Below are 134,789 nucleotides of genomic sequence, written 5' to 3'. Positions count from 1 at the left end.
CACATTCAATTAATATACTTTTAATTTTTAAGCATTATTTTATGAAATAATTATAAAATATCAACCATAGTCCTGCAATCTCTAGCATTCATGATGGACATTTGATGGAGTTCCCTACCAATAGGCAAAATTTTATATACTGATTGAGAGATTGTTCGTTTCTGGAGACCTTTAACTACTGCCCCCCATCAGCAGCACCAATGCTGGTATAAGAGAGAAGAGAATTAGGCCCAGAGTTTTAAACTTGGTGTTAAATGTAATACAAACAAAACAGACTACCAAAAATAATTATTGAATCATCAAAATGTTGACATGCCTAAGCTGAGTCTTGTCGAAATTTAGGCCCCAGCCCAGCAAAGACTTAAGCATGTGCATAAATTTACTCATGTGATTAGTCCCTATTGAAGTCTATGGGACTACTTGAGTGAGTGATCTAATGCACATGCATAAGACCTTACAAGACTGGGGTCTTAAATGATAATTTTATGGATCAAGGACCATATCTTTTTATTAGATCTTGTCTGTATTAAAAGTTGCATAGGTTTAACTAAAGAGATGCTTCTAAATGGATTTATTTAAACCAGCACAAACCACACAGGTTTGTACTGGTTTAACTAAGCCGATTTACCTTTATTAAAACCGGAGCAGTTTTTAATACAGACAAGGCTTTTGTTTCTGTAAAGCACACAATACATTGAGAGTGTTGTAAAAATAATAGTAATAAATAATAATGCCATCTTGCTTGTGTAATACGCATTTTTTGCCAAGGGAAAAGGTTAAGATGTCTAAGAAAAACAATGTAGTTTGAGCCATATTGGTCCCAGGATATTAGAGACAAAGTGGCTGAGGTAAAATCGTTTATTGGACCTTCTTTTGTCTTCTTGTCTCTCTCACCAACTGGAGTTGGTCCAATAAATGATATTACCTCATCCATTTTGTCTCTCAAAAAGATACAGGACATTTTCACAGCAGTTTGGAGGTTAGCTATATTTATTAGAATGTCAAATAAATGTGAATAAAGATTGATTGCATATTTTCTAGGAAAAATAATGGCCGTTATCCCAGCCTGTCATCAGCTGCCAGAAAACGTGCGCCCTATTTATTATTATGAGAATATAAAAATGTTTAAAAATTAACTCTTTGCATGTTAATTTGAGCTGGTGGTTGCTACTGTATAATCTTGGCTACTTCTTTTCCTAACAGTTAACTAACCAGAAAGCAGGATTTCATTTTCAACATGCCATTAGGTTTATATTGGTTGAGATTTCAGAATAAAAATATCAGTCACAACACCACTAAATAACTAAAAGAGCAAATACTGTTCATACTCAAAATGGATTTTTCTCCCTCACACTCATTCTCTTGGACGTCATTGCAACCTTCCGCCTTGTGGAACATTCACGATCTCCTTAGTTCTGCAGCCATGATTTTTTTCTCTCCTTGGATGTTTCTGATTCCACATATCAAACTCCTCCATCCCCTTGGTAGTAGCTCTGCCTCTGCACAAGGCCCCCTCCTCTAAGGCATCCTAAAAGGTTTCATTCTTGACTCTAGTTTCTACACAATTTCTTATGCTTGATTATATTATATCACCTTCGTCTTTCTATCATTTTTCTATACTCAGTTTTGTATATTTTGGTATTTTTAATACCCAGCCCTTTTAACTTTCTCTCTTCCTGATTTCACCAATTAAACTGTAATCTCAATTTCTTTCAACTACTTCTTAAAAAGTTATCTGAGGCAACAAAGGTAATCCTAAAACCCAATTCTTTATTTTATCTCCTCTTTTCAACTCAGACCTTCCATTTGCCTCTGGCTACAACCTTGGCATTATCCTTAACTCTGAACTCTCTCCTTGTTCTGCAGCTCCTATTTTAGTAAATCGACCTAGCTACATTTCTATAATATTGCCCAGGTAAGAGTCTATCATCTCATCACTACCTTTGCCTCCTCAGCTTGATTATTACGAGGCCCCTTTTTATGGTCTAATTATCAAGCTCTATAAAATGTAGGAAGGAAGGTAGGATAAGATATTAGGAAACCACCATTCTTGGGAAAACTATAAGAACAAATGTTATTAACCTAGTTGGCTCTTTTGCCCAGAGTGCACCACACCAACTAGTGCTGGTAATAGCTCTCCAAAGAAAGCAATTGCTCTCCAGTGAGCAGTGGGGTTCAGTGCCGCAATCCTGAATGCAGCTGACATTATGAAGGCAATAGCATCCAATACCAGGACCACAGTATCCTAGCTGGTAAAATCACCAGCTTAATCAGGCATTCCCCCCAACCCCCGCTGCCGCTTATTATCCTGAAACACTGTCAGCACAATAATTAGTTTATCAATGAAAGGCTCTGGGCATAGTTTTCAGAGGTGCTGAAAACTCCCATTACTCCAACAGGAGTTAATGCTTAGTGCTCAGCACCTCTGAAATATCAGAGATTTGTCCTTAGGTCTAAAGGAAGAAAATATGGTTGATTGATCAGGAGAAGTGTGAAAAAGAATAGCACTACAGAAAGGGTACCATGAGAAAGCCCCTTTCGTCATTTCTTCCCCAACCCCATGTCCATTACTGTATTTTGAAACAGTTATTGGGGAGCTGGCAAATCTCCCTCAAGTACAGCTCATACCTGAGTGATTTACCATTACTGGGCTGCCCTAAATTTAACCTTGAAACAGAGGGAAAGCAGTTTAGGAATAACTACCCAAATTAGTTCCCTCAAACAGTGTCAGAGATTTCATAGAGATTTTTACGAGAGAGTTAAGTTTTTCAGGCATCTGAGAAAATCCTGCTATCTGAGGCCTGAAGTGAAGTTGAGTGAAGAACAAGCTGTGAGGTTGGATTTTTATGAGAGGAAAATCTGTTATGTGAAGGATCCTAATAAAAAGTTAGGCCTGACTGTCAACCCATGTATATTTTTGTATATAAGCCCTTTGATTTTATTCTGCAGTGTTTGTATAACTTCGTTGTATTTTATCTGTAAAATAAATGATCATATTTAATGTGACTGGATCTATTGTTGGTGCAAACAGGCCAATCCACAGAGAAGGCTTATCAAAGGAAATCCTGTCTCTATCCCATCAGCCAGGGAGGCAGACAGAACCAGTTGTAGTAAAACCCCTGTCCTAAGTTCTCAAGGACCTAAAAAATACCTGGATGGAATCGAGCTTATGGGTGCAATATGTTTGTATTGAGAGTGTTATTTGTATCGGAGTAGGGCCTAGCAGGCCCCGTCATGGACCTGGACCCCACTGCACTATGCACTGAACAAACACATAACCAAGAAGACAGTCTTTGACCCAAAGAGCTTGCAGTTAAGTAAATGTCTGGGGCCTCCCCATGTTAACATGGTGAGTGGAGGTGAGGATGTTGAGGAGAGACCCTGATCAAGAAATGTTTGTGACAGATTTTTAACAGTGAGCGTAATTAACTGCTAGAACAATTTACCCAGGGTTGTGGTGGACTTGAAGTCTTTAAAACAAGACTGGATGTCTTTCTAAAAGATATGCTATAACTCAATCAGAAGCTATGGGTTTCATGCAGAAATTACTGGGTGAGGTTCTAAGGTCTACATTTTGACCTTAAAATCCATGATATACTAAATATCAGCGAGCACTGATATCTCACAGAAATAGTACCTTAAAGGACAAAGGAATCACAGGCAAGGAAAGCTGAAGCTTGATGGTGTCTAACTATTATTTTCTTTGCGTCATATTTGAACGAGAGACTTAATGGTCTCTATGAAGACAGAGCCTATACTTTGCCCTATCTTCAGAAGAGATGATAAGTTTATGACTAGCCAGAAACTTGCAATTAATGCTTGGGTTTGCCTGTGTCCAGCAGTAGTTTCCATCCTCAGCAGTAATGCCAGAGTATATCCAAGTATCCCTTTCAGCTCTTCCTCTAATGGAATTTGATAGTAGCTTTTCCATTCTCTGTTTTCAGACAACTCATGCTAGTATAGAAGTGATGCACAATAACAGGATTAACAATGCAAAACACTAGTAATCTCTTCAGAAAACTGTAATACAGACAGGAGGCTCAGATCCTCATCTTTAGTTATTAGATAGATTGGAATAGGAGGCAGCAGTCAGATTTTTGGACAGTTTATAAGTGTAGAGAGTTACAGAATCATTAGCTAGAAAGCCCTGAGCCACTGCAAAAAAGAGAAACCCATTGCTCATACATGATTCAAAATTCATTTTAAAGAACTTTTTACAGAAACTGCACAAAAGAGGCAAAAGACAAGTGTAAATAAACCTGTTTTCTTGGTTCATAGTGAACCTACTGGCTCAGAAGATAAAGGGAAAACAACATACAGTGAACAAGTTTCGAATCACTAGCACAGGTTGACCCGTTAGGTACAAATGAGAAGTTGAGTAAAACTGTAAGCATGGTGGTTTGAGAAGCAGGAGGACAACTAAGCGGGGGAAGTCATTAGGCTCAAGAGCACAAGGAGAGCTCAGTGCATGAACTTATTGTCCTATCTGACTTAATATGCGAGTGTTGTGGTGGGCATTTGCAAGGAAGAGATATCCAGATTAGTTAGAAATGCACAGAACTATTCAAGGACATAATAATATAGGATTTTTCCCACTCCTTGAGGCTGCTGCGGTTAATTGTCTAATAAGTTATTTTCCAGTCAGATATCAGTGCTGTGATTACAGTATATAGGCAACCAGCCAAATCTCAGGCAATAATGAAGCTACTAAGTTGTTTTTTTTTTTGTTTTTTTTTTTAAACTCTCTCCCAGTACATACCATATTATTTAAGGCAAAAACGTTGCCTGGTAAGACTAACTATATTACTGAAACTTCCAATTTTTGTTTCAGAGATTGATAGTGATCCAGTGCCTATGCCTACTTGGCTCTGGGACCTTGGCCATTAAAAGGACCAGTCACTTTGAGTACACTTAAGCCCTTCAAAAGGGGTTCATGAGGTTTATTCCTTTCCTATAGACAGACAGATGGTTAAAGGAAGATGGCCAATGCAAGCAAGGGAAACTCCTTTCTGGCATTTGCTGATGAACAGACCACCCCATAGCAAATTCCCAGAATAAGATACTCCCTGCTAAGGCAGCAATTGGAACTACAACCATGAGCTTATCTTTTGAAAGTTCAGACCAGCAGCTGGAGGAAAAAATACATCACAGTGTACAAATGCTAGCCAGATAGGTAGGTGGACTTAAACAGGCCCACATATGAATGTTGTTATGAATCATGGGCAAGATGAAGCCTCAAGAACCTGGCAGTGTAGCTACAGATGCTACGATTCCTTCCCCCACAAAGAAAAAATGCTGTTTTTGTAACCCAACTAGCAATTACAGACTGCATGGAAGAGGTAAAAATGTACAGTATGCCTCTCAATTCAAGAACACAACTAGCATTAGGCGCTGTGGAGTGAGAATACTGTATTTGTACCTCATCTCTAAAGTCACTACAAAGCACTGCAGTGCTCACAGCCTTTTACAGACCTGGGGAGTAGAAGAGGACTAAGACTTAGTTAGGATTTTTCATCTTGCTGCATTTTATTTGAGCCACATGAATCAATAAATGTTTGGTTCCTTATGTAGCATTATTTAGCGATCAATAGGTCACCTTCTCGTTTGAAAATATGCTTGTGAAATAGCTTAAAAATTGGGCTGATTTTCACAGCTTTTGTGGTTAAGTTGCCTGGTCACTTCTGCTGAGAATTTCATCCTAAACTTGTAAAATTCTGCAAAATTCTTTTGGCTTATAGCTAAATAAAACAAAAATAGAATAAGTCTCTCAGATTCCTTTTCCATCTGTCCAAATGCAACATCCATTCACTGCACACTCATGCTATGCAGCTTTAAGCTCTAATGGACACACATTTGCTCCTATATGGTAGTTTCCCTGGCTTGTGTTGAAAAGAGATGCTTTCTCTGTATGTTCTGGGAACTGTAACTCAAATGCTCTACTGTCTGCCCAGCTAATAAGGTCAGAACAACTCCTTATATAACAAACTATGTATAAAACTAACAGGACACACATTAGATGGAATAAAAACTAGCTCACTGATAGGTCTCAAAATTAGTTGTTCATGGGGAGACATCCATGAGTGGGGGCCATTTCTAGTGGAATTGCTTAGGGATTGGTTCTTGGTCCAAAGCTATTAATTTTTTTATCAGTGATCTAGACATGATATAAAATGTTTGCTGGTAAAGTTTGCAGATGATTGGTGGGATAACAAGTTACTGTTACAGTGTGACCTGAGTTATCAGGTTACATGGTCACAATCCAACAGAATATGTTTTAATACAGCCAAATGCAAGGTAATACACCTGGGAACAAAGAATGCAAGCTATACCTACTGGATGGGAAATCGTCTTGGAAAGCAATGATTCAGAGAAGGACTCCACAATGCAAAGTGGGCAGATAGGGTGCGTCTCAAAGTGCAACACAAGCATTGTTCAATACCTCCAGCTGAGTACTCTCGCATGGGCTCAATGCACATTTATACATATTTTTTAAGGGTTTTAAGTGTGTGGGGATTGGTGGGTGGGTTGGGCAACAACACATGGCAGAACATGTGGCAAGTCTGCAGTGTAGACATACCCTGTAACATCTACATAAGCAAACAATGTGAATGAGCAGTAAAAATACCATAACAGCCATGCTGACTAAAGCACAAGGAATGCAAGTGCAGAGGTCTCCTTTTAAAGTCACAGATGGCACTCAGGGTTTTTTTTCCCCCCTCTCTAATGTTTTCCAGGTCTATCTGACCCCAACCTGCACTACACTATAAATAACAATTTTCGTGCAAACCCATGCTTCTTCATACATTAAGTATTCTCAAAGTAGGATGAGGTAAATCTTTCTGCACTGGTTTTATCATCCTTCCTGTTATGGTTTTTGTGTAGCAAAAAAAGTCACTAAAAAGGTAATGGGATCAGTTAGACCCCTCAATGGGAGTCAATGGGAAATATGAAAGTACTATGCTTGCCAGGTCTTTGGGGGTCTCTTGTACCCCAAACACATTCAAAAAAATTAAACAAAACATGATAAAAAAAAGAAGAAAGCGGTTTGCCTAAGTATTCTCAACCTATGATGATGACAACCTGTTACCACAGATTTGGTCTGCATACCTGTCCATGAGTTTTACTATATACCCCTAACTAAAATTTGGGCTGGGAGACCACAAGAGCTCTGGAGAGGCAGGCTAGGGGCGCTGCGGGGGCCCGGAACCCCCACTGGTCCTGGGGGGGAGAGGCGGGGAACCCCCCCTCCCGGTAAGGGCACCCCAACTCCCTGCCCCAGCCCTGAGTCCCCTCCCACACATCCAAACTGCTGCTGCTGCCCAGCTCGGGCAGCCCCTGAGCCAGCACCGGCCACTGCAGAAGTTACCACAGAGGTCACAGAAAGTCATGGAAACCGTGATCTCCATGACAGACACGCAGCCTTATTCGTAGCATCATAGTTTCAGCAGTTTTTGCTTTTCAAATAAAATGCACCAACATAGTCTTGGGGGTCCGTGAGACCCCAGATAACATTTGCCTTATGTATTGTTACAATTGTCCAGCAAAGTGAGTTTTTTTTTTTTTTTTTTTTTTTTTTTTTTTAAGAGAACACTGTCAAACTGATTTTCTGGGAAGCTTACTCTTGTTAGGAAGAGTTTCTGGGGAAGCCACAATTGCCAGATACATTTTCTGGCAGCGCACACTTGACAGATGCTGTAGCTGTGGCAAAGACTCGCTGTTACTGGGACAAAGACTGGTATTGAACACGCACATTGCATGTCTGAATGCATATATTGTTTGGATTTTGTTGAACCACAAATGGTATAATAAATCTTTGCGTAAGAGAAGGATGTTTCTCAGGGACCTGCGTACAGAAATAGTGAAACTACTGGTGCAGGAAAGGAACACTGCAGTCTTGCCTCAGGCTACTAGGGAAGCAGTGTCTAGTGTGCTGGGTACTGATCCAAAGCCTGAGAAATGGGGAAGATGTTACATCTGTTCCAGAAAAATACATCAAAAATGTGCAACGTCTAAAAACTTTGTATGTTCAGAACATATGTCACCTACTTGCTCCATTCATTCAAAGTAATAGGACATTTCCTGCCTGTGTGCTCCTTTTGTGCCTTTTATATTGTTTCTGTCTCTAACTATTTTCATTGTCTAAATATGAGGTCAGTTAGAGCCCCAACACAATTCTGTGCAGTGTACTTCTGAACCTAGAAAAGTTTTAACTTGTTCATTGTTTTATAGTTCACTGGTTACAATAAAGCCAGATTTAAATGATTCACGTGTTTTTTTTCCAATTTTGACGTAGTAGGAGTCTCCAAGCCCCCAATACGGAAATAGTTAGGTAGTGTTCAGTCCAATACGAGGGTTAAAAGCATCTTAAAAAACAGTAAACCTTTTTCGTAATATTTAAACCATGTAACCCTTTTTAAGAAACCAATATTTGAGAATGGGAAAGATTGCTCACTGCTTTCTATTCTTTCCCTGAGCCTTTACTGCAGATTAGCTACCTACCTGAATCAACCTACCATTATTTGACAGGATATTATAGGTTTCTTTAAAAAGCAAGGAGGAATTATTTTAGATTTTTATATATTGCAGTGACAGAACTGTGAAAGCTTGCAGTTCACCTCCAGCAACCGTAGAATACCGATGAACATAATACTCTTAGGGTACGTCTACACTACCCATAGTGATCCATCTATCGGGGATCGATTTATCGCATCTACTGTAGACACGATAAAATCGATCCCTGATCGTTGTGCCATCAACTCTGGAACTCCACCGCGGCGAGAGGCGGAAGCGGAGTCGACGGGGGAGCGGCAGGGGTCGACTCGCTGCTGTCCTCATGGCCAGGTAAATCGACCTAAGATACGCTGACTTCAGCTACGCTATTCGTGTAGCTGAAGTTGCGTATCTTAGGTTAACCCCCCCACCCCCTCAGTGTAGACCTAGCCTCAGTATGGACCAAGTAATTCTGAATCTAGAAAGTGAAGTAACACCTCTTTTAGATTTGTTTTTAAAGTTATATATATATATATATATAAAATCCAGATTGAACATGTGTAAGCACAAAGTAAGGGTTGAGTAAGGCCACAGAAAACAAAATCCATCAAAAGATTCAGAAGGAAAGGAAACAACACACACACACACACACACACACACACACACACACACACACACACACAAACTCCACAACAAAATAAAAACAAAAAACCAACTTTCTTCCTTGAAAGACAAATTAATTTTAGATTCCTTGTCATATAAGGAAGAACATTCCACACATTTATTCCCACTGGACAAATTCCTTGTTTTTTGTGTGTCAACAGCGACAGCCTCCTTAGTTTCAGATCTATTCCATGCCTTTTAGAAGCAATATCTAGGAAGATGAAAACTAGAATGCCTGTTTTTCTTATGTGTATACCTTGCTACCAATAAGTGAAAAGATGCAACAGCCAACAGTTCACTATTGATTTTTCTTTTTTATTTAAAAAGTGCTCTTGAATCAAATAAACTTTTTGCTAAATCTTTACTATTGCTGCATCTGCTCTGAAACAAATACTATGAGCACTTTAATGAATGGATTAGAAGATATGGGGCTGGTCTACACTATACAGTTAGAAGAACAGGAGTATTTGTGGCACCTTAGAGACTAACAAATTTATTTGAGCATAAGCTTTCGTGGGCTACAACATACTTCATCGGATGCATGTAGTGGAAAATACAGTAGGAAGATATATATATATATATACACACACACACACACACACAGAACATGAAACTGGGTGTTACTATACACACTATATAAGGAGAGTGATCAGTTAAGTTGAGCTTTTATCAGCAGGAGAGGGGGAAAAAAAAAACAGTTTGTAGTGGTAATGAAAATGGCCCATTTCCAGCAATTGACAAGGAGATATGAGGAACTGGGGGGGGGGGGGGGAGGGGGGAAATAACATGGAGAAATAGTTTTACTTTGTGTATTGGCCCATCCACTCCCAGTCTTTGTTCAAGCCTAATTCAATGGTGTCCAATTTGCAAATTAATTCTAATTCTGCAGTCTCGCGTTGGAGTCTGGTTTTGAAGTTGTTTTGTTGTAATATTGCGACTTTTAGGTCTGTAATCGAGTGGCCAGGGAGATTGAAGTGTTCTCCAACTGGTTTTTGAATGTTATAATTCTTGACGTCTGATTTGTGTCCATTTATTCTTTTACGTAGAGACTGTCCGGTTTGGCCAATGTACATGACAGAGGGGCATTGCTGGCACATGATGGCATATATCACATTGGTAGATGTGCAGGAGAACAAGCCTCTGATAGTGTGGCTGATGTGATTAGGTCCTATGATGGTATCCCCTGAATAGATATGTGGACAGAGTTGGCAACGGGCTTTGTTGCAAGGATAGTTTCCTGGGTTAGTGTTTTTGTTGTGTGGTGTGTGGTTGCTGGTGAGTATTTGCTTCAAGTTTGGGGGCTGTCTGTAAGCAAGGACTGGCCTGTCTCCCAAGATCCGTGAGAGTGATGGATCGTCCTTCAGGATAGGTTGTAGATCCTTAATGATGCGCTGGAGAGGTTTTAGTTGTGGGCTGAAGGTGATGGCTGGTGGCGTTCTGTTACTTTCTTTGTTGGGCCTGTCCTGTAGTAGGTGTCTTCTGGGTACTCGTCTGGCTCTGTCGATCTGTTTTTTCACTTCAGCAAGTGGGTATTGTAGTTGTAAGAACGCTTGATAGAGATCTTGTAGGTGTTTGTCTCTGTCTTCTTTTCCATGGGTCCAGATGATGAAGATGTCATCAATGTAGCGCAAGTAGAGTAGGGGCGTTAGGGGACGAGAGCTGAGGAAGCGTTGTTCTAAGTCTCTCCTGCTGATAAATGCTCAACTTAACTGATCACTCTCCTTATAGTGTGTATAGTAACACCCATTGTTTCATGTTCTCTGTGTGTATATATATATCTTCCTACTGTATTTTCCACTACATGCATCCAATGAAGTAGGCTGTAGCCCACGAAAGCTTATGCTCAAATAAATTTGTTAGTCTCTAAGGTGCCACAAGTACTCCTGGTTTTTTTGCGGATACAGACTAACACGGCTGCTACTCTGAAAACTATACAGTTAGGTTGATGTAAGCTGTCTTACATCGACCTAATTATGTCAGTGTCTACACTACAGCCTTCCTCCTGCCAATGTAAGTGCCCGACTACACCAACATAATAACTCTTCCTCCAAGAGAGGCGTCAGGCTTATGTCGGTGTAGTTAGGGTGACACAGTGTCTGTGTAGAAACTGTGTTCCTTACATGGATTGTTGGCTGTTTTGTCAATTTCATGGCAGAAGCTGTAAAATTGACAAGAAAATTGGGCAGCTAGAGCCCAGCTGCCCCCCGCTCCCGTGGAGAGCAGGGTGGCTGGACCTCGCTCTCGGCTGGGAGCTTGGGTGAGAAGCCCAGTTGCCTTCCCCTCCGCCACTCGGAGCCAGGCAGCCTGGTGCCTGGCAGGGAGCAGGGTTGTGAAGCCAGGGCAGCTGGACCCTGCTCCCAAGGCCTTAGAAGCCCTGGGCGGCTTCCACTCCCGGTGGGGAACAGGGAAGCAAGAAGCCCCAGGCAGCTTTCCCTCAGCTCCCAGTGAGGTGAGAAGCCTCGGGTGTCTTCCCCCCTGCTCCTGGTGGGGAATGGGGATCAGAGGGGGATGGCAGCCCATCGGGGGCCTGAGGAGCTGCCAGCAGAGCTGAGAGACTGCTCCCCACACTGTCCCTCTTAGGTCAGTGGAAGTGCTCCTGGTGAGGATGTGCCCCACCGACCCAAGGAGGGTAGCGTGGACATGCACCACCACAGTAATTACTGAAGTGGCTGTAGGTCGACCTTATATAGGCAGGCTTATGTTCTAGTCTTACATACCCTTTGTAACCTCTGTAACTCTTTCTTTTATGATTGACAATAGGTATTAATGTAAGAAATTCCTAAACTGTATTTCAGCAAACATCCCTACTCCGTCTAGAGCAACAGGATACTAAGTGAACAGTTTTAGTTCTGCTATGGAAGAAACAGGATACTCACAAAACTGTGATAATCAGGGTAACTGCAGCACATGCACACACCCACAAATAGTCTTAATGCACATAAAGTACAGACCTTGAAACTAGACAACATATGACAACGAAGGACTGAATATAGTAGCGTCCTCCATCACCAGATGCTACCCATATTTTTTTTCTCTCCAGATAATGGTAGGTATAAATAGTTTCACAAACTTTTTGGATCATTTTCAAAAGATGGCACAGTGGATGGCCTATACCCCTGTCATTACAGGCAAATAGCAATTTGTACTTCATTGTGTACCTGTCTCTATACAGAAATGTGGGGATTTGCAGGTGCACCCATTATGTGGTCCTCTGAAAATTTTCCCTTTAAATCTGAAACAACTTCCCATAACCCTATCTTGTGCTTGTCCTCCTTTAACTAATATGGGGTAAAGAATTTCTTCCTGATATAGAGAATCTCCAGCATTAAAGCGAGATCTATTTACAATCTGCACCAAATCCTCTCTGCGATATTCTTGACATTACTAAAAGTCCTGTGGTACAAACTAGAGAGAACATTACCTTGGAAGAACACACTTTCTGATGAATGCCATATAGTAAATCTGAGATGAGTTTCATTTTGTAAAATCACTTATAAGAATTTAAGGAGTTGATTGGTCTTTCAATTTCATGAAACTGTATTTCATGGAAGCACATATTCAGAAGGAACCATTAATGATCACTTGTCTGTGATCAGGCTTAGACTCACCGAAGCAGAATTTCAGGATCAAATTGTTAAATTACTCCCAAACAGCTAGAAATAATCGACTAGTAAATAACATAATTTTTCTGAACTTTATCTCTCTCTTGTAACATTCAAACAGTAGTTTTGAATTATCAGTAATTATTTTACAGAAGGAAAGGCCTCTTCCTATTATTATAGCTTTTGTTTCCACCCCTAACAGCTGCACTTCCTGGACTAAGAATTTACAGAAAATCTAGACCACAACTAGGACATAATGTCAGCAACGAGGCTGTGAATAAACAGCGTTTAGATGACACAAGTCCCTTGTAAAATAAAACATTACGAACAACATTTTCAACCATCTTTAAAGATTACTGCTATATTCTAACAGAATGACATTTCCAAACATTTTCATACATGGGGAAGGGGGAAAATAAAAAAAAAAAAAAACTGAGTTCCCTTTCACACTTTACCGTAGAAAAAATCTGATCAGCTGGTCTAGTCTCTGGGTTGATCTGGACAACAATACAAAACTAATCCATAAACCTTAGTTCTTGAAGAAGTTCATTCACCAGCTTCACAGCCCTTTGGTTTTTTAATCCAAGTTGGTTAAACCTGTAGGCAGTACGTATAAGAAGGCCAAAAACTTCATTGGTTGTATTGCTTGCCAGTATCACCTGAAGGAAAAACAGAATGGAGGAAGAGAGGAAATAATCTAATTTAGATATATTACTCCAAGTGCAATAATTTCTAGCTGTGTACTACATGTTGTTTTCTTCTAGCTCCCCCCCCCCCACCTCCCCTCCCATTTAGTCATAGGTATCATCTGAAAAGCAACTAAATTCCATAAAGCATGAAAATAAATTCCCTTCTGAGAAAAAGAAAAAGAAAGAAAGAAAGAAAAGGTTAATGAAATCTCAGGACTAGATCTCAAAGTGTAACAGAAGAGCACTGAGTGCACTGGGGAGGAGTTTTATTCCACCTCTCTGGCCTGCTGATCCCTGAGGGCTGCTCCGCACTCTGCATCCCACTCTGGTTCCAACTCATGCCTCTCATATGTCCTCAGCCCACCCTGGAAAGCCCCCTATGCCAGGAGGGGGGAAATGTAGGAGGGACTGGCATAGCCTCCCCTATGCTAGCTCAGGACTCCCTTGCACTAGGGGAATTCTAAGCTGTTGCCTTAAGGCAATTTTAAATTCTCTTTGTGCTACTGGTTTAACAGGACCAAGGATCTTGTCTTCCATCTTTCAATAAAGGGTTGTTATAGCAGAATAAGGTGCTGCAGCCTAGCTGTTAAAGGGCTTCACTGATCTATAAAGGGCAGGCAGCACATAAGACTTAGAAAATAAATAGACCCAAATGAAAAGTTATGTATGCTGCCAAACAACTTTAAAATACAACATTTTAATGTTAAGGAATAATCAAAGTCATTTTCTATAAAACACCCAAGTTTTCTAACATATCCTAGCACTCCTTAAAGAAAGTAATGTTATATTTGTTTATTCCAACTAACAGCAGCTAGAAGGAATAATCAACAATAATGTTCCAGTTCCACTCACTGCAAAAATATTTTTCTCATGTGTTACAGGCCTTATAAAAGATAAAAGAAGTACAGTACTTTGACACCGAGAGGAAGAATTTCCAGACAAAGTGCTAAAGCAAAACAATGATGTGAAGTTCTGACCTGCTTGCATCAGAGGGTTTGGATTCTTATTGTAAAACATGACCTATAAATATATGTAACATATGTAGTAGCTAAATAACAATATAATAATAATCTAACATTTATGTAGCAAATTAATCTTAAAAGGATCCCAAAGCACTTCACAGTATATAATATGTCTGCAAATTGGTTCATCCATCAATGAAATGCAGTCACTTCTGGGGTGGAACATGACAATTATTTAACAGTTCCCAGCAAACAACAGTACGTAACAGAATAAAAAAATTAAAGAATATTGGGTTTTCTTGGTAGTCTATTGCTGTACAATATGAGAATCAAAAATCAGGACTGAAGATAAGTCCCTTGTTGCTGGGTTAACATGGACTCAAGATGCTGTTAAGGTGTATTCAGTCCCCAGTACAAAGATAACCTTATATTACAATCTAGCAAAACTTTTAGCCTACCACTGGGCTCCATAGAGAACTGTGTCCAGCACTCCTTGCTGAAATGAGTATTATTTAATCACAGGACTTAAGAGTTGGAGTATTTAAATATGGAATATTATAGCTGTGTTCCACACTAACTTAGAAAGAGATTCGTTAATAATGGGAAGGATTTATTGAATGAGATCATCTTGTCCATTCTTCTGCAAGTGTAGGATTATATAAACGCAGATCTCAGAATGGATCCTTGTGCTGGGGCACACATTCCCCATGTGCGCAACAATCAGATTATTTTGACCACCGTATCCACTGAGGCCATGCTCATGCCCTGGATATTCTCATATGCCTCCTCCATCCAAGGGCATAAAGGCCAGAGTGGGTCCAATTGTCCCTCAGTTCCTTTGCCAATAGAGAATTCCAGAGCTATAGGACTCGATACAAACAGGGAAGGAGAGTGGGTTGTGGGAAATACGTCTCAATGAACCACAGTTAATTTAAGATAAGTAACTTGTTTTCCGCAGAATATACTGATATTTTTGTCCCCCCCCCTCCCCCAAAAAAAATGAATGCCCAAAAGTGAAACATTCCAATTCAAAATGGTGCTACAGTGTCTGTCTTACCTCTGTAAGGTAAGAAAGACACTGCAGCACCATTTGAATTGGAATAAGTAACTGTTCTTTCTTCTTCAATTATTTGTCCACATGGATCCCACTACTGTGACTAGTACCCCCTGGCTTGGAGGTGGATGGTAGGAGTCCTATTTTAATGAGGATTACAGGACAGCTCTACCAAAGCAAGCATCCAATATGCAAGTCTCAACTAAGAAATAGTCTTGGGAGAACATGTGGACAGATCACCACGTAGTGTCCTGCAAATTTCTAAGAACATAAGAAGGGTCGTTACTGGGTCAGACTAATGGTGCACCTAGCCCAGAGTCCTGTCTTCCAACAGTGACCAGTGCCAGATATTTCAGAGGGAATGAACAGAACAGGCAATTTTCAAGTAATCCATTTTCTGCCATCTAGTCCCAGCTTCTGGCAGCCAGAGAGTTAGGGACACCCAGAACATGGGGTTGTGTCCCTAACCATCTTTTCTAATTGCCATTGATGGAGCTATCCTCCTTGAATTTATCTAATTCTTTTTTGAACACAGTTATACTTTAGGCCTTCGCAACATGAGTTCCACAATGAGTTCCCCGGGTTGACTGTGTGTTGTGTTGGTTTTAAATCTGCTGTCTATTAATTTTATTGGGTGACCTCTGGTTCTTGTGTCATGTGAACTTCCTTAACATTTCCTTATTCACTTTTGCCACATCAGTCATGATTTTATAGACCTCTATCATATCCCTACTTAGTCATCTCTTTTCTAAGATGAACAGTCTAGTCTTTATAATCTCTCCTCATATGGAAGCTGTTCCAGACCCCTAATCATTTTTGTTGCCTTTCTCTGTACTTTTGCCAATTCTAATATATCTTTTTTGAAATGGGGCAACCAGAACTACAAGCAGTATTCAAGGTCTGGTGTACCGTGGATTTATATTGTAGCTTTACGATATATTCTATCTTATTAGCTATCTTTTTCCTAACGGCTCCTAACATCCTGTTAGTTTTTTGACTGACACTGAAAATTGAGTAGATATTTTTCAAAGAACTATCCACGATGACTCCAAAATCTCTTTCTTGAGTGATAACAGCTTATTTAGACCCCCATCATTTTGTATGTATAGTTGGGATTGTGTTTTCCAACGTGCATTACTTTGTATTTATCCACATTGAATTTCATCTGCCATTTTGTTGCCCACTTACCCAATTTAATGAGATCCCTTTGTAACTCTTCACAGTCAGTTTTGGACTTAACTATATTGATTAATTTTGATCATATGGAAATTTTGGCACCTCCCTGTTCACTCCCTTTTCCAGGTCATTTATGAATATGTTGAACAACACAAGTCCCAATATAGGCCTTTGGGGGACCCTACTATTTATCTCTCTCTGCTGTGAAAACTGACCATTTATTCCTAGGCTTTGTTTCTTATCTTTTAACCACTTACTTAACCATGAGGGGACCCTTCCCGCTTATCCCATAACTGTTTACTTTGCTTAAGAGCCTTTGGTGTGGGACCTAGTCAAAGGCTTTCTGAAAGTCCAAGTACACTGGATCAACTGGATCACTTTTGCTGACTCCCTCAAAGAATTCTAATATACTGGTGAGGCATGATTTCCTTTTACAAAAGGGATGTAACAGGGATGCCTCTTAAGGAAGTAAAAGGCTGCTTGAGCACAGCTGGAGTGGCCTGTAATGCGCACAGGTGGAGCTAACCTGGCTAACTTGTAGCAGGACTTATCTAGTTAAATACTATAGTCTTTGAAAAGTGATAGCCTCGTCCTTAGGGTGTTCCTGAAAGGTCTTTGTTTCATAAGAGGACTCCAAGTTTCTAAAACGAAATTGGGTCTTTATCAACAGAACTATTTACACAGGTTCTGCAACTCCAGCTTGCATTCCAGCCATAGGCAGACAGACTGGCTTTCTGGTGTGTCCTCCAAATTCTTCCCACCTGCAACCTGTGCTCCTCCCTCTCAGTTCTAGGTAGGTTGCTACATTTTTCCTTTTAAACATTTGTTGTTGTTATATCATTTGTGCAAGCATTTGCTGACTTGCTAACACATAGCCCACCCTAGAGAGATGGTCTTTACCAGTCTGTTGCAGCGTTTTAGACATAATATTTCTTCAAGTGGGCTGGTTTTCTAACTACTATGGCCATTGGTAGGGGACTTGGTTCCACACCCTGTTTCTATCTCCTTTCTGTTGGGTGGTGTCCTTGGTCCTCTGTATTGCTCATAAACCTTGTTTCTTCTACATTAGGCCATCCGGTATCTAAGGCTCCAAGTCCTTGTCTTGGCCTCGGCCTCATCTTGCATACACAACTCATCCCTCTCATAGCAGTAGGGGGTCACCTCCTATGGCACTTGCTCTCTTCAATCTAGCCATCCCTGAACTATGAACTGTGTTACTGCCTGTGGTCAGTGCTTTGTTGGATTGCCTGGAACCTCCCATGAGAGATGGGAAGGTACTGTAGCATGTTGCTACACTCTGTGTGTTGTACTCTGGAAGGTATGCCCATTGCTCAGTTTACCTGCCACCAGTAGTGACTTTCCTGGGCAGACTTCGTGTCATAGAGCTGAAGGTCCTGTAACATGCATTGTAGCTGCTTGGGTGCACTCAGCTGTGGCTTCTTCATGATGCTTTCTAATAACTGATAATCAGACTGCATGTCCACCTTGTGCCAAAAAGTAACCTGAAGGAATCATTCCATTCCATAGAGCACAGCGTGTAGTTCCTTTTTTATCTGAACATATCCCCTTTTTGTGTCTTCCAGGGCTCTAAGTAGCAAAAGCGATGGGCATTGCATTAGTGTTGCTCCTAGGCCTCCTTCTGAGGCATCAGACTGTAGCTCTAGATGCTCCACAGTATAGGACTGATGCATCACTTATAATTTCTTTACTTTTTAAAAAATAGGTCTCTTGGGTCTCTAACTATCCTCACGCTGCATCACTGGGTTTTAACTGTCTCAAAGGCTCTCACAGGCTTCTGATAGGTGTGTGCAGAATCTGGAAAGACAGTTGGCCATTCCTATAAATTGCTAGATTCCCTTCAAATCCTTTGGTCTTAGCATTTCTTCAATGGCTCACAGTTTTCCAGGATCTGGCTAGATTTCCTCAAAAGTCAACAGATGTCTGATGTAGGGGACCTCCGTTCTCCTCAGCTTCAGCTTGCCTGCATTCAGTTTAATATTCCACTCCTGGCACCTGTTTAGGAGTTGTCTCAGCTTGGTATCATGGCTCTGCATTGCCGCTTCCTTGGTGTCTCCTTCTCCTGCAGTAAGAAGTCATCAGCTACAATTTGATGCCTGAGAGTCTATCTAGTGCCCAGTTTAGTTTACATTGGAACTACATCATGTAAGTCCAGGAAGTCATATGACCCAGAAGAGGGGGAAACATTCTTGCTTGTGTCTTTGGATGAGCCTGTTGATGGCTGACAAGATTCAATAAAGTTTGAAATATTTTTTGGTTGGTGATAAGCCTTCAATGACCTTGAATCTAACATGGCTCCTACGAACTCTATGCTTTGAATTGGAGCAAAACTAGATTTTTCTCTGATTATTTTGAAGGCTAGAGTAGCAAACAGCCTTTGGATTACATGGATTGAGCTGGTTGTCTGGTGAGGTGATTTCCCTCGGATAAGCCAATCATCAAGATAGAGGTACGTAAACCTGGATACCTTGCCATATCATGTAAGCTGCCACAACAGCCAGATACATTTGGTGGAAACCCTCAGTGCTATAGAAAGCCCAATGGGTGGGATGCAGTACTGGTAGCAAATCTCTCATACCAGGAATCTAAGGTATTTCTTGTGAGCTGGATATATGGACAGGTGAAAATAGCATCCTGAAGGTTGAGAGCAACAAAACAGTCTTGATAATGGAGGCCGAAGTCATCATCCTGAAAACTTGAAACAATGGATGAAGTAATCCAAGCATTGAAGGTCCAAGACAGGGTATCAACTCCCTTTCTTTTTTCAGATTAGAAAATAATGGGAGTAGAACCTCTTGCCCCATTAACTCTAAAGGCACCTCCTCCATTGCTCTAAATTGCAAAAGGGAGTCCACCTGCTGTTTCAACAATGTCTCATGAGACTGGTCCCTAAAGAGGAATGGGGTAGGAAGGCAGGGGTAGGAAGGGCCTGGAACTGTATGCCTTTGTTGACCAACTCTAAGGGCTTGTCTACACAAGTAATTCACAAAAGAACTAGTGTGTGATTTAACGTGAAATAACTATTTCACACAAACTCCCTGTGTGGACACGCTTATTTCGCACTAAGTGTGCCTTTGTGCAGTTTCGGTTAATCCAATTACAAAGTGGAGCTTAAGACAAGTCTAACGCCTGGTCACTCATGTCTCACTTTCATAGGCAGTGAAGTGAGTAACCTACATCTTTGGAGGAGGCTCTGGAGGAGGATTTAGCTGCTCTGCCGGTCTCAGAAGTTGTTGCCTCCTATGTCTACTGAGCCAAAGAGCTCAAAATTGAGCCACAGTTTACAGGAACACTCAGGAATTAAGTCTGTTCAGTTTTGGTAGAGCCTTTTCCCTCCGGATCTGAGGATACTCTCATTGAACACTCCAGGAAGAAGAGTTTAAGAAAAACCTCTCTCACTTTCTGAGTTCTTCTAAAAAAAGGCATGACAAACTGAACTCTATTGAGGACATGATCTTCCCCAAGGCCATGTCAAGTGTCCATTGTTCAGCATAATAAGTGCTTCACAAAAAGGAGCAAGTTTTGAACCCTGGAACTGGAACTTCACTTCAGCCATAGAGGCCTAGTTTCCAGTACCGAAGAAGTCCTAACACTAATAAATCTTTTTTTAAGCCTTTGGGTATAAAAATAATCAGAAAACTAACAACTATCCTACCTAGACTAATATACTGACTGTTTATATGAAGGGATTTAAAATCACACAGTAGGCAAGATACACTGCCAAATGTTCCATCTCACAGCCACAGGTGGTTAAAAGAAACTGAAGGACAGTTGGGCCCACTCTGCCCTTTATGCCTTTGGACGGGATGGGGGAGCCGAAGGGCATCCAGGACACAGACTCAAGGGACACGGCTGGCCAAAAGAATCTGATCTCTCATGCATTGGGGCACATGTACACCAGAACTGGCACCCACATGGGCAATTACTCAAAGAGTAAAGCTCCAATTCACTTCAGTGGAGCCAGGATTTCACCAAAGGAGTTGAGTCTTAACCATATTATCTTCTCTCCCAAATCTTCTCTCCTTCCCCCATTCTCTATGGCTATTGACACCTCTATTACCCCACCCCATCTCTCATGCCTGCAATTGAAGGGATATTTTTGATTACTCCCTGTCTTCTGACCCCCACATGCAGGTCACAGCCAGATTCTGTCACTTTTCCCTCCTCAACATCTTCAGCACACATTCTTTTCTTTCCATCCCCATAGCTAACTCTTTCATTCAGGGTCTCATTATATCTTATCTCATCCTCCTCTCCTCTCCGGTCTCCCTAAAACCCCAATTCCCTCCACCTATTCAGTGCTAACACTAATTAATGCTACCTGTTTTACAGGAAAATGGGCAGTGGATGGTTCCATAACCACTCCAGCTGCTAAATGGAGTGGGAATCAGAATCATAGAATATTAGCGTTGGAAGAGACCTCAGGAGGTCATCTAATCCAACACCCTGCTCAAAGCAGGACCAACACCAACTAAATCATCCCAGCCAGGGCTTTGTCAAGCCAGGTCTTAAAAACCTCTAAGGATGGAGATTCCACCACCTCCCTAGGTAAACCATTCCAGTGCTTCACCACCCTCCTAGTAAAATAGTGTTTCCTAATATCCAACCTAGACCCCTCCCGCCCCCACTGCAACTTGAGACCATTGCTTCTTGTTCTGTCATCTGCCACCACTGAGAACAGCCTAGCTCCATCCTCTTTGGAACCCCCCTTCAGGTAGTTGAAGGCTGCTATCAAATCCCCCCTCACTCTTCTCTTCTGCAGACTAAATAAGCGCAGTTCCCTCAGCCTCACCTCGTAAGTCATGTGCTCCAGTCCCCTAATCATTTTCGTTGCCCTCCGCTGGACTCTCTCCAATTTGTCCACATCCCTTCTGTAGTGGGGGGACCAAAACTGGACACAATACTCCAGGTGTGGCCTAACCAGTGCCGAATAGAGGGGAATAATCACTTCCCTTGACCTGCTGGCAATGCTCCCACTTCTTGGCAACAAGGGCACACTGCTAACTCATATCCAGGTTCTCGTCCACTGTAATCCCCAGGTCATTTTCTACAGAACTGCTGCCTAGCCAGTCAGTCCCCAGCCTGTATGGGATTCTTCCTTCCTAAGTGCAGGACTTTGCAGTTGTCCTTGTTGAACCTCATCAGATTTCTTTTGGCCCAATCCTCCAATTTGTCTCAGTCACTCTGGACCCTATCACTACCCTCCAGCATATCTACCTCTCCCCCCAGCTTAGTGTCATCTGCAAACTTGCTGAGGGTGCAATTCATCCCATCATCCAGATCATTAATAAAGATGTTGAACAAAACCGGCCCCAGGACCGACTCCTGGGGCACTCCGCTTGATACCCGCTGCCAAGTAGACTTCGAGCCATTGATCACTACCCATTGAGCCCGACAATCTGAACAGCTTTCTATCCACCTTATAGTCCATTCATCCAATCGATACTTCTTTAACTTGCTGGCAAGAATACTGTGGGAGACCGTATCGAAAGCTTTGCTAAAGTCAAGATATATCACATCCACCGCTTTCCCCATATGCACAGAGCCAGTTATCTCATCATAGAAGGCAATCAGGTTGGTCAGGCATGACTTGCCCTTGGTGAATCCATGTTGATTGTTCCTAATCACCTTCCTCACCTCCAAGTGCTTTAAAATGGATTCCTTGAGGATCTGCTCCATGATTTTGCTGGGGACTGAAGTGAGGCTGACCGGTCTGTAGTTCTCCAGGTTCTCTTTCTTCCCTTTAATATGGGCACTATATTTGCCTTTTTCCAATCGTCCAGGACCTCCCCCAATCGCCACGAATTTTCAGAGATAATGGCCAATGGCTCTGCAATCACATCAGCCAACTCCCTCAGCACCCTTGGATGCATTAGATCTGGACCCATAGACTTGTGCATGTCCAGCTTTTCTAAATAGTTCTTAACCTGTTCTTTCACCACTGAGGGCTGCTCACCTCCTCCCCATACTGCGTTGCCCAGTGCAGCAGTCTGGGAGCTGACCTTGTCTGTGAAGACCGAGGCAAAAAAAGCATTCAGCTTTTTCCACATCATCTGTCACTGGAAGTGATTGATGCCTGAGAGGGCAAAGTGTATACACTCTTAGGCTATGTCTACACTAGAGAGTTACAGCAGCACAGCTGAACCGATGCAGCTGCGCCACTGTAAGATCTTTCATGTAGCTGCTCTATGCTGAAGGGAGAGAGCTCTCCTGTTGACATAATAAAACCACCCACAACGAGTGGTGGCAGCTATGTCAGTGGGAGAAGCTCTCCAGCCAACATAGCGCTATGCACACTACCACTTATGCTAGCAAAAATTATGTCACTCAGGGGTGTGTTTTTTCACATCCCTGAGCAACATAAGTTTTGCCGACGTAAGTGATAGTGTAGACATGGTCTAAATCTACAGAATGTAAGGTGTGAGGGAACTACATACACTCCTGTACTGTCAGCTACTACTCGAAACATTTCTGTGGCTCCATAGCTTAGGTAATGACTTCTCCAATGGGACCCTGTGGAAGCACTTCAAGGAGGAGAATATTTTGGCTGTAATTCTTATTTAGGTTAGCATAATTTTCTTTAATTCTCTGTGATCAGCTTTTTCGTAAGAAGGAGAAATTTTCAACATGTGAATAATACAAAAAAAAAGCTTGTTGAAAAACATGGAAACACTTACATGCGAAATAAACTCTTGGGCAATCTTGTGTCCACCAGAAGAAAAGAGCAAAAAACTAATCAGAAGATGCCTGACAAGGTGTTTGGTGCAAGGTTGCCTTTTATCTGTTTTAGTGCTAGCTGCAGCCTGCAGATCTGTGATGGAGAGGGTTGTACAGCTGAAGAGCATCATCAGACGATCATACACTGCTCGAGCTTCTACCTGTAGGGAACAATTTCAAAAGATAAAGGATCAGAGAAGAGTAAAAGTTGTGTTTATGGAATTTTTTTTTTTTTTTTAAATGAGATTTGTTCACTAACAGACATCTGAATCCTTGGAAGAAAACCCAAAAATACGTCAAGAGCTTGAGTTTAAGAGGCACTGCAGAGAACAGGGAAGGAAGGGCAGTGCACATTTTGCTTACGGTGGCTCACACAAACATAAATGGACAAAATGGAAAATTCTTTACTTTCTTTGGTCTTGCAAACTAAGCAGCCAAGGCATCGAGCCAAGTTTTGACCTTTTTTGTAATGAAAGGAAATGGAGAAAATCCCTCAGTAGAATGTAGTCAGATTTTTTACATTGTGGGAAAAAGAACAGAAGGCTCCTTGAAGGCTCACTTCAATATTGCAGCTACAAATCAATTAAACCCCCATGTAATCTGACCTCAATTGATAAAACATTCTGATAAGAATGACGGATTTTGGCTTCTTCCTGTATTACTTGCAACATGTTTATTTCCTCTGCCTCTTGGAGGAGCCAATATAAATGTACCGTCAAAACAGAGAATGAAGATTTTGGTGTCCACATAATTGAAGTTGTTAGTTCATCATAAGCAGCTATTAAAAAACATATTTAATTGTAATTATACTGTTCATTACATAAAAGACAGGAAACATAAGGACAAAAGCAAAACATACCACCTAGGACTAAGGGGAGTAGGACACCAGCCCCACCAGTGTTCGTGAGTTCATTTTAGTTTTAGCTATTTGTTTCCTTCCACTTACTGATTTTTTTCACATTAACATTTCTATATATGCTAGCTTGAAAGAGTTTGCTTTACTGGAAAGGTAATTCCTCATTTAAGTCTGTCCCAGGATGCACTAGGGATGCTACATGGCACTAATGAGATCACAATAAAAGTTTATGAGACATAATGAAATGTTATTGTTCCATTGAGATTGGATTGCCTTCAAACAAGCGCACCTGAATCTTACTCCTTCCCATTTCACTACACCTGCACTGATTCCCCCATTCAACCATTCCTGAGCTGAATCAATACAGAAGAGTGGCTACAATATATCTAGACCTTTTTAATGCTAAAAATATTTTGGATTTTAAATCATGCCTCACTACTCCATGATATTCAAAGCGGATGTTATGCTTTCAGCTTCCGTCTATGTTAATGTATGTCTGGTTGCAGTGTTTCAGTCTCTCCTTCCCGTCACCAGGTGCTAAAAAGTCCTCTTCCTCCTCCTCTCTGCTGAAATGACTACAGGCTCCCATACCTATCAGTCTTCATAGTCTTTTCTCTCTATGTTCTCATTCTCCTGTGCTAGGACTAAAGAAAAGAGGAGGGGGGAGGGGGGCAGATATTTTGACTGAGCAGTGGCAAGTTAGGAACAAGGTGGTGAAGAAACTACAAAGTGCACTTTTGGGGAGCGATCAGGACTTTAATGAAACAGGAATAACAGTAAGAAGCACTAAGAAAGGGGGAAGGAAACAATAGACACTGGGATCCCTCTATGCATATGGAGTACTGTCCTTTCCCCACCACTCCCTGTCAGAAAACAAAACCAACAAATGAGTTAAACCAATTTGTCTCAACAGAAAGTGATTTTTTTTCTATTATCAGACTGGTATTCTCACGGGAAATACATGAAAAACTTTGGAAAGAGACAAGGTCTTCCATTGAGATCAGATGTAATATCCATATCCAAAGGACTTTCATCCTAATTCAGTATTGCTTTCATTGTGATTTACAGAGAAGCCATTATCTTTTTCTACAGAAGTGTGCCAAGTCTGATTATTAAAAAAGTTAGCACCTTCCTCCCTGTAGAGGGGTCCGGACTCACCCCTGCGGCGCCTCCTGCTGGTCGTCCAGGGAATTAGCTCACCAGCCTCTGGAGCGCCCTCTGCAGGGCGGTGATCCGCCTTGTCCTCTGCACTGGCCCCTGTGTCCCTCCCAGGACCCCGGTACCCCTTGCTCTGGGTGCTGCCCCCTGGCAATACCCACACATGCTAGGTCTCCCCTCCCAGGGGACCCCCGCCTACTATCCTCACCTTGCCTCAGCACTAGGCCACTGCCAGTCACCAACTAGCCCCCGCTCCCTGGGGCAGACTGCAGTATAGGCCACTCATCACTGGCAAGGAGGGTTTGGACCTGCTGCCTTGGCCTAGCCCTGGGCTGCCCTCTGCAATTCCCAGTACCCCTTGGCCTATTACCAGGCTGGAGCTCCCCAGCTCCTCAGCCTTTCCCCAGCCCTGCTCCACTCAGGTACTCTGTCTCAAGCTTGCTGCAGCCAGGCCCTTCTCCTTCTGAAGGCAGAAAGAGACTCTGAGTGCCTGGCTCCCGGCCTCTTATATAGGGCCAGCTGGGGCCTGATTGGGGCGTGGCCCAGCTGTGGCTACTTCCCCAATCAGCCCAGTAGCTTTTCCCTTTGCCCCAGCCCTCTGCCAGGGCTGTTTTAAACCCCTCAGGCAGGAGTGGGGTAACCACCCCGCTACACTCCCATTTAAAAGGGATTTTTTTATGCTGAAGTATAAATCTTTAAAAACAAACATTTATAATGGAAGTATCAATTATCTTAACTATGACACTTGAGCACACCTTCTTATATTATTCAAAGTAAAATAAACACTATTTTTCCAAGTATAATAACCAGAGTTATTAGTTAAATAGTGTCTTCTCATATCCAAACAAAATGTTCAAGATCCTTTTCAGAAACACAAAGAACTTTAATGCTGTGTGATTTCTTGGTGTTAGTTAAAACTTCAAGTTAAGACTATCTGCTCAGACCTGATTGTGCATTGTGCTACTTCCTCTTCACATGGGTCTGGCAAAGGGGCCATATGATGCAAAATTTAAACACTGGGGAATATCTGTGACAAAGGAGGATTCCCTGGGTTGGGTAGAACTGGGATAACAGCTGTGTACCAAACATGCACCCACCGTCCATATGTAAGGATAGGGTGTGTGGTCAGAATGCGGCTGTACTCCAACTATTCCTGCCTGCTGCAATAGTCCCTACAGTCATAGGTAGCTACGGGTAAATTAGTGCAGTTCTTAGGCTGCTTTAACTTACTCAGGGCATCCAATAGGTCCCATGCTGGCTCCAGAATAGGGAAGTGCAAAGCTAGCATAAGGCCCACCTTTGTCCTTCTCCCCTCTGTTCCTATGCTGAGTGGAATAGAGAACCAGACCTTTAGTGTTTAAAACAAAACTAAGTAACCATGGCACAAGTTAATATAAGAAAGACTGAATTACATCATCAGATCACTGCCTAGATTCTATGATGACAAGTGCAACAGAAATCAAATTAGATAGATAGTTAGATCAGATTCACTGCTGCTGAATGTGAATGAAGAATGCTGCACTGTTGTTATTATTAGTGCTCTCACTTTTAAAGCATGGCTGTCCTACAGGACTCTACGTCACAGGAGCTCTGAAATCCTGCCACACAGATTCAAAAGGAGCAGTTACAGGTGCACCAATCAAGCTGATTTGATACGGTCATATTTTTCAGAAGAAAAGTAAATAAAGGCATTCTGGCCTACAGTACACTTGACAAACCCAGTTTCTAAATGTTCACAGTTGAAAGAGCCACAAAAATTATCTTGGATCCCCTCTACTGCAGAATTTTACAATTCCAGGAGGACCCTGCAAACCCCAGCCGCTTTCAAACATAAATGCCTCAATTTTCAGGTATACAATTGGCTAAATACTCTCAGCCATGCCTACACCACCCACCAGAATTTGAGTCCTCTGCTCTTTATCATTGTGTGGATTGTAGTAAAATGCCAGCAGCCACAGAAAAGTATCTGCGGATTCATCTTCAGACTTCAGCAACTGCTCTACAGCGATATCAGCCCATTCTCCAAAATGAACAAACAAAAACCAGCTCTCAAAGAGGTCAGTGTAAGATCTGCAAAAGAATCAAAATACATTTCAGTTTTGTTGGCTATTCATGTTCTTGTGGGATGCAAAAAGGTTCCAAGCAGGGGTTCCCCATTGGGTGAAGATGCTGTTTAGTAAAGAATTGTGCAGTTCCCACTTGTGATCAGTGCTAAAGTGCCTGCTGAGGTTGTCCACCCGTGAACTGTGAACAGCTGAGAGCTATACTGCTGACACAGTAATGTGGCTATGACACTTTCTTGAGGTGCCAGGACTGTAAGTCACTGTGTTACCCACCTGCCTCAGTGAGAGAGAGTCTTTGTTGTGGTAGGTGGGTGACAGCTCCCTGACACTACCAACCCTTCAGCACTCAGCCGCTACTTTGCTTTTCAGGTAAAACACTAGGTGTACCTCAGAACTCCTCAGAAGCATCCCCCCTGTAGCCTCCAGCCTCTGTCACTGGACACACATAGTAATTTCCAGGCTCACTACTCCCAAGGGCGCTCAAAGGAATAGTACATATACACCAACTTATAACAACACAGCACTGTAATCTATTTATAACAAAAGTTTATTAACAAATGTAGAGAATTAAGAGATAGTGAGCAAGAATAACAACAACAGGTTACAAATAAAACAAAAGTATAACAGGCTTCTACTAGACTAAGACTTACTTTTAACAGGCTACAAATCTTTGTCTAAAACAGTCTCTCAGTCTGAGCTTTTTCTGCAAAGCTTACTGATTTTCAGTCAAACCAGGATCCACAACACTCATGAATCATTCTCCCCACACTCCCGCCCAGGTTTCTCAGTGAAATGGATAACAAAATATCCTTTTGCTTTTCCTTATATTTCCTAGAGTTCATTGTCTTTATTCCCAGAGTCAGAATAACTCTCCTCTGTAAAAAGCAACAGAGGGTCCTGTGGCACCTTTAAGACTAACAGAAGTATTGGGAGCATAAGCTTTCGTGGGTAAGAACCTCACTTCTTCAGATGCAAGTAATGCCTCTGGAAATTTCCATTACTTGCATCTGAAGAAGTGAGGTTCTTACCCACGAAAGCTTATGCTCCCAATACTTCTGTTAGTCTTAAAGGTGCCACAGGACCCTCTGTTGCTTTTTACAGATTCAGACTAACACGGCTACCCCTCTGATACTTGTCTCCTCTGTAAAGGCAGTTTCCATTGTATTGACTTACAATGCTTCATTTACAAATGACTCTAGGTAGACAGATAAACTGACATTCCTTTTTCTAGGAAAAACTTGATAGTCAACCCTGCCTGGGATACAGATTCTGAAATATATTTTTCAATAAATACATACATACAACTTTCTATACAAATTCTTAAATATCATTCATACATACATCTCACAATGCTTATGTGTCACCAGTTTTCATTTGATACCTTACAAGATACTATTTATGGATAAAACCATGAAAACAGCGTATTAGGTGTAGTAAGTTTTTCAGGCTTAATAGGAGTTGCTGTTACAGAACAGTGAACCCTTTGCCAGTTGGCACTGAGGAGGTCTTAGGATCACAGTGGTGTTGGATGCACGAGTTCCATAAGTTAAACGTCTCCATGCATAGAAGGATGGATTTAGCACTCTCTGTTTGTTAATATAGAGCATGGTTGTTATGTTGTTGGACATTACTAGGATATGTCAGAATCATGAGTGGTATGAATGCCTTGCAGGCTTCCCAGACAGCTCTCAGCTCCAGGAGATTTATTTGCATTCTGGTCTCTCGAGGCATCCAGGTGCCTTATGCTGTGAGTCATCCATGTGGGCTCCCCAGTCCAGTTGGGAGGCATTTGTAACTAGCTTTTTCTCAGGTATGGGCGGGAAGAGGGGAACTTCCATGCATATGCGCTTGGGGTCTTTCCACCACATCAAGGGAGAATAATCACTATTGTGTACATACTGTCTTCTTGGCACATACACCACACAGCTCTTGCCCTGACTGAGTCTAGAGTCGCTCCTATGAATTCTATAGTTTGTGTCAGATTTAGGGTAGACTTGTTTATACCAATTCCCAGGGCCATTAGGAGATGGAGCAGCAATGATGTCAATGTCAAAACTTCTAGACAGGACCTTTCTGTCAGGAGCCAGTCATCTAGATATGGATGGCAACGGAGCCATTGCAACAGGCCTCTGCTGCTACTATTGCAAACTTCTTCGTAAATAGCCTGGGTGCTGCTAATAAGCCTAATGGAAGAACTCTTACTAATAGTGGTTGGGACCTGCCACTAACCTAAGGAAACACACATAGGGATCTGGATGGAGGGCCAAGTCAAGAAGAGGGAGCATCCTAAGTTTCAGAGAGGGAGAGAGAGAGCAGCAACAGAGTGTGCAGCATGCAGGAGAAGGGTGCCTCAGATCTGGAAGGAGCTAATCCCCAGAGTGGCTAGGAGGAGGTGCCCCTGGCAGTGAGTGGACCCTATCACAGGGTGTAATTAAAAGGTCTGATTTTCTGAAGTGCTCATTGACTTGAACTGTGGGTGCTTGAGACCTCTGAAAATCAGGTTCATAGTTTAGAAGGCCTCCTTATATCCGAGGATATCCTATTTTCCTATCCTTAAACAGAAGTTGTATTTGGGAACTAAGAAGAAAATGGCATCTAAAGATAACTAAAAATTAATCAACCAAGATTATGAACCACATGACTTTTCACGAAGTAATAGAAGAACAAGAAGAAATGATGAGGGATAGTCTAAGTATTTTTATTTACCTAATGCTTTTATCTTCTATTATTGCTTTAAGCATGTCAGTAATGTATTTCAGGTGTTGAGACCAGAGCGTAGCTGGCAAATCTGGAAAACAGTACGAAGAAAAGTTGTACCTAATGAAACAGGCTAAAACAGAACAATATTTGGTACGGTATCAAGCTAGAACTAGAACTTGCTAGACACATGATTCAGTCTTCAGTAATTGCTTCTCACATTTAAACTTTCCCGTAGTTTTCAACCATATCTATAATAAATTACTTTATGTTCTTTGGTCAAAAATTCATTTGCAAAATACAGGACTAAAGTTCAGGCTATTCATCAAATTAGGCATAAGTGTGTGTGTGTGCACGCGCATACATACACACACAGAGACACACAAACACACACACAATATATATATATTGTTTCTCATCAATACTAATCTAGTGTATCTCTGTTATCCCAGCCAAGTGCCCCGTCCTTAGCAGAAATTGCCAATCATGCAGAACTGTGTCACATGAAACATTATTTTTCTGATATGCATAAATAGAGACAAGGGAGATCAAACTTATTTTCATTTGTGACTTAACTGAAATCAGATTTCCAGATTTCAGAGAGGAGAAAGGCAACACAATGCATTAATACGTTTGAATATGGGAGTTTTCACAATGATCATTATTGGGCTTACAAGACATGAACATTGAATACCTTTCCAGTCCTTGATAACTGTGTTTTAATTCCTAGCATTGGCTTTATTATATTGAAAATAATTTGCCTTCCTTCTATTACTCTTATTTGGTTTTGGTTTTAATTTTGTTTAAATCTATGCCATTGAATATAATAGTTACACAAAAACCTACATTAAAAGAACATTACAAAAGTGGCAAAGTCAAGCACTCAGAATTAAGGTAACCCTTGTGCATTATTTTTGAGGTTATATATTGTGCAGAAAAATAAATGAAAATGCAGATTCCGTTAATGCTCCAAACAATTCAAGGCAGAACTTACCAAAAGGATGTTTGAGTAAGGCTATTACAAGATGCTGATGATGATGAGGAAAGTAGGCCTTCAGAGGAAATTTATGCTAAAACAAAAGTCAATATTTTAAAAGAGCTTTGTGGTCAGCTTCCAAGAACATAAAACCTAAAGATATTATAGGTTCACCTAATGTAATAGCCACATACAATAACAGTGCTGTCTGGCATAAAGGAACACTTAATTAGTTTTAGACCTAACATTTAAGATTTTCTATGAAGAAGGAGGGAATAGAAAAGAGAGGGAAGGAGGCTTACAAAACCTAGCTATTTATGTTACTGGAATTATTTAATTTCAGTGTAAACAGGCTTTAGGGGATGGGGGAGTTTAAATCTAAATGTTCCCATCCAGTGTTTGTGAACACAAAAAGCAATTTTTTTCTAACGTATAGGAACCAGAAAGAGTAACTGACTAATGTAATTTAATTCCAACAGATGCATAATTCAAAAAGTAAACAAACATTTTGTTATTATTTGTGAAAATTAAGGGACTAGCAGCAGTGGAACCCAAATTATTTTATTTTACAAGCACCTGTTGGGTATACTTAGGACAACGCAGTGAGTTATCCCACTAGCTACCTTAACTCTGGTCTGGAGGGACGTCATTCTCTAGGTGAAGGGACTATTCAGTCTCCACACCAGCTCTTGAACACAGACAGCAAATTATACCAAATTTCATGACAGATCTAAATATCAGAGGGGTAGCCATGTTAGTCTCTACCCACAAAAACAACAAGGAGTCTGGTGGCACCTTAAAGACTAACAGATTTATTTGGGCATAAGCTTTCGTGGGTAAAAAAGTGGGGTTTTTACCCACAAAGGCTTATGCCCAAATAAATCTTAGGCCTGGTCTACACTAACCCCCAAATTCGAACTAAGGTACGCAACTTCAGCTACGTGAATAACGTAGCTGAAGTCGACATACCTTAGTTCGAACTTACCGCGGTTCAGACGCGGTCCACACGCGGCAGGCAGGCTCCCCGTCGACTCCGCGGTACTCCTCTCGCCGAGCTGGAGTACCGCAGTCGACGGCGAGCGCTTCCGGGATCGATTTATCGCGTCCAGACCAGACGCGATAAATCGAACCCGGAAGTTCGATTGCCAGCTGTCGAACTACCGCGGTAGTGTAGACCTGGCCTTAGTCTTTAAGGTGCCACCGGACTCCTCGTTGTTTAGGACAGATCTGTAATTCCAAACTCTATCCAATGAAGACTGTGCTTAGACTACCAAGCTCATTTCACTTGGATTTTTTGATGTGCACTCAGATACCATGCATTTTACAAATACATGTAATGATATTCTTTCCCTTCACTTTAATGTGTTTTTCTTTGTGTCTTCCCCCCCCACACACACACTTTTTTTTTTTTTGAAACAGCAATTTAAAGGAAAATGAAAGTACAAAGAAAAGTATGACACTCAACATATCATTGGTATGATAAAACTGGCAAAATTCCAAAGATCTATATTGGTCAAATGGAGTTATAGGAATTAATTCTTAATTAAAATGTTAAAGCATACATGCAGCCAATTAATATGCACACCAAAAACCCCAAGAAAAAGCAGCACTGGGCATGCTTAGTAGACAAGACACAACCCACATTCTGAATTAACTTGACTTGCAAAATTGATTTCATTTTTAAATCAAAGCCAGTTTTCAGCATAAAAAGAGTTTAAGCAAAATAAAGATGTTTGCCTTCCTAGAACCTGACTGCAGGAAAACCAATTAGAGGGGACTGTGATTGTGGCCAGCCATTATATTGGGGGGAGTACAGGGTTTTCTGCGAACTCTCTCCTACTCTGCACACCTCTGTGGACACAATCTGGTTCTTAGAAAGATTCGCAAGATACATCTGTTTGCCTAGCCTTTTTTCAATTAACTGAACTATAAATTCCTGGGGTCTCAAACAACCGGCCAGATCCTTCTTCATTCTCAGTCTTTAGTGTTCCTCTTATTTGAAATGTTAATGGAGCAATTTATGTCCCATTAAATACATGCAGACATAGAGATGGGTATCTTATAAATGCATGTAATAACAGTTACAGTTTCAGGGTAACTGTTAACTGTATTTACACCCTCCCCACTCCCATGGTCGACTTCAGGAGCGCCCAGTCAGGTCTCAGTTCTCCAGCTGTCACCTGTCTCTGGGTAGGGACCCTTGTACTACTCCCTTCTGACCAGGGGTTTCAAGGCTCCACAGCAACCTGCCATACACTGTGATAACTGCAGCCAGCTTGCCTAATGGCCAGCATCTGTGACTTGCTTTCTCCCCGAGGGCTATAAACAGTGTATTGCCAGCAGTTACCACATAGATCTTTCTAAACAAGTACATTACAAAGAAGCATTACAAAGAAAACATATAAAAAAACAACACAAGTTCCTACAGGCTTATTAAAAGTCTACCAGAGATCACTCCTAACCCCTCAGGGGGTGGTACCTCTCTGAGGTTGTTTACAGTTTCAGCAACTTGCCTTAATCACGCCTCCCCCCACCCATTTTTAGTTCCTGAAGGAGCTGTGGTAACCTGTCCCCATGAATTTATAAACCATTCATAAATTTAATACAATAGTTCCCAAAGATACTGCGTAGAGTTGCAATGTCTGCAACAATAATAATATTCAGAAAGCAAAAACAATACGATCAAATTGATTTAAACCAAATTTATTAGATAGGAAGTACTCCTAGTCTGAGATCTTGTATGCTAAGTTGTAGCAAATTTTACAGTTGATTTATAAACTCTTGAAAAAAAAGATTTATAATTGAAATGCTCACAGGCACCACCTTAATTATAGCAGTGTGAATATGCACATATAAATTGTATAAAGAAGATCTATTTCATATTTAAAGCCAGCTTCACATAAAAAAAATGGGCAATAATCCATGACATGATGTCATCAACTGAAGGACTTTCACCATAAAACACATGCAAAGCCAGCACAACAAATGTAGCCCCCAGTAAGTTGAAGAGTGTGGAATTTCTGCTTATGATCTCCAACCCACCACCCCTGCCTCCCTGGGGTTGCACAATGTACTGCTAACATGCAACCAGGGTGGAATAGAATTAATGTGTGTGGCATTTATTCGTATTAAATAAGACAGCTGCAGTTTCATTCCTAATTCATACTACCTGAAGCTAGAAGACAGATTTAATCACAATGCTAAGGCAAGTATATCACGGATTCCAAGACTCACTCCTTCACTAACCATTATCTCCCAAAAAGATACGGAAGTCAAAGAGTAGGAATTCTCAGAAGTTTGTTTAGAGGTGAAATATATTCAGTAATAGAATAGCTTCCCAACCAGTGCTTCTGCCATGTCAAACTGGACTGGAAAAATTAATGAAATGATTAGAGTGAGAAATTTTGGTAAATTTCGGATGAAGTGGGCTTTAGCCCACGAAAGCTTATGCCCAAATAAATTTGTTAGTCTCTAAGGTCCCACAAGTACTCCTTGTTCTTTTTGCTGATACAGACTAACACGGCTACCACTCTAAAGAAAGCTTGTGACCTATAAATATAATTAGAATTTTCAAGTCCCCTGTTCTTGGATTTTAAACTCTGAGGGGCTGATTCTCCTCTCAGTTAAGCTTGTGAAAAACACAAGTAATTTCACCACAGTCAACTGAGTAAGAGTGGTGTAAAATTACCATGAGAGGAGAATAAGATCCTGAGTGGGGAAATTTTAAGCCTCATCTGAACTCTTGGATGGCCAAACCTATTTTGTATCGGCGTATGTATTTTTCTTTGTTTTTTTTCCTTATTACATTCAGCACAGGACTCAGTAGGATCCCTGCTGCTGCAAAAGAAATACTTGCCTATGGTCTCCCTCATTCTTTCAGTCCAAGATTGAGGATCATGCTGTAATTCAGCATGCAGGCAAATGCTGCACGGCCAGGATAACAATATAATATATGCAGTGCTTAATTTGCACCAGGGCTTGCCAGGGCTGAGCCCTGGCACCTCTAGGCTTGGCAGTTCATAGCCCAGGCACCTCTGGGCTTGCTGCATCAGTTATGAATGTAAAAAAGTTGCTTGAGCCCTGGCACCAAATTCCTTCAGCCCTGGCGCCTCTTTCATTACAAATTAAGCGCTGAATATATGGGGATGATAACTTATGTTGGTGAAATGCTACAGCATAAGAACAAATAAATTACTCCTGTTTTGCAAAAGGCATATTGATTTTGCACCTCTATGTTTGATGCCAGTTAAAGTGCCTCAACTCTGTCTTGGCATCCATCTATAGCAGCAATGTGAGACCATTAATTGCCTCGTTTTATTCCATCAGCATTCTCAAATTTAAAATTGTTCTTTTCATGCTAAATCTGATAGCCTCTCATTAAAAAGTTATTAAAAAAATAGAGCTTGACTAACCTGCTTGTTATCCTTCTGGTGAGCTTGAACAAAACACTGTGTAAACACCTGTATTATGGTCATTACTTCTGGCGTTCCACCGGTTTCCAGTAGTGCATTCCTGAGCATTGAAAAGTTAAATTATGACAGGTCAGATTATTAGTCTGTTAATCACACAGCTTTTAACTGGAAGAAGGTAACGAGAGAGTGAGCATGCTTTCTGTATTGTTGCCTTGAGCTGTGTCTGAACTCATGAAAACTGAAGAAACTAACTTCACTTTGACATTTGTTAAAGTACACACACACACCCTTTGTGATAAAGACAACATTGTCCTTTGACAAATATTTCACACTTTGAACTTAATTTTTTTTTTTTTTTTTGCAGTTGCGACCCATGCATTTAGAGGTCTAAATGGAGCAGCCACGTACTTAGGTGTCTATATGATAGGGTTTGCATCTGCAACAAATTGTAGGGAAGGAAAAAAAGGGCAAAATTAAAAAGCAGGCTGGCATAAAAAAAATGGCCTTTTAAGACTCCAATCCTGCAAAGCACTTAAGCACAAACTTAAGTTTAAGCTTCAATTGAACTACTCACATACTTAAAATTTAGCACGTGCTTAAGTGCTTAGCTGGATCAGAGCCCATAAGCAGTTCCAGGGCTGGCCTACAAGAGGAAAGTCAGAAAAGTTAAGTCAAATGAACTAAAGGTGTGAAGTCAACGTGCCTAAGTTAAAGCATATTAAACCCCCACATGGATGCTCTCATTCAGGAGTAAGCGGTCTCCATTTGCTAACCCTGATAATCCATGATTCTATGAAATTACAGCTAAATAAATGCACTTTACTCCTAAATTAGATCATCCACATGGGTGAGGAGGAAGATACTTTAACATGCTCTAATTTATTAGTATTGACTTCATACCTTTAGTCAATTTGCCTTAACTTTCCCGAGTGTCCCCATGTAGACATGGCCTAAAATTCAACAAGTAGAATCCACTTGGCCATGTTGCAAGGGGCAAGAATAACATTCACATTGCCCAAAATTGTTCGTTGTTCACAGTTGCTCTCTTACTGTAGGTTCCAAGAAGAAAGTTCATATTCAGATTAGGCAATGAAAAGATTTAAAAATTTGAAAGGACCACACAAGGAGATGGAACTTTATCATTTAGTAATACAGTTACAGCTAAGTCATGAGATGTGACTGGTTAGTGATTTAGAAAAGTAAACAGCAACATGAACAGAGATGAATGTTGTACCAAAATCATATTGTACAGCTGCAGTTGGTACAGCAGTACCATAATCAGAGCCTCGTGCATTCCGCAATGATTTCAGTTGTGAAATCACAAAATCAATCCAGGCAGTCTCATATGTCAGGCAGGTGAAACGCTCTAATTGTCGCTCCACTGGACATAATCAGTAAACCTGAGCAAGTGGGGCAGGCACTGTAAAGGCAGCTAAAGCTAAGGGCAGGGAAAGCTATTTTCCATTCCCCTCTTTGAAAGGAATGTAATGATAAAAAAAGCAGATTCTCCATTTCTCCTGGGAACAGTGTAGTAAGTTCAGGGTAAGAGGTCTAGTGGGATACCACGAGAATCAGTGTTAGTGTCTTATTTAACATTTTCATTAATGATCTGGAAGAGGAGTACATATTATATTGCTAAAATTCAGAAATGATACTAAATTGGAAGTAGATGTGATCACCAGCAAAAACAGAGAAACACCATAAAGGAACCTCCAGAGGTTAGATACATGGGCCGAAAACAATTAAGTAAGATTCAACTTGGAAAAACAAAAGCTAATATGTCTGGGAAGCAGTAATGCTGAAAGAGACAAAGGGGTGGACAGCAACTCAGACATGAGTTTCTAATAGAAAATGGCTTCAAAAAAGCTAATGCAATTTTGGACAGTATACATAAATAAATATGAAGCAAGGAAATAATAATCCTTCTCTAACAATATCTCTCTAAGCACTCTGGTGTGACTGAACCTGGGGACTATTGTGTTCATTTCCGGGTACAACTTTACCAAAAGGATAATAATAAACTGGAGCAACTCCTGACAAGTACAATAAAAATAAACACGAGGCTGTAGGGACTGACTTATCAGAAAAGATTAGAGATAGCTAATATGTGTAGCTTAGTTTAGTAATGACTAAGAGAGCAGGGAACATACTTTTTCAAATTAAAAAACAAAACAGTTACTCACCTTCTCATAATTTTTGTTCTGCAAGATGTGTTGCACATTTTCCTTAGACTGTAGGGGTGTAATGTCTCATGCATGAGTGCTGGAGAGTTTTCCCTAGTGATACCGGTAGGAGCAGTCCTGCCCATTCCTGGTTCTCCTCATGGAGTGCATAAAGGGCAGAGCCACCCCACCTATCCTTCATTTCCTTTGCAATGGAATGCCAATGGTAGATTTTGATGCATTGGAGAAGAAGGGTGGGTCATGTAATAAATATATGCAACACATCTCGAAGAACTATAGTTATGATAACCATTTTTAATTCTTCAAGTGCTTGCATATTCCCATTATACTGTAGGTGACTCTCAAACTGTTCTAAAGGTAGTGGGGGTTGGAGTCTCATCAGAAGCGGGACAGTAGGACTGCTTTTCCCGTATTTGCATCTTTCTTTGATGCAGCAGTGAATGCATAGTGTCTAGTGAAAGTATGGACAGAAGACTATGTTACTCCCCTGCAAATGTCCAGAATAGGGACATCTCCCACCAATGCTGCAGAAGCCAGATGCTCTGTGGTGAAGCATGCTGTCAGTTTCTAAGCAGAGTTGTGCCCTTGACAGTGTAAGAGAAGGTTACTCACCTTGTGCAGTAACTGAGGTTCTTCAAAATGGTTGTCCCTGTGGGTGTTCTGCTTTAGGTATCTTGGCGCCCTGCACTTCTAATTGCAGATTTGTAGTAGCAGTGCCCCGGTTGGCCACACACACATGGCAGCCGTCTTGCGCTAATCCGAGCAGTTACCCCGCGTGCGCAGCCAACAGTCCCCCAGTTCCTTCTCTACCTCAGAGGATTGACGTGAAACTCCGAAGTAGAGGGGTGGGGGGTAGTGGAGCACCCACAGGGACAACCATCTCGAAGAACCTCAGTTACTGCACAAGGTGAGTAACCTTCTCTTCTTCTTCTAGGAGTATCCCTGTGAGTGCTCCACTTTAGGTGACTGTAGAGCAGTGACCCTCAGTGGAGGGGAGGGACTTTGGAGTTGATTTATGTGCGGTGGAGAGCACCAAGAGTCCAAACTGAGCATCTGCAGCTGATTGTTGTTCTAATGCATAGTGTTTGGTAAAGGTATGGGCTGGTGCCCAGGTAGCTGCTTTACAAATGTCTGTGATGGGTACATTATTGAGAAAGACCACAGACATGGATAGTGCTCTGGTGGAGTGTGCGCAAAGTCCAGAGGGAGCTTGCAGATTATAGTTTGGGCAACATAACTGGATACATGTAGATATCCAGTTAGATAGTCTCTGCTTGGAGATGGTTTGGCCCTGGAAATGTTCTGTTGTGGATACAAATAGTCTGGATGATTTTCTAAATGTTTTTGTTCTTTCTATATAGAATGCTAGCGCTCTGCGGACGTCTAGCATGTGAAGGGAGGCCTCCCTGTTGTCAGTATGCGGTTTGGGGAAAAATACAGGTAAGTAAATAGGCTGGTTGCGATGGAAGGGGGAGGTGACCTTGGGTATGAACTTAGGATGTGGTCGTAGGATTGGCTTTGAGGAATGTGATAAGGTGGGTGTGCCATTAGGGCACCCAGCTCTCACACCCTTCTTGCTGATGTGATAGCTACTAGGAAGGCGACCTTCATGGATAGGTGCAACAACAAACAGGTTGCTAGTGGTTCAAAGGGTTTGCCTATGAGGGCACGGAGAACAAGACTGAGATCCCACATGGGGGTGGGGTCCTGTAGTGTCAGATAAGTATTCTCTATGCCCTTGATGAAGCGTTTAGTCAGCAGGTGAGCAAAGAGCAGGTGAGCAAAGAGCACCTTAGAGTGGAAGGAGGTGATGGCTGCTAGATGCACTCTGAGTGAGCTAGTAGATAGGCCCAATTATTTTAGTGTCAATATGTCGTCAAGGATTATGGGTAGTGGGGCCGACTGTGGAATAATCTGCTTGTTCTGGCACCAAGTACAGAATCGTTTCCACTTGTGCGTGTATGTCTTTCATGTGGTCAGCCGCAGACTGTTCAGTAGTATATCTTGTACTTCCTTAGAACAGTGTGTCTCAAGTCCCATCATCCATGGATTAGCCAGGCCTTGAGATAGAATACTGAAATGTTGGGGTGCCGGAGGCGTCCTGCATCAGCAGATGAAGCACAAGGGGAAGGGTTCGTGATGGTGTCACTGCCATCTGTTTCAGGTATGGAAACCATGTTTGTCTGGGCCATGTTAATGCAATGATGACGACCCTTGATTTGTCTTGCTTGATCTTGTGGAGGACACGGCTCAATAGATGGATTGGGGGGAAGGCATACAGTAGTGGGGCTTCCCATTTCAGAAGGAAGGTGTCTCCCAGAGAGTCGTGCCCCAGTCTGGCCTGAGAGCAGTATTGCAGGCACTTTGCATTGTGTGCTATTGTGAAGAGATCTATTGAGGGGAATCCCCATTGTCTGAATATAGTTTTTAGTATTCCGAGATCTATCTCCTATTTGTGGGTTTGTGAAAAGTTCCTGCTTAGGTGGTCTGCTGTTGCATTCTGGCGTCTGGGCAAGTAGGATGCTATGATGTGTATGTTGTTGGAGATGCACCACTGGCAGAAGCAGACTGCTTCTGCACAGAGGGAATGAGGTCGGGCCCCTCCTTGGTGATTTACATAAAACATAGTCGCCAAGTTGTCCATAAGAATCTGGACAGTCCTATTGCGGATCAGAGGGAGAAAGTGCTGGCAGGCGTTTCAGACTGCCCTTAACTCCAATAGATTTATGTGGAGATTGGACTCTGCTGGGGACCAGCGACCTTGGATGGTATTTTCATACAAGTGTGCCCCCCATCCCATCAGAGAGGCATCTGTGGTGATTGTTACAGTTGGAGGTTTTTGTTGGAAGAGGACACTTGAACAAACGTTCGTAGGTTGTGTCCACCACATGAGCGAGTCTTTTACCCTGCTGGGCACTGTAAGACATCTGTTGAGTGAGTGCCTGGGTAGAATATAGACAGTGCAGAGCCAGGCCTGTAGGCATCTCAGGTGGAGCCTGGCATGTTTCATGACAAACGTCATAGCCGCCATGTGCCCCAGGAGTTGTAGGCACGTTCTGGCATATATTTGTGGGCTGTCTATTACTGTTGTAATTAGCTTTGTTAAAGTAAGAAATCGTTGTTGGGGTAGTCGTGCTGTTGCTGTGAGGCAGTCGAGGTGTGTCCCTATAAAGTCCAACTGTTGGGTGGGTGTCAGAGTGGATTTTTGGAGGTTGATTTGTAACCTTAGGTTCGTAAATAGGGTTATAGTGGTGTGAGTGGCGTCGATTGCTGCCTGGTGTGTGGGTGCTTTTAGAAGACAGTCGTCTAGGTAGGGAAATATGATCACACCCTGCCTGCGAAGGTGTGCTGCTGCGACAGCGAGAACCTTGGAAAACACTCTTGGGGCAGTGGACAGGCCGAAGGGGAGCACTCTGTACTGGTAATGCAGGTTCCCTAGAGTGAATCACAGGAACCGCTGTGTGCCGTGTGAATGGTAACATGAAAGTAAGCATCCTGTAGGTCGAGGGCCGAGAGCCAATCTCCTTTCTCCAATGCTGGAATTATAGTTGCTAGAGTCACCATCTTGAAAAGTTGTCTTCTCACAAACTTGTTTAGTTTTCACAAGTCGAGAATGGGCCTCCATCCACCTGTTTTCTTCGGAGTGAGAAAGTAATGTGAATAAAACCCTCTGCCCCTGTGTTGAACTGGCATGGGTTCCATGGCACCTAATTGTAGGAGATGGTTTACTTCCTGCTCTAGCAGGTGCACGTGAGAGGGGTCCCCGAAGAGAGACGGGAAAGGGGCCCGGGTAGGTGGAATAGAGATAAAAGGGATGGAGTAGCCCTTCTGAATAATTTCCAGAACCCATTTGTCGTGGTGATGGTTTTCCATACTGGGTAGAATGGTGACAGGCGGTCTCCAAATGGGCTGGAGATTGGATCTAACTCTAGGATTGGAGAATGTGGAGTTCTCGTGTCCTCGACCAACACTTCAAAACGTTTGCCTCGAAGTGGATGGTTGAGACGTAGACAACTGATCTTGTGGTTGTCGGCGTCTCGTCTGCCTCTGTTTGTGGCACTGGTTGTGGTGTCTTTGAGGCCGGGTGTATGGGGCAGTCAGGAATCGTTGATTATAGGATCTGCCTTGTTTCTTTTTGTTTGCAGGGACTTAGATTCCAAGTGTCTTTAATGTTGCCCGGGAGTCCTTCAAGGTATGCAAGGAGATGCCTGTGCTTGCTGCAAACAATTTTTGGCCTTCAAAAGGTAAGGTCCTCTACGGTTGCTTGAACTTCCCTGGGAAACCCTGAAAGATGGAGGCAGGAAGCCCTACGCATGACTACGGACGTAGCAATGGATCGTGCCACCATGTCAGCAGAATCAAGAGAAGCCTGCAGGGCCATTCTGGCAATGAGGGAACCTTCTGCAATGTTGGCCTTGTATTGCTCCTTTTTGTCTTCTGGACGATGTTCAATAAAGGTTGCCATCTGAGAAAACATGTTGTGCATGTATTTGGCTAGTAAGGCCGAGTAGTTGGCTATGTGGAATTGGAGGGTAGCCGATGAGTAGGCTTTCCTTCCAAAAAGGTCTAGTCTTTTCTAGTCTTTATCATAAGGGGTGGTTCTTGACTGAGGTTGCTTCCCCCTTTGATTAACTGATTCTACCACCAATGAGTTTGGGGTAGGGTGGATGAACAAAAGCTCAGCCCCTTTAGCCGGTACGTAGTACTTCTTGTCAGATCTCTTACAAGAAGGTGGAGCTGCCAATTTTTTTCCAGTCCATAATGGCTGCATTAATGGGTAGTGCAACCTTGGCTGATGGAGAAGCCTGAAGTATATCTGTCAGTTTATGCTGTGTCTCTGGTAGCTCTGCCAGTGATATGTCAAGAAAGTCAGCGACCTGTTTAAACAGATCTTGAAAGGATTTAAAGTCATCTCTAGATGTGGGGGATGGTGGCATTATTGTTTCGTCTGGTGATGAAGAAGAGATATGGGTAAGTGGGAGGGTATAGCCCTCAGGCGCATCCTCAGGTTCTTCTACTTCCTCCTCCAGCATTTCTGAGGGAGCTTGGGCAGGTGGCGAAGGTTCTGGACCTGGGTGGGTTGGAGGGCCTGATGTATAATGCCCATGGGTCCCAGTATGTCCAGTTCAATGGGAGAGCCATGGAGGGTGGCACCCATTGTGGAACCTGCCAGCCTCTTCCATCCAGAGATGTTTGATGCCGTGAGGGTCCAGGTTTGGGTGAGGAATGGCAAAGGGTGTACATCCCTTCCTCGCTGGAAAGAGGAGGGACTGAGCCTGCGGGGGTAGTAGCCAAGATTGGTCCCAGTCTGACTGGGGTGCCGTTGGTGCCAAAAATCGGAATCCCCGCAGTTGAAGTAATCAGGAGGTCTGCCTGTCTGATAAATTGTTGCGGTACAGGGAGGCACAATACCGAGGACAGAGGTGGCCTCTGGCTGGAACTCAGAGGGAGGGATGCTGGTGCCGCAGGCTTGCTGCATTGTATTGGTGCAGCAGGTGGCGCCATTGTCTGTTTTCTCTTTGGCTCCACCGGTGCCGAGCTAGGAGCTACATGCACCTCCGTGAGAGCTAGACCACACCGGGTCTTTAGCTCCTCGCGGTCCAGTGTTCTCAGTGCCATTGATACCGGGGCAGATTTTGTGCTCGGAAATCTCTTGTTTTGAGGCAAATCTCGCTACGGTGAAGAGTGAGACCTCTTTTTTGTGGCTTTTTTAGGAACAGAGTCCTTAGTAGCCGTTTTAGAGGAGGATCCCATGTCTGAGACTGCTGTTGGCGACCGCTGGCCAGGAGGTATCCTGGACTCCGGTTGGAGGCTGGTCTGAGGGATTTCTCCATCATCAGGAGTTTCAACTGGAGATCCCTAGCCTTCCTTGTCCTAGCTGTCAGTTTTTTGCAGTGGGGACACTTTTGAGATATATGTGTTTCCCCCAGGCAATGGACACACTGTGCATAGCCATCAGAGACCAGTACAGACAGTCTGCAAGTGAGGCAGTGTTTGAAGCCTGGAGAACCAGGCATTTCTGAGAGGCTATGTGGAAAGGATGAATGGGAATAATCCCGTTCTTATGCCTCTGTCATTGGGAGTTACCTGTCTGAGGCAGGGGAAAGGGGAGGAGTAGGAAAACAAAGGTTTTTTTTAATATGGTAAAAGAAAATTAAAGGAGAAATTAAGGGAGAGAGATACTAGCTGGGAAAGAACTGAAATAATAGGAATAGCTAACGCTGTGAGGGTGCTGCTGTCATTCCGACCGAAGCCAAAGGCAGTAGAGAAGGAACTGGGGGATGGTTGGCTGCGCACATGGGGTAACTACTTGGAGCGATGAGAGATGGCTGCTGCACGTGTGAGGCCAACGGGGGCACTGCTACTATAAATCTCCGATTAGAAGTGCAGGGTGCAAAGACACCTAAAGTGGAGCACCCACAGGGACACTCCTCAAAGAACACCACATAGTTGCAGCTGGTAATCCATTTTGACAGTCGCTGTGCTGTAACAGGTTGACCTCTCATTTGTTCCACATAGGAAACAAATAGCTGAGAAGAACTCTGAAAGGCATTTTCTTGACCAGGTAAAAAGCCAAAGCCGTATGTTCATCCAGAGTGTGCAGCCTTCATTCATCTTTGTGAGCATGTGACATTCGGAAGGAAACAGGTAAGTATATTGACTAATTCAGGTGAAAATCAGTCTCACACAGAAACTTAGAGTGAGGACTACATTGTACCTTGTCTTTGTATAAAACAGTGCACATAACTCTCCCACTCTCCTAAAGGAGGTGACAGGCACTATGAAAGCCACCTAGATTGAGAGGTGCAGAAGTGAGCAGGAAGCTAAAGGGTGAAATGGAGGTCCCATAAGAGTAGACAACACTAAATTTAAATCCCAAGTTGGCAATGGACCCCGAATCAGTGGGAACAAACTATCTAGTCGTGATAGGATTAGTAAAAACAGTTCTACCATTGATTCGCGAGTGATACACTGAGATAGCAGTCAGATGTACTCTAATGGAGCTGAGGGCTTGACCTGACTTCTTAAGATGTAAGAACTAGTCCAGAATTGTTTGAGTCAGTGACACATCATGTGAGGCCCATATGAAGAAGCACTTCCAGTTACTAAGGTAAGCCACTCTTGTGGAAGATTTTCTACTATTAAGGAGAACATTCTGGACTGCCATTGAACAGTGAACCTCCTGTGCATTTAATCACTGATGAACCATGCTCTCATATGCAGCACCTGAGGATTCGGGTGTAGCACTCACCCATGATTCTGAATTAGGAGATTTGTGGTTAGTGGCATGAGTAAGGGTCCCCAAGTAGATAGATTGTATAAATCAGAATACTGTGGCTGCCTCAGCCAGGCTGTAGCTATAAGGATCATTCTGCCTCAATCGTTTCAGCCTGAGAAAATGACATTGGGAATCAGGGGTATTGTGGGTACCACAGGAACAGGAAAGTGCCCAAAACTGACCCAGGGCCGTGACTTGCCCTGTAACAGAAATGAAGATACTTCCTGTTTTGCCAAGTCAAAAACAGATCCACCTTTGGAAACCCCATGTGATATACCACAGCTCGGATGGTTACATTGAGAGACCATTCGTTGTCCACATTGACGGATCTGTTCAAGCAATCTAGCAGGCCATTTTGAACACCCAGCAGGTGAGACGCCCTAAGGATGACCAAGCTCTGTATGCATAAATTCCACAGCTTGATTGCCTCTTGGCACATGCTGTGTGAACAAACCCTATTTTTTGTTCAGATAAAAAAATGCTGTGGTGTTGTCACCTGGACAGTCTTGGTTTGAATGTGAAACAGGAACTGTTAACATGCACGGAATACTCCACGCATCTCTAGAATGTTTATGTGTAACTGAGCCTCATGGGTAGACGACAACCCTTGAGTCTGAAGATCATCCAAAGGCACTCTCCACCACCCCATAGCTGAAGCATAAATTACCAAAGTAATGGAAGGGAGAGGTGGAGACAATGGGAATCCCTGACACACATTGTCTTGGCTCATCCACCAGCTCAGAGACGACAACACCTTGTCCGGGTACGCCTACCACTTTGTCCAGATGGTGAATCTGAGGGCAACAGGCTGCCCTAAGGCAAGTCTGCATTCCTCTGAGGAGGAGCCTGGCATGAGGGGTCACATATGTGCATGCTGCCATATGACATAGGATCTTGAGACAATTCCTCACTGTGGTTTGTGGCTGACCCTTGAGCAACCCAAAGAGGTCCCGTATAATCTGGAATCTGACATGAGGCAGAAAAATCCTGGCAGTGATTGAGTCTAATTAACTCTGTTCTTTGTAGACTTTTTTTGTTCATTTTCAGTCTCAGGACTCTGAACAGTCAGAAAGTTCAATGAATAGCACCTCTACCTAGTTTCTGGAGTGACCCCAAACCAACCAATTGTCCAGGTAAGGATACAAGTGGATCTCTCTGGTACAGGTAGGCCTCTGCCACTGCCATGCACTTGGTGAAAAACCTCAGTGCTGATGACAGACCAAAGGGCAGATCAGTGCATTCTTAATGATCTTTTCCTACCATGAACCTTAGGAACCTCCTGTGACCAGGATGGATTGCCGCATCGAAGTAGGCATCCTGTAAATTGAAGGCAGCATACCAGTCTCTTAGATCTAGGGAAGAGATAATAGTAGCAAGGGACACCATACAGAACTTTAACTTCTTGATGCATTTATTTAGGTTTCGAAGATCTAGACAGGGTCTGAGAGCCCCTCTGGCTACAGGTATTAAAAAGTATAGAGAATAAAAACTCCTGCCTTAATGAAGTGGAGGCACTTTTTCTACAACACCCAAAGAACATAGAGTCTGCACTTCTTGTCTCAGTACAGACTCATGAGATGGGTCCCTGAAGAGGGACGGGGAGGAAGTGGAAGGGAGGATAGAAAGAAATTGTGGATGATTACCTCAGTGCCACAACAGCATCCAGTAAGGCCACTGAGGAGGCTGGTCAGCCAGGCCTCCCAATCCTTAGTGCTGCTTTTCTCATAATGCCTTCTGTGGGAACAAGAATGAGACCTAGAGCAAGCCCTTAAGTGTGAAACTCAGGAACCCACTTTAGATTCTGAGGACTAATCAGAGTAGCCAGGCAGTACGGTACGGTAAAGGTTCTTGGAGACCAGGACCAGTTAAATATGCTGGGAATGCAGTACCACAGGCAGCACAGAAGGCTTTCAAGCCTGGCGGCCTGCCAGATCCAAAACAAAGAAAAGGGAAAATACTCAGATAAAATGAAAATAAGACAGAAAAAACATCCCAAGGATGAAAAACAGTCCTATAGACAAATAACTAAACTAAGTATGCACAACTTTTTTCCCAAGGAACAAGACTGTGAACACAAAATGTTCCAACTGATGGTAAAAAAGAACTGAAGGAGGGGCGGGGCTTCACTCTTTATACCTCCGTGAAGCGCATGAGGAGCCAGGAATGGGCAGGGCCACCCCACAGATAACATTAGGGAAAACTCTCTAGCACCAGTGCATGAGACAGACACACACCTACAGCATGATGGACATATGCAAGAACTCTAAGAAGAATTGGAAGGTCTGATGCCAAAAACAGATAGGAACTATTTAGTGTGATGCACAGGGATTATTAATTAGATATAATCAAATGAAACTAAAAAAAAAGGAAGCTGATGCCAAATAACAAGAAAAACTTCCTTACAATAGGGCCTATCAGGCTGTCTAATAGCATCCCAAGTGAAGTGGTGGACTTCTAAAATCAGATGGAGCAACATTTTAGAAAATATACTGTGGGCACAGTCCTGCTTTGTTAGGGAGAGTGACTAAATTTCCATTTCTAATGTCTGTGTTTTCCACTCTGCCAAAGAAAATCTGCATGACAGGAATATTCCTTCACTCTTACAACCCCATTGTTTTAAATACTGCTTTATACATCACAACAAACCAATAAATGACATACATTTTGACTCCCCATAGCATGGTCACAGAGGATCCCATATAGTACACTATGGAATTTGTGCAGGTCTGCACTTTTTTCATGTATACAAAATGATTTGGGGAGAGGGACTGGTAGATCTGTAAGTACATGGATCCATTGGTCTTTCCTGACTCAGCCACAAACTGGGCTACAGTAACAGCAAGGGCTACTGCAACTCTCTGGCTGTGCTAGTAGATGAAGCATAGCTCCATTGCCACTATAGAATCATAGAATATCAGGGTTGGAAGGGACCTCAGGAGGTCATCTAGTCCAACCCCCTGCTCAAAGCAGGACCAATCCCCAGACAGATTTTTGCCCCAGATCCCTAAATGGCCCCCTCAAGGATTGAACTCACAATCCTGGGTTTAGCAGGCCAATGCTCAAACCCGACTACACAGCAATTAGACAGCTGGCATGGGCCAGCTGACTTGAGCTCACGGGGCCATTTAATTGCGATGTAAACATTCAGGCTTGGGCTGCAGCCCAGGCTCTGGGACCCTCCCACCTTGCAGGTCTTAGAGCCTGGGCTGCAGCCCAAGCCCAAACATCTACACTGCAATTAAGCAGCCCTGCAAGTCCAATCCTGAGTCAGCTGGCACAGGCCAGCCACAGATTTTTAATTGCAGTATAGGCATATCCAGTTTGGTCTAGGATAGACAATTCCTTCCCTCATTTCCTACAAAGGTCCCTGTACCAACCTTGTATGCTTGGCCTTGACAAATGGTCCAGGATTTGCTTAATTGTATACAACAGCACAAGAAGGAACAGAAGAACGACATACTGGGTGAGACCAAAAGGTCCATCTAGGCCAGTATCCTGTCTTCTGACAGTGGTCAATGGCAGGTGCCCCAGAGGGAATGAACAGAACAGTAATTATCAAGTGATCCATCCCCTGTTGTGCATTCCCAGCTTCTGGCAAACAGAGGCTAGAGACACCATCCCTGCCCATCCCAGCTAACAGCCATTGATAGACCTATCCTCCATGAATTTATCTAGTTCTTTTTTGAACGCTGTTATAGTCTTGGCCTTCACAACATCTTCTGGCAAGGAGTTCCACAGTTCAAAATAAATTCTAGACGATCCCACTGGTTTTGCAGCATATTCACAACCAAAATCAGAAGGGAATGTATATTTAAACTTTCTTTAAGGGTTTCCTATTCCACCCCCCCCCACCCCCCCCATCTATTGCATGCTGTAAAAAGGAATTTAAATTTGCTGCAAAGTTTTATGCCACAGAAATCGGGACCCTTGTTGCAGAATTTAGGTCCAGTATATACCACAGAACCCACAGGTCCCTGATTATAATTTACTATCATTCTGAGACATCAAAACCCTGAAAACTAAGTGATTCCCAAATGTATATGAAATAGCATCTCACCTGCATCTTAATCAGGGAACTCATCAATCAAAGATGTTCTATAACTACCACCAAGGAGATCCCTCGATATTTAAATAATTGTGAAAGAAACTTTCGCCCTTCCCGAGGACAGGTCAACTTTAAGATTCTGTATTTGAAAAAAGCAAATCCTATGCCAGCGAACACCTCACATCTGAGCTGTAAATCCAATCTAATGCAATTCCCAGGAAACAGATATATCCCTAAAAGCTGCTTTTCCTTATGAAGGAGAACATTTGATGAGCAGAGGCTCATAAATGTCTGGTCTACACTAAATATACCATCATGTTATAAAACTGCTACTTCATCAGTGTGAAACAGGCTATTTGCCTTTTTAAAAGAAATGATATAAATAAATGAGTGCAAGTGATAGTCAAGTAAAGGAAAAAAGAAAACACTGAAAACCCACTACAAAGAATTGGAAGCCCCCATGTGGCGAATTGTGTATAATGCTTCAGGTTATTTTTAATGCACTGAAAAACTCACATTCCTTATCTACTGGTTGTTCAATACCTTACTAATATAAAGATCAGATTCAGTGTCCTAGTTGAAGATAGCCAGCAGACTTGTGTGATGTCTTATCAACAGGGGCAAATATTTTAGTTAATCCTCAAGTCTTTACACTGCCAACAGTACAATAATTATTGAGTATTTACATTTTTAATATACTATATTTCAACCACAAGTTTGTATTGAAATATAAAACAAATTCAGTTTTGAGGGCCAAAGTATAATCTAGTCAGTTGTTCAACAATAGTTCTTGGGCCAAGATCCACAAAGGGACTTAGAAGCCTAAAGCACAGATGTATGCACCTAAATCCCAATTTAAGGCATCACTGCAATCCACAAAAAGCCCACGTGGCTGCCGCCCAACACTGTAGGAGCCTAAACTCACTCGGCACCTACATTTCCATTATAGACGTTCCTTAGGCTCCTAAATTTCTGTTTCTGGACAAGTGCACTGCTGCCTCATTCTAGGCATCTGGACACCTATTTCCCATCTATGCCCCAGTGAGAACCACAAATCAGGGGAAAACAGATGGAAAAATGCCTGTCTCACTTCCAGAACCCTCTCCTCTAGGTGTACTCAGAGCATGCCTAACTGGATCGTGCCCCATTCAAAATGTGGTGACAGCAGGTAGTGGTTGTGGTGCCGCCACTGCCCACCTTATAACTTTTAATCCAGTTGTTAGAGCACTCATCAAGGACGTGGGCAGAGGTGAAAGTAAGCCGGTACGGCCCACCGGCAAGAGCCAGTACGCCGTGCCGGACTAGACCGGGTGGGGATTTAAAGGCCCCGGAGCCCCAGGGCAGCGGCAGCAGGGCTTGGGCGGGGATTTAAAGGGCCCAGGGCTCCCCTGTGTTAGTGGCAGGAGCCCAGGGCCCATTAAATCGCCCCTGAGCTCCCAGTTGCCTCTGCAGCTGGGAGCTCCGGGGCCTTTAAATCCCCACCCGAGCCCTGCCGCCTCAGCGGGACTCAGGCGGCGCTTTAAAGGGCCCGGGGCTCCACTGCAGTGGCGAAACCCCGGGCCCTTTAAAGCGCTGCCCAAGCCCCGCTAGAGCCCCGGGGTAGCGGTGCCAGGGCTCGGGTGGGGATTTAAAGGGCCCAGGGCTCCCCTGTGATAGTGGCAGGAGCCCAGGGCCCATTAAATCGCCCCTGAGCCCCGGGGCTCCCAGTCGCCTCTGCAGCTGGGAGCTCCGGGGGTGATTTAAAGGGCCCGGGGAATTCAAAGGCCCCGCCTCTTCCCGTTGAGGCCCCGCCTCTTCCAGCCGAGGCCACACCCGCTGTTCAGGACTCCAGAGTACCGGTAAGTCCTTTAAATTACTTTCACCCCTGGATGTGGGAGACCCTGGTTCAATTCCCCCTTCTGCCTGGTTCTGAGAAAGGATCTGAACAGGAGTCTCCCAACCCTCAGGAGAGAAGAGTCACTGGATCAGGGAGACTGGACCCTGGGTCTCCTACCTCCCAGGTGGGTGCCCCAACCGCCAGGCTAGAGAGTCATTCTCTCACTTTCTCTCTTTGACAAAATGCCTCTATTTATACATAGTGGAACAGCTTCAGCAGGAGACTGAGGGAGACCCATGTCAGAATATCCCTTAGCCCAGTAGTTTGGGCACTCTCATGAGAGCTGAGAGATAGCTGTTCAAATCCACTCTCAGAATCAGGCAGAGGGGGAAATCAAACCCGAGTCTCCCACATCCTGGATAAGTGCTATAACTGCTGACTCAACTGCACCATCACCTCCTTCTTCTCTTCCCTGCACCATTTTTGAGTGGAGTGAGGCTGGCACCTAACTCATTCTTGCAAAACACAGATTAGCCACCTAAGCCATCTGATTCTAGGAGAGGGGTTCCTGGCTGTGGAGTGCAAGCAGAGATGGAAGCCTGGGTTTAGGTTCCTGACTCTGTGAGATGGGCAGGGCGTAGGATACACCCCTCTCATCAGCATCTCCCATTGGCTAGTTAGGCAGCTCTCTGCCTAGCGTGCTGGCTTGTGGATCCCATTGTTGTTCCAGTGATATTCTAGGTACCTAAAAATTAGGAACTGCAATGCCTGAGTCACCTGTGTGGATCTGGGCCATAATGCCTTTTATATGAGGATTTCAAGGTGCTCCACATTCATTAGGTTTCACAATACTACACAACACAGGTATTATACTCATTTTACAAAACAGTAAACTAAGGTTCAGAGTTTATCAGAGATCACATATTTAAACAGTGACACAGTTAGGCCCCAGAATTCCGAACTCACAGTCCTCTATGTTTCTAACCAATATACCCCTTATATCAACATTCAGTCTAAAAGTAGAAAATTTAAAATCCTCACTGTAAAAGTTACCAAAACTTACTTGAAAATTTCATCAACAATTCTGAAGATGGGAGGGTGGCATGCTGCTTGTGGCTAACAAAAAAGAAATGGAAGAAAATTAGACACTAATTAAGATGCAACTCTCACCCAATTAGCTTTCATTGTACAATGTACAGCATTGCCAGTGGACACTACTATGCTGCAGTTACTAAACAAGCGATCTTGGACCAAACCCTGTAAAGGGCTCAGCATCCCAGGATTAGACTCCTTAAAAACAACAAGGAAGACATAAGAACATAACATAAGAACATAAGAAAGGCCGTACTGGGTCAGACCAAAGGTCCATCTAGCCCAGTATCTGTCTACCGACAGTGGCCAATGCCAGGTGCCCCAGAGGGAGTGAACCTAACAAGCAATGATCAAGTGATCTCTCTCCTGCCATCCATCTCCATCCTCTGACAAACAGAGGCTAGGGACACCATTCTTACCCATCCTGGCTAATAGCCATTTATGGACTTAGCCACCATGAATTTATCCAGTCCCCTTTTAAACATTGTTATAGTCCTAGCCTTCACAACCTCCTCAGGTAAGGAGTTCCACAAGTTGACTGTGCGCTGCGTGAAGAAGAACTTCCTTTTATTTGTTTTAAACCTGCTGCCTATTAATTTCTTTTGGTGACCCCTAGTTCTTGTATTATGGGAATAAGTAAATAACTTTTCCTTATCCACTTTCTCAACATCACTCATGATTTTATATACCTCTATCATGTCCCCCCTTAGTCTTCTCTTTTCCAAACTGAAGAGTCCTAGCCTCTTTAATCTTTCCTCATATGGGACCCTCTCTAAACCCTTAATCATTTTAGTTGCTCTTTTCTGAACCTTTTCTAGTGCTAGAATATCTTTTTTGAGGTGAGGAGACCACATCTGTACACAGTATTCGAGATGTGGGCGAACCATGGATTTATATAAGGGCAATAATATATTCTCAGTCTTATTCTCTATCCCCTTTTTAATGATTCCTAACATCCTGTTTGCTTTTTTGACCGCCTCTGCACACTGCGTGGACATCTTTAGAGAACTATCCACGATGACGCCAAGATCTTTTTCCTGACTCGTTGTAGCTAAATTAGCCCCCATCATATTGTATGTATAGTTGGGGTTATTTTTTCCAATGTGCATTACTTTACATTTATCCACATTAAATTTCATTTGCCATTTTGTTGCCCAATCACTTAGTTTTGTGAGATCTTTTTGAAGTTCTTCACAATCTGCTTTGGTCTTAACTATCTTGAGTAGTTTAGTATCATCTGCAAACTTTGCCACCTCACTGTTTACCCCTTTCTCCAGATCATTTATGAATAAATTGAATAGGATAGGTCCTAGGACTGACCCTTGGGGAACACCACTAGTTACCCCTCTCCATTCTGAGAATTTACCGTTAATTCCTACCCTTTGTTCCCTGTCCTTTAACCAGTTCTCAATCCATGAAAGGACCTTCCCTTTTATCCCATGACAGCTTAATTTACGTAAGAGCCTTTGGTGAGGGACCTTGTCAAAGGCTTTCTGGAAATCTAAGTACACTATGTCCACCGGATCCCCCTTGTCCACATGTTTGTTGACCCCTTCAAAGAACTCTAATAGATTAGTAAGACACGATTTTTTAGACGTGAGACTAACAATTATACTAGGCAGACTAGACAGTTCATAAATGTACACATCTGTGATCTAGAACTGTGTATGACAAGTATCTCTAAAAAATATTAAGGGTGGCAGACAGATGAAAAAGGGTTGCTATGCATGCAACTCCTGCAGCCAAGAGAAAGGAGCAGATGAGCAAACTTTTTTTTTTTTAGTTTTCTCTGTATACTATCCCTTTTGGATGCAAGTTGATGTTCTGGTTACACCAACAAAACTAATGACAAGAAATTAATTTGCCTTCTTTTCTCTACCATTGTTCAGCAACTACAGTATACACTTTGGTCTGACACATTTTTTCATAATCCCATACCCTTCTATGTATCTTGGCATTTCTATGTGACCTAAAAACATTTACTGCATCTTAGAGCCCAAAAATACGTTTTTAAATTAGTTAAGTTTTTCATCCTCTCTGTGCCATGATATAACAGCACACATAAGACCATCACATTTTATGGAAGTTATTATATGAGATGGTATATTAGTAAATGTAAGCCGCAAAATAAACCCATATTTTTCACTTATAAGATTTAGGCTCTTCTACAGCACTCATCTAGGCAACAAAATAAACACTTGCATAAACCCAGATTTTAATTTTTATAAAACAAAAAAGAGTGACAGGCATAATTTTTTGCTAAGGAAAACATCTAAAGATTTGGTAAGAAAGCAAGTCCTGAAGAATAATTCCATTTTTTTAAAAAGTGTCTAATAAAATGCTTTTTATAGACTTCAGGATCCAGGGATGGAATACTGTGTTTCCACGGGGTATTTACTGTCATGGCCCTTACCCAAAGTGCCTGAAGCACCAGTCTAAATTAAAATTCTGTGCATCTAGTTCAAGCTGCAAAGCACCTTAAAAAGAAGATATATTTTTTTAGAACAGCTTATAGGTAAATGGAGAGTTTACCAGACACATAAACCTTAAAAAAAAAAAAAAAAAAAAAAAAAAAAGATAGCCATTAGTATAAACTGTCAAGGAAAACTCTGAAAAGGCCAGCTCCTTGTTTCTCACAGCTGTCTTTACCATACTGGAAATATTAGGTGGCACCTCATTTTCATGTTTTAACACTCATTTTTTCTGTCAGACAGCTGTAGTTATGTTGTCATATTGAACGTATGCCACCTAGTGTTCAAGAGTATTCACAGCCGGCTCTTTAGGCATGTGTGAAAAACAGCATGCAGCTTGTTGCAAGGCTGAAGTCTACAAACATCCAGTGCTTGGAAGAAAACTAGGTGGACGAGTTAGGTGGATGTGATTTTTACAGGAAAATATTGTTATTTTAAGGGACTTTACAAAATATATTGATACCTTTTAGTTTTTTAGGGTAACCAATCAAATTGAACCATCTTTGTTTTATTTTTTTGCCAGCTACAGCATGTATGTCTTTTAAAATAACATCATTTGTACACTTGCCAATTTTTACATAAGTTTCAGGGCAAGCACCACAAAATTTTTATGAAATTTTCACTTTATGATACTTTCACGTTCTATCCCATAGATATAATTAGAGTTCATGACAATTTTTTTTATCATTTTTTAATTAAGTAACCCAAGGAATAGTGTACTGGTTGTATTATTAGTTTTCATATTTAATTAAATACAAACATCCATATTTTAATTTACTTGAAATTGACATAATAATTTCCAGCCTTCTGTACTTGAGTTCCATAGGCCTTGGGTCCCTTGCTGCAGAATTTAGGTCAAATTTGATACAGAGCTCACAGGGCCTTGACTATAGCTGTTGCTAGTGCTTTGCCTATAGTAATAAAGTGACTGTATAAGCAAATAAGCCATTTACTTGCTTGTGGCATCAACAATGGTTACATTGCCACTGGATACTGGAGGTTGTTTTAAAGAGGACCAAATCCTATTCTTGGAGCAAAGCCCAACTACATGCGCTTTGTGCAAGGAACAGAACTTTTCCATCCAACTCATTGGCAGGGTGCAGTGAAATAGCACAGTCATTACCAGCAGGAGGAGCCGTGCTGGTGAGTCGACGCCCCGCCACAGGCCTCCTTTCTTCTGAGGATGCGTGAGGCTTTGGGAAGAACACAGTACTTCTTAGTGGAACGACTGGTTCAGGTGAAACTCAGAGACTATTCTGGGGGTGAATTTAGGGTGTAACCATAATGAAACCTTGTTCTTAAGGAATACAGTGCAAGGAGAATCTGCCATCAACGCCCCAAGCTCACTAACCCTGTTGGCTGAGGCGATGGCTACCCAGGAATGCAACCTTCATGGATAGGAGAGACATGGACCAAGAAGCTAAGACTCCTTTTGAACCATTAGTGAGTACTGAGAGAACAAGGTTCAAGTCCCATTGAGGAGTAGGTAGAAAGGTTCTGATTAGGCCTTTCCAGAATCTGCTAGTAGAGGGTAGGCAAAGATCGAGTAGCCCTGTGAAGACAAATTATATGCACTGATTGCTGTTAAGTGGGCCTGTTAGGAACTGTTGGACAAACCTGCTTTCTTCAAGGAAAGAATATAGTCCAGAATGAAAGGAATATCTGTGTCTTCTGGAGAAATATGTCTTTGATGTGCCCAGTCAGAGAAATGCTTCCACTTAGCTAGGTAATATTTCCTACTGGAATCCTTACTACTATTAGAAAGGATGTTCTGTACAGCTTTACACAATGGCTGTAAGGATGATGCCCATCCGAAAACCAGGCTCCAAGATGAAGCAACCATCGGTTGGGATGCCTGATATTGCTATTCCCTTGAGCCAAGAGACTGGGATATGTGTAGGAGGTTAGGGAACCAAAACTGTCTGGGCCAGTTGGGAGCAATGAGAATAACTCGTGCCCTATCTACTGAATCTCATGCAAAACTCGCAACAGGAGTGGTAATAGAGGGAACAGATTTTTTCAGCATTTACGCAGATGTCCAGAAAGAAGAGCTCTTGGACTGCTAGTTTGGCAAGTACACAACTTGAAATCATGCTTGCAGGCAACGAAGATGGAGTCTTGCAAAAAATGTGAAAGTTGAAGCTTCGGGGACGTTGGGGGTTCCAGTCCAGACCAAGCAGCAGTGGGAAGGAACTAGAGAGGCAGTCAGCTCACCCTGCCCTTTATCTCCTTGGTCAGAGACACAAGGTGAGCCAGGACACATGTGCAGACCAACGGACACTGCTTTCAAAATTCTCCAGCTCTGGGCACATGGAGAGTATGTGTACCCACAGTGGAATACACACAGGGACCAGAACTCAAAGAAGATGGGATTTTCAGGATGCCAAGGTTATCACCTAATCTTTTCAAAAGATACCATGGGATCTCACATCCCAAATTGCCCTTGAATTTATCTTGGCAAACCATCTCTCATACATGGGAAACAGCATAAGAAAAAGCTTTGCAAAACTGGCATCATATCCTCTGGACCCTCTCCCCATCAATTTCAAAATCTGCATGATCTGTAGAGCACAATTCAACCTAGAATGCACAGCCAGACTAAGGATATTGGAATTGCAGGTCTGAACTAATGATTACATATTCAGATGTATATTTCTCATACAATCAAAGATACTGGCACCTTTATTTTGTTTCCTTTTTAAAAGGAAATTAAATGCAAAAAATTGCGATGTAACATTATGGTGGAGATGCTACACGCATACACAAACAAATCATGTAAAATTCAGCTACTTTTTCTATTATGAATTTTTCTGATTCATGATTGATAATAGGAATAAGAAAAAACATTGATTTATTTTAACAATAAACACAGAAACAAATACATAGAGAAATAAAGGAGAAAACATGCATATGTGCTTATACATATACACGTGTTAATGTATGTATAAGTAACAAACACATATCTGTTATGTGTTTTATTAATCAATATATCTTAATGTGCTTTACATAAACAAGTATTATCCTCAAAAAGTATATACAGGTGAAGAAACTGAAGTACAGAAGTTAAGTGACTTGCCCAAAATCACATAGCATGTGAATGGAAGAAATGGGAACAGAACTAAAGTCCTCTTGACTCCCAGTCTCATGTCCTATTCATTGGATCCAGCTGCTCTATGGCTAAATAACTCTAACTTTAAGAAACTATTACACTTCTGTACTTTACCAGATTGTTTGTATTTCCAAGTTTTATTTTTTTACTAGCACTATACAAAAATATTGCTTAATTAGTGATAAACATGTCACTCCTGAATTTTTGGTTTAACTTTAACGAGTACCAAATGCATCTTTATTCTATGTATACAAACCTATTTTAAGAGCTTTAAGATTAGCTGACTTTTAGTCACAAGTACTTGGTGAGTTCAAAAAGGTAGGATCTACTCACATGTTTAAAAGACTCCTAACTAGGAGACAGCAAACTGCGATTTTATTTTCAACAGCTATTAAAAAGGGAATACCATTTAATTTCTTTTATAGAATTCTTGTAGTGAAGAGCATGAGGAATTCACCAAGAGCACAAGTAAAATTAATCCACACAATTCCCAGTGTTTCAACTCAAGGATATATCCTTTTGAGGATGGATTCTTTTATAAAATACACTGTTAAGGAAATTAATTGTATCTGTTGAACTTTACTTAGCTGGGATACCCTGCAAGGAAACTCAATTTAAAACAAAAATTGTCTTGCCTCTCCCAATTTCTCTCTTACACCTCCCCCATCTTTCTCCCTGTTCTCTGCCTCTTTCACTGGCAGGTCTAGCTGTGAAAGATGACTCTGGATCCAGCTAGAAGATAACTGTGTGGATCAGTCAAAGCAGGGGGGCAATGTAGGGGCATAAGAACCAGGGTACAACCCCAAACCTTAGTATCCTTTATGGCAGCATAACAGTGTGTCACCACCCCACCTAATAAGTGGCACTTTTCACTCTGCAGTGCTGAATCAAAAACAATAGCATTTGAGGGTCTACAACCTGAATTTCAGCTGGCAAGCATAACATAGTTTTGATTCTGGGCCAGACTTGGGAAAGTTGATGATGCCAGAAGAACTACATACTTACAAAATGGCTTACAATGTCAAGAACGACATATGTTTTAAGGGTCAGAAACTAAAGCCAAGGATTAAGGTTTTCTTGTGCCCTACCTTTCAAAGGAGCACAACTACATCTGCTTCCAAAAGTACTAACTAAAATCTGCACAGACATTACTATTGGCCCTGATTTGCCTATATGTGCATGTAGTGAGGACTGTACAAAAAGCCTGAAATGTATCTGTAAAGGAAGGTATCTAAAAAAAAATTCTAATTTGCAAATTAAGAATTTAGTTTAATACACCACCGCATAGATATTACAAACACATATATACATACACACATATATATTATACACTAATGTACACTTCAACCCTCAAAAATGCAAGACCTCCCAATTCCTGAGATGCCAAAGAATATTCATGTAGATTATTTCGCTATATGCAATGTGTATAATGCTGATCTTTTGTTTTTATTACTTCCTAGTAACTACAGAATTTCCAATACTAATTCCAGTTTCTGCCAAGAGATGTAAACATAATTAACCACACACCATATAAAATACAAGTTACTAGACCATCACACTCTAATTACAGTTGGAATCCAAATATAACAGTATTGGATATCAAGTTTCTTTCATACTAAAGCACAGCAGTCTTCTATCTGGGCCCTGCAGATCTCAAAGGGCAGGTCTACACTACCGCTTAAGTTGATCTAACTTTCATTGCTCAGGGGTGTGAAAAAAAAAACCCACCATGAGCAACTCAAGTTTCACACTGTCCACACCGGCGCTATGTCAGCAGGAAATGATCTCCTGCCGACATAGCTTCCACTTTTCGCCGAGGTGGAGTAATTATGCCGATGGGAGAGTGCTCTCCCGTCAGCATAGTGCGTCTTCACCAGATGCGCTACAGCAGTGCAGCTGCATCGGTGTGCAGCTGCGCTGATGATGTGCTGTAGTGTAGACTTGCCCTAAGATATTTACCTACACCTATGACAGTGCTGAGATAATTCATTGTGATAAATGACTCAGATGATGCAGTTCTGAAGCAGCTTATTCACATAACCAATTTTTTTCTGGTTGCTTTTTTCGTACTGTATTGTTTTTATTGCAAATAGGAAAAAGAGTCTAAATCAATCAGTAATTTTTGGCTCGTCATTTTGTATTGTAATTATCGTAAACCATAAGGCACATAGAGGTCACATCCTGGAAATGTCATAATCAATCAAACAAACAAAACACATATTCACGTACCTCTAAATAAATGTTCTAAATATATTTTAGACAGGATATATTCATCACACTGGTAGATCCAAAGTTTCTACTTACTGTATTCTAAATAGCTTTTAAAATAGCATGTAATAAGGGAATTATTAGACTGACTGACCATTGCTCTGAGCACATCATCCACCCTACCAGCTCCTGCTACCATGCTTCACTGCAAGAAGATCAAGCTTCCTGTCATCACCCTCTCAACTGTACCCTCATATCCCTCTTGCATACTCTTAATGCATTGCCTCCTACCAACAAAGCAAGGCTTATCTGCCTATTTGTCAAATTCTCATCTTTGTGCCTTCATCCACACTACCCCTTTACACAGAATGCCCTCATCTTCTTCTCTTGTTTATCTGTGTGTGTCATTTGTCTTCTTAGAGTGCAAATTTTTGGGGGCAGGGGCTGAATTTTCAAGTATGTGCAATAGGAATGTGCCCAGCACAATATGGTCCCAATCCTGCTGGGGGGCTCTGGGTGTGAATGTAACATAAATATTCAATAAATAAATAATAATATACCCAAGATTAAGACAGAGATTTTACTTTCTTTCTATACTGATCCAATGTTTTCTGTAAGCTCTGTATAGCACCTATATATTATGGTGAATGATGGCTTTAGAAATGTAGAGGGATGGATAGATGGATAAGACAGTTGTATTATATAGATTATGGGAGAGAGATAATCCTGTGACCACTTTACAGGTGGAAAAGAGAGAGATGAGAATGTATACAGGCACAGAACCTTTTGTAATCTTGAGTTCTGAAATGTTCAGATCACTGATTGATGCATAAGCAGCGTCAATGCTAGCAGTTATGTAGCTTGTCAGCATGGTACACAACACCTACAATGGGGATCTACAGAGGCAATGAATAAGAAATAGTTACCTACCTTTCAGTAAGTGTTCTTTGAGATGTGTTGCACATGTCCATTTCCCTGAAGGTGTGTGTGGGCGCCCCATGCACAGCTGTCAAAGATCTTTTCCCCCTCAGCAGTACCCATTAGGGCAGTTTGAGTGCCCTCTGCCATTGCATGCCACTCTGTGCAGGCATAAGAGGGCAGAACCACCCCAATCCATCTTAGTTCCTCTTACCGGGACAGATTTTGATAGAGAGGGGAAGGAGAGTTGGTCATGGAATGAACACGTGCAACACATCTCAAAGAACAACCGTTAGAGAGAGGTAGGCAGTTTCTTCTTCTTTGACTGATTGCTCGTGTCCATTCTACTGGATGTGGGCTCGGAGTCTACAGGAACAGATTGGAGAACAACACGTCCAACAGTGGCATGGGTCCTGGACTGCTTGGCTATAGCATAATGAGAAGCTAACATGTGCAATGATGACCAAGTTGTCCAGAATAGGTGGTTGCACTTGGAAAGCTGCTGATGCTGCATGCGCTCTAGTGAAATGGGCCAATACTCTAGCTCAATGGTGGGCAAACTTTTTGGCCCGAGGGCCACATCTGGGTGGAGAAATTGCATGCAGGGCCATGAATGTAGGGCTGGGGCAGGGGGTAGAGGTGCGAGAGGGAGTCCGGGATGTGGGAGGGGGTGTGATGTGCAGGAAGGGGCTCAGGGCAGGGGGTTGGGGCGCATAGTGTACAAGGGGGCTCAGGGCAGTGGGTTGGGGTGCAGCAGGGGCTCAGGGCAGGGGGTTGGGGTGCAGCAGGGGACTCAGGGCAGGGGGTTTGGGTGCAGGGTGCAGCAGGGGGTTGGGGTGAGGGGTGCAGGCTCCAGCCCAGCGCCGCTTACCTGGAGCAGCTCCGTGGTGGCAGTGGCACGCAGGGGGCTAAGACAGGCTCCCTGCCTGCCCTGGCCCCGCGCTGTTCCCGGAAGCGGCCGGCACCACGTCCCTGCGGCCCCTGCGGGGGGGGGGGGGGGTCAAGAACTCCGCGCGCTGCCCTCCCCTGTGGGTACCTCTCCCGAAGCTCCCATTGGCCGCAGTTCCCCGTTCCTGGCCAATGGCAGCTGAGGGGGGCGGTGCCTGGAGGAGAGGGCAGCGCACGGAGCCCTTTGCCCTCCCCTCCCCCAGGGGCTGCAGGGACGTGGTGCCGGCCGCTTCCAGCAGCGGCGCGGGGCCTGAGGCGCCACGGGGGTGGCAATCCCACGGGCCGGATCCAAAGCCCTGATGGGCCAGATCCAGCCCGCGGGCCGTAGTTTGCCCACCCTTGCTCTACCTGGTGACATCATATTAGCCAACTGGTAACACAAACAAATGCACAAAGAAATCCAGGGTGAAATCCTCTGAATGGAAACTGGATGTCCTTTCATTCTATCCACAACCCGCAACAAACAACTGCGTTGAGGAACCAGGTAGAAAGCTAAAGCTCTTCAAACATCTAACAATGAAGTTTCTCCTCATCTCTATGAGTGTGAAGTTTCACAAAGAAATTCAGCAAATAAATTGCCTGGTTAATGTTAAACCTGGAGGCCACCTTTGTTAGGAACTTTGGGTGAGGGTACAGGTAAACATTATCCTTATGGAAAACTGTATAGGGAGGCTCTGGTACCAGGGTTCTCAACTCACCCACTTTCACAGGTAATCACAATGAAAAAGGCCACATTTATAGAGAGGTAGAGAAGGGAGCAAGTTGCAAGAGGTTCAAAAGTGGCCCCATTAATTTTGCCAACACCAAAATCAGATCCTATGGGGGAATAGGATCTTTCACCTAAGAGTGTAATCTGTCCAAACCATTTAGCAATCTGATGGTGATAGGGTTGGGGGAAAAAAAGAGATCTATTATCTACCAAGGGGTGGAAAGCTGAGATAGCAGCCAGAGGTACTCTGATAGAGTTAACAGCTAAACCTTGATGTTTTAGGTGTAAAAGACCATCCAATACATGACTGATAAGAGCTTATTTGGAGGGAACCTTTTTGTCGGGACCAGATGGAAAAACATTTCTATTAGCCAGATAAGTACCCTTCTCAAAGCTTTATACTATTCAGTAGTACTTTCTGTATGTTCTTAGAGCAAGCCCTTTCCAATGGTGTTAACCATAAAGCATCCACTCTGTCAAATGGAGGGCTTGCAGGTTGGGGTTCAGCAGATACCGATGGCCCTGGGAAATCATGCATAGATTCAACGGGAGAGATAATGGAGGTCTGACTGACAAGGTTGAATACCAGTGTTGCTGAGGCGATGCTGGTGCTATAAGTATGAGGTGAGCCTGATCTTGGACAAGACTCTGGGCAGTAATGGAATCGGAGGTAAGGCATATAGAAAGGAATTCTTCCAGGATAGCAGGAATGTGTCTGTCAACAAACCTGGACTGTAAACAGGATGGCATTTTCTGTTGGCCCTTTTTGCAAAGAGGTCCACCGGGGGAGTCTTCCACAGCTGGTACATGAATCTGGCCATGTCCAGAGACAGCAAACACTGATGGTGATCAGGGAAGAACCTGCTCAGCTGATCTGCCAATGAATTCTGCACTCCTGGAAGGTAAGGAGCTCTGAAGTGAACCAAATTGGCTATGCAAAAGTCCCACAGGTCAATCACCTTCTGGCACAGCTGTGTCAAATGCATCCCTCCCTGCATGTTTACCTAAAATATAGTTGCTGTGCTGTCTGTTAATACTAGCAGATTTTTTCCCCCCTTGATATGCAAAAGGAGGGCTGAACAGACTAGATGGACAGCTCACAACTCTCTGACATTTATGAGAGTCTTCAGTTCTTGGGAAGACCACAGACCTTGAGTCTACAGGGACCCCGTATGTGCCCAACAACTAGGGATGATGCATCTGTGATTAAAGTGAGCATTGGTTGTAGGGGAATGAAGAGAACCCTGTAATAGAGTCTTTGGTGGTTCCTCCCTCCCTCGGGGGGTGGGGGAACCTGACCACACCCAGTTATCTACACTGGGTGGTAACAACACCAGCCCCACTTCCCTACTATTCCCAAGGGGGTTTCTGTCCTTTGTGGGCTCCTTAAGTCTCTCTGGCTGGGGGATCAATATGGAAGTCACAAACTCCCCAAGCTTTCAGGGAGACTCCCTGAGGTTCCAGAAAGCAGAGGTGGGGAAGGTTGTCTATAGTGCTGCCAACAATCTAGTCCCAAGATAATGGGTTTGTGGAAATCGCTCAGTCTGGGTCACAGCCTGTGTGTCTTACCACAGGGGGTCTGCTCCTTTCCTCCCTGCTGTACTTTCCTCAGGGTCGGGATGAAGGTCTCCTGCCTAGGAGTTCCCTTTGCAACATCAGGCGTTGCTCCTGCAGTCTGGTGCTTAGGGTAGGTCTACCATACGTCCGGATTTCCCCGGACACGTCCGGCTTTTCGCTCTTTAAATAGCCGTCCGGGGGGAATTTCTAAATATCTAAAAATGTCCGGGATTTCCCCCCGGTCGGCTATTTAAAGAGCGAAAAGCGGCTGACAGGGCGGCCGAGCGCCTCTCGCATTGGGGCCTTGGCAGCCAAAGCCCCTTCCCGGCTCCCCCCATCCCCTGCAGCCTTAGCACGCTGCCCGGCAGCGCTGGGGGGCGGGGCTGTGCACCTGTGAGGGAACGCGGCGGCGGGGCTGGCAGCGCCGGCCAGAGCCCCTCCCCCGCTTCCCCCCTCCTCCACAGCCTCAGCACGCCGCTCGGCGGGGCGGGGCGCTCCTTGGGGTGCGGAGCCAGACACCTGCTCTAAGCCGAGTGGCACGGTAAGGAGGCTGGGGAGTTGGAGAAGGGGGGCAGTCAGGGGACAGGGGAAGGTGGATGGATCGGGAGTTTAGGGGGGGCTGTCAGGGGGCAGAGGTGTGGAGAGGGGTTGGGACAGTCACGGACAGAGAGCAGGGGGGGTTAGATGGGTTGGGAGTTCTGAGGGGGCTGTCAGGGGCGCAGGGGTGTGGAGAGGGGTTGGGACAGTCAGGGACAGGGAGCAGGGGGTGTAAGATGGGTTGGGGTTCTGGGGGGGCTGTCAGGGGGGCAGGAGTGTGGAGAGGGGTTGGGACAGTCAGGGACAGGGAGCAGGGGGGGTAGATGGGTCGGGAGTTCTGGGGGGGCTGTCAGGGGGCGGGAAGTGGGAGGGAGTGGCTAGGGGGCAGGGCTACCCACCTCCCCCCCCCCGAGTGTCCTCTTTTTTAAAAGTTAAGATATGGTAACCCTAGCTTAGGGTAATCTTGCTCCTTTCCCCCCTGCTTACTGCAGTTTCTTCCCTTTTAAAGCCCTCTTCCCAATCATGCATGATTGACAGGACTGGATAGGTGGGGCTAGCCCAACAACCAGGGCCTCTCTGGTCCCTTCCTCATCCATGTGGGGCCTATACTCTTTCAAAGACCTTCACACAAACTTTCAGCGAGTGTATTCACCAGTCCAGAGTTGACAAAACTAACACCAGTACTTGAGCTACTTAGGACATACACTGAAGCCAGCCAGCCTTGCAACTTCCTGAGGTGTAGTCTGGCGTGCTGCACTACATAGGTACATACTGCCATGTGCCCCAGGAATCTGAGGCAGCTGCGAACTGTGGTGAGAGGATTTGCTTTTACCTCCAGAACTAACCCCTGCAGTGTTTCAAAGCTCAGGGACGGCAGTATGGGGATATCATCACTGGCTTGCCTCTTGATTGCACTAGCTTCTGAGGTACCAAAAGCATAGAAGGTAATGGTACTGCATGCTCCTGAAGAGCCAGACTAGGAACCACAGGCACTGGTACTGGTTGGAAACCTTCCTGCACCACCGGAGACACCAAGAGGTTAAGCAGTTCTCTCACAGCTGCATAAACCTCTGGTGTCATCAGTGCTGGTCTTGATTCCTGACCCTGATGTCCTTCTATGGGTACTTCAGGGGTTGGCCTCGACAGACATGTCACAGGTTCTAGGGTTGACAATCTTAGATGAGGAGTCCTCTAGGGAGCACTCTTCAGAGTCTTTCCCAGAGTCCTTGCCTCTAGCTGACTTCAGTACAGATGATCTTGCCAAACAGGGTACTAAGTCTCTCGAGGGCCTGTCTCTCTTTTCTGGCACCAGAGATAGAGAGTGAGGTGCTGTAGACATCTCTGATGGAGCGCTCCGTACCAAAATTTCAAAAGCAATGGCTCTGATGGTGGGCCATTAGGAGACACTTGAACCTGGCTGCTCTATCCTTCTTAGAGCTAGGCTTGAACCTCTTACAGATGTGACACTTGTCAGTAATGTGGGACTCCCCCAAGCATTTTAGACAGCTGCGGTGTTGGTCAATGACCAGCATCAGCATACTACATGACAGGCAGGACTTAAACCCCAGAAAGCGAGGCATGGCTCTGATACCAGACCCGGTACTGAAATTTGAATTGGTTAAAAAAAACTTAAAAACTGAAACTTAATACTAACACTTATCTATATTAGACTTTACCTAACTACTAACTTCTAAGAAAAAATTAGCTATATACAAGAAGCGAGGGAAGAACTTGCTATAGCAAACTGAAAGCACTCCAACAACCGCCACTGGAAGTAAGAAGCAACTGAGGGGGGTTGGGGGCAGCGGTGCCCCTTTTGTACCTGCACGCATTGGCGCGCAAGGGCAGAGCATGCTCAAGCTGCCCCAACGGGCACCACTGAGGGAAAAAGATCGACAACTGTGCATGTGGGTGCACACACACCTACAGTGGAATGGACATGTAAAAATACTCTAAGAAGAGAGAAGAATTTTAAAATGTTAAAAGACACATGAGAGCACACCTCCAGGTATGTGATTATAGTATCATATATGCCACATTTCAAAGTGTCCATGCCTCAGGTTCACTTTCATAATGCAAGATATGTGCATATGACATACCTATACATCCTGAAATGTATTGCTTTCATAAATGGCTTATGTTACTATTTCTTTGTTAGTGGAAGCCTTTAATCATGTCAAGTGACCAGGTCCCAAATCATTATCAATTTCTAAATACATTGGATGGAATTGGTGCACTATATAATAGAATATTTCTAAAAAAAAATCTAAAATGATTATAGTGCTCAGCACCTCTGACAATCAGGCCCCATTTCTGTTTATCTCCTGATGGTCTATGGATGAAGCTTTTGATGCCAAGACATCATGTTCTGTGAGGTTTTTAATTTTAACGTATTTTATTAGAGTAGGGATTTGCCATGGTGTTCTGCACAAAAATTTCTCCTCTTTCCACTACTGTTATTAAGCTACACACCAGTTGACAGCTACTCTCCCCCATAGAGGTTGCTGGATTTCAGTGATGCTGTATATGAGAGAAGTATTTGGCGATCCTTCAGCATAAAATATGTAATGTATTAATTGTGGTACATACCAGTAATGACTCTCTTATGATACACGCTACCTCTTCCAGTGAACTTGTTTGAGTGGAAATCAACCTTCCAAAAAGATGCAGTGTTGCTTTTTCAAGGCTAGGCAGATGACGAAGCCACAAGCTTAGGATAGCTGATTCAGAGAGGGCAATCTTCTTCCTGAGTTAATGGGAAAATATTGTTTTCTACAAACTGAGCAATGAAGTGAATAAATATTTAAAAGAATTGCATATCAATGCAAAATTATCAATCCACATATACATACTTATACAATTTTAGAAGAAAGTGAAGCTAGCATAAAGAGCAGAGGACAGGTCTGATATGCTTGCAGGAGCCCACAGTGCTGTATTAGTTGGAGTTTCCTAAGGGCTGATAGCTTCATGCCCAGGTGTATTCATCATTGCTATATTCCAGCTGGAAGGTGACAAATGCCTGTATAATTGAAACCAAATCATTATCTGCCAAGATGGAATGGGATGGAGTCTCCTTGCTAACCAGAGATGACAGAAAGCTACTCATGGACACTGCTATGTGAGAGCTTAGCCTCTTCATTAAATTCAAAAGCATTCCTAGACTATGGATTGAATTGAGCAATTATGGGCATGTACCTTCAACCAAAGGAAGCATTGTGGCTACAAACTTCACATAGTGCTTTTTCTCTGTTCACCATTACCTCTGTCTTGCTCAGGTTCAGCTTCAATCACCTGCTCTTCATCTATTAGCTAATCTCATCCAAACACTGGACCACCTTGATGGCAGAGGTATAAGCAAATCTACATATCATTAATTGTATTCAAGTGCCTAGTTAAAAATAATCTGCTGGGAGATACAAGACTTGAAAACGTGGAGAACCAAGTTCTCAATAGAAATATGAGAACTGTCAGGCAACACAAAGACAAGAATATAACTGGTATGTTTTGGTATGCAAGGACACAATATTAAATCTGGATCTCTAATAGCAGAAGTTAGGAAAGATCTAGTATATTTATGGCAAAGAGGTGCAAAATCTCAATGAAAGGCAAAATCCAAAAACAATTACAGTGATGCTGTCTAACATATGTCATAGGGAAAGTAAAACTGAAATAACACATCAGAAATCTAGAATCCTTGTTTTCCTTCAACTTCAGGTCTGCTATTCAGGTAAAAAGAAAATATTTTGTTATGATACAGTAGACATTCAATGCATCCAGCATGCAAGTTCACCAAATAGTAATTCCAACTGAACACAGTTAATATTCTCTTTGGTGAGGAGTAATAATCTGTATATTCTATGTTACTTACTTTAAAAATGTCTCATTCACAGCTTCTAAAAACTCTGAGCTGAGAACCTCTTGCGATCCACCTCCATGATAGGTAAGGAGTGCTTCCAGTAGAGGAGTTACATCAGGCAAAGTGATAAGAGGGACGCAGAAAAGGGACACTACATTTACATGATTATCTGAAACTCTGGAGAAATGAAAAAAGTTTCTTATTTTAGGGAAAGAAAACACTCAAAAGTCTTAATTTCTAAAGTTAAGAAAACATTTATTTATTGTAGCAAATGCTGAAGTATTCTCAAATGGAGATTCTTAAAACAATCAGAATTTCTGTATGTTGGCACTGAGGACTATGGCACTGCAGTAGGGACCTCAAACAATTCTAAAGTGTTGGCAGTGTTCAATAACTATGTATGCCCTGCTAGCAATTAATAGTTTGCCTTTCCCGGTTTGATAAAGAGCAAAGCAGTCCCTCAGAGGAAGATTACAGTTTCACAGCTCCCACATCGGTATCTTAGGTTCTCACAGGAGACAACCAAGCTGGCTTTGATCCCTACGGTTTCCTTGGCTTTTCTCATTCCAGCAGGAATTACTCCAGTACACACCATAGTATAAATCCTGCTACCTTCAAGTGCTCAGGCATAAAAGTGAGGATTTGTCTTAAAGATCTACAACTGAAGGGATGCATAGTACAGTATAGCATAGCATTGCATACCAATTGACCCTGCCTAACAAGATTGCATTTTTGGAAAAGATTAATGATGGTGCAATCTAAATAGTATTAAGGTGGAGGATAATTTAATATTTAAAGCCAAATTTTAAAAAGATTGACTTCTTCACATATGCATGAGGGTGCTAACTGTGCAGCCAAAATAAGGAATTACACATGCAAAAGTAGGTATTTCCCAGTTTATGTACAAAATTACTTGTTGGTACCCATGCATATGAACTTCAGAGGTAAAATTTAACAAGTTATATTTTGCAAATGTGACCCTTTTTTTGATGAGAGACATCCTTCAGAAGACTCCTGGAAACGGGGTAATGATGGATAAAATCAATATAATTTCTAACAGACTAATTGAGGAGGAGATTCATGAAAACTAGTTATTTACAGTGCTCCTGCTCAGCAATAAGAACTGAACGTATTGTGATTTGTTGACATGGAGAGTCCATCTGATTTCTACAGAGGAGAAATGCTACGTGATATATTTTCAAAGTTTCCTACATTTCTGATTTAATATCTCCAGCTTAAAAATGAATATGGAAATAAGTGTAGACATTCAGGCTCAGGCTGAAGCCTGGACTCTAGGATCCTGTGAAGTGGAAGGGTCCCAGATCCTGAACATCTACACCTCAATTAAACAACCCCTAAACCAGAGCCCCACGAGCCTGAATTAGCTGGCACAGGCCAGCCACATGAGTCTAACTGCAGTGTAGACATACCCTTGGACATCCCTCCCCAAACCTTAGTGTGTGTGTATGCGTGCGTGCATGAGAGAGAAGTGTGTGTGTGTGTGTGTGTGTGTGTGTGTGTGTGTGTGTGTGTGTGTGTGTGTGTGTGTGTGTGTGTGAGAGAGAGAGAGAGAGAGAGAAAGTGTATATGTGTTTGAGAGTGAGAGATACATGAGTCAGAATCAGATAAGGGAGTCCATGGTAGTCTAGCTCTTTGCAGGAAAGCCAAGGTTGCAAGTAGGTTGCCCCAGAACTAACGCAAAGACTCAGGGTTTCTGTGCAGATAACTCCCCTCCTGTCTCCTGGTCTCCTATTGCAGGTTTCTCTAGGACTGGACAATCAGATCCTTAACTATTCTGCTGACAGTGCACAAGAAGGAATATAACCCTGCTCTCTCTCCCACCGCTATATAAGCCCTGTAGTATTAGCACAAGTAGTAAAAATCTATTTTGTTACTGAAGTGAGCACCTATGACAGAATATACACAGTGTGCACCTCTGAGTAAAATGGAGCCATTTTCACACAGCCTTTTCAAGTAACAACCACACATTAATCGAATACATCTGGTATGTATCCCTCTGTTTTATTTTTGCTTTCATTTTTGCTGACATATATTTTGATTCAGATGTAATCAAAGGCTCTGTGGGTGTATTCTGAAAATAGTTTTTTTTAAATGTTTTTTAAAAGGTTATGGTCTTCATTTAAAAAAGCCCACAGTACCAGGTATACATTCAAAGTGGTGAGGAAAGCAAGAACTAAGCAAATATAATTGTTCTTTTTACCAAAGAAAGACTGCTGCTCAGTCACCTCAAACAGCACCTCTATCACCCTATTCCACGTATTTAAACAGTGGTTCTACTTGTGTTGAGTAGTAGTTACTCTCATGGGTAATAATCTCAATGGAACTACTGTGTGAGTCAGGACTTCTCAGCATGAGTAAGGACTACAAATTTGGACTCTTGCTAACTGTGCACTAGTGGTGACATCTGCCCTTCTGACATTACATAATAAGCATACAATAATACCTGCACTGTTCACTGATATGATGAACAGGGAATGGAAATACATAATTGGTTAAGAGGGGCATGTAACAGCACTGCAGACATGCTACCCTATACCCCAAGGCTGTGATTATCTGGTAAGTAAAAGGTTTTCTGTGACATTCCACTTAACAGACTTGTCCATTACCGAAGCTATATGGTAATTCTAAATATTACCATGATTCTAAATATATTTTTAAGTCTAAATGCTTGTTTCAAAAAATTTGAAGAAGGACCTCACAGAACTTCAATGATCCATACGAAGACTTATTGAAATGAAGTTTAGATAACACCTACCTCCCTTGAACGTTAAGTCCATTAAACTGATTTCCTTTGAGTTCTGTCACTAATGATAAGACTATCTGTTAAACAAAATCAATTACATTCAAAACACATACATTATATATATACGAGAGAGAGAGAGAGAGATACACACACACACTGCAAATAGGATGACATCAGTTGTATTTTTTGGTGTGAGACACATTTCAATTGTGGTAAGTAGCCTTCTCTGTAGACTTCCCCCTCCCTTTTTTCCCCCTCTCCAGTGCCAAATCAAAGTGTTCAAGACAATTACAGGTACTAAAATTGTTAAACACCCATCATATATCATTCCCATTACACAATTAGCAAATAAGTGAAATATTACAGATCTGCATCCCAAGAGTTAAGAGAAAAGTAACTTTTAAAAAAGCATTACAATGGGTAAAAATTCCAAAATAAGTAGTAAATCTTCATTCTATGAAATATCATCCCCATGATTTTACAGGGTAAATGAAAAATCACTCATTTCCCCAAAATATAGGGTTCAACTAGCATTGTAAATACAGTGTGCACAGTCAAAAAGAAAATATAATTCAAAAAGTTACTTTCTGGCAAACATATGCCACATAAAATATTTTCCTTATTTATTAAATTTCATGTTACAAAATATGTCTTAGCTAATATTCATTTCAGTGATACATGAACAACAAGGATTTTTTTTTTTTTTTTTAAACCCATACACTTTGGTATAAGCCTCCCTTTTTTGTCTCGTCATCTCCCATTTTATCTTTCTTCCTTAAAAGGCTGTAAGAGTAACTAAGGTACAAAAAGATAACAGTCATTCAGTTCATGTTTCTTATAGCAATGACATTTTCATATACATTCTTACAGACTGGTGATTTATTACTAATAAAACCTCCATTACACAAATTACTCACATTTTTAACCAGTTTAGAATAGTAATCTGCAGACGTGTAGCCAAGAGCAGAAATAAAGGTACCAGTACCAGCTTCGTTAGCTCCCCATTCAGAAGAAGAAGAAAGGAGATGGCACAGCAAACTCTTGATGAAATCAATAACGAGGAAGAAACAACAGAATAAAACACGTTTTAGTGTCTGATATCGTTGATGTTATACCTAGATTGTGGGCCAGATCCTCAGATGGATTGTGGGTACTTTGAACCACACCACCAGTATACTTGGGTCACAAAAGTCAAGTGAGAGTTGCTGGGGTGAAGAGCATTCTAGAGTAGGGGTGATGCTGCAGTGGCTGACAGGGAAAACAAGGATTCAGATGTCACATGCTCTTGTTAGTGCTAGTGTAGCAAGATGGCTCCATACTACACGGATTCTGAGCTAGCTTTTAGGCCCCTGGATGCCATTCCAGGCTGGTGTAACTTCAAGTATCCCTCAGACCGTTCTAACACTGTGCACAAGGAAAGAAGTGCACAGAGCAACATCAGAGTCAGTATGGTGGCAAAGGGATTTTTACACTAGAGTTTCACACCAATCCCTCAATTATGCTTAAAGTATTTTGGATGTACTTGAGGATCTGGCCCTATTTTATTTTAGCTATCTCACTAGGGAGTTAATGGCAGCATTTATGGTTTAATGTTGACATTTACTTCTTGTTAATACTTTCACTACTAAATGCTTTACACCAAATTTCGAAAACATTATATAAAAAAATACAAATAGTTGGTATTATATTTGCTGTAAGTTGAAATCGAATGAATTTTTACAAAAGCACAGAACAATGACTGCAGGAAGTGCCATTGATGATTCTGTAGGTGGCACTCTTCCTTCTGAGTTAGTACCAAACCAACACCCCAGCATGTTAGTAAGGCACTGTGCTGCGAGGTATGCTGGCTTTTTGACAAACCAAGGTATCACCCACTTGAACATCCCTCAGCACTTTTCATAAGAGCAGGGCTGTTCATCCTATCACAACTACATTAGTATTCTACTTATCAAAAAAATTACAGCATTTCAGTTGAATATAGTTTTCTGAATTTCCAATTGTCAACTGTTATATTCTAATGGAATATACTACTAGACAGTTGCCATATTCCACCTCAATGGTTCATTTCAGGTGCATGTTGAATCAGGACCTTACATGTTATAGCTACCTAAACAACATACAAATTCAACATGATTAATCATATGGAAATGTGTATGAAAGCTAGGTTATTGTGACTGAGCGAATCAGGATTAGCAGACATTGAATAAGAAGGCACTTGAAGAAGACACTTCTTCAAAATACGTATTTGGAAGGCAAATTGAGACCCAAGTCCTATGACCTCAATGGTACTGGGAGTCTTTGATCTACTTTATTTATTTTTTGAACAGAGAACCTCATCTAAAATTCTCAACTAAAAAGAATGAAGCAGTTTGTTAATTACTGCTTTCAGAACTCCAATCCAAATATTTATATATGCTTTGTTGGATGTCTTTAATTAACTGGTTCACTGGTCCTGGAATTAAAAATATGCCCAGTTCGATGTACTGTATATAAGAGATAATAAACAAGCAATAGAAATGCAATAAAGTCTAAAGACAATTATGAAATATCAAGAGATGTGCATCCCAAACTATTGTATAATTTTGTATTCTTTTCTACAGGATTATTTTATACTGCTGAAGATTTACGGTTATGCCTGAATTCTAGTATTTTTAAAAGATTTATTTTATAACTTTCAGCAAAAAAATAGCTGTTGTACTGCCATCTAGTGGCAACTGTTCTAAAAACTGAAAATGAAAGGAAAATGTCGCAATTGTTTGTATACAGCAGTTTGATAAAAGCAATTAATATACTTTTTTTTTTTATTCGAAAGCAGGAAAAATCAGCATTAAAAAGGGAACTTTCATGGTGCGCAAGCTTCCAAATATAATCAAAACAGAAACTTTAATCTATTCACCTTCACATTTTCCCTCTAATTTTCCCCATAATTAAATTACTAATTACTCTGGTAATTGCTATTTGTGTTTAAATTAACTCTTAGAATGCTATCAGATTTTCAGATGGACGGCACCTGGAAACTGGGAGGATTCGGCAGCTGCAAGGAGACAAAGGGATTGATTGCTGGTCTGAATGCAAGTTGAAAGATTCAGGGAGATGGCAAAACTGAAGACTCCCTGTCCAAGCATGGAGCCAGAGGAACCAGTGTGTCACTAACACGATGGGTGCTGTGTACCATTACCTTCACAGAATTTCTGCCATCATTACATACAAACTAGGAGGCCCTGTAGATGAGCTGAAGCCTTCTTAACTTTTCTGGGATTGTTTTGCAGAGTCAAGCACTACAATAAGGCCTTGAATCTACAAAAATCTCTTCTCGGACAGAATTTTTTCTACATCTGTTCTAACTTTTGTTTCCCTCTCTAGACCTATTTCTATTATACTTTTTTCAAGATGGGGTGATCAAAAGTGAACAGAGTATTCAAAGTGAGAGTATTAAATTGGTTTATATAGCAGTATAGTATTTCCAGTATGGTTCTTTACCCCTTTCTTAACATAATCTAACATTATTTGCTTTGCGCTTGTCATGCACTATGAACCGTCCACAATGACACTCAGGTCCTTTTCCTCAGAGTTTATAGTTAAGTTCAATCAACATGTATTACTAGTTCAAATTGTTCCATTTAACATGCATTACATTGCATTTGCCATCCCTGTTCTCTAATTGGCTGGCTTTGGTAGGTCCCTGTGAAGTTCCTCAAATAGTGAATGATGGCCTTAGTATCAGGTTAAAGCATACAATGAAGAGAAAAAGCAGGGAGTCTGAGGAACATTGTAATTGGCTCTGGAAAAAGAAGATCCTAAGCGAGTATGCTTTTTCCTACTGGGCTCAGAACAGAGATGCCCCTGGTTCTTGCCACGGGAGGGATTGCTGGAGTAGAGACATACTCTGTCTGCCCAGAGAGGGGAAGGAGAGCAAGAGAAGGAAATCTCAGAGCTATTGCATCAGGTTACTGCAGTACTCACTGGACAATGGCCTATTTCTGCTCCTCTACCATCCAGTGTATTCAATTCAACTGTGTTGCACCTGAATTGAACAATGGTTTATTATTAAATATTTATGTTATGGCAATAGCCAGTGGCCACAATTCAGATTAGAGCCCTGTTGTGCTAGTTGCTTTTAAAAGAGAGGTAGACAAGGTCACTGCTCCAAGGAGTTTACAATCTAAGATTTTTTTCCTAATCCACAAGGGGTAGCATTGATGAGCAAGAATATTTCCAAATCCAATGATTGGTTATCTTTGTATTGGATTGATGTCAAAGGAAGCTTAACAGTCTGTATTGTTGAGTAGAGCCTAGTTTATAGCCTCTTCATCATCCCCACCATACAAAATCAATATTGTAATACCTAACACTTGTATAGACCTTTTCATTAGTACATCTCAAAGAGCTTTACCAAGGAGATCAGTATCATCATCCCTGTCTTAAAAGACTACCCCAAAATATCGCCAGATTATTGAGTACAGTTCTACTCCATCTTTAGTTAAAAAAAAAAATTAATTCCGTTAAATCATCTATTTTTTGTTGTTCCTTTGAAAAGTCATTAAGACATGTCTCAATCTGCTACACAGGCTCTGATAAATGGGGGGGAGGTAGCTAAGGGGTACTGGCAAGTGCTGGTAGATGACCCAGCCAAGGAAACGTCAGCCTTCATCACCCATGTAGGGTTGTATGAATTTAATGTGCTCCCTTTTGGACTGCGAAATGCACCCGCCACCTTCCAGAGACTGGTAGATAATGTTCTGGCTGGATTTGGGGAATTTGCAGTCACCTACCTTGACGATGTGGCTATTTTCTCAGATTCATGGGTAGAACACCTGGAACACCTCCAAGCTGTCTTCCAGCGCATAAGGGAGGCAGGATTAACCGTTAAGGCCAAAAAGTGTCATATAGGCCTAAACAGGGTAACGTACCTTGGACATCAGGTGGGTCAAGGTACTATCAACCCCCTACAGTCTAAGGTAAATGCTATCCAAAATTGGCCTGTCCCTAAGTCTAAGAAGCAGGTCCAATCCTTCTTGGGCTTGGGTGGGTATTACCGATGATTTGTACCACACTACAGCCTAATTGCCACCCCACTGACAGACCTAACCAGGAAAAAACAGCCAAATGCAGTTCAGTGGACTGAGAAGTGTCAGAAAGCCTTTAACCAGTTTAAGGCGGCCCTTACATCTGACCCTGTACTAAGGGCCTCGGACTTCGACCAACCGTTCGTCGTAACCACAGATGTGTCCAAGCGTGGTGTAGGAGCAGTTTTAATGCAGAAAGGACCAGATCAACAATTCCATCCTGTCGTGTTCCTCAGCAAAAAACTTTCCGAGAGGGAAAGCCACTGGTCAGTCCCAGAAAAAGAATGTTACACCATTGTGTATGGTCTGGAGAAGCTACGCCCATACACTTGGGGATGGTATTTTCACCTGCAGACTGACCATACTGCACTGAAGTGGCTTCACTCAGTATGTTAGTCAAAGAAACTAACAAAAAACTTCTTTGGTGGAGTTTAGCTCTTCAAGACTTTGATTTTGAAATACAATACATTTCAAGAGCCTCTAACAAAGTGGCTGATGCACACTCCAGGGAAGGTTTCCCAAAATCAGCTGGGTAAAAATGTCCCTGCATTCTAAGTCATTGTAGTCCTTGAAATGTAAAAAGTACTGTTTAGTTCTTCATGTAATTATTAGTAACATTAAAGGTGCATGTATCTTATTAACTCTGTTTCCTAAACCTCCAGGAAGAAATCCCAGCTGGTGTGGACCCAACCTGAACCAGGCTGGCCAGCACCGTCTGTGATTTGGGGGTGTGTGTGATAAATGAAGAGGGCTGAGGGGTAGCTCCCTTTTATGGACACCCAGTCAGCCAGTTAGCTATAAAGTCCCTCTTGGTGACTACTTGCTTTACTTGTAAAGGGTTAAAAAGTCCCCCGGGTAAAGAAAAGGGAGTGGGCACCTGACCAAAAGAGCCAATGGGAAGACTAGAATTTTTTAAAATTGGGGGGAAAGCTTTCCCTTTGTGTTCTGTGTTGTTCTCCAGAGAGAGGGGAACAGAGCAAAGTCAGGGCTATGACTATGCTGTAAAAAGCTTTTTGCCAGGTACGGAAATCATCAGATTATACCTAGAACTATGGATTAGGATAGGTCCACTTATACCTAAATGGATTAGGATAGGTCTAGAAAGATGCGATTAGGGTTATTTCTTTTATTTTCTGTAAGGCTTGTGGACTCCTCTGTGCTAACCCCAGATGCTTTTATTTGCTTGTAACCTTTAAGCTGAACCCCCAAGAAAGCTATTTTGGGTGCTTAATTTTTGGAATTGCTCTTTTAAAATCTAGCAATAGCCTAAGATCCAGATGTATTTTCTTTCTTTTTGTTTTTAATAAAATTTATCTTTTTTAAGAACAGGATTGGATTTTTGGTGTCCTAAGAGGTTTGTGCATATGTTGTTAAATTAGCTGGTGGCAACAGCTAATATCCTTTGTTTTCTTTCTCAGCTCTTCCCTGGAGTGGGGGGCGGGGAAGGGCTTGAGGGTACCCCACAGGAAGGAACTCCCAAGTGTGCCTTCCTGGGATCCAAAAAGAGGTTTGCATTTGGGTGGTGGCAGCATTTACCAAGCCAAGGTCAGAGAAAAGCTGTAACCTTGGGAATTTAATACAAGCCTGGAGTGGCAAGTATTAATTTTTAAAATCCTTGCGGGCCCCCACCCTCTGCACTCGAAGTGCCAGAGTAGGGAATCAGCCTTGACACAGGAATTCATGGGCTACACCATATTTCCTAAGAGCCAAATTCCTCCCTAGGATGCATGCTTCCGTGGAAGCCTGGAACCCACATGCCAGGGCACAATTTGGCCCTTAGTTCAGACAGGCTGCTCATTTTTGTGCAGACAGCAATTCATCTATTAGCTTCTACAGGTTTCAGCAATGAAGGAGAAGTGTTCATTCAATCTTTTAGCATTACATGCAAATATACCATACTTCAATACCCATGTATCTATCCAGTTTTTACGTTACTTTTTTTCTTCCCTTTGTTACAGTAAATATTATCCTGCTTAAATCCAGTAAAATGAGTTGAATTCAAGGTGTAATTCCTCCTAAGCCAAATATGACCATTAAAAAAAAAAAAAACCACTTATTTTTTCATTATATGGCCAGGTAGTAAGCTCCAGTAAGCATTTGACACCAGTAACTCTGTATTTATGTAGAACCTGCACTGGGTCTTATAAAATAGCATCAAAGGTGACTTTGGGGGAGAAATTAAGAAACCAGAATAAACACTGATTTCTTTCTGTAAAATCCTCAGCACAATGACTTTAAAAATGCTTATGGTCCCTAAAGTCTCTAAAAGCAACCTTTAAACTTAATTGGGATAGCACATTTTGGAAAGCAGGTGGAAGAGAGCCTTTGGGATTAGTTTAACAAATGTGTAGCCAACTAGGATTTTATGGTTGTCACTATTCTGCTTATTGTAGCAACCATGGATGTCACAGTGACAGCAGGTTTAGAGCTGGTCAGAAGAAACATTCATATGAAACAATTTAGTCAGAAAACGATGTTTCATCAAACCCAACATTTCTCACAAAAGGCTTTTAGAGTCTGTGGCAGATTGCTGTGGGGCTGGGATCTCCAGGTTTCCAGGGTCCATGCCTCTGGGACAATCCTGCCACATGGACTCAGTTCCACATTAGAACAATACGAAATTTTTAAAAAATTCTCACAAACTGGAAAACCCAACTTTTGGCCAGCTCTAAGTAGGTGCCTTTGTTTTTGGAGATGAAGTTTTAAAAATATCATTCCTGGAGGTTAGCTGACAATTAAGGAGCACATGTGTGACAAGTGACATATTGTCGGATTTGCACTTGTGTACCCCCAGACACTCAAGGGCCAGCATCATCACATTTGGGGAAGTACTAAGTAGTGTATATATGTATCATTTTCATCCTCTGGATTGAATCAGACCTCTTCAATTGCATTAAGTAAAACCAGGCGAAATAGGTGACATTTTTTTATGGACGTCTATGTAAAAAAATGTATTAATTTGTTATGCATGATTTCCCACTCCTGAAATGTTGGCAACCACAAAATTTTGTGTTAGCTGAACTTTACACAGAGGGAAGCACTGGAAAACTAAAAAAAACAAACACACACATACCCATAAAATCTCGCAAAATCTTGCTATTTTCAGACAAAAATTCACATTTCTGAATTTTGAAAAAAAGAGGGAGGAAGAGGAAATAATAATAGTAAGGCTAAAAGATAGGACATCTAAAATTCTATGCTTACCCTTGCCTTAATAATAATTTGCAAATATTATTTAGTGAAGGTCAATACATTACCTACCCCACATTTTATAAAAAGGAAGGCAGACTCAGTTTAAGCGATATGCCCAAATTTTATCCGTAGCAAAGAGTGGCTCCTTTCCTGGCTGGCCTCAGGTTGCTCTGCAGGTGGCCTTTTTTGCTTCAGTTTCTCCTTTCAAGGGGCTTCTTAAATAAATTGAACTCAGCCTTTCATGACTCCAATGTCAACAGCCCTCCTTCAGATCTGATTATTTAAATGAAGTTCACAAATAAAACACAAAAGTCTTCCACCTCAGCCTTAAGCTGGGAATAGCCCCTTCTCCCTGAGAGCTGTCTCTTTTTTCTTGCTGAGCACCTACAGAAGACACAAGGCCTGGCCTTCTCCCCAGAAAGACTTCAAGGCTTTCTCCCCAGCCACAGCTCCCAGGCTTTTCAGCTGGAGTCTCCCTTTCTCAGGGCCACTGCAGGAGACTCTCCCTTCCTGCAGCTTCTTCTCTCTTTCTTTCCCTGCGCATACCCCCAACCAACCCCCCGCACAACTTCCTTCTACCCTTTATAGAGGAATGAGGTGATCCCCTTTGAGGTGTGTCTCCTAAGTAATCAGGGTTGGCTGGCCCCAGGTATCTAGCCCTTAAGAGGCATGCCATCATGTTACATTCAGCAAGGCAGTGTCAGAAGTAGAACTGGATCCCAGGCCATTCCCTAATTAATTGTACAAATTTACTTAGAAGGGAAATTAAATGCACAATTTTCTGATGTATTTAAATTAATTTACTCCCGTTCTTTTTCCCTTTCAACACGTTAATCCAAAAGAAATTACTACAGATACTTTTTTGCTGTTTTTCCTTTAAAAAAAATCTTGCTTGCAGGTTTAAAAAAGTTTTATATGTCCCATGCCATCTAAATGAAATGATCAACAACAAAATGCAAACTGGTCTGGTATTCTTAGAATTTTTGGTTTTTTTAAACAATGAAATAAACATTCAGAAGTCTCAAGAACTGCAGTGGTTAAGTCTGTAAATGAGACAGAAGCCTGCTCATTCATGGAATGTCTCAACACACACAGTTTATGTAGTCTATTCCGTTAGTAGGATGCTGACATAACACAATTCACAGAATTTCCACACTCTGATCCAATCATAACAAAATCTCCAATTTTTTATTTTGTTTACGAGGCCTCTTGCTTGCTCACTCATTAGTTCCAGGAAAAAATATAAAATTGGTTTTCCACAAACCAAAACTGAAAGGGAGAAGAAAATAAGGTTGAATTGAACAACAATGTACACATTTAAACATAATGGAGTTTTTCAGAATACAGTTTTGCTCTGTACGATTTTGTTTTTCTAGCATTTGATCAGATCCCAGTGTTTAAAGTACCTTTGTAGAATTGTATCAGTATATACCCATGTTGAGAGTTGAGTTATCACTACAAAGATTCGATGCCCTGAAGGGACCACTGTGATCATCTAGTCTGACCTCCTGTATAACACAGGCCACAGAACTTCCCAAAAATACATGGGTTTACTTTGAATGTATGTGTTTTAAACTGTCTGTAAGGAATTTCTTTAACTGCTTGCTATCACAGAAACACATAACTGAGCTACAATTTCTGCTTTAAAACTTTGAGCAAATTATGTTTTAAACAAAGTAGAATTTACAGATTTAATATTTTAGATACACAAAATTTTGTACTATGTGCACTTGTACTTCACTGATTGACCAGTGAACATGAAATGTAAATCTAACATTTCAAACTGAACTCCAGTTTCATCTTGACTCAAGTCCTTTGCAGTAACAATCCATAGATCAGTGGTTCTCAAAATTTTGTACTGGTGACCTCTTTCACATAGCAAGTCTCTGAGTGCGACCCCCCCATATAAATTAAAAACACTTTTAAATATATTTAACACCATTATAAATGCTAGAGGCAAAGCGGGGATTGGAGTGGAGGCTGACAAATCATGAGCCCCAATGTAATAACCTCACGACCCCTCAAGGGGTCCCGACCCCCAGTTTGAGAACCCCTGCCATAGATCCTGGTCCAACAAATCATTGATGCATGTGCTTAAATTTAAGCATGTGAGTAGTCCTAGTAAAGCAAGGTCAGCAGCACATGGTTCAGTGATTTGCTTGATCAGTGTAATAGGGTCCTGGCATTCGTGGGTGTTGTTCTTTCTAGAAATGTTTTCACAAGAAATGTTTTTGTTTCATCTCCTTTGTGTATGCACATTCTTCACATTAACAGGATGGCTTGTATTATCTAAAATTCTACATCCAGTGCATCAAATAAAATTGCTGGCCCCAAATATGCACTGCGGATTTATTAAAGTTTCCTGCTTTTCTTCTCATTTACTTGGAATGGCAACCTGAAACCTGGCCATGTCCAAATTTCCATTGATATGCATGTAAGGCAAGTTGATTGTAAATAAATTATTCTGCTAAAGAGTCCTACACAAATCAGACACTTGGCTTTCGAGAATGTAAGCAACTCAGAGGTCCAAATGGCTAAAATACAGAATATGGAGACATAGAGATTTGCTAAAATGCATTAGGATAATTTTGTGATCAGAGTAATTCCAGGAACTATATTATTCTTTCACTAAATTCATTTATATATCAATCTGTGGCATTTGTTTTCCTAATAATACGTGGAAAGTTGTGTACAAACCTCAGCTACTCACTAACAGAAAAACTGACTTAATTGGTTGTGTTTATGCATTTCCACCAAGCACAAAGGGCTTGGTCCTGCAAAGTGCTGTGCACTCTGGCACTTCATCACATGCTTAATTTTAAGCATATAAATGGGCTTATCCTTAGCCAATGTTTACTGTGGAAGTACTCACATGCTTAAAGTTAAGTATGTGCTTAAGTGCTTTGCTAAACTGGGCCCAAAGTGCATATTAAACCCGACAGTCCTCTTAGTTTTGCTTCAGGCAATCATAATACATTATTTAAAAACAGTGATAATGGTTACTTTAGAAATTAATGCACAATTATGGACTAAATTCATACTCCTGATATGTACAACTTACTAAAAAAGATTAGATTTGCATTTTACCTCTCTTTCTTAAATGGAAGCAAAATATTTAATATAATTTTTTAAATCCAAAATTAACCTGATCCCAACTTTCAAATGATATACAGTAAAAAGGAAAAAAATGAGGGAAAAAGCTCATTGTTATTCTTTGACCAATTCCAGCTCAGTTAACTTCTGTGAAACTAGTATAGGAAAAACATGCTGTATTACTACTGTGGCTAAGACCACACAACTTTTCAATGGATGAGTTCCAAAGCCTGAAGTTCCATCTGCAAGTCACTAACAAAACCCTTGAAAATGGTAAGAAATAAACTATAGAATTGTGGGGCTGGCAAGCCTTGAAGTCTACACTTGGCCTCAAACAGGAAAAGCAGTTTCAAGTCTTTTCTTCCACTCCATCTTTAAAAAACACCCACCAAGAAAATCTTGTGTAACTCTTTGTGTTAAAAAGGTGAGACTTCTGTTAGTGAAATAAAACACACATTTACACTAACTTACAAAAGGAAATGTAATAGCTTTAGCAGAATCAACAATAAAACTTTAGTTTTTCACTTAAATAACCTAAAGATTTAGAATGTCCTTTTTTCCCCAAGTTTTAAAAACCAAGATACAAGCTGACCACTACCTATAGAAGAAATCTTTTAATTCATTAAAAATGATAGGAAAAACCAGGATGGAAACTTCCAAATTTAGACAAACCGAACAAATCAGGGATCACAATTCAGAGTTATGAATTCAATTATTTCTTGAAAATGACAAATAATGGTTCTTTCAAATGACATTTAGCATAGTACCATCCCTTTGTGCTGCTGACAGGCAGACTGTTCCTAAACAGTTAAAATCCTTACAGAACATCAAATGATCAGTTTGGCATTCAGTTGAAGTATTTTTAATCTCACTTTCTCTGTTGTTTCCCTTTTAAACAGGAACATTCTAATTACATTAATACTAAGTGCACACAGTGCAAGAGAGTACTGTGTCCAAAGCCAAGACATAACACTGCACAAGGCATTTAGTCAAAACATTTTTTTCTTCAGAACTATGTTTCGTTAGCCTTATTCAGATTTACAGTTCAGTGTTTTAAAAGTGACGGTTATAAGATACAACACAGAACTGATTCATTTATCTTTGGACTTCATGAGTATCAAATTGCTAGGAAAGTTGAAAAGGGGAAAAAATATTCATGGAACTATTTAGTAAAAAGCACAAAACTCATATGAAGCAATGGCTCAGTGATTACAGGCTCACAAAATGTATTCAGTTAAACAAAAATACCTAAAACCAACAGTATTTCTTTACATGCAAACTGCTTTTTCCCTGTTTGTCAGTAACAAATCATTATTCTTTACTAGAGCCACCTGGCACAACTAAACTGCTTTGAGAAATATCAGCAAATTGTGACACTTGCTGTTCAAGCTTAAGTGGTCTCCCAGGAAAGTAGAAACCTTAGTTTTAGATTTGAACCTGAAGATACATACCCACTGTTTATTTTGATCCATAACACAAGGAAGCATTTATATTAAGTATTATTTTAGCACGGTTACCTGTCTGAAAAAGAACACAGAGCTCCATGTCTTTTTCAAATAAGTTCATAATGATATCTAATAAAATCCATTTACAATACATATTTTTAAAGTTACAGAATACAAATTAGAACACATTCCTATTGTAAATAATAAGATCTCCTAGTAACATGCTAATTCTCAGCTGTATGGAGAGGGCTAGGGAGCAGCCTGAGAACCTGATTCACAGCAGCATTAGAGAGGGCCAAGCAACAACTTGATGGGACTGAGACTTCCTCCTTTAGAATTGGGGAACCCATCTCAATATAAGGACGCTTTACCCAGAGTAATCCTTTTAAAAAAATCTCCTAAACTTATGGTCTGAGTGATATTTTGTGGCAATGAGCTCCAAAAGTTAATTACATGTTGTGTAAAAAAACCCCTCATTTCCCGTTATAAGTTCAGTTTCCTTGCTAAACTAAACCAGACACAATCTTTTCAATCTTGCCTCATATGCAAGCCTCTTAATGCCTTCAATGATTTTCTCAGCCATTTTTAAAGATTACATATTTTGGTTAGCAACTCTGCCACTTCACTCTTAAATTCCATCAAAACTCTTGACAACATCTCTGTCCAGGTGCGTTGTTGCTCTTTAATTTACCAGTCTGTTCCAGAATCTCTTCTTTCATCATTTCAATCTGTCCCCAGTCAACAGTAGAGAGACTCTATCTATGAAAACATATGGACCTCATTTTTTAATCTACAAGATGCTGACGCCTATAGAACTTTATAGTGTAGGTAAAGTAGACCAGACAAAATATGAGCCGATTATGTGCTAATTCAAACTTCTTTACTTTGATACTAATATACAGATCTTATTTAACAACAACAAATCTACACACTAAAAATGACACCCAAACACAGAAAAAGGGTGAAAAAAAAAAAAAGTATGTCTTCGATTACCTAACACGGCCCAATCATGCCTGCCTGTGCACCACAGCACAGAAAGTCCTCTAACACAGCATTCCACATTAAACATCCTGCATAGTTCTTTACAAGTATACGGTAATACACTGTACACCAAAGAGTGCACAAAACAGTTCAAAATACCAAAGAGGATTGGAGGGTATGGGGCTGAGAATGGGGTTGATTGTTTTTTTAACATTACGTTATTTTGATCCGGAGCTTGGCGAATAGCATCTCAAAAAAGGACCAAATTATGCATTTCTATAACTAAAAAGTAAATTAAGAGATAATTTACTACTTAAACAACTACCACCCATGCACACAAATAGGCAGCCCACATTTCAGCCACTTGCAATTTTAAAGGGTTGAATTACTAAGCTCCAAAAATGTAAGGTTTATATTTATTCAACCTTTCCTTCAACAGTATTAGTGTCCTTGCTATAACTACTAATTATATAGATGGTTTCACACAGCGGTTCTCAAACTTTTTAATGGGGTCACCAGAGCTGGTGTTAGACTGGCTGGGGCCCGGGGCCAAAGCCGAAGCCCGAGCCCCACCACCCTGGGCGGTGGGGCTCAGGCTTCGGCTTCAGCCCTGGGTGGCGGGGCTCAGGTTACAAAACCCCCCCACCCGGGACTGAAGCCCTTAGGCTTCGGCTTTAGCCCCCCTGCCTGGGGCAGCGGGGCTCAGGGTTCAGCTCTGCCCCTCCCCCCCCATCCCCCATCCAGGGCTGCGGGACATGGGCAGGCTCAGGCTTCGGTCCCCCCTCCTGGCGTTGTGTAGTAATCTTTGTTGTCAGAAGGAGGTCGCGGTGCAATGCAGTTTGAAAACCCCTGGTTTCATATGCTCTTACTTGTTCTTATCTGTTCTATTTTACCAATACATTTTGGTGACATACTCTAGCTCTGATGGATTTTTCTGCTGATGTGTGCTAGATATGGGCTAAATATAGTCTTGTGATCACAATTACATATACAAATATTTACTTTTCAAAAGAAAATTATAGAGCAAAATAGTCCCAGTTCCCACTGTGAATTCCAGTATTAATACAAATCATATACAAACCTAAAACTTAAACCATATACTATTTAATAACAGTTTTCCCAAAGATTTAAGTGTAGCAATATGAGGCAGGTAGAAAATTAAATTATAGTGGAAAACCCCTTCATAGTATAATATACAGTGTCTCTGTTGAAATACATACCTCAGTCAGGCTAAAATGTCTATATTAATAAATTTCATGTCTGCAAAGTTCAAATATGATCAGGAAAATGTCAGATCTTCTTTCTTAGTTTTCCTTTTAAATGGATTTAGCGCTCCTAAAATGAACAATATTGACAGCCCTAGATAAAGTCTTTTATGCACGGAACAGGCACATCACAGATAGCAGCATGTTCCTTATACTGCCTTGTATAAATGCTTCCACCCTGAGGGACCACCTCTAGGGATTAGAGTATAGGTCAATCTCCTGCCTATTTAATTTTTTTTGGCCTCTTTACAGAGACTCCCAACCATGTTTCCAATTAGTATCAATTGTGACAAATGTTTAATGACGTGGACACTCACCCACCAGGAACTGGTTACTGAGACCACCAACTTGTTTCACATATACCATTAAAGAGCCTCCATATGTTAATAACTTAAACATACTATCAGTTTAGTACTAAATCATGCTATATCTACACTAGAGACCATACAGTGGCACAGCTGTACCGCTGCAGCTGTGCCACTATAAGGTCTCCTTTCTAGTCGCTCTATGCCAACGAGAGAGAGCTCTCCAATCAGCACAATTAAACCATTCCCAATGAGCTGTGTTAGCTATGTCGCTGTACACACCGGCGCTTCTGTTAGTGAAACTTATGTCGGTCAGGGGTCTATTTTTTCACATCCCTGATCAAAAAAAGTTTTATTGACAAAAGAGCTAGTGTAGACATAGCCTCAGTCTCCAAAGAATAAGGTACATGTCACTGCCTCTGAAGCAGCAAGAGAGGTTCCTTCCCTGTCTCCCCATTGTCTGGGGAGGGAGTAAATTGTATCAGGTCTATACTTACTGCAGCATACAACCCTGAACGTACTGGTGCAGCTACCGCACGGGGCAAGTTGGAGGATATGGAGTCAAAGCTCAACACCCTCTCACCCACCTCTAGGAGGGACATAGCAACTGTATAGGGCCAGTCTCACCCTACTATGTTGCTACCCAGGGCCGGCTCCAGGCACCAGCGCAGCAAGCAGGTGCTTGGGGCGGCCAACGGAAAGGGGTGGCATGTCCGGCTCTTCGGCAGCAATTCAGCGGTGGTTCCCTCAGTCCCTCTCGGAGGGAAGGACCTGCCGCCGAATTGCCGCCGAAGAATGAAGCAGCGGCGGTAGATCTGCCGCCGAAGTGCTGCCGGTCGCGTTTTTTGGGGGTTTTTTTCGCCACTTGGGGCGGCAAAAACGCTGGTGCCGGCCCTGTTGCTACCTGTGATGTGAGCCAATGGCACAAGCGAGTAAGAGACAGCTTTATAGCCATTACTCTCTCAGGATTACTTTACCACCTTCAAAAATCTGACCTTTAGGCTGGATTTTAACAAGCGATTTGAAAGTTGAAGGACTCTGTATCACACTAAGAATCCACTAAGCCATCGAGTCGCCATTAGTGATGTCTGATCTTAAATATGTGTGCATATCTCTTAAGTCTTTTGTTTTCTGTTTTGATCAAGATTTGAAGATCGTGTCTCACTTTTAACCATTAATTATCCAATCAAAAAGTAAAGAAATTTTTTTCAAGACAACTTATATACTATATTACCTTTTCTCCTGTCATTATAGAATCATAGGACTGGAAGGGGCCTTGAGATATCATCTAGTCCACTCATGGCAGGACTAAGCATTATCTAGACCATTCCTGACAGGGGGTTGTCTAATGCACTCTTTAAAATCTCCAATGATGGAGATTCCACAATCTCCTTAGGCAATTTATTCCAGTGCTTAACTACCCTGACAGTTAGGAAGTTTTTCCTAATGTCCAACCTATACTTCCCTTGCTGCAATTTAAGTCCATTGCTTCTTGTCCTATCCTCAGAGGTTAAGAAAAACAATTTTTCTCCCTCCTCCTTGTAACAACCTTTCATGTACTTGAAAACTGTTATCATGTCCCCTCTCAGTTTTCTCTTTTCCAGACTAAACAAACCCAATTCGTTCCATCTTCTCTCATAGGTCATGTTTTCTAGAACTTTAATAATTTTTGTTGCTCTTCTCTGGACTCTCTCCAATTTGTCCACATCCTTCCTGAAATGTGGTGCCCAGAACTGGACACAATACTCCAGTTGAGGCCTAATCAGCGCAGAGTAGAGTGGAAGAATTACTTCTCATGTCTTGCTTACAACACTCTTGCTAATACATCTCAGAATGATGTTTGCTTTTTTTGCAACAGCGTTACACTGTTGACTCATATTGAGCTTGTGGTCCACTATGAACCCCAGATCCTTTTCCGCAGTACTCCTTCCCAGGCCATCATTTCCCATTTTGTATGTGTGCAACTGATTGCTCTTTCCTAAATGGAGTACTTTGCATTTGTCCTTATTGAATTTCATCCTATTTACTTCAGACCATTTCTCCAGTTTGTCCAGATCATTTTGAATTGTAATCCTATCCTCCAAAGCACTTGCAACCCCTCCCAGCTTGTTATCGTCCACAAACATTATAAGTATACTCTCTAGGCCATTATCTAAATCACTGATGAAGATATTGAATAGAACCAGACCCACTCGTTATGTCCTTCCGGCATGACTGTGAACCACTGATAACTACTCTCTGGGAATGGTTTTCCAACCAGTTTTGCACCCACCTTATAGTAGCTCCATCTAGGTTGCATTGCCCTAGTTTGTTTACGAGGTCATGCGAGACAGTATCAAAAGCTCTACTACAGTCAAGATATATCATGTCTACCGCTTCCCCCCATCCACAAGGCTTGTTACTCAAAGAAAGCTATCAGGTTGGTTTGACACCATTTGTTCTTGACAAATACATACTGCCTGTTACTTATCACCTTATTATCTTCTGGATGGATTGCATAAGAGGAATTGTATTTTAGCTTCTTGATAACCAGTAAGGTATTACAGAAGCTATTTTGTTACTCGCTTGGTGAATGTAATTATTAGAATAAACCAACAGTTTGGGGGATCGTCTGCCCTATTCTTTGCAGTTTGCCCTGAATGAACATTCTCAGTGCGGCCCCTCCAGCCACCATGGTCACACTTTGCTAATGATTAAGAGTGGTAGTAAAACTTTTTTAGAGAAACGGTAGAACTATGCAAATCAAAGAAAACAAATTGGGAAAAAATAAGGAAAAAAAGATAAGGAATTGAAAAAAAAGATTAAAGATTAAATTACACTTACTACAATTTACTACCAGATGCTGGTTCCTACTGACAAAAAACAACCCAACAACATATTAACAGTTTTTAAACCATATGCATCTTTTTAAAGGAAAGAACACATATTTTGAAAAATCTGTAAAGTATACTACATGCTTTGTTTACTACAGAGAACCAGTTTTGTCAAAGAGAGCACAAAAGCATGTCTTGTGTGGTTATGATTTACAAAAGCAAGCAGCCCAAATAAAGAAAGGGGAAAAAAGCAACCCAGCATAAAAGCTTTACTTTCTCAAAATAAAACCCTGAAAAGCCTGTGGAATGCTGTTTACTTCAGTTCTGTTTTACAATCACTGTTGCATGGGGAATGCATTGACTGAAATGTCTGCAGACTGTGACCACCCACATTATGGGAAGCACTATGATTAAAGAAATTTCTGTATTCTAGTATCTGCCAGCGCAGTCTGGTCATGCTGTAATTATTATATTTGCAGTCTTCTTATAATCTGTTGCATGTGTTGTGGCAAGTTCTCCTACATTGTCCAACAAGAAAAACCACTGAACATGAATAGCAAGTTATTTTTAATGTGCACAAATGGCTAGAAAAGTGGATATTTTAAATATTGCTCTTTTAAACTCAAGAAAATGTTTTTTGAAATACAGAATAGCCAACAGCAAAATGAAAATAGATCTCCCATCCAAACATTTGCTTTAACCCTCTTATCATAAGTAACAGCCTAGTTTAACACTCTTCACTCCCTCCCTTTTATATAAGTTCAGTCATTACCCTAGGTAATGAATTCACAATTCATGTAGTTTCAGCAATTTAAACATTTGCCTAGAGAACACTAAAAGACTACATCTGTCACTTTGTTAAGTGATGACACACATTGAACATTAGATGATCCCAAAGATCTGAACATATTAAGTCTTCCATTTTTCCATAAGAATTTTAAATATTGTAACAGTAATAATAACTTTAAAAAAATAAAAATATTTACTCTGAGCACAAAAATAAAATTAAGTTTTTCTACCAAAAACTTAACTTCAGACCTAGATCTTTGCCTGAAGCAATAAAGCCAGGCAATGCAATGACATAGTTTGGTGCTTTAACACAATCCACTAGGCAGTACAATGCCAGTTAGTAGCACAACACACAACTACATACATAGATCAGATGTGGGAGTGATTAAAGAGATGGCACTCTTAATCTGTGCAATAATTAGGCAATCAGTGCCTCTTCTGCAATTTTGCCAAAAGCTGGCTGCATAAATGATGCTGCTTTTAAAAAAGGCATATCTCTGCTGGCTGCAGAGATGACGTGGTATACCCCACGGCGTGTGTGTAACTGCCAGAAGAAAGAGAAGGAAGATGAGATGAAGTGCAGGCTAAAAATCAAGAAATGGGTGAAAGCCCACTTACCTCCACCCACACCAGCCCACTTCCTGAGGAAATGTCTTTGACTTTCTTTATTATACACCTGGGTTGGAGTCCAGGGAAACCCTATACATGGTTGCTCCAACCTCCTGTCACCAAAAAGAAACTGAAGTGGAAGAAAAACCACACAAAAATGAATAGCAAAAATATAAACAAAACAACAAAGACAGACACACATACTTCAATTGCCACCAGTCTTTAATCTGGCAGAGAAATACCACCATATACTGCACCGTTTCACAGTGATCATAGCTCCTGAAGATTATTGGCATAGGTTAGAGGAGAAATGATGACTCCTCTTTTCCATCCATACCAAAAAAGCCATAAAATTCCTAAAACCACAAAATTGAGTCTCAGAAAGTGATTAACAAACTTTGAACTACATTGGCCTCCAGGAGACTTAACATTTTCCATTTCTCTCCTGGAAGCATGCCCCCTAGAACACAAGCCTCCCTCTTCAACTGTTGCTGAGGGGGAATGATTCCCTCCTGTATCTCCCCCCCACATGCCCCCAATGCACATCCCCTTCTTATTATGTTGTATTTTACCTGCGGCAAAATGCTACAAAGATAAAAAATGACACAGAGCATATTCTAGGTATAAATTAAATCCACAATTATTATGAATCAGTTTACTTTGTAGTCAAAATTTTACTTAATGAATTTTACCCCCTTATAAAGGAGGAAGCAAAAGTAATAATGGTTTCAAATAATGTATTTATGTGCATTAAAATACAAATCCTATATTCTGTGACAGTTTTTTTCTCTTTTAACTACTCAAATAACATGACAGGTAAAGTGTGTTTATCATTTAGATTCAAATATTTCAGTTTAGCTCGTAATCTCCCTCTTTTAAAAACTGTCTAGATAAGAGGGGGAAAACAACTAATTTCTTAGTATGACCTCTAGCAATTCATAAGCCTTTTAACAAACACATGTTATCCATATATGTCATTAATATATTAATGTTATCTTATCTATACATCATTTACTGTAAATTCAACACAGTTTTAATCTTTTTTTCTGGACCCAATGTCCATGGGGCCCATGTGTCCCCATATGGTTTAGACTTACTAGCTTAATAAAACAGATTGATGAATAACCATTATAATTCGGTGTAATTTATGCACTAAATATCTTCTTTCACATTACTCTAAAATTTGTGCCAAAGATATGAATACTTAACCCAACATAAAACACATTTTGGATGATCCCTACATTAACACCTACATACTCTAATTACTACATAAAAATAAAATTTCTGAGCGCCTACTCCTGCAATAACTATTCAGCTAACACTCTTGCTGATATCCCCAGTAGTTATATCTACATAAGGAATGCAGGATTTGACCCTGAATTAACGATATGCTAAAACATAGGATTTTTAAATGTCATACGAGGAGATTCTAATACTCTGTCTATTAAACTTCCCATTGACCCACATTATCTAGACAGATCATCTCTCAACTATTAACACCAACCACCCACTATCATCATCACCACCAATTATAGACATAGATGTACACACATACACAAAGGTTTCATTAACAGAAAAAAAAATCCCTTCTAAGAACATGTCCTCCAAAACCTATAAAACAGAACTTTTGCAGTGTAGTTGTAGTCATGTTGGTCCCAGGATATTAGAGAGACAAGCTGAGTGAGGTAATATCTTTTATTGCACCAACAGAGTGTCTTTCACCAACAGAAGTTGGTCCAATAAAAGATATTACCTCACTCAACTTGTCTCTCTAATGTAAATATGCTTTGTCTTCTTCCTGGTTTCTCTTCCCCAGGGCTGATAAGGCTGTGGGGCCAAAACAGCCAGCTCATGGGTGGAATCAAACAACAGCAACATCTGCAGATGACTAAGGAATTGAATTAAGACTGCAAAGGGAGTCTGCAAAGAGGATCAGTGACCTCATACTGGCTTTTGGTTATCCAGACCACAGTTTACCTTCTGACTCTCCAATGAATACACACACTCCTTCTGCTTCAAATAACATTCCCCTCCTCATGGTCTGTTTATAAAAACATAACAGATAACCATCATGCCTCCTCTAAGTGAGAGGATTAGTTCCAAAAATGTGAGCCAGGTTAAAAATCTTGGCATCACTTTTGACCATGCCCTATTCAAGGAGAGCTATATCTGGACATGATTTGGAAATGGGTTTTTAGCTAGGCAATTTTGATAGGCTGCACCCTTATTTATCTTTTGACCACAGCAACGCATGCCCTCATGACCTCCAGGCTCGATTATTGTAATTCTGTCTACCGACAGTTTATCAGGGAGGCTGATCCACCATTTACAGAATGCAGCAGCATGATTGCTAATGGGTTTGAGCTATCATGATCATAATCGGTCTGCTGTGTATTCTTTGTATTAGCTGCCTATGAAGTGGCAGATTTAGTTTAAATTAGCCCTAACGGGTTTATAAAGCTCTGATTGGGACTGGCCCTGATTTTATTTCAGACCTCATCCTTGAGCCTCCACTTGAGGGGTTTATGCGCTCACAAACTGACCCATATTTAAGGGTTCCAACATTATGCCTGAAGCCACCTGGCAATCAAGCCTTTCCTGTGGCAGACCTGATGGCATGAAATTTGCTCCCTTCTGAAATCTGGTTCATTTAATCTCTCCCCATTTTTTTTTTTTTTATAGAAAAGGTTAAAATGAAGCTAAAAAAGGTAAAGTGATCAAGTTTTAGAGACATTGATAAAATGGTAAATACCTTTTTGGGGGGTACAAGATGCTTTCTTATATAAGATGCACCCCTTAACATTTTTTTAATTAAAAAAAAAACTTGTTATACTTTGTTGCTTCGTGCCTTCTTCTTCGCCAGGTCAATTATGGATTTTAACTGCAGTATTTGCAGTCTATCCACATCCTGGCTTTCTAGCCACTTAAGACCAATCTCTAACCCTACAACCGCATCAGCAACTTTGGGCGGTGGCTCCGAGGGTTCTTCGTCACTATCCTCAGGGTTAGACACATTTTCTGAGGCACCAGGTGGTTGAGGGGCAACATTATGAATTATATCTACACCTGTAAGTCGTTCATAGGTTGGACACATAGCATCCACCTCCATCCACTCTTGAACATCAGCTATCCCACTTTGAGCCATAAGTTCCCTGTAGACTCGTTCTGCCTCCATGGACCCTTCTTCCCTCAAAGTTGTTCTCATCTTCGTCTTCTTCCTCATCTTGGTTGTCATCGCTTTCAGTGACAAAAGCACTTTTGAGACCACGATGCCAACATTTCTCTATCATTGACGGAGTGATTCCTAGCCAGGCTGTCTCGCCTAAGTTAAATACATCCAGCAAATTCAATTTCTTGATTACATCCGTTATGGTACTGTTGTCCTCAACAATTTTCTTTACTAAGGCTTTACGATAGTTCATTTTAAATGTGGATATAATGCCTTGATCGAGGGGCTGTATTTTGGACATTGTGTTCTTAGGAAGGTAGCTCACCTTTATCTTCCCATCTTTGCTGGTTAAGGTCTCAACCAGGGGGTGAGCGGGACAGTTGTCAAGTAGGAGCAATGCCTTTGGCTCCAGGTTTTGTCTGCGTAGGTGGCTCCAGACAGCTGGTACAAAACATTTCTTAAACCATTCCTTGAAAATATCCGATGTCATCCAGGCATTTTTTGAATGGCGATAAATGAATGAAAACGAATCCATGTTCTTATGGTGGAAAGCCCTAGGTGACCTGGATTTGCCTATGCACAGAGGTTTAAGTTTATGTGAATCGGTTTTATTCACGCAGAAAAGTATTGTCACTCTCTCTTTTAACACCTTAAAACCTTCGGCCTTTTGTTCTTTGGTCCTAGAAGCAAGTGTTCTATCCGGCAGCATACGGTAACATAAGCCGGATTCATCAGCGTTATAGGTTTGCTCCGGAGTATAGCCACCCTCGATGATGATCTCTTGTAATCTGCAGAGTGCGTCTCTCCTGAAATTGCGACTTGCCGAATGCATGACGTTTTTTAAAACGATTAAGCCATCCACTGCTAGCTTTAAATCCGTTACCTTGACGTGCAGAAGCGTCCTCGCCCAAGCATCTAAAATCGAGATCCTTCTTCAATTTCTCCGCTTGTTTCCTTATAATGTCACCAGAAATTGGCGTGCCGTCAGAGAGTTCTTGGGTAAACCACGTAAATACTGCTCTATCTAGTTGAGTATCAGAGGGGTAGCCATGTTAGTCTGGATCTGTAAAAAGCAACAAAGAGTACTGTGGCACCTTATAGACTAACAGACGTATTGGAGCATAAGCTTTGGGTATTCACCCACGAAAGCTTATGCTCCAATACGTCTGTTAGTCTATAAGGTGCCACAGGACTTTCTATCTAGTTGGTTATCCTGGGCAGTTTTTAGGCGCTTCCTTTCCAGGCCTTCACTTTCATCCAGTTCAACTAGCATTGATCGTAATTTTTCCTCATCTTTGATCCACTCTCTTAATGTTGATTCCCCCACTCCTAGTTCTTTTGAGACCTTCGCTTGGCTCATTCCTGATTTCAGTCTGTCCAAAGCTTCCAATTTTTGACTGTCCATGCCTTTCGTTTCCGTGGCTGTGAACTACTTGCCATCACGTCAATGGTATTTTAATACTGTATTAATGCTAACAATTTTTTTTAATTGTTTAGAAAATGTCAGTGCAGAGTTACAATGTTTCCAAAATACTAGTGAGACAACTTAAGCTTAGTCTATACTACACACAATTTAGAAACTAGATTAAAATAGGCGGGAGAGATGAGAACGTCTAATGCAGGGGTGGGCAAATTTTTTGGCCCGAGAGCCACATCGGGGTTCAAAATTGTATGAAGGGCCGGGTAGGGAAGGCTGTGCCTCCCCAAATAGCCTGGCCCCGCCCCCTATCCGACCCCCACCTGCTTCCTGCCCCCTGACTGACCCCTCAGAACCCCCGACCCATCCAACCCCCCCCGCTCCTTGTCCCGACTACCCCTCCAGAGACCCCCCACCCCAACCACCCCTCCCAAAACCCCACCTCCTATCTAAGCCCCCCGCTCCTTGTCCCCTGACCGCCCCCTCCAGAGACCTCCCTCCCCCGTCCCTAATCACCCCCAGGACTCCCGCACCCTATCCAACGCCCCCCCTTCCCCATGTCCTGACCGCCCCGCCCCCAGAACCTCCAAACCATCCAACCCTCCCTGCTCCCTGCCCCTTGACCGCCCCCTGAGACCCTCTGCCCCTTATCCAATCCTTTGGCCCTGGCCCGGCACCCTTAACACGCCGCTCAGAGCAGCGTGTCGGAGCCAGACACGCTGACGTGCTGATCCACCGGAGCGCGCAGCCCCGCCCCCCAGAGCGCTGCTTTACCATGTTATATCCGAACTCGAGTTATATCGGTGTAGAGGTGTATTATCATCAACAAACTGATCCTTTAGCCCTCCAAAGCACACAGTTTCTTCCCTGGGCTGCCGAGTTTCACAATAATTCTATCAATTTTACCCTTCCAGGCTTAGTTGTATCTGCTTCAGAGTGCCAGACTCTGTAGACAGCCCACCTCTCCTCAGTGCAGTGCTGTCCATTTTCCCCCTCTGGAAGACACAGCCAAAGCAGATGGGGAACTCTCAACACCTTTTTAGGCCTTCTCTGGTCCTCTTCAGGCTGAGCCTTTTGAAGGTTCTGCTCTAGGCCCCCTACAGATTCTTCAGAATTTATGTTTTCAATTAAAATAAATTTAGCTTCCAACTCTTTTGGTTGTTTAAAAAAAAGAAAAGAAAAACCCCTTTCAAACATAATCCAGTTCAGTGATATTTGGCCAATCCTGTAGACTGAAACAATGTCTCAGATGAGTAGACTGCTCCCATTTTTTTCAATGGGGTGTTAACTCTGAAATCTAAGTCAGTCAATTTAAATGTCAACACCACTGATGCTTTCACTGTCCTACAGACACCTATTCCAGCCACTCTTGGTCAATTTCCTTATTAAGTAGAGAGAGAGAAGTTTAGGTTAAAACAAAACAAAATGTCTGCATAATATACGTAATCTTAAACTTTGTAAAACGCTTTGAGATCTACTTATGAAAAGAGCTGAGTATTATTATCTATATATAACAAAACAGTAAGACTAGTATCTATGCCAAGAGTACTAGACCAATGTGATAACAGAAGCAACTCAACTTTACAGCTAATTTGCAATCAACTACTTATTGGCTCTAACGAGTCAGTAATGTGAGGGAGACTTCACAGATGGTGGATTTGGTCCAACTGCCACAGAGCTTCAAAGGCTGATTTGCCACCTGTACAATTCAACACAACACCTACATCTAAACAAATCAACACAGCCACCCACACAACTCCACAACCAGCATGCACACAACCCCAAAGCACACACAGCTCCTCACAGCAGCATGCACCCCTCATTCGCCACCTGCACAAATCAATACAGACCTCCAACTCAACCCTCCCAGTTACAACTCAACACAAATCTCCTGGCACAACACAAACCTACACACAACACAACCACCCACCCACCCAATAACCCCAAACTAACATAGCCCCTCACCGCAGCACACACTCCTTATTCAACCCCCACAACTCAATGTCACAGCACAACACATTCACCCACCCTCACTCATACTTACCACAAAACCAGACACTTCAATGGCAAACCACAAGTCACCACTAGTTGTTATTATTATGCTTGGAAAAGTTAACCTAGGTGGATACAATGTGTCACTACAGTAAGGAAACAATATTTGACATTTATGAAAAACACATCCTCACTGATCAACTTGTCCTTTTTCCCCCTCTAACTCTTTTCCCTGGGCAACCTATCAGTCAGCCTCTCCCCTTCAACACTGATTACATCCTTCCTCATTTCTTCTTAAGTCACAGCAGTGTTACACTTTTCAGGTTTCTTTAAGGTAACTAGCTTATTGTCATATTAGACATCGCCCAAGAACAGATTTCCCCCACCCCCAAATATCTCTGCAAAATATCATTGGAGCCTAGAGCTGAGGCAGAATTCATAATTGGATTACATACGTATATGGATGTTGAGAACATTCAGACACATTACATGACTAAAAAACATTTTAAGCAGTGATAAATCCTCCTGCTTCAAGGCTTTAGCAAACCACAAAATGACAGGAATCAGGAAGAAACTGCCCCCAGGGACCAGTTATTCTGTAATTGTCCACTCTATGGTTTCTTGCACCTTCCGCTGAAGCAACTGGTACTAGCCACTGTCAGAAACAGGATATTGAACTAGATGGACAACTGGTTCTGATCCCACATGTTCCTTTGTTTTTCATCAAAGTTGCTCTCAGCTGTAATTGCTGCACTATACAAAATGTGTAGATTTCAGTTTTTCTGAACATCTTTCATAACTTAAACATGTCTTTTGAAGGTCTAGCCACAATAGCTGTTTTTCAGTCCACTTTCACTTCTTGTTGTCCAGTTAGGCACCCCTAACTCCAGGGGCTGTCTGCCTTTTTTTCTGCTTAATCATGCTATTGTATGTTCATGGTCTGGCCTGGACGAGTCAGGCTGATCCAGCTTGGTCTTTCTTTAAAAGAGACAATGCTTATTTTTTTCCTTGTTATTCTCTCTGAATTCTATATCAAACAAGAACTTTTGACAGATTAAAGGCAACCTGACACACTCTGCTAATCATTTTAACAACAAAAACACCCAACTACTCTGGGACAGTGGGTGGAACTTGGGTGACAGCTTGCTACTTTATTACCACCAATCTGATCCCTGGCAATAACCAAATTATTCTTGCTACAAGAATGATATATAAAAGTTATGTGCGAGTGTGTGTGTGTGTGTACATGCACATGTGCATGTACATGTAATTAGTTAAAAAAGAGAGCCACCTACTGGCACTTAATATATATCATCATTCATAAGTTAGGTCAATAAAGTTGCTGTGGTAATGCACTGCATATGGCTTCCTCACCTGACAAGGTGTCAGAACTAAAAGCATGATGGCTTAGTTGTGTCTGATACTGCATATGGATTTAACTGCCTACAGCAAATAACCCAGCAATAGTGGAAAAGGTGACAGAACAAATTAAGCAGTGGGAACAACAAGCCAAATAGTCCTATGACATATGCACCAAAAATTCTCTTAAGTACAAATAGGACAACCATTAAAAGTACAAGCAGCAGTATTGATTGAGACAAGAGATGTAGGGTAGGGACATGGAGGTGTTCATTGCATATAAGATCATACATCATACAATTATGATTTGTATTGCAACTGGAGAAGGGGGAAGTTGGCTGTTATGTGCAGGGGAAACTGCAAAGCGACTGCACTGTAATTTACAAAATCTGTACTTCTGGCAAGTTTTTGTGGTTGTTGGTGGTAGTGGTCTAGATCTGTTTGCCTGACCTGTCCTTGCGATTGTAAGCTCTTGTAAGCAGTGATGGTCTTCTATTCTGTGCATGTACAATGCCTAATATGATGGAACTAGGCGCTAGGTAGAACCTTTAGGAACTTCCGGAAAATAATAAGAAGAATTAATCATCTACGTAACGAGTAGAAGCCTAAGTATAGCTCTACTGCTACAATAATTTCCTAAGAACAACCAAGGAACAATTATCATCATGGGAAAAAACAAATGAGTCCCACCACATGGATTCAGACCCAGGGAAAACTAGCAATAATTGTGAAATTAGTTCTCCTACTAGTGACACAGAATTGGCACAGATGATGCCAGAAAAATCTGCCAGCACAGAAAGCTCCTGAGTGCAAATATCAACAGAATGTAGGGACTCAAAATAATACCATGCAAATTGGAAGGCTAGTAAAGGTGTCTCATAATTTCAGACTATATAATTAATGGAAATTATTCCATTTCCATTATTGGGATGAGAGATGTTACCAGAATGCTATATAAAAGAGGTATATCTGTATACATGTAGATAATATAAAGAATGCCATCTATTTACATATAAGAATATGCAACATTGTTGATAAGTTAGTAGATATCTATCATTTGCTCACCAGTCAGCAATATAGCTGCTATGACTTCCTGATTCCACCGCTTTACAATTTTCTTTTTCATATGTACTTAACATATTGTGTTATGAGAAAAACAGAATATTAATCCCTCTCCTCTCAAAATAAACTTTTTCCACATAGAAACTGAAAAACAAATGGGGAAATATAATAAATACTGAGCAGTTTATTCTTTCTATTTTCATTTCCCAGCGGCACTATTTTGGACAATACATACATAAGGGAAGTACCCTATATTTCTCCCAAGTGGCACTCTGTACTCTTTTCTTTTATTATTTATTTGTATTACAGTAGGGAGCCTAACAGTCCCAGCCCCTTTGTGCTGTCACTGTACAAAAACAATAAAAAAAATTATCCTTGCACCAAAGAGTGCATAATCCAAGCATAATTTGAAACAGGTGGACAAGAAATTTTGTTTCATCCATTAAATCATTTTTTTTATACCTCTTCTTTCTTATTTTCTTCCTCAGCTGCTTTTTTCTACTCATCTCCCTGCTGGGGTTCCTACCATTATCATTCTCCATCCTCTCCTCTAATTTTTCTCGTCTACTATTTTCACGGTATATTAATGTGCATGGTACATACTCATTTGTAAAGTCTCATCTGAACAAAATAGAAAATTTTAGGAACCACACTCTCTTGGATTGCAGAATTTCTTCACAAATTAAGGAAAGAGGACTAGTTTAGTGGCCTCAGCCTAAAATTCTAGAAATTTTAATTTTGCTGCACTCTCAGTTCGCTAAAAATTTGTATATCTTCTTATCTCTGAATACTGCTGATTTGACAGATTTGACTGGAACAAACACCTCTTGAAATGACAAATATACAGAAGACTGGTAAGGCAGAACTGGACAGTTCAAAATGCCAATTCACAAACAATGTAGGAACCAAAGAGGAAAAAGGACCCCCACAAAAATCAATGTACCCATTGTTGGAGGCAACTGAACCTCTCAGTGCAGGTGCAGTTGCTATGCAGAAATACATAGCTGAGGCTCTCTTTTTTTTGTCCATCATTCAGAAACTATCTTTTCCAATGTGTGAGTTAATGCATCTTCAGAGTGGTTTAGCCAAAGACATCCTTGGTGAGATAAGAATAGCATTCATATTGAATTACAGTAAGCAAGTTCTCCAACATTATATAGAATGCTATTTGTCCACTGCATAAAAGCAAAGGCCTTAAAACTCATTTAACATAAGACTTTGGCTTGGGTGTGCTATCCAAGGTGAAAGGTCAGTGTTTCATTAACTGAGTCAACGCAATTACAATTGTAGTTTAATGAAAAAGTCAAGATGATCATAAAAAACCCAGGTCATCCGGAGAACATCACTAAAAATCTCAAACATCCTGTGCTTAATTGGCAGTAAATTTCTTGATTTGACCTATTTGAATACTGGCAACCTGCTCCAAAACACTCTAATGCAATTCATAGCTACAATAGACAGAACTCCATCAAAGTAAGCTAAATAAACAAACATAACTTTGGGGTTACTACAAACAGGCTGGTGTATAGAACCCGGGTATCTTTCTTTCTTTCCTGGAAGGAAAACAGATTTTTCATTCTGGTGGTTTAAAATGTTCTTTATATTCACTCTAGTGAGTCAAAGTGGGCTATTACTGGGGTTAGGAGAGAAATACAGGACAGCAGAAAATCTTCAAGATTAGGTTTTAAACATTTAGGATTAAAAAGGCTTAGACCAGTGGTTCTCAAACATTTTCTAATGAAAAGTAGGGCTGTGCAAAAAATTCTCACTGCCATCAAAATTAGTGGTAAAACATGCTTATTTTGTTTATTGAACTCTCAAAACATTTTGCAAAATCACCTCGATGTTTTTTTGCTAGTTTCTTAAAAAATTAAGGAAGTCCCCATAGTCAGGAACTGCTATTTTCCTGCAAACATGGTACTATCTGCCAAAATAGTGGTGCTGTTCCCATTGTGTGAAGTTATCATGTTTATAGTCCAAATTGGCACTCAAACATATTTTGAGTGCTGATGGTGTTCTCTGCTGTACAAAGGAAAGAGAGAGTCCCTTTCCAACAGAGAGTACATTCTAAACCCTTAATCTTGCAATCAGCAGATGCTTGCACTCAAAAAGGAGCCCTAATGACTTCAACACATGGAAGCCAAACTTATGCGCAGGTAAAGGATACACATTGCAGTATCAAGCCCCCAAACTGACAGAATTGTACATGTTTGAGTTAGACAGCAGATAGACTGCCCAAATTCACATTTTTTCATGGGATTTTAGATGTTCCATAGATTTGTTTAGGAACTCTAAAATTCCTTGGACACAAACAAAATTACCTAAATCACAATTTTAACATTGAAATAGGAGTCTCAAAATTGGCAACTCACATAATCCTCATATAAAAACTGATGTGGGATAAGAAAGGTAACAGGAAAATGTTTCTGGGCTCTTTGGGACAACAAATATATTGGACCCACACAGGTCAGAATGTATTAGTCCAGGGGTTTTCAACCTGTGGTCTGCAGACCCCTGGGGGTCCACAGACTATGCCTAAGATTTCCAAATGGGTTTGCACCTCCATTTGAAATATTTTTGGGGTCCTCAAGTGAAAAAATGTTGAAAATCACTGTATTAGTAAGTTGCTACAGAAATATTATTTAAATCCTTTTATCAATGTAACACCTTTAAAGAATTATCATTATTCAAGACACTACACTTACAAGGCAGTTAACAGAATGTGGCCTGTGTGTGTAGGTATCCAAAAGAACTGCGCGTTTCCATAACAGGAAGCCCAGCTATATACAAGGTCATCAAAATTAAATCTTATTGTTGATAGGCATCCCTATACTTATGTTTACTGTATCCATGATAATCATTATAAGGAAGCAAAGCATCAAGAGAAGGTACGTTGCACAAAGAAAAAAACAGGAAAGATTGATAAGATTTGTGAGCTATATTACCTATTTTTCTCACACTGCTTTTTCCAACACAATGTATTCTTAATAAGTGCACACAGCTTTACTAAATAATACAACTAAAATTGATAACATGCTACTAATCCTTATGAATAAAAGAAAAAATCTGGTTTTACATTTATAAATTTAATTTATAAACCTCAATGGGAAATAAAAGCCTGCCTGGAGGAGTGAAGAGATTAACAATATGTAAGAGTATTACAGAACTGGTCTTTTGTTTCTGGAACACCAGGTCAAAACTAACCTGCAGCATGACTGAAAGGAACCTGGTGATTCTGCTTCAGTCAGACTGGGCAGCAGCCCATATTACAACATAACCACACACTGCACGGCTCAGAAAACTCTCCTCAGAGCAGGCCAGATGTCAGCTAATGTGAAAACTAAATCATTTTCATTCTTAGAGAGGTGTTTCACCAAGTCATTTTGTAAGCTGACTTACAAAGAAAGAGATAAAACTGAGCAAAAGTCTGTAAGATCGGGGTTCTCAAACTTATTCATAGCGCATCTTACTTTAGAGACTGTCTTATAAACACCTCCCCTCTTAGTTGTGATGTACAGTTCTCCTCGCCTCCCTGGCAGAATAACACTATGGCAAATGTGTATATAGAAAAGTAACATTGAGAAAGTATTTGATGTATTTTTAGGGTTTATTTAATGAAATCTAGCAGCTGGAAATAAAGAAGATAACTAACATTGTGTGACCACCAATAATAGTTTGCAGATCACTGAATGCCCTCAACTATTATTTTAGATGACTAAGCTGATATTAGTCATAGAATCATAGAATATCAGGGTTGAAAGGGACCTCAGGAGGTCATCTAGTCCAACCCCCTGCTCAAAGAAGGACCAGTCCCCAACTAAATCATCCCAGCCAGGGCTTTGTCAAGCCTGATCTTAAAAACCTCTAAGGAAGGAGATTCCACCACCTCCCTACGTAACCCATTCCAGTGCTCCTAGTGAAAACGTTTTTCCTAATATCCAACCTATACCTCCCCCACTGCAACTTGAGACCATTACTCCTTGTTCAGTCATCTGGTACCATTGAGAACAGTCTAGATCCAACCTCTTTGGAATCCGCTTACAGGTAGTTGAAAGCAGCTTTCGAATCCCCCCTCATTCTTCTCTTCTGCAGACTAAACAATTCCAGTTCCCTCAGCCTCTCCTCATAAGTCATGTGCTCCAGCCCCCTAATCATTTTTGTTGCCCTCCGCTGGACTCTTTCCAATTTTTCCACATCCTTCTTGTAGTGTGGGGCCCAAAACTGGACACAGTACTCCAGATGAGGCCTCACCAATGTCGAATAGAGGGGAATGATCACGTCCCTCGATCTGCTGGCAATGCCCCTACTTATATAGCTCAAAATGCCGTTAGCCTTCTTGGTAACAAGGGCACACTGTTGACTCATATGCAGCTTCTTGTCCACTGTAACCCCAGGTCCTTTTCTGCAGAACTGCTACCTAGTCACTCGGTCCCTAGTCTGTAGCAGTTCATGGGATTCTTCCGTCCTAAGTGCAGGACTCTGCACTTGTCCTTGTTGAACCTCATCAGATTTCTTTTGGCCCAATCCTCTAATTTGTCTAGGTCCCTCTGTATCCTATACCTACCCTCCAGTGTATCTACCACTCCTCTCAGTTTAGTGTCATCTGCAAACTTGCTGAGGGTGCAGTCCATGCCATCCTCCAGATCATTAAAGATGATCCTCCAGATCATATTTAAAGGTGACCTGCAATTAAGCTTAACAAAAATTCAGCAATTTAATATTCTATATCTATGGCTTGGTCTACACTACAGCATTAGGTTAACATAAGGCAGTTTATATCAACCTAATTACGTCAGTGTACACACTAAAGCCTTGCTCCCACTGATGTAAGTGCCCTACAACACCGACATAATAACTCCACCTCCACAAGAGGCGTAGGGCTTATGTCAGTGTAATTAGGGTGGCGCAGTGTCCATGTGGAATTAGGAGTTACTTACATTGGCTGTTGATTGTCATTCTTGTCAATTTCAAAGCTCCATGCTAGAGCCATGAAATTGACAAGAAAGCTGGGTGAATGGGGAGCTCCAGCTAGAAGCCAGCTGCCCCCCAAGCACCCAGCTAGGGTGACCAGATGAGGGAAAGAAAAATTCGGGACACATGGGTGGGGGGAAGGGTTGCAAAAAAAAAAAAAAAAAGCCGAGTCAGTCCCTGCCGGCGGAGCAAAACAAAACAAAAAAAGCACTGCCAGCGGATATCAGGACAAGATTTTATCGGGACGTCTGGTCACCCTACACCCAGCCGGGTTGCACCCACCAGACTCCTCGCTCTGCGCCCCAGTTCCTGGCTCCCCTCTCCCAGCTGGGCAGTCACCAAGGCTCTCAGCTCCCCCACTCATAGTGTATCACACAGCAAACATATATATATAAAAAATTATATATTTATATATATTTATATATATATAAAAAATTATCCATTCCCTCATCTTTATCAGCATGCTTTGATACACTTTCAAAGAAGTCAGTCTGTGCTGGTGAGTGCCTAAAATTAAAAGGGTAGTGGTTTCCAGCTTCTGATTTGAGTCACTAAGAATTTCAGCATAGATACAATTTGGTTTTGACATTTTACTGATATGATATGATATGATATGATATGATATGATATGATATGATATGATATGATATGATATGATATGATATGATATATGTTTTCCAAGAAGCAATTTACACTTTTTGCTACTCAGCGCAAAAAAACAAACAAGCAGAAAAAACAACATTCAGGCAATATTATTTTATAGAATTCAAAAACACATGAGACAAAGTTCAAAATTACAGTTCCCATAGCAAATATATTTCAGTCTTTTTTTACATACTGTATGTATGTTTATATAGTTCTGTATCCTATTAGTATATAGTCTCAATGTGACCAAGTTACCACTGCTATAGGAAACAACTTCTAATGCACTATATGTGGGTTCACGTGTCCAAAAAACCCAACTGCTTCAGAATTCTTTATTTTAAAAATGTTTTAATAAAAAACAATTTAAAAAATAAAAATATGCCAGCTGTCACAAGCAAACCTACAGTGACAAATTGGTTTTCACATGCAATTGAGTGTGAAAATGGCAAACTAACTAACTTCTGGTTCAAGTTTCCAAATGGGGAGTTATATGGTCCTAATTACATCACATTGATTGAAATTATGATACCATCTACAAAGGACGATGGTGGAATAAAACAATTTACCTTAACTAGGTACCTTTAGGAAAAACAGTTTAGAACATTTTAAGATGAAAGTAAGGTGCACAGTAAAGAAACAGTGAGAGAAAGAGAATTTAATCATTGGGGGAAATACTTCAACCGTATCCTTTCAAGCATCAGTAGTAAGACTTGTAAAGTATCTTTTAATCTCAAATTTTTGTCTGAGTCTGTGCACTATGCAACCTTACTCACTAATCCCACCCCCAAAATCATTTATTTCCATTTATCTTCCTCTCACCATCCCCAAATTCTACGATATTAAATTTTAAATCTTTTATAAATTTTAATTAACTTACAAGATGAATATGTAACAATTAGAATATCTCACCACCAGTCAAATTCATGCCTTCCATCCTCCCACACCAACTTCATTACCCTTTTGTGATCAACCCTTGCTATGTTATGTCTAATTTAGGGTCTGATCCAAAGCCCGTTAAAGTCAATGGAAAAGTCCCATGTGTTACAGTGGGCCTTGGATCAGGAGCATAGTCTGCAAACCTCCCAGAGCAGAGAATGTTAATTTTTAATTGTCTTTAAAAAACTATGAACACAAATGGCACTGTGCAAATAAAGAAATAAGACCAAATAATAGAGCACAACTAAGCTCCTAGCTATAAAGTCACCTTTGGCTGATTTTACTTGATTCCTGACAACTTGCTAGGGTTGAAAATAAAATTAATGACTTGAAGCTACACATAAAGCAAATTCTCCTCTGTGCTGCAGTAAGGTTAATGGCAGGTGGAAGTAACAGCACAGGATCTTACAATAGCACTACGGACCTGATCCAAACTTCAATGGGCTTTGAATCAGGCCTCAAGAAAGTACTCAAAGAATAGGCAGGATGCTGTCAGGTGTGTACACTCATCTAAAAACAACGTATGCAAGTGGATATGGTAGATAAAAGTCTATCTCTAGCCTTCCCTTAGCTGGCTAATAGGTATGTTACAATCTACAACAAGTGCTATGAAGCAGCATGAATTTTGCTCCTGGTCAGATCAGCAGTTAAGTGCATGCCATAGCATGCCTCCATAGCTCATTATGGAGAATCTTGCCCAAATCAACAGGAGGACTTCTACAATGACAGAATCTCTGCATCATTTTGTTGTGGTGTCTTGGTCAAGATTTAGCCCTTAGAAACTGTGAGAGTAAAGAGGATACAGAATGAATACACACTGATTTTTTCCCCATCACAATCCATTTACACACAGAGAACAGATTTGTTTCTTTTTGTCACAAAAAAATAAACTAATATCTTTTGCACAGGCAACCAAAACAGCAGAAAAAATGCACTCTGGCATTGATACATTGTCATTTCTATGTACATTCAGTTTGTGTGGTTAAAATACATTTTCTTTCTTTATTTAGCCACTATTTTTTCTCTTTTCATTGTTTTAAAAGAGAAGCTGCTCTGTAGTAATACAATTGCTTAGTAAGGTAACTGCATCTGATTTGCATTTGAGGAATCAGTCTACACTACTGTCACACAGGTAGCTAAATCAAGGTAAGTTGTTTTATTCCTCCGTCTATTTCGTAGATTGTTTATTAACTTCAGGCAACAGTGAATATTTATTAAAGATGGCCTGCAGAATAGACTTGTGACCTTTTGGGATTTTAAGGTGTACAAAGAAGGCCTGAAAAAAATTAATTCCTGCTTGTTTTTTACATTAGAAACTCAGGTCTCATGTTACCAGGAAGACTCTGTAATGACTGGTGAACTTGTGAAATGACGACATCCCAAGAGTCGAGAGAGTGAAAGGTAAAATAAGAAGAGAAAGGATTTTTACTCAGACTGTTTTCAAATACTTTGGGCAGTTTTTTGTGTCTTTTGTCAACAGCTCTTTAACTTGAATATCTAATTAGCATTTGGGAAAAAGGATCAGGAAAGATGAGACTTAATAATCTGATATATTTAAGGTAAAATGTACGAATAAAGCTAGCTTTCCACCTCACTCCACATATTAAAAAAAAATTTACATTCTTTACACATCATAAAAACGCAAAGAAGGACACAAGCACATTTAAAAAAATAAGTCCTTTGTAGTGCATCTTTAACTAAAACCATAGTAACTCTACAGCACAGTGAATCCCAAGCATATTGACCTTCAGGACAAGTTCTGAGGCCTATCAGTTTTTTCAGACTCTCAAGAAAGGAGTGGGATAAGAAGGGGGCTAGACCCTGAATTACTAAGGAGTTAATGATTTCACCTCAATTCCAGCAAATGTGTATGCATATGAGTGACCTTACTGATGTAGGAAGTTATTCACCTGCATACATATTTGCAGTATCAGGCCCTTATTTTTTTAAGATTAGTAATTTTTTACTGTAGAAGCTAGAGATGGATACATATGAATTGAAATATATAATCAACAAATGAATTGCTTTGATAAACCTCAAAAATTCTGCAACATTAGCAAAGATTTCAGCTAATAGATCAGGGATGGGCAAACTTTTTGGCCCAAGGGCCACTTCGGGGTTGCAAAACTGTATGGAGGGCCGGGTAGGGAAGGCTGTGCCTCCCAAAACAACCTGGCCCCCCGCCCCCTATCCAACCCCCTCCCACTTCCTTGTCCCCTGACCACCCCCTCCCAAGACCCCTCGACCCTAACCACCCCCCCAGGACCCCACCCCCTATCCAATCCCCCCTGCTCCCTGTCCCTTGACTGCCCCAACCCCTATCCACACCCCCACCCCCGACAGGCACCCCGGGACTCCCACACCTATCCAACCCCCCCTGTTCCCCGTTCCCTGACCGCCGCCGCCCCCCCCAGAACCTCCGCCCCATCCAAGTGCCCCCTGCTCCCTGTCCCCTGACTACCCCTTGCCCCTTATCCAATCCCCCGGCCCCCTTACCATGCCGCTCAGAGTGGCAAGTCTGGCAGCCGCGCCGCCCAGCCAGAGCCAGACACACTGCTGTGCTGCCCTGCAGAAGCACATGGCGGTGTGGCTCCGGGGGAGGGGCCGGGGGCTCGCCGGCCAGGAGCTCAGGGGCCGGACAGGACAGTCCCACGGGCCAGATGAGGCCCATGGGCCATAGTTTGCCCACCTCTGTAATAGATTATATCAGCTCAATTACTTATTATCCTGAAGGCCTACATATCTGAGACTCTTAACCATTCCATCAATATTTTTATCATCTCTTGTTTTGGGTGAATGTCAGTCCAATGAAATTACACTAATCTAACTAGATGTGCTTTAAGTCCCCAATTTAGCAAATCGCTTAAGCACATGCCTAACTTTAAGCACTCGTGCTTAAGGTTGTGCTTTTTTGGCTCAGGGAGTAAGTGCATAAAATGTGAACAACAGATGTGCCTACATTAACCCTGAATGGGGCATTAAAGTGGTTTAAGTATTCATTATTTCTTACAGCTCATTAAATATAAATCTGCACACAAGTATTTTCTTTCACTAACTGTCTCTAAAGAAAGTTTGGATACAATTAGCTTCTCCATAGGCAAGAGAGATTAAACAAAAACACAGCAACAGAAAAGACCTAAATTACAGAGCAAATATAAATTGTTTTCAAAACAATGGCACGTCTCCAGATTATTTTATTCTACCCTAATTGAAAGGTTCTCTTTTATAGCACTTTCTTCCTTTCTGATTTCTGGTCTTTGTTCCTGACTTGCAATTACTAGATTTAGGGCTCCACTGTATAAAGGCCATTAAAACTACCCTAATTTGAGCACCGCATCTTTTTAACATTCAAAATGACAGGCTAGCACAGATTATGTTATAATTAGAGTGGAACATATTTCAACACAACATGTATGTAGGTTGTCTTTGGAGCGGTTTCTGAAATTACACACTGTCTCTATGCTATAGATGTAGCACCTTTAAATAATCAATTTAATTCAAAGCAGTCAAGGGGAGGATTCATTCACTTACCAGTATCCAGCTGTTAGCCTTCAATTCCACAGGGTTCTGTGGTTCATTGCTGTACAGACAACATAAGCACCACATTAGAGTTTTCTGGCTCTCATCTGAAGAAACAAAAGCAAATAAGGATACATTAAAAAAAATAAAGTAAAAATATAGACTAAACGTATACACAGCAATCTTCTATCCTTATTAAAATATCAAACCCAAGGCCCAAATGTCAATCTTAACTTTAAAGGCATCTATTCGATCAGATTCACATCACAACCTTAATATTATTCACATGTAGTTCTTGTGTGTTCATTTCCTTCAATAGTAATTTTAAAAAACATGTAAAAGCATAGAACACAATGAACTGCACAGATTATATTAAAAATATTGAAGCCTATACAGTATTCAGATCATCTTTAAAATCATGCATAGCATAGTGACTCTTTTAAAATAGTGATTACAGTTAATGTGCAGTAAGTGTTTAAATATCTTTGTATTTTTCTTTAACATCATTAGCCATAATTATAAGCCATTGTTAGACAAGATTTATTACTATTTTATCATAACCTTACCTATATATACACACACAAGTAAACGAACTTTATCCCTGCAAATTTCAATTATGGATTTGTAAAAGTAATTCATAACATGGGTGAAAATCTTGGGGCCCTGTAGATGGATGTATTAGACACCACATGCTGTGGCAATGTGACAGTTCTGCTGCACAGTGGAGCCAAGCCATAAGGCGCATAGGAAGACTCCGCAAACTCCTAAACACTGCACAACCGAGCTCCATTGTGGCTTTCTCTTCAGGACCACAGAAGGGTAGATTGGTGAATGGATCAAAGGAAATGAATGGATATAGCCAGTAGGTCCATGCACTACACAGTTCTACTAGCCCATAACCTATATATGTGAGAAACAACAGGCCATGTCCGGTACTCCACCATACACTACAGAAGAGCCCCTGTCCATGTAAACACAGACAATTAGAAAGTTGGAGCTGAGGATTCTGATTCTAATGTCTTTTGAGCAAGTCTGTGTGCCTGCATAGCCAGTTTACTCAGGCTTGTGGACTCTTTCCCAAAATTTAGTTCTGAATAGGAGTATAATTATATATTTTTTAAAATGTTTTAAATATTGCTCTTTAGCAGAGGCTAAGCTTATATCTCAAATTCCAGCCCAGAGTAAAATTTTATGGTTATACTGTAAACCTACAAAAACTGGGTTTAATAGTAGAGAAGCTCTGATACAACATTAGCTTACTAAGTGCTATTATTTTTAATAATAATATAAAACACTATTACTCAAAGGGTTTTAGGAATGGTGGGAGAAGAAATTATAGCATTAAAATGATCCCCTACAATGACTTTTGCTGTTCTCAATATACTTGTCATCCAGGATGTAATAAACAGTATCATTTAGAAGTACTTTGTTGGCAAAGCCTGCAGACAAGAAATACAAGCTTCATTAAGTAACTTCTGTATTTTCACCAGGTGATCAAAGATGTTACTATTGATTTAAACCAGTATTCTTCAATAAATGTCCAACAAGCCTGTAGGCCATCACTGGCCTCCCACTGACTAACATCTCTGCAAAGAAATGGTTATCAAACACACATATTTAACTAACTACAGTTTTGTTGTTATGTGCATTGGGATCTTTTTAATATACATTTTTATGAGCCTACATAATTTCCTAGTTTGTTTAAGATCCATGTAAAATAGGCATCTTGTGTACCATTCACTAGAAATTCTAAATGTCCTAGTTCTGGTTTGTGCTTTCAATGTTCACTCAATACAGACAATTAGAATTCAGCTGTTTGCACACTTTGCATTTTAACAATTTTATCATCTTCAAAAGCACCATTTCAATGAAAAAAATTCCCAGTCTGAAATTATTTAGGAGAGAAATTAAACAAATAATTATTTCTTGTTCCAACCAACCCTATTACAGTCCTATACTTTTGGGAGTCAAAAATTTTAAATTTTAAATTTTATTAAAAACACCACTGTTACAATACATGTGATTAAAATTATCTCAAAATTGCTACATTGCTAATGCAAAACCAAAAATATTTAAGTAATAAGCAGTAAAGATGTTTTATACAGACAAAAGAACACAAGTCCATACATCCTACAAAAAACAGAATCTAGTTCAACTATTTTCAACCCTGTCTCTGTCTTATCCCTGCTTATGCACACACATTTACATTTACAGTATGCCATACAGAAGTTCTTAATAAAAATATGGAATTACATAATTCACACAATCAAAACTTTATTCAGGGAGAGGGAGAAGAAAAAGCAGAAGTGATGGGGCAAAAGATTACATTGTATTATAATTGTTTAATCAGGGACTCACAGACTATAAAGAACAGTTACTTACCCTACAGTAACTGTAGCTCTTCAAGATGTTATAGTCAGCGTGGATCAACTGTAGGTGGACATATGTCTCATGCATACGAGACTGGACTTTCTTGACTAGTAGTGTCCATTGGTGCTAGGCATGTGCTCTGTGCCTCCTTGTGCTCCAATATGAGGGCATGAAGGGGGGGGATGGCTGCACCCCTCCCTCAGTTCCCTTGCAATTCAAAACCTGTGTTGCTGAAGATTCCAAAAGCAGGAACAGAGGACAGGTTGTGGAATTCACACTGACTACATCATCTCAAAGAACCACAGTTACTGTAGGGTAGGTAACTATTCTTTCTTTGAGCATGAGTCAGTGAGGATCCCGCTCTAGATGACTGGCAAGTAGCGTCCTCTGTGATCAGCAGGAATGAGGATTTTCAGCAGTGTCGGTCAAACTGATTGCGGTACTGTACTCCTGAGTCTGGCATCCAACCAGGCTACCATATCAAAGGCATAATGTTTAACAAAAGTGAGTGGGTTGCTTCTCATGACTTTCTTGCAGATCTCAGAGACTGGCACATTTCTGAAGCAGGCAGAAGATGCTGTCTGTACCCTCTCAGTGGGAGAGGCTCACCAGCCAGCTGACAGCCGGTGGAAATACACTGTATGACCCACTATGAAAGTCTCTCAAACAAGATGGCTTGACCTTCTGACACGCTGATATGGCTACAGAGAGGCAGGGGGAGAGAGCTTGAATGGCTTAGTCCTGTTGAGGTAGTAAAGCAAGGTCCTGGAAACATCCAAATACGAGGCGTCTTTTCTCTCAGCGAAGAGTGATGCTTCAGGAAGAAGAGTGGTAAGGTGACAGATGATTCAGGTGGAATTCTTATACCACTTTGGGGATGAACTTAGGAAAAGGTCTCATTCACCAACCTGTTCCTCTGAAAGGATGTATACGGTGGGCCTGTCATAATTGTCAAGGCTGATTCCCCACTCTGGCACTTTGAGTGCAGAAGGTGAGAGCCCACAAGGATTCTAAAAATTAATACTGGCCACTCCAGGCTTGTATTTAACTTCCAAGGTTACAGCTTTTCTCTGACCTTGGATGGGTTGATGCTGCAACCACCCAAGTGCAAAAACTCCTTTGAGAACTCAGGAAGGCGCACGTGGGAATTCCTTCCTACGGGGTTCCCTCAAGCCCTTTCACTCACTCACACTCACACACACACACTCGTTTTTTCCCAATGTTAAAAAGCTCTAGTCTTCCCATTGGCTCTTTTGGTCAGGTGCCCACTCCCTTCCTTTTACCTATGGACTTTTTAACCCTTTACAGGTAAAGCAAGTAGAAAACAGCTACTAAGAGGAATTGTATAGCTAACTGGCTGGCTGGGTGTCCATAAAAAGGAGCTATTCTCCCCTTCATTTATCACATGAGTGGTAACAGCTAATTTAGACTCCATAATTTTATATGTATAGTTGGGATTATGCTTTCCCATGTGCATTACTTTGCATTTATCAACACTAAATGTCATCTGCCATTTTGTTGCACAGTCACCCAGTTTTGTGAGATCCCTTTGTAACTCTTCGCAGTCTGCTTTGGACTTAACTACCTTTAGTAGTTTTGTATTAGCTGCAAATTTTGCCACCTCACTGTTTACCCCTTTTTCCAGATCATTTATGAATATGTTGAACAGTACTGGTCCCAGTACAGACCCCTGAGGAATTAACTCTCTCCATGCTGAAAACAGACCATTTATTCCTACCCTTTGTTTCCCATCTTTTATCCAGTTACCCATCCATGAGAGAACCTTCCCTCTTATCCCGTGACAGTTTACTTTGCTTAACAGCCTTTGGTGAGGGACCTTATCAAAGGCTTTCTGAAAATCTAAGTACACTATATCCACTGGATTCCCCCTTGTCCACATGCTTATTGACCCACTCAAAGAATTCTAGTAGATAAGTGAGGCATGATTTCCTTTTACAAAAACCATGCTGACTCTTCCCCAACAAATTGTGTTCATCTATGTGTCTGATAATTCTGTTCTTTATTATAGTTTCAACCAATTTGCCTGGTACTGAAGTTAGGCTTACCAGCCTGTAATTGCTGGGATCGCCTCTGGAGCCTTTTTAAAAAATTGGTGTCACATTAGCTATCGTCCAGTCATCTGGTACAGAAGCTGATTTAAATGATAGGTTACATACCAGTTAGTAGTTCTGCAATTTCATATTTGAGTTTCTTCAGAACTCTTGGGTGAATACTACTTGGCACTGGCGACTTATTATTGTTTAATTTATCAATTTGTTCCAAAACCTCCTCTAATGACACCTCAATCTGGGACAGTTCCTTAGATCTAAAAAGAAAGGCTCAGGTTTGGGAATCTCCCTCACATCCTCAGCCATGGAAACCGATGCAAAGAATTCATTTAGTTTCTCTGCAATGGCCCCACTGGTTGTTTAGCAGGCTTCCTGCTTCTGATGTACTTAAAAAATTGTTTGCTATTACTTTTTGAGTCTTTGGCTAGCTGTTCTTCACATTCTTTTTTGGCCTTCCTAATTATACTTTTACATTTCACTTGCCAGAGTTTATGCGCCTCTCTATTTTCCTCAATAGAATTTAACTTCCATTTCTTAAAGGATGCCTTTTTGCCTCTAACTGCTTCTTTTACTTTGTTGTTTAGCCATGGTGGCACTTTTTTGGTCCTCTTATTATGTTTTTTAATTTGGGATATCCATTTAAATTGAGCACCTCTGTTACGGTGTCTTTAAAAAGTTTCCATGCAGCTTGAAGGGATTTCACTTTTGGTAACTGTACCTTTTAATTTTTGTTTAACTAACTTCTTCATGTTTGTGTAGTTCCCTTTTCTGACATTAAATGCTACCATTGTGGGCTGCTTTGGTGTTTTCCCCCCTACAGGGATGTTAAATTTTATTATGTTATGGTCACTATTACCAAGTGGTTCAGCTATATTCACGTCTTGGACCAGATCTTGTGCTCCATTAAGGACAAAATAAAGAATTGCCTTTCTTCTTGTGGGTTTCAGGACTAGCTGCTCCAACAAGCAGTCATTTAAGGTGTCAAGAAACTTTATCTCTGCATCCTGTCCTGAGGGGACATGTACCCAGTCAATATGGGGACAGTTGAAATCCCCCATTATTAAGACTACGATTTAGTCACGGGTATTTTTAGTAAAAGTCACAGACAGGTCATGGGCAATAAACAAAAACTAACAGCCCATGACCTGTCTATGACTTATACTATAAATACCCCTGACTAAATCTTGGGGGGGTGGCAGGGCTGCTGCTGGGGGGGAGGGCCCAGCGGCATAGGCTGTCAGGGGCCGCTGAGCAGCGGCTGCTCTGGCCACCCCAGGAACCGCTGCTCAGGGCTTGAGTAGCCCTTGGATCAGCCACACGGGCTGCTGCAGAAGTCATGGAAGTTGCAGAAAGTCATGGATTCCGTGACTTCTGCGACCAGCATGACAGACACGGAGCCCTACCCGTTATTATTGAGGGTTTTTTTTTTTTTAATAGCCTGTCTAATCTCCCTGAGCATTTCACAGTCACTATCAACATCCTGGTCAGGTGGTTGGTAGTATATCCCTACTGCTATATTCCTGCTATTCAAGCATGGAATTACTATCCATAGAGATGCTATGGTACAAGTTTAGTTCATTTAAGATTTTTACTTCATGTGACTCTATGCTTTCTTTCACTCCCCCACGTACAACCTATTCTATCCTTCCGATATATTCTGCACCCTGATATTACTGTGGCTCATTGATTATCCTCATTCCACCAAGTTTCTGTGATGCCTATTATATCAATATCCTCATTTAATATGAGGGACTCAAGTTCACCCATCTTAGTATTTAGACTTTTAACATTTATATATATAAGCACTTAAAAAATTGTCACCTTTTAGCTGTCTGCCATTATCTGATGTAACTGAATGGGACTCTTTTTCATTTGACTGTTTCTCATCTGATCCTACCCGTATTTTATCATCTTCCATCCTCTTCTCCTTACTAGGATATAATCTCCATTAATAGATCCTCCCCTAATGGATGTCTCTGTCCAAACCACGAGCTCCTCCGCACCTGTCAGCTTTCATCCTTCTGAAGAGGGGAAGGGCAGTGCCAACAACAGAGATTCTTTTACTAAGAAGAGATTTTGCATTTTCCTCGAACAAGTCTCTGGGAATAGTGGAAGGAGTCTGAGAGTTAGGCTTCCAGAAACCCTACAAAGGATTTTTAAATAACTGATGCAAGGAGAGGTGAGAGCCTCCTGATAAAATTTTACAGTCAGGAAGGATTCATTCAAGCACTTTGGGGAAGGTTTTGAGAAAAAAGAGGCAGGTAATCACTGAGACCCCTTACCTTGCAGATGTCTTGAAGAACCTCTTACTTATTCAAGGGAAGAGGGAGTGGATGGATTTTAGAACAGAGGTGAGATTATGGAACAAGTACCATAGTTTCTGATCAGTAACATAATTCAAAACAAACTATCTGCATTCTCATATTTTTATGAGCTATCAAAGTATGTGCCCAGAAATTTAAAAAAATACAATTTGAAAGGAAAATTCTAGAAACTATTGCAGAAAGCTAGTTTCAAGTTCTTACCATATCCTACAACAAAGGGATTCCAACAAAGTCTTCCTAGTAATTGACCAATTAAAGGGAACCTCTGAATTGCAGTAGTGGAATTCTGTAAACAAAAACATAATGTACTGAACACCAAAAATACTTGATTATCATTAATTACCTAGATAACTGTAAATTACATTATTATTTTGCTAAAGGTACACATTGGGGAGCAGAAGACCTTCAGATATTTAATAAAAGCAAAGCTTTCAGGCCACAGCTGTAACTTAATACTTCATCCAGGTCAGCTAAACCTCAGCTATATTTCCCTTAGGGTAATGTTTAATTATATTGGGAAATTAACTTCATTTTCCTTATGTGGAGTAGTCAGGAAAGGCTATAATATTTGTAAATAACACAAATTTCCAAGTAGTAAAATACAATTAAAGTAGTCTGTTGATCCCTATAGTTTTCTTACATTATGCCATGGAGTTTGTGAAGAAACTAATAGAAGCTATGGCATAAAGATAAGTATCTACATATTACTACTCCTGCTTACTGCATGGCAAATGACATCATAACGAGTCAGTCACAACATAAAATTTAACAGACACTGAACCTACCAAAAAAACAAGGAACATTTAACCAAATAGAAAGCAGCTTCACTATAAAAAGTAGTAGATAGTGAGGTTTATATAGACCCTTATGCAATCAGCCTATTTTTAAGTATTTGTAGCTTTACTGTCTAATAAATGAAGGCTTTAAAAATGGTAGTGTGCTGAGATAATGTGCAAGTAGCAGAAACAATAACCATCTCCTGCTGCTGCAATAAATTCCTCAGATTTGTCTCAGATTGGGGCTGGTCCTAGACTTTCTGGGGCCATATACAGAAGGTCCATTTGAGGCCAAACCTCAGAAAGTACTCACCGAAGTAGCAACATTAAAAAAAAACAGATTTTATTTTTATTCTCATATAAAAATCTCTATTCTTAAAGTATACATACACACACAAAAATCAATTTGAAAACTGCACTTTAACTTCAGAAAAAAAAATAACACTTTTCTTTTGTTAATCTTTTCATGAGGTGAAGAGCATTTTAACCTCACAACTTGATACTGTATTATTGAAAACTGCTATGATGAATCAATGCACACAAAAGTTGCAAGAAAAAACACCACCTAAAGTTTACCTGACTACACCAAGGAAGAAAGAAAGAAAGAAAGATTAAATACAATATTCAAATTACTAACCAGAATAGTTAGTAACATTTGCCAGTGATCGGACCATAGTGCTGGAAATCACTATATATGCCAAGCACTGGGTTTAGCATGTCAACAGACTCTTTAGGATTTAAGGGATCACTTACAATTTTGCATGTAAAGGCCTTTAAATAATCCAATTTATGACCTGACAACAAGAATCAAATTTGTGTTTATTTTAAAGAGTTTTTAAAAGAGTCTACTCGATTGGCTAGGAAATCTCATGTGACAACATAACCAATCAAGAAAAAAAAGCTCCTTTCACAATAAATCAGGGACACAGGAAACACATTCCTGTTTGCATTACCTGTGGCTGTTTCCCCAATTTGCCTCTTTTATCCAGCAATACATTAGGTCAATACCACAAGCCTCTCTGCTACCATTCACTTTTTGGTTTTGTCAAAACATGGGGTTCAGATTGTTTGAGGCAGTCTTCAAAACAGTTCATTCTTCCTGCTAAATTACTTACCATATGTTTCAAGGGTTCATAAATCTGCTGTAGAAACTCCTGTAATTTAGGCAAGTGAAGGCAGACATCTTGCTGGGATTCCAAAGTGGTGGTTTGACCCCACTCAACAGCCTTATCCAGCCAATACTGAAAGCTCAATTTAGGGACAGCATTATCTTGGGCCATCCCCTCCCCCTAAAAAAGATTAGAACTATAATCAGACATATCTAAACATACAATGGGAAAAAAGTTTGCTAATATCTCATCTGTGAAGTGGGAGAAAATTAAGAGAATCTTTTTTCAGTCTGTAGATGCTCCATAAAGCAGTAAAGTGGTTTCTATAGTTATAAGAGGGTAAAATAATGACCCCTTTATGTCAAAATAGCAGTGATGGAATAGTAATCAGTACTTTAAAATATATCACCCAGCTGGGGCTCAGATTTTTACTATCTGAATTTGTCATCACCAATATTTCATTAGAAGAGTAGTAAAATAACGTGTGGGGGTATGTATACACAAATGCATCTGTGCTGTGTGCAATGTACTGTTTGTGAAACTTCACTACCCATCACATCTAGTATCTTATTTTTACAAGAAGATAACTTGTATTCTCAAAACAACGCTTATTTAGGATTTATTTCATACAATGAGAAATCTAAAGTATATCCAGTTTTCAAATTAGTATGAAATTTTTAAAATAGCTTGTTATCAAAAGTGAGGAAATGTTTTAAAATTTTACATCTGTTAGTATCCTTTAGCTTTTTGGGCAAGAAAAGTTATTTCCTTAAAAGTTGTCTAATGAATTTAATCCCCTATTTTCTGTCTTTTCCCCCTTCATTTCTTATTAAACACAGAAAAAAGAAAATATTATTACAATCTTATTTATAAACCTGTTTTAATTAAAACTGTATGACACACTATATACTTGGAATTCAATATTTCCAAGAAGCAGCATGCCTAGGGCCAGATCAGTATGACGAACGCCAAGCATTCAAAAATAATGAACTAAAACCAAAGTAAAATACTTCAAAAATTAAATAGGCTTAAAATCATGATTTTTAATCACATTTTTTACCTGCTTTCTGATTTTTCTTCACCTTTTGAGGAAACCACCTGTGATCATCTCAGGGTCAGAATTCAACACACACACACACACACACACACCCCACCTCTCTAGTCACTGCTCAGATGACACGCATCTCATCCTCTCCTAACCCTTGAGTTGTGGGGAGTTGTTGTCCTACCCATCTCTAACCCTCTCCCTGTCTAGACAGGATAGGCAGCTGTCTTACTTATGTACTCCCTACCTGCTCCTCCAGCCGCCTGTCTCCCATCTACCCCCTAATTTACTTCCCCCTCATATTCTCATCAGTCTGCTACCTATCTCATTCTCCCTCTCTGCTGCCTCCCCCTCAGTCTGTCCCTGGACCTTCCAACATTCCTTCAATTCTTTAGTTACCTAACTCACTCCTTTTTCGTGTTCTCTTCCCCGACCACTACCAGTGTCATTCTCTGCACCTCCACATTCTCCTGCCTCCATTTGGTCCTCATACAGCAGTCTGGCTGCAGCCCCATTGGAAACGATAGGAGAGATAATCCATCTTTGTTAGTGGAAGCCTCACTTTTCTCTACAAAGGTTATGTAGACATTGTGGCCATCTTTCTGAGAGAAGTCTGTGGTTTAGTTCCATTGACAGTGAGTAATGGGAGGTGGTGAACATACTGGATAAGGGCAAAACTTCAAAAGTTGGTAGGTAGAAATGAGAAATTCTAGAGAACCTTTAAAAAAATATTGTGAGAGTTGGAAACACTTCAAGAATATAAAAAGCCTTCCTATCTAAAATTCTACCAAATGTCCTAATCCTCCACCCCAATAAAAAAAGGGCTTAGAAAACCAGAAGGAAAAGATTTCAAGAAATTCTTGTTCATCATGTTTTTCATTTGAAAATAATATTCTCTAGTTAAAATGAAAACTTTAAACAAAGATCTCAGTGAATCTAATTCTCATAAAAAATCCTAGAGAGTGACCAGTGGAGAATGAGTTCCTCTGTTTAGCCACAAGATACATACAACAGTATGGACAGTGGAACAGCAGACTTTCCACAATGTGGAAAGATGCCCTGAAGGGAAGACCTCTAGGGCTGAAACTATTCAGTGCCCGCGTCCATCCAATCATTGTCCTTTCTGTCAAGACTAAGGCAGCTGTCAATTAGTGCCAAATGTGGTGGCAATTTCATGATATGGACTCTTGTTCACTGGGAGCTGAACTCAGACAATAACAGAAGCAACTGGAGTCAGTGGATACCGACCCCTAGTATGCGACAGGGTACAACCTTTTGTAACCCTGACCTATGCCATGTCATGTGGGCCAAGACAAAGTTCAGACAGTTGCAGTACTCCTACAAGTCACAACTGCCTCACACAGACCACCATGATCTCTTTTCACAGAGGCTAAATAACAGCCATGAGATGCTTACTAATTCGGCACAATACTAACCTAGACCAGATTTAAAAAAAAATTCACCACCACTTTTAAACAGTAATAAATAAACAAACAATGAACCACAGTATTGTTTAGACCAGTGGTCTCCAAACTTTTTTGATCGCGCACCCCTATCAGTAAAAAAATTTTGAGCATGCACCCCCTGCCACGCCGAAGCAAAAAAAAAGCGCTCCTCCTGCCACGCACCCCCAAGGATCCTCTTGCGCACCCCACTTTGGAGGCCACTGGTTTAGACTGTTACAGGACTTTGGATCCCACCCAATAAGAAAACATTTTAATAAGTAAGGTACACCAGTTGGATGGCTAGTATTTAAAGCATGTTTGTTTTAAAAAGTGATCAAAGGAAATGTAAACAAAGCCCACATTTTTTTCCATTAGTTACTAAACCCGCACTTACATTTTTTGTTGTTGCTGTCATTTGAACACTTATGGAACTGTGTATCAAACTCCTATTAATCCACCAATGTCCTGTCTTATTAGCCAATAAGTATTAAAAAAAATAGGTAATGAATAAGCACTATAACAATTAGTTACATCTGGATGTATGATTTTCGGAGGGGGGGAGAGTAAATTAAGCCTTTATAGTATTTCAATGGGTGAAATTCATCCCGGTGAAGAAGGCCTACAAAAGGCCCTCCACACTGCTTAAAATGAGACTTGCTACCAGAGTGGCTGTTCAGAAGAACCCTCTGCACTGCCTGAATATTGCAAAGAGGGTCTTTGTGTCAATAGCGTATAGGCTTACACAGAGAGATGATGAAGGCAGAAACGCAGGACTCGAATCCAGTACATAGATTGGACTGGGAGCCACACGAGAGGGGCTGGGGCTGTGTAGCAAACTTCTACCCTAGCCCCAAAACAGGAAGTGAATTTTCTCTTCCCTTCTCATATGCTCTTCACCAAATCTGAATAAATTGTCTTGTTCGCCTAGGAAAAGCCCCTGCAGTAAATTGCTATACAGATCATAGTTAGATGACCTATTTCAGAGGGGTTTACTTACTGTACTCATTGTAGGCATGGGCACCTGGACATCATTTTTAGCAAAGCACCTAAACAAGTGCTTAAATCCATTCCTGTTCAAAAAGATGCTTAATCTTCAAGCATGTCTTGGCATGTTTTGCTGAATCATGGTCTTGACTCTTCCAGATTGTCACCAAAGAATACATGTGAGCGGCAAATTCTCATTTGTACCTATTCTGTCCTGGACATCCTGCCTTCTAGGATATACCTCAATGTTTGCTTTCTTCAGAGGCCTAAAACTTTCCCAAACAGCAACATTTTTGTGTATCTTTTAAACTATGGACTCTAGCCCTGCAAAGGGCACTTTTCCTGAATTATCCTGAGCTTCTCCTTGATTTAGCCACATGAGGAGATATACCATAGGACTGAAAAAATAACAAATGCAAAAATACAAAGTACATGCATAGAATACTGACCTGATATATCACTTTAAACTCAAAGTCTTCCATGGGGTGCCCAAACTGATTAACAAAAATACACTTGAGTAACCACTGGTCTTGTAATTATAAATAAAATAAAATAAAATAAAAAATAACCAAATATAATGACTCTGTCAAAATGAAAAAGATTGCTAACAAAATTACAGAAGGGAAACTCCTCTTGGGTAATTTGGTCCATCTCCCCAGAACAGGTTTGTTCCCCAGTTTATTTTCAGAGCCAATGGTATTTCTTCAATTAAAAGATTTGCTGTTATAGGCTAGCACTCCACTTCTGCTCTGACTGCCACACTCGAAACCCGATCCTGCCTTTCCATTACATTTGACACAGATCCAGAATTTAGAAAACCGAGTAGTTCTCATTTAGTATGATTCACCTCAAGTTACTCCCTCTGCCTTCTGGAAGGGAAAATAAATCCTTGCTCCTCCTGCCTCAGAACCTCCCAGTCAAACTCCCGTTGTTCTTCACTTTGAGGCAGTGAGGAGCCCTGCAGAGCTTAGGCATGGGGTATTTGTTACATCCTTCAGAGACTGCGGGCAGCATTTCTAACAAGGAATGGATTAGCTTTATTCTGTTGAGTGAGTTATCTGGATTAGTGTCTGAAATGTAACATATTTAGTCAGTAACTTTTGTTACCAGATTCTCAGGCACAGCTCCACACGTATACCAGAATGTTCCACTTTAAGTGCTAACAGACTTACTGTTAGAATACAGCTGTCACATACCATATCCAAAACATACAGGTACAGACTATAATATGAAAGTCTGAATACATGACTGGAAAAGTACATAAACACAAAATTAACTTGTCCTGGGAACTGAAGAATATCAAAATCTCAAAGAAGATATCAAACTAGTTTTCTTAAAACTGGAATGGATTCTGTTTGCTGTAACCATCTCTTTTCCCCAAGCCTAAACAAAAAAACCTTAAAACACACTGTATAAAGATTATTCCCCTGCAGTGGGTATAGATTCATATCCTTGGGAAGCATATGTATTGACATGGAACTATCTGAGTAACAGGGAGTGTTGAGCCTACAAACGCCTCCCAGCAGTTCCAAATGACTGAAATGCAGACTCTGTACTACTGAAGGATGACATAACCTGTTTACTTGATCTATCAGCTAAAATAGGTGTGCAGCATCTAACCAGGATTTCTATCATAGTTATTTCTATGAAGGATCTTTTATAGCTCTGACTATCTTTAGGTCTGTCTTTCACCGGCTGCTGATAAAGTGGTCACTACTCACCAAAACATTACTGAAAATGAGCCAAGGTACCATACAGCAGCAAATTCAAATTGTTATTTTTTAAAGAGCAGTTTCCTTTAAAAAGTTGAGTCTTTCTTTATATATAAATAGGAGAATCTCAGATACTATTTAAGTACAACATTATTTCATATTGTAGCATCAGGGGTTTACAAATAAATTAGGTGAAACTACATTGTCTAAGATCCAACAAAAATTTTAATGTTACCTCTCCCAGTGCCTGCTTCTCCTACAGTGGTGACAATTAGCTCTAAACTCCAAAAGAACACTTTATTCACTTTCCTTTACCCGAGTCTTTCTCAAACAACACCCTCTTATTGGGGGAAGGAAAGCCAATTATATTACAGAAGTGTCCAGAGACCTCAAATAGGATCAAGTCCCCATTGTGTTAGCTGAACATATAAAGACAGCCCCTGTTCCACAGAACAGCATATCTTGAAAATCTAGAAAATGGTAATTTTTATCTATGTTTTGTTACCACTCTGATGGGTATTAAAGCTAAGCACCACAGTATGAGGTTTTATATTATAAAGTCATTTCATAATTGCACAATATAACATTATTGGCCCCTTGTACCACAGTCCAGCTGAGGATGATTTAACAGCCATAATAATCACATTAATTTAAAACAGCAAGAGACTATACGACCCTGAAAATCACAGAGACAGTGAATTTTAATAAGAAGATCAGGCCACAAATTTAATGCCTTACAGATGACAAATGATTTTTAGCTAACACCAAAATAAAAAACATGATTAGCACAAAATACACTGTCTACTCATTATATTGTTTCTCTATACCAAATATCCCATATCTCCTTGATTGCTTTATATTTTTCCTGCAAATAGATTTTTCCTCTCATTGTGACAATTTTTCTCTCATGTTTTTAGGGTAGAAAATATATCATTAGTTAAGAGTAATATTTCAGGCATTCTTAATTCCACTGCTTAAAATACTTATTATTTATATTATAGTAGAACCTAGAAACATAGATTTCAAGGCCAGAAGGGATCATTGTGATCATCTAGACTTCTGTATAACACAGGTCATAAAACTTCCACAAAATAATTCCTAGAGCAAGCTTGATTTAAAAATTGGCAGTGATTGTGAAGTCCCCATGACCTATTGTAAATTGTTCCAATGGTTAATTACCCTCACCGTTAAAAATGTGTGCCTTTATCCAGTCTGAATTTGTCAAGCTCCAACTTCCAGCCATTGGATCATGTAATACTTTTCTTTTCCAGATTGAAGAGCATATTATCAAATCTAGGTACTTATAGACTGTAATAAAGTTACCTCTTAGCTTTCTCTTTGTTAGCTAAGCAGATTGAGCTTTTTGACTATATCCTTTACTCATTTTCATGGCTCTTCTCTGAACCCTCTCCAATTTATCAACATTCTTCTTGAATTGTGGGCACGAGAACTGGACACTGTCAGTATTCCATCAGCAGTTGCATCCGTGCCAAATACAGAGGTAAAATAAACTCTCTATTTTTACTTGAGATTCCCCTGCTTATGTATCTGAGGATTGCATTAGCCCTTTTGACCACTGTATTGCTCTGGGAGCTAATTATCCATCATGACTCCCAAATCTTTTCCAGAGTCACTACTTCCCAGGATAGGGTCCCCCAACCTGTAAGTATGGCCTGCATTCTTTGTTCCTACATTTACCCATATTAAAACACATATTGTTTCCTTGCACCCAACTTACCAAGCAATTCAGAGTGCTCTGTATCAGTGACTAGTCCTCTTCATTAATTACCACTACACCAATTTTTGTGTCAACTGCAAACTTTATCAGTGATGATTTTATGTTTCCTTCCAGGTCATTGACAAAAATTTTAAATATCATAGGGCCAAGAACCGACCACTGCAGAGCTCCACTAGAAACACCCCTACCCATTCAATGATGATTCCCTGTTTACAACTATATTTTGAGATCCATTAGCCAGTTTTTAACCCATTTAATGTGTTCCATATTAATTTTATATCATTCTAGTTTTTTAATCAAAACTGTATGTGGTACCAAGTCAAATGCCTTCTAGAAGTCTAAGTATATTACATCAACGCTATTACCTTTATCAATTAAACTTGTAATCTCATCAAAAATATTTGTAAAGTTAGTTTGATAGGCTCTATTTTCCTATAAACCCATACTGATTGACATTAATTTTATTATTCTCCTTTAATTCTTTATTGATTGAGTCCTGTATCAGTCACTCCATTATTTTGCTTAGGATCGATGTCAGATTGACATGCCTCACATACCCAGGTCATTCTGTTTACCCTTTCCAAATATGGCACAACATTAGCTTTCTTCCAGTCTTCTGGAAATACCCAGTGTTCCAAGACTTATTGAAAATCAACATTAACAGTCCAACGAGATCCTCACCCTGCTGTTTTAAAACTCCTGGATGCAAGTTATCTGACTTGCTAACTTAAAAATGTCTAACATTAGCAGCTGCTGTTTAACATCCTTCTGAAACGATAATGAATGGAAAGAGTGTTATTGTATGATATAATTACATCATCTGTTTTTCCCCCCAAATACATAACAGAAATATTTATTGAACGTTTATTGCTTTTTCTGCATTATTAGTGATAATTCTACCATTTCCATCTACTAATGGACCAATACCATTGTTAACATTCTTTTTGTTCCTAATATATTTTAATAATTCCTTATTGTCCTTAATTCTGCTGGCCATAAATTTCTCCTTGTGTTCCTTTGCTTCTCTTATCAATTTTTTACAGTTCCTAGCTTTTGATTTATATTCATTACTATCAATTTCCCTTTTCTTCCATTTTCTTCTTCAAATGTGGCTTTTGGGGCAGCTCATAGAGTGTTCTTAAACAATTCCCCATTATCAGTCACATTTTTCTGATTAAATTCTTCCTTCCAGCTGATTTGATTTATAATTGTTTTCAGCCTTGTGAAATTGGCCTTTTAAAGCACCAAGCATACATATCACTGGTCTGGAGTTTATTCTGATTGCACATTATAAATCTAACCCAGTCTTGATCACTTTTATCTGTGCTATGATTAATTTTTAGCTATGTGATCAGTTCCCCTTTATCTGTCAAGATGAGGTCTAATATAGAATTCCCCCAGCGTGGATGCAACGCTTTCTGAGTTAGGAAATTGTCATCTATAGCCTTTTGAAATTCCAAGGATGTATTAAAACTGGCAGCACAACACCTCCAGCATATGTCACTCCAACTGAAGTCCCCCATCATCATACAGCTTTTTTATCCCTACACATTAAAGATTGGTGCATAAAGAGTTGGTTATCCTTTTCCCTAGTGTGTTTTGGTAGTCTGTAGCAGACATCAACTAATATCCCACCTTGTGCTTAGCACACCAAGTAGCTTAGAGAAGAGTTTTAACTGTGTGGATGGATAAAAAAGGCCATTTTTAGAGACTGAGGGTATGTCTACACTACGAGAGTAGTTAGATTTTACTTAAATCGAATATGTGGAATCGATATTGCAAAGTCGAACGTGTGTGTCCACACTAAGGACAGTAATTCGACTTTGTGAGTCCACACTAACGGGGCAAGCGTCGACATTGGAAGCGGTGCACTGTGGGCAGCTATCCCACAGTTCCCGCAGTTCCCGCTGCCCATTGGAATTCTGGGTCGAGCCCCCAATGCCTTCTGGGGAAAAAAATGTGTCGAGGGTGGTTTTGGGTAACTGTCGTCATCCAACCGTCACTCCCGCCCTCCCTCCCTGAAAGCGCCGGCGGGAAATCAGTTCGCGCACTTTTCTGGTCAGTGACAGCGCGGACGCCACAGCACTGCAAGCATGGAGCCCGCTGCGACCATCGCTGCAGTTGTGGCCGTTGTCAACGCCTCGCAACTTATCATCCACCTTTCCCAGAGGCAGATGCAGATAAATCAGGCGAGGAGGCTACGGCACCGCGGTGAGGGCCTGAAGTCTGAGAGTAGCACAGATCTGTCAGAAAGCACGGGACCCAGCGCCGAGGACATCACGGTGGCAATGGGTCATGTGGATGTTGTGGAACGGCGATTCTGGGCACGGGAAACAAGCACGGACTGGTGGGACCGCATAGTGCTGCAGGTCTGGGATGAATCCCAGTGGCTGCGAAACTTTCGCATGCGGAAGGGGACTTTCCTTGAACTTTGTGAGTTGCTGTCCCCTGCCCTGAAGCGCAATGACACCCGGATGCGAGCAGCCCTGACTGTCCAGAAGCGAGTGGCCATAGCCCTCTGGAAGCTTGCAACGCCAGACAGCTACCGGTCAGTCACGAACCACTTTGGCGTGGGCAAATCTACCGTGGGGGTTGTTGTGATGCAAGTAGCCAACGCAATCGTTGAGGTACTGCTCTCAAAGGTAGTGACCCTGGGAAACGCGCAGGCCATCATAGATGGCTTCGCCGCGATGGGATTCCCAAACTGCGGTGGGGCTATAGATGGAACTCACATCCCTATCCTGGGACCGGACCACCAGGCCAGCCAGTACATCAACCGAAAGGGCTACTTTTCAATGGTGCTGCACGCACTGGTGGACCATAGGGGACGTTTTACAAACATCAACGTCGGATGGCCGGGCAAGGTTCATGACGCTCGTGTTTTCAGGAACTCAGGTCTGTTTAGACGGCTGCAGGAAGGTATTTACTTCCCGGACCACAAAATAACTCTTGGGGATGTGGAGATGCCTATAGTCATCCTCGGGGACCCAGCCTACCCGCTAATGCCCTGGCTCATGAAGCCCTATACTGGCGCCCTGGACACTGAAAAAGAACTCTTCAACTACTGGCTGAGCAAGTGCAGAATGGTGGTGGAGTGTGCTTTTGGCCGTCTCAAGGGGAGATGGAGAAGCTTACTGACTCACTGTGATCTCAGCGAAACCAATATCCCCATTGTTATTGCAGCTTGCTGTGTGCTCCACAATCTCTGAGAGAGCAAGGGGGAGACCTTTATGGCGGGGTGGGAGGTTGAGGCAAGTAGCCTGGCTTCTGATTACGCCCAGCCAGACAGCCGGGCGATTAGAAGAGCCCAGCGGGACGCGCTGTGCATCCGGGAGGCTTTGAAAGCTAGGTTCCTGAGTGAGCAGGGTAACCAGTGACTTTTCAGTTTGTGTACAGAGAAGCTAACCTGCCCCCGTTTCTTTACCCACTAAATGTTCAGTATTCTCTCCAGTTACATACCCCGTTCCCCCCCTTCCAACACACGTTTAAAAATAAAATCTCTTGAATTTTGTTAATGAACACTGTTTTCTTTATTACTGTTTTCGTGGGAAAGTGTTGAACCTGGGACGCAGACTGTGGTGGGGAGCAGGTGTAGTGTAGTGATGCAAATGACGCTTCCAAACTCCAGGAATGACAGGCTCCGCAGTGGTGGACTGGTGGTTTCAACGGACCCTGCCACCCCTCCTGTTCGGGACTCTGTGTGTGGGGGGGCTATGTGACTTTGTGGCAGGGGGAGGACGGTTACAGATCCCCTGCTGCGTGGCTCTGTGATCCAGGATAAGGACCGCTGCATAAGATCTGTAACTGCCCTCCCCCGCCACAAAGTCACAGAGCACCCCCCACCCCCCACAGAACACTAAAACCACCTCCCAGAATGACCAGGGTAACTAGTGACTGCAATGTGTGTGTGCCCTGCTGCTGAACCTGCCCCCGCCTCTGTACCGTGGTAAAGGTGACTGTCCTGTCCAATTACCAACCCCCTTCCCCCCCCTTCAGACAGACTCTCCTCTAAAAGAACATGATGGAAACAGTAATGAACAGAAATGTATTTTTTATTAGCAACTACACATGAAACTGGGGGATTAAACTTGGACGGGGGCTTGGGTGAGGCGGGAAGGAAAGGACTTGTCAAATTTTGGGGAATGAGAGCCTTCTAGTAGTAGAGCAGTCTGCAGGGGTGGAGTGAGAGTTTTCACGGACTCTGCCGCCCCTCCTTCTTTGGACTTTGGGTGAGGAGGGTATGGGACTTGGTGGCGGGGGAGGGCGGTTACAGATAGACTGCAGCGGGGCTCTGTCCTCCTGCCTCCGGTCCTGCAGAACATCCACAAGGTGCCGGAGCGTGTCCGTTTGCTCCCTCATTAGTCCAAACAGCGTTTGAGTCGCCTGCTGGTCTTCCTGCCGCCACCTCTCCTCCCGTTCCATGTGTGAACGGTGCATTTGGGACAAGTTCTCCCTCCACTGGGTCTGCTGTGCTGCCTGGGCTCGGGAGCAGCCCATAAGTTCCGAGAACATGTCCTCCCGTGTCCTCTTCTTCCTACGCCTAATCTGCGCTAGCCTCTGGGAGTGTGATGCCAGGCTGGGCTGGGAGACAGTCGCAGCTGTGGGAATGGGAGAAAGGGAGTGAATTCCTCAGAAAGATAAATTTAGTTGTGAACAAAGAACATAGTCTTTCTCTGTAAAGAAGACCATGCACAGCACCTATCACATGCGCACTCAGGACAAGGTCGAATTTTCGGCCTTCGCATTCAGTGCCTGGGGTCTTGCAGTGCAGATCAGAGAAGCGGGGCAGGACAGCGGAATTTGTGTAGCAGGCCGACATGGTAAGCCATAGACTTGTGGCTGCTTAAAACTTTAATAGTTGCACTGGCCTCCTTTCACATTGAAAGCAATGCCAGTCCCTGCTGCCAGCAATCCGGCAAGCATGAGCTCTGCCCCTGTCCCACCCCCTCGCGGCTGTCCCAGGGAAAGATCCCTGTATGCTGCCCCTCTCCCGCCTCCACCGCGTGGCTGTAAACCGCCGGTTACAGTTCTGTAAAGGAACGGGCAAGCAGTCCCAATACTAACATTCCCCTACCTAATTCAAAGCAGGTCACCATGAGCGACATCACCCTGATGAGGATCTCAGACACGGAAAAACACAGAATGCTTCGGGAAAGCCTGCAAAGACCAGGGCCGTATGCCGCCATGCTCTGCAGGGCAATGATCCCGGAGTACTTGCTTCTCTCCTGGCGTGGAAATGTCTGCTATTACGGAGGACCCAATAAGGCCGCTCTCCCCAGGAACCTGATGCAAAGGCTTTCCAATTACCTCCAGGAGAGCTTCGTGGAGATGTCCATTGAGGATTTCAGCTCTATCCCCGGACATATAGACCGCATTTTACTGTAGCTGCACTGGCAGGGACTAAACAGTAGAGCGGCTTGGGCAGAACAATCATGCGAAACCGGACATTGTTAGATTTTTTTTCAATAGTTGCACTGCCCAGGACTGAAACGTTAAGCGCCTAGGGCACACTAATCATGAGAAACCCATTGTTGTTATTGTTAATATTCCTGTTCTGTTAAAAATAAATGTTTAGATGTTTAAAACACTTACTGGATGATCCTTCCCCTGATTCTGTGTCCGGGTTAACGGCTGGGGACGGTTGGTAGGGGATCTCTGTAAGGGTGATGAAGAGATCCTGGCTGTCGGGGAAATCAGCGTTGTAAGCGCTGTCGACTGCCTCGTCCTCCTCATCTCCTTCCTCATCTTCCCCGTCCGCTAACATGTCCGAGGAACCGGCCGTTGACAATATCCCATCCTCAGAGTCCACGGTCAGTGGTGGGGTAGTGGTGGCGGCCGCACCTAGGATGGAATGCAGTGCCTCGTAGAAACGGGATGTCTGTGGCTGGGATCCGGAGCGTCCGTTTGCCACTTTGGTCTTCTGGTAGCCTTGTCTCAGCTCCTTGATTTTCACGCGGCACTGCGTTGCATCCCGGCTGTATCCTCTCTCTGCCATGGCTTTAGAGATCTTCTCGTAGATCTTTGCATTCCGTCTTTTGGAGCGCAGCTCGGAAAGCACGGACTCATCACCCCACACAGCGATCAGATCCAAGACTTCCCGATCAGTCCATGCTGGGGCCCTCTTTCTATTCTGAGATTGCATGGCCATCTCTGCTGGAGAGCTCTGCATCGTTGCCAGTGCTGCTGAGCTCGCCACGATGTCCAAACAGGAAATGAGATTCAAACTGCCCAGACAGGAAAAGGAATTCAAATTTTCCCGGGGCTTTTCCTGTGTGGCTGGTCAGAGCATCCGAGCTCGGACTGCTGTCCAGAGCGTCAACAGAGTGGTGCACTGTGGGATAGCTCCCGGAGCTATTAGCGTCGATTTCCATCCACACCTAGCCTAATTCGACATGGCCATGTCGAATTTAGCGCTACTCCCCTCGTTGGGGAGGAGTACAGAAGTCGAATTTAAGAGACCTCTATGTCGAACTAAATAGCTTCGTGGTGTGGACGGGTGCAGGGTTAATTCGATGTAACGGCGCTAAATTCGACATAAACGCCTAGTGTAGACCAGGCCTTAGACATAGCCTGGATGTGAGGACATGGACAGAGGTCTGAGTCAAAGATGATGCCCAGGTTACAGGCCTGAGTGACAGGCAAGCTGATGGTGTTGTCCACAATAATGGAGAAAGGATTAGAGGGAAGGGTTTGGGGGAAAAGATTAATACCTCTGTTTTAGCCCTGTTTATCTTGAGCCGCAAGCTAGACATCCATAAGGAGATGTCAGAGAGACAGGCCCAGAATTTAGTTTGAACAAAGGGGATAGGTGCTGGAATAGAGAAGTAGATCTGTGAGTCATTGTATGTAGAGGGTAGTTGAATTTGTTTGCAGATGAGGTCGCCAAGATATAAGGTGTAGAGGGGGGAAAAACAGGGAACCCAGGACAGAATCCTGTGGGACCCCTACAGAAAGTTGGAGGAAGAAGAGCATCCTCCAAAGGACACTGAATGTGTGATTAGAGATGTAAGAGGAAAACTAAGAGAAGACAGTCACAGAAGACAAAATTTCAAGAAGAACATGGTTAAATGTGTTGAAGGCGGCTGACAGGTCAAGAAGGATGAGACTGAAGTACTGGTCCTAAGCTTTAGCTAGGAAGAGGTAATTAAACATTTTGGCAAGAATGGTTTCAGTGAAATGCAAGAGAAGGGAGCTGGATTGGAGAGGATTTAGGATTGCATTGGAGGAGAGGAACTCCAGATAGCACTTGCAGACAGTGCATTCAATGAGTTTAGAGATGAAAGGGAGAAGAAAGATAGGGTGGTAATTGGGTGGGTTTTTTCCCCAAGGTCGGAAAGACTAGAGAATGCTTGTATTGTGAGGGGGAAAGACCCAGAAAAAATAGAGCGGTTAAGAAGAATAAGGGAGGGGTTGAGAGTGGGCAAAAGGGAGATCAGGAGATGGGATGAGGTCATTGTGACAAGTGGAAGAGTTAGAGGAAGAAAGCAAACAAGAAATTTCTGCATCTGTGATGGATGCAAGATTTGTAGGAAGAAAGGAGAAGGCAAGCTGAGGGGAGGGTGATGGTTACGTCATATTTTGTAAATTTTCTCTTGGAAGAAATCAGTGAGAGAGAGAAGTGGAGGCAGGAGGAGAAGAGGGTTTGAGGATAGGGTTAAAGGTAGCAAAAAAGCATATGGGATTGTGGGCATGAGATACAATTAGCTAGGAAGATGGCAGAATTGAAATAGAGAACAAATATGTAGTGGAGAAGTCAGCCTGATCACAGGATTTCCACCAAAATCACTCCACAGTGTGAGAGCAGGAGCAAAGGAAGCAGTTGTTGGGGATAAGCCAGGGCTGGGGATCGGCAGGGTGGATTTTGAATTGGGAGAGAGGGGCAAAAGATTGAAGGGTGGAAGAGAGTGACGGATGGAGAGAGTCAACAATCATGTCAATGGAAGAAAGAAAAGAGTAACAAAGCAATAGCACAGCATATAAAGTTCTTCAGAGAAATAGTTTCAGAAAAAATCTAGTTTAGGGAAAGAAAATGAGTAATTTTAGTAAACCTCACAAAATGAGAATTAAGTTTAAGTGGTATGATGGGGCTTATGAAAGCGATTAGAGACAAAAAGCAGGAGTCTCTGAAAGAAAATCTGTATATGGAAACAGACCACAAGTATATACAAGGGAAATGAAGTCTGGATTTAAGCAAAAGAATAGGAAAATGTATCCATGTTTATCTGAAAATTTCCTTTCTTCAAGTAATAAGTTCACAGATCTATTACAATGTCAGCCTGTGTGCAGCATAAAGACAGAATTAGACCCGTAAGTCACTGGCAGCAGGGGAATGCCCCAGCTCCTGAATTCCCTCCAGATGAAATAACTTCCAAAGCCAGGATAATTCAAATTTACTTTCTTAAAAGTACAGATTGTTTTAAATATACTTTGAGGAAAAACACAATTTCTTCTAATGCAGAGAATGGTAATGACAACAAAACCCACATCCTTGGATGTCAGTTTCCATCACTATTCTGGATGATCCATTTGTCTCCAGGGTGGGCCAGATCTAAATTTCCAGGTAAGCATGAGTAAATTTTCCTATTCTTCTTTGTGCTAAGCTCTACAGATCCATTACAATGAATTGTTCATAGCAATGTGCCTCCAGGGTAAGAAGCAGGATCCTTCTTTAATTATGGACGTCCAAACAGAGGCAGATCTTATATAAATATCTCCTCCATCTTCCCCGGGCACTAAGGCGCTTAGAAGACTTAGCCAATGCCATTTCCTTTATTTTGGCAGGAGACTGGATGACCAATATATGGAACTTGGTGAACTAATGGCTATCTAGCAGATCTGAATATGGGAGACATGACTACTCTGCCCTGAGATTGACAGTGCTCCTAAAGACTGGACTTTGGTCTTGTCTACACTTGCAGTGACATTTAGGGTACATGTAGCTACATGCTGTAGAATAAGGTAGGCTGTGTCCACACTGCAGTGTGTAGCTACACGTGGCAGTGAAAGGCTCTGGCAGAAGGAAGGCCACAGTGAAAGGCTCCAGCAGCTGGGAAAAGGGAAAAGCTCTGGCAGTGGCATGGAAGGCACTGCTTGGGGGTGTAGAGAGATGTGTACGGTATATACCCTAGGGTTCTGGTGTGTCTGTACTCTTCTCACCTAAGCAGTGCCTCACTGTCTTTACACTGTTATTTATACCATGCTAAGAGTACAGTGTCTGTACTCTACACACCACCATAAGTGTAGACCTACCCTTTGATGCTTAACCAAAGGAAGAGTATTTCTTAAGTTTATTTAGGGAATGAATGCTATGAAAGTTGTGAGAACTACCTGTCTGAATTAGAAGCACAGTACTGGGTGTTCTTAGAGAAAGCCCTCAGCTTCAGAACAAAAAACTCATCTGATCAGGGTTAGTAGCCATTGAGAGGCCTATTTTAATGGACAGGAAGTATATGGACATCTCCTGCAGGGATTCAATCTTGGTAGTGCTGTAAGGAGCACACTGAGGTTCCACGGATGTGCTCTATGACCTTGTGGAGTTGGAAGGAAGTATTTAATGTTGGGATT

The 134,789-nt window shown here is 41.5% G+C and overlaps 1 protein-coding gene across 1 annotated transcript; it reads right to left on the bottom strand.

Annotated features, from left to right (window-relative positions):
* Window positions 1-13,270: 13,270 nt before the first annotated feature.
* On the bottom strand, window positions 13,271-118,481 carry FANCC (FA complementation group C). The gene is made up of 14 exons (XM_065406349.1): window positions 118,308-118,481; window positions 116,618-116,702; window positions 109,666-109,760; window positions 71,943-72,065; window positions 71,038-71,102; window positions 68,274-68,438; window positions 66,995-67,151; window positions 51,920-51,972; window positions 35,534-35,633; window positions 31,140-31,215; window positions 30,155-30,236; window positions 27,281-27,455; window positions 23,332-23,532; window positions 13,271-13,414 (listed from the first exon to the last, which is right to left on the bottom strand). Exons 1-14 carry the CDS (start codon window positions 118,470-118,472, stop codon window positions 13,271-13,273), a joined length of 1,686 nt encoding a protein of 561 aa, XP_065262421.1. The 5' UTR covers window positions 118,473-118,481.
* Window positions 118,482-134,789: the final 16,308 nt, after the last annotated feature.

Source organism: Emys orbicularis, chromosome 6, assembly GCF_028017835.1.
Source record: "Emys orbicularis isolate rEmyOrb1 chromosome 6, rEmyOrb1.hap1, whole genome shotgun sequence".
Classification (NCBI taxonomy): domain Eukaryota; kingdom Metazoa; phylum Chordata; order Testudines; family Emydidae; genus Emys; species Emys orbicularis.
This window is presented reverse-complemented; position numbering and strand designations above follow the sequence as displayed.

Bases quoted from the DNA above. Each gene is read 5' to 3' on its own strand.
- FANCC (XM_065406349.1), bottom strand. From the start codon at position 118,472: ATGGCCCAAGATAATGCTGTCCCTAAATTGAGCTTTCAGTATTGGCTG. The intron at 71,103-71,942 runs GTGAGTAATTTG...TTTGTTTAACAG, and splicing joins ATTCTAAACTGGTTAAAAAT to ATAGTCTTATCATTAGTGAC. The intron at 30,237-31,139 runs GTAAGTTCTGCC...ACTGTTTTCCAG, and splicing joins CTTACTCAAACATCCTTTTG to ATTTGCCAGCTACGCTCTGG.